Source organism: Manis javanica, chromosome X, assembly GCF_040802235.1.
Source record: "Manis javanica isolate MJ-LG chromosome X, MJ_LKY, whole genome shotgun sequence".
NCBI classification, from domain to species: domain Eukaryota; kingdom Metazoa; phylum Chordata; class Mammalia; order Pholidota; family Manidae; genus Manis; species Manis javanica.
Window position 1 is genome coordinate 140,006,564 of NC_133174.1, and position 121,896 is coordinate 140,128,459.

The 121,896-nt window shown below is 54.5% G+C and overlaps 7 protein-coding genes, 1 long non-coding RNA gene and 1 pseudogene across 29 annotated transcripts; 4 read left to right on the top strand and 5 right to left on the bottom strand.

The window, feature by feature from the left end:
* Positions 1-4,505: 4,505 nt before the first annotated feature.
* Positions 4,506-29,001, bottom strand: L1CAM (L1 cell adhesion molecule). 6 transcript variants are annotated; one of them, XM_073227459.1, is made up of 28 exons: positions 28,861-29,001; positions 18,470-18,606; positions 15,691-15,705; positions 15,010-15,115; positions 14,565-14,767; positions 13,633-13,755; positions 13,357-13,527; positions 12,965-13,076; positions 12,654-12,838; positions 12,360-12,491; positions 12,078-12,209; positions 11,403-11,514; positions 11,116-11,282; positions 10,855-11,011; positions 10,513-10,637; positions 10,267-10,377; positions 9,882-10,079; positions 9,604-9,674; positions 9,205-9,427; positions 8,529-8,644; positions 8,116-8,317; positions 7,898-8,020; positions 7,615-7,788; positions 7,395-7,514; positions 7,141-7,296; positions 6,730-6,864; positions 6,360-6,432; positions 4,506-5,826 (listed from the first exon to the last, which is right to left on the bottom strand). In XM_073227459.1, exons 1-28 carry the CDS (start codon positions 28,977-28,979, stop codon positions 5,595-5,597), a joined length of 3,930 nt encoding a protein of 1,309 aa, XP_073083560.1. In that variant the 5' UTR covers positions 28,980-29,001; the 3' UTR covers positions 4,506-5,594. The 6 variants fall into 6 exon arrangements, with proteins under 6 accessions (XP_073083560.1, XP_017524431.2, XP_073083561.1 ...); XM_017668942.3 differs by having other exon boundaries at positions 12,078-12,221; XM_073227460.1 differs by lacking the exon at positions 28,861-29,001 and adding an exon at positions 28,216-28,346 and having other exon boundaries at positions 12,078-12,221.
* Positions 19,522-20,585, top strand: LOC108402406 (small ribosomal subunit protein uS8 pseudogene; annotated as a pseudogene).
* A 20,845-nt stretch (positions 29,002-49,846) lies between the features above and the next one.
* On the top strand, positions 49,847-52,839 carry AVPR2 (arginine vasopressin receptor 2). The gene is made up of 4 exons (XM_017676839.3): positions 49,847-50,655; positions 51,114-51,167; positions 51,485-52,369; positions 52,507-52,839. Exons 1-4 carry the CDS (start codon positions 50,568-50,570, stop codon positions 52,698-52,700), a joined length of 1,221 nt encoding a protein of 406 aa, XP_017532328.2. The 5' UTR covers positions 49,847-50,567; the 3' UTR covers positions 52,701-52,839.
* A 471-nt stretch (positions 52,840-53,310) lies between these two features.
* Positions 53,311-67,557, bottom strand: ARHGAP4 (Rho GTPase activating protein 4). Of its 7 annotated transcripts, XM_073227487.1 has the most exons (24): positions 67,399-67,522; positions 63,891-63,981; positions 63,320-63,487; positions 62,843-63,050; positions 62,605-62,767; positions 62,369-62,431; positions 61,917-62,099; positions 61,225-61,353; positions 60,920-61,141; positions 58,733-58,834; positions 58,391-58,582; positions 58,216-58,300; positions 57,910-57,937; positions 57,553-57,658; positions 56,900-56,960; positions 56,718-56,795; positions 56,488-56,622; positions 56,284-56,389; positions 55,953-56,186; positions 55,791-55,864; positions 55,529-55,712; positions 55,225-55,317; positions 54,856-54,946; positions 53,311-53,870 (listed from the first exon to the last, which is right to left on the bottom strand). In XM_073227487.1, exons 3-24 carry the CDS (start codon positions 63,351-63,353, stop codon positions 53,637-53,639), a joined length of 2,805 nt encoding a protein of 934 aa, XP_073083588.1. In that variant the 5' UTR covers positions 63,354-63,487; positions 63,891-63,981; positions 67,399-67,522; the 3' UTR covers positions 53,311-53,636. The 7 variants fall into 7 exon arrangements, with proteins under 7 accessions (XP_073083588.1, XP_073083590.1, XP_073083586.1 ...); XM_073227489.1 differs by lacking the exon at positions 63,320-63,487; XM_073227485.1 differs by lacking the exons at positions 63,320-63,487; positions 63,891-63,981 and having other exon boundaries at positions 58,216-58,297; positions 67,399-67,557.
* Positions 67,558-71,724: 4,167 nt separating this feature from the next.
* Positions 71,725-76,719, bottom strand: NAA10 (N-alpha-acetyltransferase 10, NatA catalytic subunit). Its single transcript, XM_017676840.3, has 8 exons — positions 76,448-76,719; positions 75,901-75,999; positions 75,389-75,447; positions 74,525-74,570; positions 74,336-74,451; positions 74,093-74,137; positions 72,716-72,800; positions 71,725-72,044 (listed from the first exon to the last, which is right to left on the bottom strand). Exons 1-8 carry the CDS (start codon positions 76,466-76,468, stop codon positions 71,808-71,810), a joined length of 708 nt encoding a protein of 235 aa, XP_017532329.1. The 5' UTR covers positions 76,469-76,719; the 3' UTR covers positions 71,725-71,807.
* A 136-nt stretch (positions 76,720-76,855) lies between these two features.
* On the bottom strand, positions 76,856-83,556 carry RENBP (renin binding protein). Of its 5 annotated transcripts, none has more exons than XM_036991030.2 (11): positions 83,434-83,556; positions 82,706-82,815; positions 82,479-82,554; positions 82,205-82,280; positions 81,850-82,022; positions 81,159-81,383; positions 80,581-80,662; positions 80,299-80,474; positions 79,497-79,628; positions 77,096-77,183; positions 76,856-77,000 (listed from the first exon to the last, which is right to left on the bottom strand). In XM_036991030.2, exons 1-11 carry the CDS (start codon positions 83,539-83,541, stop codon positions 76,873-76,875), a joined length of 1,374 nt encoding a protein of 457 aa, XP_036846925.1. In that variant the 5' UTR covers positions 83,542-83,556; the 3' UTR covers positions 76,856-76,872. The 5 variants fall into 5 exon arrangements, with proteins under 5 accessions (XP_036846925.1, XP_036846927.1, XP_036846926.1 ...); XM_036991032.2 differs by lacking the exon at positions 83,434-83,556 and adding an exon at positions 83,288-83,308; XM_036991031.2 differs by lacking the exon at positions 83,434-83,556 and adding an exon at positions 83,095-83,245.
* On the top strand, positions 83,272-84,334 carry LOC140847453 (uncharacterized). The gene is made up of 2 exons (XR_012127454.1): positions 83,272-83,392; positions 83,610-84,334. It is a non-coding gene; the product is annotated as an uncharacterized lncRNA (long non-coding RNA).
* Positions 84,335-85,719: 1,385 nt separating this feature from the next.
* On the bottom strand, positions 85,720-109,863 carry HCFC1 (host cell factor C1). Of its 6 annotated transcripts, none has more exons than XM_017679367.3 (27): positions 109,828-109,863; positions 108,401-108,545; positions 102,976-103,124; positions 102,637-102,797; positions 101,858-102,066; positions 100,864-100,948; positions 100,257-100,363; positions 98,931-99,110; positions 98,443-98,802; positions 98,024-98,184; positions 97,310-97,507; positions 96,729-96,953; positions 96,531-96,635; positions 96,123-96,342; positions 95,634-95,776; positions 95,361-95,499; positions 94,948-95,168; positions 92,817-94,344; positions 92,414-92,577; positions 91,320-91,896; positions 90,534-90,857; positions 90,228-90,346; positions 89,994-90,131; positions 89,472-89,657; positions 88,491-88,791; positions 87,922-87,985; positions 85,720-87,700 (listed from the first exon to the last, which is right to left on the bottom strand). In XM_017679367.3, the coding sequence occupies exons 1-27, from the start codon at positions 109,846-109,848 to the stop codon at positions 87,661-87,663; spliced, it is 6,270 nt and encodes a 2,089-aa protein (XP_017534856.2). In that variant the 5' UTR covers positions 109,849-109,863; the 3' UTR covers positions 85,720-87,660. The 6 variants fall into 6 exon arrangements, with proteins under 6 accessions (XP_017534856.2, XP_017534855.2, XP_017534858.2 ...); XM_017679366.3 differs by lacking the exon at positions 109,828-109,863 and adding an exon at positions 109,545-109,814; XM_017679369.3 differs by lacking the exon at positions 109,828-109,863 and having other exon boundaries at positions 90,534-90,854; positions 91,320-91,764; positions 108,401-109,814.
* Positions 109,864-109,984: 121 nt separating this feature from the next.
* Positions 109,985-121,286, top strand: TMEM187 (transmembrane protein 187). 2 transcript variants are annotated; one of them, XM_036991035.2, is made up of 3 exons: positions 109,985-110,589; positions 112,670-112,800; positions 119,923-121,286. In XM_036991035.2, the coding sequence occupies exon 3, from the start codon at positions 120,170-120,172 to the stop codon at positions 120,968-120,970; it is 801 nt and encodes a 266-aa protein (XP_036846930.1). In that variant the 5' UTR covers positions 109,985-110,589; positions 112,670-112,800; positions 119,923-120,169; the 3' UTR covers positions 120,971-121,286. The 2 variants fall into 2 exon arrangements, with proteins under 2 accessions (XP_036846930.1, XP_036846931.1); XM_036991036.2 differs by having other exon boundaries at positions 109,985-110,563.
* Positions 121,287-121,896: the final 610 nt, after the last annotated feature.

The following is a 121,896-nucleotide window of genomic DNA, read 5'->3' on the forward strand; positions in this document are numbered from 1 at the left end:
CACATTCCTCTTTCTCAAACCTTTGTCACCAAAATTCCAACCTCATTTTTTCCAAGTCATAACCATTCAACCAAATCATTAGCATTTTACTATGAATCAATGTAGATTCATTCTTCTGACCTTCTCTCAAACCAGTCAGAAAGGGCAGTCAACTCCATCAAGTTAAATAGCTTCTGTACAGCAAACTAAACAATCAATACAATGAAAAAGCAACCCATGAAATGGGAGAGAATATTTGTAAGCCATAAACCCTGACAAGGGGTTGATATCCAAAATATATAAAGAACTCATTCAACACAATATCAAATAAACAATCCAATCTAAATATGGGCAGAAGACTTGAATAGGCATTTCTCCAAAGAAGATGTACAGATGGCCAAGAGACACATAAACAAATGCTCAGCATCACTAATCACCAGGGAAATGTAAATCAAAACCACAATGAGCTATCACCTCACACCTGACAGAATGGCTGTTATGAAAAAGACAAGAGACAACAAGAGCTGGCGAGGCTGTGGAGAAAAGGGAGCCCTTGTGCACTCCTAGTGGGATTGTAAATTGGTGCAGCCATTATGGAAAACAATAAGTAGGGGCCTCAAAAAGTGAAAAATAGAACTACCATATGAGCCAGCAATTCCATTTCTAGGTATATATCTTAAGGAAATGAAACCACTATGTCACACAGATACCTGCACCCCCATGTTCATTGCAGCATTATTTACAATAGCCAAGGCATAGAAATAACCTGAGTGTCTTCTAAAGGATGAATGAAGAAAACATTAGACACACACACACACACACACACACACAGGAATATTATTTAGCCATAAAAATGAGGACATTCTGCCTTTTGCAACAACATGGATGGACCTTGTGAAATAAGTCAGATGGAGACAGACAAATACTGCATGATCTCATGTATATGTGGAATCTAAAAACGTAGAACTCACAGCAACAGAGTAGAATGGTGGTTGCCAGGGGCTTTGCGGTGGGGCAAATGGGAAGATGTTGGGCAAAGGGCACAGACCTCCAGTTATAAAGATGAATAAGTTCTGGGGATCTAATGCACAGCACGGGGACCATAGTGAACAATACTGTATTGTAAACTTGAAAGCTGCTATAAGAGTGGAGAGTAAATGTTCTCACCATAACAGCAACAAAATAGTAATCTTGTGAAGTGAAAGATGTAACTAACCTTACTGTGGTGAACATTTCACAAATATACACATACCAAGTCATCACACTGCAGACCTTAAACTTGCACAGTGGTATATGTCAATTATATCTCAAAGCTGGAAAAAATATTTTTAAAAGAAGGGACAATCAGTTGTACTGCTCAAGGTTCTGCCCACTTGGAGTTTTTCTTTGCCACTGGCCTTAGGGTCACCTATGAGTGGTGCTGTAATGCTGCAGCCATCTACTTCTGGCAGATTGGGCAGAGGCATCTATAGAAGCCACGCTTGAGTTATGAGGAAGTAACTCAGTCAGCTGGTCATACAAAAAATTCCAGGAACCATAGACAAGGTCGAGAGAGAGGAGGCTATGGGGCAGGAATTGGTGCCACTTACTCTTGCAATGTTTTTGTGCTTTCTGAAACCACCTGAGCTTCTAGCTGTAAAATCCCATTTCCATCCATTAAAACCTGCTGCTGCATATGCTCAACCGAGTGTTTGATTGATTAGACAAACATCCAATTCCTGATGGAAAAGTCAAGTCACATGGTCATGTGTAGTCCTGAATTCAGTCTCCATCAGGGCCCAATAGCAAGCCGAATCTGTTCCTCCAAAGGAGGATGGTTTTCTACAACACTCTAGAAGTCTGCACAGTGACTCCACTATTTGTGCTTGCCAGAAGCTCCACACGGTATCAATACTGTCCACAGATACTTTGAGTTTTATTGGATCTGCTGGGTCACAAGGCCAACTGGAAGCACTGGATTCACTGCAGTTATCTCTTGCTCTGGTCTTCCCCGAAACCCACCACCAAACACACACACACACACACACACACACATTTGGCAGCCTTATGAGTCACATAGTAAATGGGTCATTGTAGCACACTCATATGTGATACATATTTCACAATCCACAAGAGTCTGCCAAACATTAATTTTAGAGGTAGTTGGTGCAACGTGCAGCATTTGTCTTTCATCTTGAAGAGGATATGTTTACATGGCTTAGAGCACTGAACTTCTAGAAATTTCACTGAGGCTGTACTTCCCCTAAATCTTCATGGGGCGTATCTCCTACTTTCTGCTTTGCATATGTGTTACTAAGGCATCTATAGTACTTTCTGCTTCTTGCTCCTCAGATTCAATCAGGTTGTTGTCATCAACATAGTGAAGCAGTGGATATTGTGAGGAACAGTGAGACAACCAAAGTTTCCAAGTATTGTATTGTCAGAGAGGAGGAGAGATGACATAGCCCTTAGGCAAGACTGTGAAGGCGTACTGTTGGCCCTGCCAGGTAAAAACAAAGTGCTTCGAGCAGACTTTCCACATTGGAATAGAGTAAAATACTTGCCAGGGGAATGGCTGCATACCTGGAGCCAGGCATTGTGTTGCACTGCTTTAGCAAAAGACTACATCTGGGACACCAGTGGCAAAATTGGAGTCACTGTCATTCTCCAAGATCCACCCACCTTCTGCACAGGGTCCAGTAGACAAATGGGGATATGAGAGCTATCATCACAACTGCAACTTTCAAGTTCAAGGCACTAATCTCTGCAGTTCCTCCTAGGAATTACACCTTTGGGCTCATTCCTGTCCATCAAGCCAGGGTCATTCTGTTATCTTGATATCATTGGATTTAGGTCACAGTTGACTTCAAATTTAAGTCAACTAATCAAGTAGGCTGTCAGAGTCCCTTCCAGCTGCGTGGGCTAACATTAAACATATAATGTCTGGTAAATGCACCCAGCTCAATAAATTGTGTTCAACCCAGTGCTACATTCCATCCTCCTTGGTGCAATATCCTTAGAATCCACTCCCATGTATATTCTCCCAGGTTTTTGCCACTATTTACTAGCAAAAACCTTGCTATTCTTTTGGTGTGTAAGCTGTTTCCTCCTGGGTCTTAGTGTGTGCCTGCCCCCTGGAGCATGCTGAGATTGGACCCTAGTTACGGGTCTGATGGCAAAAGGGAGTGGCTGCAGTGGGTCTGGAGGAGAATTGGTGTTCCTTTGCAAAGCACCAGAGTTTCCATGGCAGCGCTAAAAATTACCTTACTTATTGAAGCCATAGGGCTGATACTGCTGAAAATCAAGCACAAAGTTTAGTTGGGCAGGCTCAGAATGCCAATGTCAGTTGAATTCCCAGCCTCTCCATATCTCTCATGTGATAGACAGGGCAGTAGGTGGGCAGGAGTGGAGCCCTGAAACTCAGCAGTGCTTTCAAGGCCAAAGACGCAAACAAACCAATCCTTAGAGCCCCTCTTTTGGGACATGATTCATTACACACTCTTGTTATGTTTCTTAGTCTTGATCCAATCTAGAAGCAGAACCAATGACAGGCCCTTCCCTAGCACCCTCAGAGGGAGCACAAGCTTGCTGACGCCTTCCTCCTGGACCTCTGGCCTCCAGAACTGGGAGACAGTACATTTCTGTTGTTTAAGCCCTTTGGCTTGCAGTCCTTTATGACAGCAGCCCCTGTGGACTCATATAGCTCCTGAGGCGGGAACAACTGGTAGGGGCTGCGACTCCTCAAACTTAGCAACTTCAAGAGTGGGCCAGGGCCTACCTAGTGCTGGGGTTGCTGAGCTCAGGAGAGGGCCCAGTGGGGCTGGGACCCAGATCTCTGATGAGGGGGCACTGACTGCCCAGTGTTGGTGTCTCAGAGGTGGGATGAATGAAGCCGTTTGTGTACGTGTTGTGGAATTTGAAAACTGCATTCAGCTGGTGCCATGGAAAGGCACTGCTGGCTGCTTGGGCGGAGACTTGCTTGGGTGGTGCTTACGAGCAGGATCACATCCTTTCTTCCTCCTCCAGCTCTGCAGTCTCCCTCTAACACCTTCTTTTAGCAGAGTCTAAGGAGGAGCCAGCCCGCCAAACATGAGTACGGTTTGCAGCGTCTGCGCTCCTGAGATAACAAAGCAGAGGACGCCGAAGGGGTTTGAGGCCTGGGAGACAATAGCTTGGTACCTGGCACATCCACTCTCTTCCTCGGGCAAAGTCCCCTGAGAAAGGACTGCATGAATCCACTTTGCCCCGAATAGCCAGAGCTAGCAATGACCCACATGTCCACCAATGGGAAAGTGGATAAGCAATTTGTGGTGCATCCATACAACAGCTACTACTCAGCAATGAACAGGAGGGAAGAACTGATGTAACCACGTGGATGACGATCTAAGAGGCACGAAGGGGCTTTCTGCAGCAACACAAATGTTGTACAGCTTGACCTGAATTTTTTACCTTGGGCTGCCCAGCGAAGTTGGCTCCAGCACCCACTGCAGTATATAGGATGGGGGTGGGGGGCTGTAGGCTGTGCTCGGCAAAAGGGCAGCAGTTCCTCGTTGTTTCCAGGTTTTTATTTGCCTGTTATAATCTGGTGTTTATGTACATATATATATGCTTTTGGTTTTTGTAAAGGGCTCGTCAACAGACCAAGCAAAGGGGACCTCGGCTGCTGAGCAGGTGCACAGTAGAGCTGGAGAACCAATCTTTCCTTTTCCCTTTTTTTTGTCTGTTTTTATTTTTCCTGGGATAGGATCATCAAAGCTAATTGCTATAAAACCTAGAAACCACCTAGAGACTCAGACATCTGCCTACACACTAGTGGCATATGGGGAAAGGGCAAGGGTACAAACTTTCAAAGTCACGGTGTATTTACATTCCCAGGTGGGGGCAGGAGAAGCTGAGGAAGGGAACTGTTCAGACTGGGGGTGGGCCGGACTGCTGAGGGGCCCTGGGGTGCCATGGAGGCTGGGCCAGAGGCAGTGGGGAGGAGGTGTGCCCGCCCTGCAGTGACGGAGGCCACTTGGATGTTGTCTGGTGGGTACCAAAGGCAGCGTGTGTACGGAGCTCCTGAAAGCCAGCCATGGGGCGGGGCGGGCATCAGGAGGAGGGGCACTGATGGAGAGTGATGCTGGCAGGTGGGGACTCTGGGCCCTCCAGATGGCCTCCTCTGCACCCGTGGCCAGCCTGCCCAGAGGGTGGGGACACTGAGTTCTGTCCGCAGTCCCAGCCAGGCTGGCCAAGTTGTGGCTGGAGGCGGAGGTACCAACCCTGGTCCTGAGGAGACCCTACAAGGCGGCGTCTGAGACCCCTCTGGGGCTATCCCCACCCCAGCCATGGCCTCTCTCTGCCCAAAGGCTGACAAGGTGGCACCTGATGTGCAGCTGATGTGCTCCCGAGCTAGAACAAAGCAGTGTGTGCCCAAGAAGGGGTGCAGCTGGGTTTTGGCAATAAAGTGGGGACCAGGTAGTCAGGAGGGGATTAGGGGCAGTTGAGTTCCTCTCCTCTGCCCCCAATTCAAGACTCCCTCGGACCCAGGGCCAGAGGGTGGGGCCATGGCCCGGTGGGAAGAGGGAAGGGCCTTTGACTCCCCTGTGGCCCAGCCCTGGGCTGTGTCCTGCCTGGCCTTGCCTGACTGGACCCCACTACTCCAGGGCCCCTGCAGGGTTGGTGGGGGAGGCTGCCCCTGAGCTGTCGTTGCCTCCCGCTGCCTCCTTCTCCTTCTTCCCGCTGTACTGGCCGATGAAGGAGCCGTCCTCGTTGAACTGGACGTCCACGCTACCCCCATAGTCAGCCAGGCTGTCATCACTGCCCAAAGGCTTGATGTCTCCGTTGAGGGATGGCTGGCTGCTGCCAAAGGCCTTCTCCTCATTGTCACTGTAGAAGCAAAGGGCAGGAGGGAGTGGGAGGCTGCCCAGCAGAACCCAGGAGCTGGCAGGGGCTGGCCTGTGGGCAGAGGCCTGGAGGGGGTGGTGGGGTGGGGCAGGGCCCCAGCGGCCCAGGATCTGCCTGCCTGCCCTCCATGTGCTCTGAATGCACTGGGGAAAGAGGTTCCAACCTTGACACATCGGGACAGCAAGTGGCATGCATACCACTGAAGGGGCCAAGTGTGGGCATGCCCAGGATCCTGGGGATGTGAGAGAGCAAGTGGGCACTCAGCATGGGGGGTCCACAGGGCCTGGCTCCTTGAGTGTAGGTGAGCTGGACAGACGCACCTGCCCAGCTGTCAGCCCTTGCAGAGACCAGAGAGGGTGGCAGGGCCTGACAGTATCTTCCCACCACCCCTGCCTTACCTCTCCAGGGACCTGATGTCACCCAGCAGCACAGAGGAGAGAGAGAGACAGGGTCAGATATGAAAGTGAGGGTCGTGCCAGGCATTCGGCCAGCCCCTGCTCCCACCCCCAGCTCACCTGTACTCGCCGAAGGTCTCATCCTTCATCGGCCGGGCCTCGGAGTCCACCTGGGTGTCCTCCTTATCCTTCACTGGAGACACACAGAGAGGGCCCAGCTTCCTCTCCCACCCCAGGCCGTTCCTGGACACTGGGCCCCATTCCCAGGTGGAGGCCATGGGAGAGGTTCTCCCCTGGGCTCTGAGCACCTCAGTGCTCAGAAGCCAAGAAGCCTTCAAGGGTGTGCCACTCCCCCGTTGTGGGCCTGGTGCCATCTGCCACCAGTCTGCACAGAGGCTCCCTCCGGGCCCCCCGCCTACCCACCACACGCCCACATCATCCTGCCAGGGCTGCTCTCCCCATGCACCTGAGCCCCAGGGTCGGGGCTTACCTGAGTACTTGCCGCCCTTGCTGCGCTTTATAAAGCACAGGAGGAGCAGCACGAGCAGCAACAGAATGGCGGCGCTGACGAAGCCGATGAACCAGCCCTCGGTGGCAAAGCTGGCAGGAGGGAGCCTCACGCGGCCTGCGGGGAGAGCGCAGGAAGGAGCTCCAGGGCCGGGCTGTGCGGGCGAGGGCCAGGGGAGGCGGCGACCTGGGCCTGAGGTGTGCTTGGAGCTGACGTCTCAGGGACCTCCCGGGGCAGGGCAGGGAGCCCTTTCTGTGAAAAGGCTTGCCCTAGGGCACTGAAAGGGGCCGTTGCGGGGGGCCTGGACTTCCGTGCCATGGGCCAAGGGGCACCCAGATTCCGGGAGGAAGCAAAATGAGCCCGGGTCATGCTGGGGACAGAGGGAAGCCTCACCGGTGCCGTTGGTCTTCACAGCCATCTGGTGCAGGAGTACCCTCTCCTTGAGCAGGTGGATCTCGTAGTCGGTGTCGGGTTGCAGGTCCCACTGCGTGTAGGAGCTCTGGTTGTAGCTGACATACTGTGGTGGGAGGTGAGCACCCATCTTCTCATCTGCAGGGGTGAGAGGGCTGCAGGGGTGAGTGGGAGTGCAGCAGCACCCTGGCTCCACACCACCCCTAGCCCCAGCCCAGGGCCCCTTTTATGCTCACCCCCCAAGGCTTTGAACCAGATCTGGAACCCGAAGTTGCACCGGCCCTCCTTGGGGACCCAGGACACCACACTGTAGTTCTCGCCGGCCATGGCTGAGATGTTGCCAAAATCCGGGGTCCCTAGGGAGTGAGAGGAGGGTGTGGGACCCCAAGACAGCCCAAGGCCCACCTTCCTGGGCCCGGCTGCCAGCTGGGGCTTCCTCAGTCCCCTCCAGCTCACCTGATAAGGCCATGGTGCCTCCTTCCCGCACGATGGCCTCGCCAGGGCCCTCCTTTGTGGCGGCCTGCAGCTGGAAGCGGTACCGCAGGCGGGGGCTGAGGTTGGTCAGGTTGTGCATCCGCAGCTCAGGGTCCGGAAGGTCAAAGGACAACTGTTCCTTGCCCCCATCATCCACTGTGAGGACAGATGGGGAGTCGCTTGGGTGCTATCTCAGCCCACCCTCCAAGTCCCCTCCACCTCCTGGTCAGGCTGTTCTGGGGCTCAGGGCCCACGACACACGTACGAGGATGATAGGACAGCACGTAGCCAGTGAGCACGCCATTGTGGCTGAGTGGGGGTTGCCAGTGCAGCAGCAGGCTGGTGTCTGACTGGCACTCCAGGTGCAAAGCCTCGGGGTGGCTGGGCACTGTGGGGAATAGAAAAGAGTGGCAGGTGCTTGCCCAGGGTTGCCCTGGGGTGGGGAGGTGGGGTGGAGACAGGGTTGAGGGGTGCAAGGCTCACCTCCCTCTGGGGTGCTGAAGGTCATCTCGCTGGCAGGCCCTAGTCCCCGGCCATTGAAGGCCTGCACCTCTAGATGGTAGGAGCTGTAGGGCCGCAGGCCACCAAGGATGGCTCTGGTGGTGTTGGCAGGCACCACCACATGGCCTCTGTGGGCATGCCTCTTGCTGTGCTTCCTCTGACTGCCCTCCCACCAGTATGTCACCTGTAGGTGGGCAGGACACCCCACAGGGACAGCAGGTGTCCAGCAGTGACCTCCAGGCACATGTTTCCCGTTGTCCACAAGGGGCCCCTTTCCCCCAACCCAACGACCCTGGGAGGGCAGTTGGCAGAGGCCCACCCCCAATGCTGTCACTCCTGGTGACCTCACACCTCACCCTGGGGATCCCCTTAGCCCCTAGGCCTTGGACCCTTACATTGTATCCCCGGAGGTGGCCCTTGACCTGCGCTGTGTCCACAGGCCACCACTTGACCAGCACAGCACTGGAGTTGAGGATCTCGATGCCTTCTAGCTCAGGGCTTGCCTGGGGGTCTGGAAATAGCCAGTGACATGGATGAGGGCCTGTGGCATCCTGAGGCCAGCCCAGAACCCTCCCACAGGGGCAAGGTGGATTTGGGTGCTATATGGGGGGTGGGCAGTCTGATGAGCTGGGTGAGTGCATGGTCTCAGGGTCTCTCCTTGCAGTGTTTATTAGCTGCGAGGGAGAAAATAGTAACTACACAGAGGAGTATCAGAAAAGGGTTTGACAGGGTGATGGCAATTAACCTCTAATAAGGTTCCAGAGTCAAGGGGTGGGAAGAAGCAGGACAACTAGCCCTGATGCAGGATGTCGGACTGGGCCCTGGACTGGGGGCAGAGTCAGCACTGAGCGATGCAGTTGGAATACTGGCTGCCAGCTAGGTAAGTATGCTGTGTGGATGGGAAGTTTCTGGACTTTCGCGACGGCACTTTGGTCCCCTAAGAAAATGACCTTATTCCTAAAAAACCACACTCCTGGGAGTGTAGGGACTGGGCGCGTTGGGAGCAAGGGACGGGCCACGCATGCGCAGCAGGCTTCGTCCAAGTGTGGGCGGAACCAGCCCGATACTCACAGTCTTCTCCAGAGTAGCCAATGGTGACCTGGGGCTCAGGGCCCTTGCCTTGGCTGTTGACCGCCTGGACCTTGATCTCATAGGGCACAAAGGTGGGCGTGTTGGAAACCACCAGGAAGGGGTCGCTCACGATCTGTTCCTGCCAGGCCTCCCGTGTCCCCTGGGGGCGCCACTGCACGCGGTAGTGAACCTGGGGTGCATTCCAGTCCATCCACTTGAGCGCCTGGAGGGGGCGAGCAGAGAGGAGGTTGTTGGGCAAGAGCACCCGCCTCCTGTTACCTGCCCACAGCCCAGCCTCACATCCCATCATCCTCGGGTCCCTAGCACAGCCAGAGGGAGCGGCCAGCATCTGGGTCCTGGCCGGATGTCCAGGGGCGTGCTCAGCCCAGGGCCCGTCACCTTCCAAGTGATGACCATGTTGCTGGTCTCATTCCCTTCACCCTTCACGTCCACGGGGTTCTTCTCCGGGGCTGGAAAGCAACGGGTTAACATATCAACGCTGTGGGCTCCTGCCAAAGCTGTGAAGAAAGGAATGGCCAGGAGCCGGCAGCCGAGGGAACCCTGGCCCCTGGCCCCCACTGGCCCTGGAAGCAGAGGAGCTTGGGCAGTCATCTCTCCAAGCCTTGCTTGCAGAGTCTGGGGCCACTGTGGCTAAGGCTCTGTCCCAGGTGGCTCACCTGCCTCAGGTGTGACCACAGTCTCAGAGGCCGGGCTTGGCTCCCCGGGGCCGTATTTGTTGATAGCAGTGACTCTAAAGGTGTAGTGGACGTAGGGTGACAGCTTGAGGGTGGTGGAGGTCTGGTTCCCAGGCACCTTGCCCAAACTGTACCATTTCTCAGGTGCCATCTCCTTGTCCTCAAATTCAATGTCATACTCTGGCAAGAAGTGAACCAGCAATGTAGTAAACTGGTGTACGGCATGGGAGGGGAGGTGGGGCTCCAAGTCTGGCTGTCTCCGAGGAAGCGAGGGAGTGCCCAAGCCATGGTCCTGGGAGCACCGGAGGGCGCGAGAGAAGGGAAGGCTAGCAGGGGTGGCGGGTGGTGCTGTGCTCAGGCCTCTTACTCTCTATGGGAGCGTTGTGGTCGTCAGCAGGGCTCCAGGACAGGTACACTTGACTCTGCTTCAGCAGGTGACGATCAGACAGCTCCAGCTGAGGCACCGGCCCCGGGCTCCCTGAGGGCCATGGAAGGTGGGTTTTCTGGACCACTCATGATGCCAGCCACCACACCTCCCAGCCAGAGAAGGCCCTAGGTTCCTATGCCCCCCCACGCCTCCAGGCCACCAGTCCAATAGCATCATAGGACTCACCCACCACCAGGAGCTCTGCTCTGCTCTCTACCATGTCCAGCTCAGTACCAGCTACACAGCTGTAGTTGCCCTGGTCACTATAATCCAAGCTGTGGATGACTAGGCGCCCGTCCTCTATGAAGTATCTGGTGGTGGTGAAGCGGGGCACACTGGTCCTTCTGCTCCCAGTGGACCAAGCATTTCCCACCATCTGCGCTCTGCGCCCCAGCCCCCACTCTCCTGCCAGAACCTTCCCCCTCAAAGCAAGGCCACTGCCCCCATGGAAAGGCCAGGAGGTCTGGACATTCTGCTTTTCCCACTCTGCCCCCTCCCACTGAGCCCAGGCTGGGGCTGGGTCCTCACTTGTCACTGTCTCCAAGCTCCTGGAGGTTGTGACCATCCCCACGCCAAGTGATGCTGTGCTGCAAGGAGGGGTCGAAGGACGCCTGGCACACGAATGTTACTCTTGAACCTTTCTTCTCAATTGCGCTCTGGGGTCCCTGTGTGATCCGAGTGGCAACTGAGGACAGTGATGGGGAGGGAGGGTCACTATGGTTTTCTCCTGACCCTCCCTCCTGGAGGCAGTGCTAATCACATCAGCTAGTGGGGTGGAGGTCATCTGACCTTTGACCTGCAGGTTAGCCGCAATGGTCACATTGTTTTGGTCATTGGCAGCCTGGCAGAAGTAGTGTCCAGTGTCATTGGCCTGGAGGTCCCAGATGCCCAGGGTCCCGTTGGTATAGGGGAAGAAGCGTTCGTCCTGTAGCACAGTCTTCCCTTCCTTGTCCAGCCTAGTGTGAGTAGGGCGGGCCTGGCTTAGACCCACACTGGGCAGGACTCCCCTGCCACCCCCGGCTCCCTGGGCCACAAGGTGGCTTAGAGGTGCCCCCTGCCATGGTGTGGACACTCACCACTGGATGCTGGGCACAGGGGCTCCGAAGGCCTTGCATAGAAGGTAGGCAGTGCTGCCCTCAACTGCCATGTATGTCTCATTGTCTGGGGTCAGGATCTTGGCCGGCAGCTCTGGGGGAGGAGCGATCACAGGAGACAGGCCAGGCTTAGGGTTGGGCAAGCACCCACATGTGGCTGGGAGAGGGCCTCTCCCAGGAGGGCTCACAGATTCAAAGCTGCCAGTGACCCCACCAGGCACTCTCAGGCCTCATCCTAACTCTAGCCCACCCATCTTGCTTCCCCGTGTCCCGCTCTGCCCCCATCTGAGCCTCCCTCTGCCTTCGGACATGTCTCAGATGCGCCTCCTGTTCCAGGCACCCAAGTTCTACCAATCATTCAAGACCACAACGACAGGCTCTGTCCAGGTCTCTGGGAGAGGGGCCACCAGGCTGGCAGGCACATCCTCACCAGGGGAGCCTCCACCAGTGACATCAGGTGGGCCAGACCAGGGTCAGAGGCTGCTTCACCTTCAAATGGTGACAAGATTCTGCTCTTCCTCTATGGCTCCTACCCCACTGTTGAGAGGCTGGCCGAGAGAGGGGGTGAAGGGTCCCCGTGGTGGACAAATCAGCTGCTGGCTAAGGTGGTTAGTGGCCTTGTCTGGCGGGCTACAGGGACAGACTAGGCGCACTCACGGACAACATAGATGTAGGCATTAGCCAGCAGGAGCCCATGCCTGTTGCGAGCCTCGCACTGGGTCACCATCGTGTCACTGGGCTGCACGTTGCTCAGGATCAGGGCTCCATGCTGGATCCGGTACTTCTGGTCTGTGCGCAGCTCTGTGTGAGCAGCAGGTGGGCCCCATGGGCCCAGGGCACAGCAGTGACCTACACTGAGGCCACTCCTCCCCCTCCACTTCCTCCCCTGCAGTCCTCAGGGCTCCCCACGCTCTCTGCCCCTGCTCAGGGTCTGCTCACCCTCCACAGGGATCCCATTGATTCTCCAGGTGACCTCTGGCTGGGGCCTCCCCTGCACTTGGCAGTCCAGGCGGGCAGTCTCTCCTGGCCCATACAAGCGGCTCTGGGGCTTGTGCAGCCAGTATGGGGCAGCTGTGAGAAGGGGCGAGCTGCCCTGAGCCCACAGCCTGTGGCCCAGACCCTGCCTGCCCCCGCAACAGGGAGCATTGCACACCACCGTCCCTGGAGGTCATTCTGGGAAGCCTGTGCAATGGGACAGGCTGGGGGGGGTCGTCATACCCTCCCGTGCCATACCCTCCACGGTGACGTAGTAGGCATGCCGATCACTGCCCAGAGGGTTCTCAGCCAGGCATCGGTACTCGCCATCATCCTCCTCCCCGACATTCAGCAGCTGCAGGGTCTTGTTGTGGTTCTGGTAGATAACTCGGTCAGCTGGCATGGGGCCACTCAGGCGCAGCCACTTGATGGTGGGTGTGGGGCTGCCCAGGGTCACAGGGCAGGGAGGCCAAGGGACGAGAGCAGAGGGAGGGAGAACAAGGTGCTCAGCCCCGGCTTCAGCAGAGGCTTTGCTCCACCCAGCCCCCACCCGGAGTGCCCAGACTCACAAGCCCTCAGCAATGCACTCCAGGACCAAGGGCTGCCCCTGCAAGGCCACCAGGTGGCTGCTGGAGTTGGAGGGGAAGAGCAGGCGTGGCTTCCTGTCAATCATGCTGTTGGCTGTGAAGAGAAAGGGAGTGGGTGGCACAGTCCACTCCTCCCTCCCCCATGAGGTTAGGGTCTGGTGGCCTGGACATCCCAGCAAGCCCCTGGGGCATCACTTTCTCTCCCTGTTAAATGGAGTCCCCCACTGCTGTTTTTGCCACCTGTGAAGGGATCTAGGCAGGGAGAAGCTGGGAGCTAAGCTGTAAGTCAAGGAAGACTGAGGTTTGTCTGATCTATGAGATGGGCTGTGCCTGGGAGAGACGAGGGGGTGGGTATCAGAGTGTTTGGGACTCACTGGCCTTGACCCGAAGGTCAATGGGTTCCTTTTGAATGATGGTCCGGGTACCAGGGAAGTGGGCATGGCAGATGTAGTCTGAGTGGTTGTCCGAGGTGAGCACATTAGCAAAGTAGAGGTTGCCATTCTGGCCCATTGTCACCCGCTCATCTTGTTTGATATGCAAAATCTCTGTGGGTGGTGGGAGGGCAAGGAGGCAGAGGTCAGGACCGCTGTCCAGGAAGACGTGCCCGCTGGCACCCTCCCCACAGGTGGCAGCCCCTTGTGGGCACGCACTGCTGTTCATCCAGTAGATCCGGAGCGGCTCTGCACTGGGTGGAGGGTGGCAGGGCAGAATCACCGACTCCCCTTCCTCCACCTCGACAGGTTTCACATTCTCCTTTGGCCACTTGGGGGCACCTAGAAGAAACAGAGAGGCTGGCACAGTGGGTTCCAACATTCTTGGTGAAGGTAGGGCAGGGCAGTGGAAGGAAGAGGGTTGGCCAAGGGAGCAAGAGGGCTTGGCGGTGAGGAAGTTCACATAAAGGGCACGGGTCTTTTCTGGGCTTAAGGTGGAGACGAGCACTCCATGCAGAGGAGACAGGTGGGGGGGGAGCAGATGAGTGGGAAGGGTTAACCCTCCGCAATTCTCAGCGCTCACCCCAGGAGAAGGAAGGGATGAAGAGGGGTGGGAGGAGGCTAAGGTGCTGCAGTGGGGGAAGGGAGCTGTGGAAGGATGTGGGAGTCACAGACCCTTCCATCATCCTGACACAGAAACCATGGCAACAGTTCCCAAGGTAACCAGAGGGGCAGAGAGGGGAGAGGCATGTGGTTGAGAAGCAGAAAGCTCAGGGAGGGTGGAAGGCAGAGGAAAAACCCCAGGGAAAGGGCGACACAGATAAAGACAGAACCAGAGGGCAGGGAGGAGGGACACAGAGAGGCCAGATCAGAGGTGGAGAGAAGACAGAGACATGGGGGAGGTGGGGAAGGAGATGCGCCCACAGAGCTGGAAAGGGGCCTGGGGAGGGACCAAGCAGGTCAACAAGCCTCAGTCCTCGAGGTCAGGGTGGGGCAAAGCCCAGAGGAACAAGATGGGAAAGCAAGAGGCGGTTGACCAGAAGAACATCAGAGAAAGAGACAGGCTAGGAAGGAGGAGGAGGCCGTGGAGCCAAAGGGGGCTGCAGGTTGATGTGCCCCAGGCCCTCCCTGATCCCTGTGGCGCCTCGCACCCTCGGCCATGAGCTGGATCTCATGGGACATGGCAGTGCCCAGCTTATTGCTGGCAAAGCAGCGATAGGTGCCCTGGAACCGCTGGGCAAAGTTGCTGTTGTTGCCCGTGATGGTGAAGGAGCCGGAGTGGAGCGCCTGGTGCACGGTCACACCCAGTTCCTCGTTGGGTTTGAAGTGGACGCCATCCCGAGTCCAACGGAACCTGCGGGCAGAAAAGGGCTCAGAGGCTCAAAGCCCTGGAACCAGCAACAGGGGCTGGCATAGGCTGGCGGGAAGGGTGCGGGCAGCCAGGGCCCCTGGGGATGGGCTGGGACAGGGCAAGGACCAAGGGTGTTGAGGGACATCTAGGGCATCTGAATTCAGAAGCTGGGGGGCCACAGGCAGGATGAGGACTGGAGGCTGAGGTCAGCGGTCAACAGGGCTTAGCCGGTGAACGTCACTCACTGCACTTGGGGTTTGCCACTGGCTTCACACTTGAGGCTAATGTCATCTGTGGGGAAGACAACGAGGCGCCGTGGAGACTGTTCTGTGATGACAGGTGGCTCCATCACTGGGGATGGGTTGGAGAGAGTGATGGCGAGGATGGTGTCTGGCTGGCATCACAGCCTCAACCCCCGTCCCACTGCGGGGGAAGCAGGGTTTGGAACCCCTAGACGCCACATGGCCATGGGGCTGGGGGCAGAGGAAGGACAAGCTAGAGAGACCAACTTGCTCAGCCAGAGGTGTGAGACGTGAAAAGAGGGAGAGAAAGGGACACAGCACAGATGTAGAAAGAGACAGAAGCAACAGAGAACAGCAACAGAACGCACGAAGGAATACAGGCAGAGTGTGAGAGGAAGACAACAGAGGCCGGGGACAGAGACCAAGGACCAGCCCCCTCACAGGGAGAGAGCGGAGCAGAGAGGAAAACAGAGCGCCAGGAAGAAACTGCAAGAGTGAGCGGGTAAAACCTGGCCAGGGCAGAGGCATGACAAAGCCACAAGGGACAGGGGACACTGAGGCACCCAGGACAAGGACCCAAGAGCCAGAAAACATGACAACTGTACAGGGCACAAGGCACACATGCTGCCACCTGCTTTCCCTCTCTGGTCTTCTGGGAGACACTCTCACCCTTCTCCAACTTACCGTGGTGTCCTTCATCTTCAAAATCCAGGCAGCAAGGGAGACAGTGGAGAGAAATGCTGACACGCAGCCCCAGGTGGCAGGGGGAAAAGTAAGTGTATGCAGACCCCCTGGGGAATGGGAGGGCGGATGAGGAGGCCACGGCCCTGTAACATGAGGGTCCCTGCTGGGCTGGAGCTGTGGCAAGTCAAGACCCAGAAGAACAGGACAGAGCCCTGAACACCTGACCCAGAGAGAGGCGATGCCCAGGGGAACCAGGCCAACACTCCAGCAGGCAGGAAGAAATCTGGGCCTTCAACACGGAGTGTCCTTTGCACAGACCCTTGCATCCCACTGGCGGGATCTGGAAAACTGACTCCGACATGATCCAGGATGCCTGGGAAGGCTGGGAGGCAGACAGCCCATGGCCACGGCGCCCTCCCCTGCTGCAGCCCACTTCCCTCATAATCCAATTAGTACAGCTCAGTGTTTTCAATTACCCGGTCCCAGCCTTCAAAGCCCAGCTGTCCCCTCCCCGAGAAATCCTCCCAAAGGCCCCACTGCACCTGAGTTTCCATTGCCAGCAGGGCTGACGCCAGTCCCCAGTTTCTCCCCTCCTTTCCTCCCAGGCTGCTGCCAAGCTCTGTGTGGCTGGGACCAGAGCTACTGCCCCTACTGCAGAACTCACCCCAGCACTGGCCAGGGCAGCTGCAAGGAGGGAGAAGAGGGCAGGCAGGGGGCATGGGCTGCCACTGAAAGCTTTGTCTCTGCAGAAGGCCTCAATGTAAGGAACCCCAGGAGAGAGGAAGGGGCTCCCTGGGGATACTGCAGAGAGCTCTGACTGGGAGGGGCCAGCGAACACAGCCCAAGAGCAAAAGCCAATGACAGAGACAACAGGATGGGGAAAATCAACTGGGTGGAGAAAGCAGGAAGAGAGACAAAGGGGCCTGGAGAAGCCAAGGAGGGGAAGAGCTCCAGCTGGAGGACAGGTTCTACTAGGAAGGCACCAGGCCACCCACCACACTGTGTCGGGGTCAGTGAGTGCCTACCAGTGCCCAGGGAAGGCTCAGAGCTGCTGTGGTCTTTGGCCTACTTCTCTCTCCTCACTCCTGCCTTTCTCTGAATTCTCCCTGCCCGTCTACACACAGACAGAGCCAGCCAGATGGCCCAGCCCATGTGGTAGCAGGGCAAGCTGATGCCCAGGGTAAGGCCTGAAAAGCAACTGAGAATGTACAAAGGTGTGAGTCTAGGCCCCCTGTGTGGATGCCCCGAGGTGTGCAGCAGCATGTTTGAGTGTCTGCCACTCTGTTTGCCTATGGATGTGTCTCAGCAGAGGACGCCTGAAGGGTCTGTGCATGTTTGCAGTCAGTGTACACCTGCCCCCATGTTTGTGTGCATGACTGTTCCTCATTTTCATGTGTGTGTCTGCATCTGTGTGCCTCCCATGTACCCTCTTGGGGTCTGTCCATTCTGTATTTCTGTGCCTGGCTGGATACAGGCGGCTCATCTGTGTCTACCCACACGTTCATGCACATGTGCGTGCTGCTGAGGGGTCTGCATAGGTGTGACTGCATGGACTTTTATGTGTGTATCTAAAGGGGCATCCCCAACCCTTGTCGCATCAGTGCCACTCCACCTCCCCTAAACTCTTGCTGCTCCCCTACTGCCAGGTGCCTTCCAAGCCCACCTCCTCCAGCCCCTGTCCCATTCCTGGCATGGACAGCCTTCCCCAGCCCCAGCCCCCAGCTCCTGTCTGTGACACTAGCCTCCTCTGGGTCCAGGCTCAGAGACAAAGGTGGCAAGGTGTGGTGGGAAGGGATGAGAGCTACTGAGGAGCAGGTTCAAGATGCACAAATGCTACCGTGACATGCCCTTTACCGCAGCGTGTTTACACCTGTTCACACTCAAGAGAAGACACCATCACAGTAACACACACTCCCTACTCAAACAGGCTACTCGCATATGGCCCCATTCATGTGCACATATGACCCACCACAATCAAATGTTAACAAATACCTGCAGACCTTCACAAACCTGACCAATGTTCTGAGTCACAGTGACTCAGAAACTTACCCATAAGGAAGTCAAAATCAGACTCAGGAATATCCACATTAGAATCACAACCACACACAGAAATTATACAGTCTGTCCAATTCACAAGCATAAACCAACACTCATGTTCAGTCACAACCCTCCAGCCACACTCCCGAACACACGCACACCTACCGTGAACCTCCCCAACAAATGTAATGCTCCAGCAGCCCCTCTCCCCCCAAAAATTATACATCAAATCATAAGGATACAGAAGGCTGCTGGGCCTTTTCAAAAAGTTTCTTGTCCTGTCTCAGTTCACAGACATGGTATGGTTACCAAGGGCCCAAGAAGGAATTGTTCAACTCAGAAGTGGAGGCAGACTTGAATTCAGGTTTCCACGCAAGGTAGCTGAGAACTGGGGGCGGCCCCATTCCTGCCCACCCCACCCGGGGGGGTCGGGGGCGGGCCGGGCCAAGGGAGACCACGGAGACCCGAAGAGGCTTAGAGAGCCAGGCCCTCTGTCCCTGGTGCTGAAACCACCTCAGCCTGCCCGCGCCTCTGTTCCCTGTCCGTGGTGCTCACGCACTCCGCGTCTCCCACCCTGCCCTCTCAAGGTACCCAACGCCCTAGGTACCTCCTGCCCACTCCAAGACAAGGAAAGGAAGGGGGAAGAGGGAGGGTCCGAAGCCCGGAGAAAGTGAGGAGGCAGAAGACGCAGGAGTCCAGCGCGGCGGCGAAGGGAGGCGCCAAGGCCCCTCCAGCTACTCACATTCCTCGGGGATCCGGATGAGCAGGCAGGGGCTGCACAGGAGGAGGGGCCACAAGTACCGCAGCGCCACGGCCATCTTCCCGGCGGACGCAAAGGGGCTGGTGGGCGGTTTGGGGCGGGAGCCAGGGGTGTGGGCACTGGGAGAGGAAAGGAGGGTAGGGAAGGGTCGGGAAAGAGAGAGAACGAAGGGACTTTAGTGACTAACATCTGGGAGAGCCCAGGACCCTGGCCCCGCCCCCAGCCCCGCCCCCGGCTGGCCAGCTCTCCCATCCCTCCCCCGTTCATTGGGAGGAGAAACCTGGACACGTGGCACAGGCTAGGCCTCCACCTTCCCTTTCATTCTCTTCCCACTTTTTGTGCCTTCTTCACCAGCTGCCTGTATGGCACTAACTTGTTGCCCCAGTTAGCTCCCCTGGGCATGCCACAGGCCTCTCTGCATGTCATCTCCATGTGTGACTCAATGTGCCAGCCAGCAGGTTTCTGTGAGTATGAGTGTGGATGTGGATCTGCATGTAGTCAAATGAGTACATCAGTATTATGTGGTTGTGTGTGTATGTGCCGGAGCACACTTGTATCTTCTCTGGTGCACTCATCAGTGTGTGTCTGTGTGTGCCCGGGAGAATCAACACATGGATCTGCCAGCTGCATGCATGCAGAAGTGTGTGTGTGTCTTCTTGTGTGTCCATATCTGTGGGGGATGAGTTCTCGTGCCCACTATCTTTATGTGTGCACACAAGCATGTATGCATGCACTTGTACACAGAGCAGAAACCTTGTCGAAGTCATTGCTGTGGACTTCGGAGCTAACTGATCCCTGGCTGCTGTTCAGGCCTAAAAAGCTAGCAGAGGGTGGGGGGACTTGGGAAGTAGGGATAGGGAAGGGAAGAAAGGGACCCAAGTAGGAGACATTTCAAAGAACAGGTTAAGGAAAAGAAAAAAAGAAGGAAGAAGGAAACCTGCCCTTAAGAAGTAGCAGGAGGGAGGGAAGGAGAAAAGCACTTCTCTGCTGTCTCTGAGCCCCCCACCCCAGGGGATGGGGGACGAGAGGCAACTATGTCCTCCCCTCTTCCAGATGTTACAGGCCAGGGTCAGGGAAAGCTCTGGGACAGTATTTCTGACACCTCTAGAAAGCCTGGCAGGCCCAGCTTGACTCTTTTTCTGTCTTCAGGGTTCAACTGCTACATGCGTCCACCTCAAGCCCAAGTGACACTGGCCATACCCACATTCCACCTGCACACAAGGAGCCCTGAAAACTGGGGGCCTAGGGGAGAGGGGCTTCTAGTCATGGATAGGGAAGCCCCCAAGAAGACAGACTGCTTGATTCCAAACAGGCGTGTGTGTGGAAAAGAGGCCAGTGGTGAAAATACAGAAGGGGCAAGAGCAGGTTGCTGGGCTCTTTCTGCCATCTTTCTGTGCCACCACAACAGTGCACAGGAATGTCCTGGCTAACACTCTCAAGAACACCAACAATGCCAAAAAGAAAGGCAAATGCCAGGTTCTTCTTATGGCATGCTCCAAAGTCATCATTTGGTTTCTAACATGATGATACAGCATGGTTACATTAGTGAATTTGAAACCAGATGATCTCAGACCTGGAAAACTTGTGAACCTCACCAGCAGGTTAAACAAATGTGGAGTGATCAGCCCCAGATTTGAAACTCAAAGATCTACAAAAATGGCAGAATAACCTGTTCCCGTTGAGTCAGTTTGGTTTCATTGTCCTGACAGCCTCCGCTGCCTGATGGACCGTGAAGAAGCGAGAGAAAATCACACAGGAGGGGAAGTCCTGGGGTTCTTTTTCTAGGGACATAATACATACATGCAAAGAAATAAATAGGCAGACTGCTGGGAGACTGAGAGCTTGGAGGCTGGAGCCCAGGCCTGCATGCCCTCACCAAGTCCATACCAGACTTCCTCCCTGTGCCAACCAAAATCTTATCAAAGGAGGGCCCAAGCCTCTTTCAGAACACTGAACGGATGGGTAGGAAGGCCTAAGAATGCTCTGCTAAGGCATCTAGACCCTGTCAGAGGACAAGTAGGAACCACAAATTGGTTTTGTGTAAGGCAGACCCAAGAAGAGTGGGGAATGTGGCAGACCGCCTGAGGACTGGGGAAGGAGAATGGATGGTGGCAAACAGCAGTCAATTTGGAGCTCTTGGACTGAGGGAAATGGAGAAGCACCAAGGTGGGTCACCATGGATGCGCTGAAAGTCAAGAGAATGGCTTGAAGGGTAGAAGTGGCAAATGGATGACCAATTCCCAACCCGCAAGAGCTGAGTTGGGGCCCACAAGGGAGAAGCAGCAGTGGGCCTGTTCTAAGCCCCGCTTTGCCCCACAAAGGCACTGCGAGCAGGGTGGGCCCCAGGTGGCCTTGGCCTCAACTTCAAGGCCTGTAGGAAGCAGTAGGAGACGCAGATCAGAAGGCAGGTGATCAAACAGCAGCCTTGGGAGCTCTAAGTGCTCTGGTCTCAGGAGGGAGAGGGAGGGACATGAGCTGGCCAGGAAAAGCAGAAAAGCTCAAAGAAGGACCTTCCTGCGTGCAGGGAGGCAGAAGAGATGCAAGTGCTCTGAGCACTCCGCTTGGCTTGCTGGGATGACAGCTGCTGCTGTGCCAGCTCTTCCCCTTGTTCTCCAACACCAGGCTCCCAGAAAGGGTTTGGCGCATATACCCCAGGTGTATGTGCAGGGGAGACAGGATAACCTCAGCCCCCTGATCCTCACTCTCAGCCCCATCCCAGCACCCAACAGTGTAAAATCCAACGTCTTTTAGTCTCCTGGTATTTGCCACCCAGCTTGCCTGCCACCTTCCCCACCTTCCTGGGCACTCAAGAAGGTTGAGAGGCCTGGCAGCTGGAAGGGGGCTCTGCTGCTGGGTCTCTGATCTCACCATTCCTCAGGCAATCAAAACAAGCAGCTCCGGTTGTCAGCTTGGCAGGCCTCCCCACCTCCTTCAGTACCTCCAGGGGCGGTGGGGGGGTGTTCCGCAAGCTGGTGTACAGACGGAGCCAAGGCCATGCCTGTGAGGGTGGGGGCCGGCTGGGGAAGGCGGCAGGGTGACAGACGGGGCAAGACAGAGGCAGGGGGAAGCGAGGAGAGGCTGAGAAGTGGGGCTGAGGGAGGCAGGGCAGGGAACAGGAGACAAAGACAGACGCTGGACCACCACGGTAACCAAGATGGAGAAATGGGGAACAGAGACCCAGGCGGCAGGGAAAGGAAGAGAAGAGAGCAGAGCAGTACAAAGGGTGAGAGCGCCACGGAGAGCGCTGATGAGAAATGGCCCAGAGCTGGGGGGAGGGAGCGCTGCGCGCCCGCTCGGCGCCCGCGCAGAGAGTAAGCCAGGGCGAGAGACAAAGCCCCCGACGCCAGACACCAGAGCCAGCCGGAGAGGAAGGTCTTTGGCTACTTGTGGCACTGGGGCAGGGGGACGGCCACAAAAGATAATGAATGAGCAGCCACTGCTGGGAGGCCCTCAGGGAGCAGGTGGGGACCCCTGCAGCGGGGAGGGAAAAGCGCCCAGAGGACCCCAGTGGATCCGTCCAAGGTTGCTGCCGGGAGGGGCCCACGCACCCACATGCACCACATTGAGTGTCCTGTTGCTGCTGACTGGATCCCGCTGCCGTCCCACCCTCCCCTGGGCCCCACACACTGCACCTGCGCAGGCAGACAGGGCGTGGCAGGCACCGAGGTGGCCGCACGCAGGCCCACGGGAGCCTGCGGGGAGAGGCTCAGTGGGACCCCAGAGGGAGCTCTACCCTTGTCCCACTGTGTCCCCTGGGGAGCCCTCTCCTCGGGCCTCCCTCCTCTGATTGGGGGTGGGGAGACTTGGAGGAGGGGCCGGGCTGAGACCTGGATCGCCTGCTCTCCTCCCTGGACACACACACCACGGGAGCTCCAAGAGCCCTGCGTGTGCTCATTCCGCACAAGCCCGTCAGCCAGGGCCTTCCTGAGGGCTCTGCTTTTGCCGTTTAGTAAAAATGCACCTGCCCAAGGGAGGAGCAGCAATAGGGCCCTCTAGCCCCATGTCTGTTGACAATGGCAGTGCCCTGTGACCCGGCAGGCCTGAGCAGGGGCAGGGCAGGGGGCTCGGTGCCCCAGGGGTGTGAGCTGATCAGAGTGGGTGCCAGGTCCACATACCTGTGGGCCTGGGGGGAGTGCATGGGAGCACCCAGGCCTGGGCTGCCTCAGCAGGGCTGGTGGGAGCCTTTGAGCCAGTTGGTGTATATATGAGGGTGTGGGTGTCACCTACACCCCATGCACTGCGTTCCTTTCACTCTTCTCCTTGCCCTCCCCCCAGGCTGAGGCTGGCAGGTTTCCATGGAGATGGAGCCCAGCTCCCTCCACTGGCAAGTGAGAGGAAAGCTTGCCACGGCCTAATGGGTCACCTAGATTATACGGAAAAGAGGCTGCTGGGTGGGAGTCCCCACAGGTACGCTCCGTGCTCCCCGCCTCTCCCCGCCCTAAAGAGACCCCTGCGAGTGTGCCCTCAACCCCCTCAAGGCTGCCATCTCCAAGGCAACAACAGCTCACCTGTGATGGATCTTTCTCCTTACAGGATGTGGAAGAGGTGAGACAAAGGCCAGCCCTTTACGGGAGAGCAGGAAGTGGGGTCACACGATCCCCAACCCTGCCAGGTTTCCTCCACCCCACCCACACCCTTATGTCACAGTCAGCTGCCCCGTTTTATCAGATAAATTCATGGATCGCACCTCCCATTTAATCCTTAAAATTACCCCCAGGGGGGAAGGAGGTGCTAACATTATCCCCATTTTACTGATGAGGAAACTGAGCCCCTGAGCACTGGAACACTGTGTCCAAGGTCACAGAACTAGCGCGGAGGCTCCCACAGCTGCCAGAGATACCTGAGGAGTCAGGTCGCCTCTCGGGTACTTGAGCATCCCAGCATGTGTGCCTGCCTGCATTTCCAGGGGCCCGGCCTGCTGTCCTGCCCCCTGGGGAAGGGCTTATTTGCTAGGCAGATGGCAGGCAAATTCATGGGGCAGTGAGGAGAATTCGCGGAGGAGGCTACGTGGAAGTAGGATGTGACCCACACCACACCTTGGCACAGAGCAGGAACCATCCCATTCCTCAGCCTTGGGCTTTACAGCCCCCGCCATCCAAGGACTCTGTCCAAGGTGAACTCCTGTCCCCATCACGCCTGGGGACTCCCCGGGTTTCTTGGTCCTCTTCCCTTCTATCGAGAATCTTGGGTCACTCTGACTTCTTTCTTGAAACCAAAGGCCACAGGGCCTCCTCACCAAGAGGTCTCACCTACCTAGAAGGCCCCGCTCTCCAGTCAGGGCTCAGGGACAGCACTGACTTCCTTCTTGTGCAGAAAAGGAAACTGCGACCCAGTGGAGCAGGCGCCAAGACTCCAGACTCCCAGGCCCCTGGAATGCCAGTGCCACAGCCAGGTTCCCCCAGCCTGAAAGCTCTGCTCCTGCGGCCCCTTTATCCTCCCTGCAGCTCTGGAAAGCAGGTTCAGAACAAGACCAGAGACCTGGCCTGAGAGATAAACCTGCTACTAGACGGGGCTCCAGGGGCCAGGCTAGAGAGGACGATGCACCTTCCGCTTCTCTGGGCTAGCAGGGCCTGCCTCCAGGCAGCAGGGCAGGCAGGCAGCGCAGGGAAGGCGCCAAGCAGAGGAGAGGGACCCCGTCTGCAGCAAGAGGAAACGGCCCCATGCCTCAGAGCTTGCTTCTCAGACCCAGTCCTAGGACACCTGGCCCAAGGGCAGCAGGGAGTGCAGGGGACATCTGGAAAAGGCTCAGACATTGCCAGGCCCCTCTGGCTCCCTCGGGGCCCTCTGATTCCAGAGGGTTAAAGGACAGAGGGGCACAGGAAGCCTGAGGGGTGGACAATAGAGTCTCTGTCGCTCCCCAGGGCCTCGGCATTCCTAAGGCATGAAAGCAGGCTGCCAGGGGAGAAGCCAGAGGGTTACCATCCCCTCCCCCACCGTCACCCCTCACCCCCACAATGGGGAGCCCTATGTCATGCATTCAGTCATGCCAGCCTCCACAGCCCCTACCATCAGCCCCGCCCTTCCCAGCGCAGGCCCTGTGGAAGGCATCAGAGGGGACACATGTGTGCACAGGAAGATTAGTTTGTGCACGCTCTCTCACGACCACACAGGTACACATGCGAATGCACACATGCAAATAGGAATACTGGAAGCTATGCACACCCCCATAGCCCCAAAGCCACACCCCTGCAAACCTCCAGACCTGGCTGCCCTCTTCCAGTCTGCCTGCCTCTGCATGTTTTAGACTGGAGAGCCGAGGGGAGCGGCCCCTGGGGACTCACCCCTCCCTTCAAGCTCTACCACCAGACTGCCGTCTGGAAGGTCAGGTTCAGAAAGCCCCCTTGGCCGAGTGCACAGAGCCATGCCACCACCCTCCTACACCAAGGGTGACCCGGCCCTCCCTGCTGGGTTTAGGGCCAGAGGCTGGCACGAGCTGCTGAGTGGCAGGACAGTGGCTTGGTGCTCTCTCCACAGCTTCAGGACCTGGAGAGAACATGGATGGCCAAGGCCAGCAGGCAAGACCCCAGTGGGGGGGGGGGGGCACTGGACAAAGAAAAGTATCTGGGAAGATGAGAAGTCCAGACCCTTCCCCTGCAGAGGGCCTCCCACCTCCCCCGACTCCACCCTCTCTCTGGCCACAGCCTTTAGGAAGCCATAAGGATCCTATTGACATCTGGAGAGACGGCAAGCTGGCCTTAAACGTCCAGCCCCAGCCCTCTGACTGGTGGCCACCGGGCACTCCCTGTCCAGCCTCCAGGCCAGACAAGGCCCCCATAAGAGGTCTGGGCCAACCCAAAGGAATGGAGCCCACTGGCCAGTGGCATGGGGCGGCAGAGCAGTCACCTCCATGCTGAGGCTCCGAGCTAGGGCAGGGACCAGAGAGAGCAGACAAAAGGGGGAGCAGAGAGATGGGGCCAGGGCCCCCACAGGGGGGGCTGGGGGAGGCAGAGGCAGGGACAGGGAAGCAGGCAGCGGTGTGGGGACGGGGCATGGAGAGGCAGGTGGCTGGTGAGGGAAGAGCGAGTGGGGGACAGGGCGAGGAGGAGAAGGGGGTGGCCAGGCCAGGCCGGGCCAAAGCAAACAGGAGGGAGAAAGGCTGGGGAGCAGGGTCTGTTGAGGGCCCATTCCAGGTGGCCCCCACCCAGGGAACTCACGCCAGCCTTCCTAACTGTAGGAGGAGGGGGCAAGGTGATGACAGCAGCCTGCCTCTGGTCTGAACCACAGGGCGGGGCAGGGGTCCTCAGAGGGGGGCCTGGTGGAGCAGGGCAGTTGGCTGGGATGGTCATCTTGGCTGAACTCTTCACAGGACCCCCACTCTACTCCATTCTTCCCCACTTCCTCGTCCCAGGGCTGTTTCAACCTTCTGCCCAAGGAGGAAGACCTGGGAGAGCTTCCATCATACCTTTGCCCTGGCTCTCATGGAGGCTGGCCTGGCACTGCGGGACTGGCATGGCCTGCTCTGCCAGGCCACATGTGCTCTCTGTCCAGAAGAGTACCCCAAGACACGTTTTTTCCAATTGCAGCCATTTAGAGTGGCACCAGGGACCATTTGTCTTGAAAGGGACCCTGAAGATGAATGAGTCTGCACCCTCATGTGATAGCCCAAAGGGCCAAGTCTCAAAGTGGGGAAGGGACTGAGGGTCCCCAGTCACTGAGCTGGGGAACCGCAGGCGTGGCACAGGGAGCTGCCTCCTCCACCCTCCACATGGTCTCATTCAAGTGCATGCCACGGAAGGCACCCACCCCAGTGACGGAAAGAAGCGGATGGAAGCACAGCCTAGGGGACCTTGCCCCCTGGAGTAGGCCTCAGAGAAGGCCCTTCCTCACTCTCTGCCTCCCTTTCCCTTTCAGATAATCACAAAGGAAAAAAGAAAATGAATCAGCACCCCCTGAGGACAAAGACAGTTTTGGTCCAGTTTGCTCCTGGCTTTTCCACGGGTAGTCTGGCCCAAGTGATTGCCTACCCGCCATGGGCCACTGAGCTCCTGAGCAGGGAGGGGATCCTACCACCTCAGGGCGCTAGGTGGTCTGCAGGGGGCTGGGGCTGGGCACTGGGTATCAGCTTGTAGCAAACCAGGGAGACTGAGGCTGGGGTGTGCTGAACAGGTTTCTCTTGATCAGGTCATCAGGGTTCCTTAATTTCTTTTGTTCTTTTCTGTATATCTCAAGTGTACCACAATAGGATAAGATGCACTACTTTGGGGATTACACACACAGAGAGACAGAAATAAGTACAGAGAGAATGAGAAAGACTAGGATGCTGCAAAGGTAAGTGGCCAGGAGCCGGGCATGGAGTCTCATGCCCAGCCCTGGCGGGAGGCTCACTATATACCCATAGACAGCCGGGAGCCCTGGAGCCTCAGGAGCCATGGTGCCTGCGCAGGTGCTGCATGGGCTCTGTGCCAGGTGAGAGGCCCACCGCCTGCAGCAAGGAGCTGCTCAGAGGCGAGGGGCCCGGGGCAGCCCCTGCCCCAGCCACCCCATGGGGACAAGAAAGATGGGGCTCTGCAGCAGCAGTTCCTGGGAGGAAGGGGTGCCCGGGTTGTTCACCACCAGGGCCACGTGAGTCAGCAGAGATGGCACTGGGCTGCCCAGAAACCCCTGTCCTCTGGGTGGAGTTAACTGGAAGCAAGGCACCTGCTTGGAGTGGGGGTGCGCTGCCCCCACTCCTTGGGGCTGGCAGATGGCCCTGGGCCTGCCTCCCAGACACAGGCAGTGATGGGCGAGGCTCCAGATACTCTGTAGGGGCCAGCAGGTTGTACTAGCTGGTTTTTGCAACCCCTGCCAACTAAGAAACCCCCAAATCTGGCCTAGGAAGCAGGGAACAAGAATTGCAGACACCCTGCACACACATCCAACCAAAGAGGCAGGAAGACTCAGCCGTGGGCAAAAGACCTGCAGTGGGCGGGGCCAGCGCCCTGAGCATCTTGCTCTCCAGACTCCCTGGCCCTAAGCCAATAAGACCCTCTCTCCCTCACCCCTATCGGATGGACCCATACTCTACGCCATGCGCACAGCCACACGTGGGTGGGTGCCCAGGCCCACCTCACTCAGTGCACCCTTTCTCAGCCACAAGAGCCTGCACAAACCCAGGCTCCCTGTGCCTTGGGGGAGGCGACCCTGGTCCCGGTGTAGGCTTGGAGGGGGGTCCGGGGTGGCGTTTGGAAAGAAGAGAGAGAACAAAGCCCCCCACCCCTTGGGGCGGAAGGCCGGGCAGCGCCCAGCTGTTTCTTCCCCTCCCCCGCAGCCTAGCTCAACCCCCCCACCTCCTACCTCCAGCAAGCCGGCGGCCGGGTTTTCAGCCAAATAGGGCCCTCGACTGGGGAAAAGGGGGCAGGCACGCCCAGGGCCACACCCCAAGGCGGCGGACGGCCAGGTCACTCGGCCGCATGCCGGTCTCTTTCTCACACACGTAGGGAACGGCCAACTTCCACCCCCACCTGCCCGCAGCGACCCTGCCTGACTCCTCACCAGGTCAGCATTTTGGGTGCCGCCCAGGTACCCCTCACCTGTCAGGCTACTGCCCCCGGCCTCCTGCCTCCGCCCGCTCCCGTTCGCTGAGCTGGGAGCCGGTGCCTGGCCTGGGTGGGGCTCCGGCCGCCACTCCGGTGACCGCGGGTCTAGCCGGGCGGGCGGCGCTCCCCGCTCGCGCCCGCAGGCAGGGCTGGACCGGGGACGCGGGGCGTCGCGGTCGCGGCCGGGGCCAAGGGCAGGCCTGCCCGCCTTACCTGCGCTGCGGCCGCCGCTCCGCCTGCTAGCCCAGGCTCAGCGAGCGCCGGCCACGGACCCGCCGCCCAAGCGCGTCTGCGATGCCGATGCTGCTGCGGCGGCGGCGGGGCAGGGGCGGGGCGGGCGTGCGCGCAGGGGAGGGGGAGGGGAGCGCAGGGCAGGCGGGGTGAGAGGCAGTGAGATCACCTACCCGGCCGCCCGCCCCGCCCTGCCGCGCCCTCGCCCCTCGGCCCGGCCCAGCCGGCTGCCGAGCCCGGGACGGGCCGTGAAGCCCCGGCACCTCCCTCTTGGATCTCCTGGGACCCTCGCCGCCCGGTAGTCCCGGGCACCCGCGCTGCAGTGGAGGCTCGGGGCACGAATCGCGCTTTGGGGGTGCTCCCAGGGCGCGGGATCGGACGGTGGAGAGGAGTCTGGTGGGGAGCGAGATTCCGCCACCCCCACATCCGACTCTCGAGGGACGCTGGCGAGCGACAGGCAGCACACGCGACGCGGTCCTGGCCGCGCCCTGTTCGTGGGGTGTTCGGACGTCCCCCACCAAGGATCAGGATTCCTGACTCGCTGGGCTTTTCCCCGAGTCCACTCCCCTGCCGCGAATCCTAGGCGTCGGGTCCGGGAGGAATGCGCGGGCTTCGATCACAACCCACCAGGGACAAGCAGAGGGGCGCGGAGGTTTCGGAGATGGCGCCCCTTGAGCTGCCAGCCCAGATGCCCAGATCTTCCTCAGACTCCCTGCCAGCTTTCCTTGTCGTGGGGCTTTCTCCATCCCGACCTTTCTCTGCGGCCTCATTCTCCCCTCAGCCCTGGACTGGAAGCCTGGGGAATGCACTCCTCCCCAGAGCCCCCCACCCCGCCCGCCCAGGCTCCGGGCCGTGACCTCCGAGGCAAGACGGAGGGCGCTGGAATTCCGGAGTGAGCTGAGCAGGCCGCAGGGCAAGGAAGGCCTAGGGCCCAGATGGCAGATTGCAGCCCTGGTGCCCACGGTATTTTTATGGGCATGCCTGTTGCCCAACGAAGCGTTCCGGGGCCCTCAGCTCAGTCTCCTGAGACCCTCTACGCCGTGTGGGGGCCCACATGGGTGGGGCCCTGACATCCTGGCCTGCAGTCCCTACCCCATGAGACCATCCCCATGCCAGCTTCGGTTTTCTCTGGAAGGGGAGGCTTGGAGTGGCCCCACCTGCCCTCAGGGCTGGTCTGGATAGCAGTGTGTCTACGGTTCTTCAAAAGGAGCAGGGAAAAGACTAGGTCCCTGAATGCAGGTGAAGTCTGGAGAGAGAGGAGCCGAGGGGAGCCCCCACCCCCCAGGGCTTCCAGTGGCCATTCATTCTAGTTCCAGGAGCCCCAGAGCCGAAGTGCTGGTGGGCTCTTGTCCCACTGGGCCAGCCCTTTCAGCAGCAGGGAGGAGGCGGAGCCCAGGCACAAGGCCAGTCAGTGGGACCCCAGCTGGGGGTGGAGGGTGGGCCTGGGTGCTCAAGAGGTGCTATTTCCCATGAGGCACTGAGGTGTGGTATGCCTCCTACCTACTCTGATCTGACCTGTGATAGTCCTGCCTCCGCTCATCCCCCTTCCTCCAGCCCCAACTCCCACAAATGCCTGTGCAGTGTAGAGCTTGATGCTGATCACTGTGACAATAATGGTAGCAATAAAGTAAGATGGGGCTAGAAGCCATTCGGGATGCTCCTGCTGAGGGCATGACGATGGGCTCAGTCTGCATTTATTATACTCTTACTCATTACTCAGTACATGAAATAAATAGCATTGTTCTAGGCATTGTTGTAAGGACAGTTTGTGTATTACCACATTTATTTTGCACAGCAACCCAGGTTGGTCAATCATTAGCTCATATTACAGATGAGGAAACTGAAGCCCAAAGAACTCAAGGAAGGTATCCAGGGAGCACAGCCAGGAAGTCTCCTCCTCTTCATAGGCTCATTGTGCCCACATATGACCTTGTGCTGAAGTTTATTATCCTCATTCTCGAAGTGAAGAGCCCATGGCCCAGAGAGGCCGTCATGCAGCCAGGAGGTGCTGTGCCGAGCATCCCACCTGCATTCTGTTCACCCACTCCTCGGGCCATCAGTAGGAAGTAGGCATCGTTATTGTGCCCATTTCACAGATGAGGAAACTGAGGTTCAGACACATCAAGTGACTTACCCAAGATCCCCCAGAAGGATACGACTCTCCAGGCAAAGGGAAACAAAATCAAAAGTAAACAAAGTGGGACCATATCAAACAAAAGCTTCTGCACAGAAAAGGAAACCATGAACAAAATGAAAAGGCAATCTACAGTACAGGAGATTATTTGTATGTGATATAGCTGCAAAGGGGCTAATATCCAAAATACACAAAGAACTCATACAATTCAACACCAAAAAAGAAAAATAATCCAGTTTAAAAGTGGGCAGAGGACCTGAAGAGGCATTTTTCCAAAGAAGACATACAGATGGTCAACAGACATGAAAAGATGCTCCACACGGCGAATCATCAGCGATATGCAAACCCAAACCACAATGAGCTGGCGCCTCACGACAGTCAGAATGGCCACCATCCAAAAGGCAAGAAATAGCAAGTGTTAGCAAGGATATGGAGAAGAGGGAGCCTTTGGACACTGCTGGTGGGATTGTAAATTGGTGCAGCCACTACAGAAAGCAGAATGAAATTTCCTCAAAAAACTAAAACATAGAAGTACCACACAGCCCAGTAATTCCACTTCTGGGAATTTATCTGAAGAAAACAAAATCACTAATTTGAAAATATATTGTCACCGAGTCCAAGCTCATGCCACTTACTGCACAAGATGCCAATAAGTCAAGAGACAAGGGGTTGGGGCAAGGAAAGCAACTTTATTTGGAAAGCCAGCAGAACGAGAGGATGGCAGGCTGATGCCCTAAAGCGCCACCTTAACTTAGGGTTGCTTTCAAGCTTTCTTTTACATTGGGAAAGAGAGAAACAGGGGATGGTTGAAGACAGGAAGTGACAATGGATCTCAGACATCTGGACTCAGCAAGGAGGGTTGTGAAGCTCCTTGTCCTTGGTTGGCTGACTCCAGTCAGTTCATTGAAATGGGTCTGGCCATCATGTTCCTGTAAGTCCTTGACCATCCAGTCATCATTTCTATACGTGCTTTTTATCTCCTAGGGGGAGGCAAGTTTGGGTCGGGGGCTGGTTGCACCAATCCGAAATCATGAGCAAAATTCCTTTTGATGGTTAACAAGCCCATGTGCAGGACTGCAGGGCTGAGCAGAAGCTTTTTGACCCAAAAATTAAGGCCACAAAGGAGACAGATACAATATAAAGGCAGAGATGTCAAGTTTTGTCATTCTGTTATAATATACGCACCGTTATGTTTATTGCAGCATTATTTACAATTGTCAAGATATGGAAGCAACCTAAATGGCCATCAATAGATGGATGGATAAAAGAGAGGTGGTACATATATACAATGGAATATTGATCAGCCATAAAAAGAATGAAACCTTGCCATTTGGGGCAACGTGGATGAATCTAGAGGATATTATGCTAAGTGAAATAAGTCAGACAGAGAAAGACAAAAACCATATGATTTCACTTAGATGTGGAATAAAAAAAAAATAAAGAAACAAACAGAAATAAGCTAATAAACACAGAGAATAGACTCGTGGTCCTCATGGCAGGTGGGGGGCTGAAATAGGAGGAGGGGATAAAGAGACAAAATCACAACCATAATATAAATCAGTCACAGGGATGAAAGTACAATAGGCGCTAGAGTCAACAATATTGTAATATCTTTATATGTTGACACATACCGACCACATTTACCACATGGTGTGCATTTAGTAATGTGTGTAATTGCCAAATAACTATGTTGTACATCTGAAACCAATTACTATTGTATATTAACTATATTTCAATTTTAAAAATGTTTAAAAAAATCACCCAGGAAGTAAATGGCAGAGCTGGGATTTGAACTTGCTTCTGTGTGGCTGCGAAGACCATTCTCCCACTTCCGTGTGCCCAGATGGAGGGACCAGTGGGAACAAGAGAGGTCCACAGGCAGAGCACGTCCCAGGAGAAGCGAGAGGGACTGACCTCGAACAAGAAGTGAGCCGCCTTTCCACTCCTAGCTGCTTGCTCTGGTGGCTTGGGGGCAGAGGGGCCCTTCGATGGGCACAGTCACCTGGACAAGGGCGGCCTCCTGGAGTCTGACAGACCACCCCACCCGAGAAGAAGGGCTGCAGGAAGAGGGGTGGGAGCCCGATGAATCCCTCTCTAATCTCCTTTCAATCCTTTTGTGTCTTTGGGTCTTGAAACAGCGTATAGTTGGGTTTTAGTTTTGTTTGGTCCAGTCTAACAATCCTCATCTTTTTAAAAATCAGCTTTCTTGAAGCATTATTTACATACAGTAAAATTCACTCTTTTGAGGTGCACAATACAATGAGTCTTGTTAAGTGTCCTGTAACCATCATCAAAATCAAGATATGCAGCATTTTCACCACCTCCCTTTGCTGTCAACCCCTCCCTCCAGCCCCAGCCCCTGGCCCTCAGTGGTCTGCTTTCTGTGTTTGCTAGAATTTACCACAGATGGAATCATACAGTACAAACCGTTTCCTCTGGCTTCTTTTGTTCAGCGTAGTTTTTGAGATTCATCCGTGCTGCTGTGGGTGGGCGCATGTATCGGTTTGGTTAGCTCTGCACTTGTTGAAGGGCATCTGAGTCGTTTCCAGCTTTTGGTAATGGTGGACAGAGCTCTCGTACACTTCAGCGTACAGGTTTTTGTTTCTGTAAAGTAAACCACTGAGGAGTGGGATTGCTGGGCCCTGTGGTAAATGTGTCTGCCTGGCTTTGTTTTTTACCTGTGGGCCTAGTTGCTTATATTGCTGCATGTTCGGATTTACTTTTGCCCACTTGTTAAGTTTCTTCCACTTGCCCTGCTCTCCAGACTTCTCCCTCCACTCCCACTTTCTATCAGTGAGGGTTCAGGTCAGGAAGCAGAAACCACTCCAGCCATCTTACATAGAAAGGGATTCTGTACAGATGAGTGGAAGCATGCACAACCTTTATAGGGCCAGAGAGGTGTGTTTTGGGTGGGCTCCCCAGGACATTACCCCAGATCTGGGTCCGCAAAGGCACTGCTACCTCTGTCACCATCAGCAAGGTGAGGGAACAGGCAGCTCCCAGGTAACTGTTGAGTTCAAGAACACACCACCATAGTCATGAGCCAGCAGTCAGCAAGTTGGCGCCAGGAAGTCATCAGTGCCATAAGGAGTGAAGGCTGGACACAGGGGCATTCTTGCTAAAGCCCATGCCTCCTTGACCTTGATATGGGGAGCAAAAAGCAGCCCCACACAGCAGGAAGATGGCCTCTCCTTTTCCTCAGCCTCCCAAATCTCACGTGACCGTGCCTAGTGAGTAAAACCTAATTTGCCTCCCAGACTCAGGCTATGCGCATCTGGGAGATGCCCAACTTTGGTGGTAAATTAAAAGGCACATTAAAAGAAGGTCCTGGTAGTTCCCTCTATTCTCAGTCAGTCACCTTTTGGATGAATTGGATTTCTTTCCTTGTTTCATTTTCCTCACTATTTGTTTAGAAGCATGGTATCAATTTTTTATTAGTTACTCTAGCTATTTTAATGTTCATTCTTTTTTTTATTAAGGTATCATTGATATACAATCTTATGCTCAGGTTTCACATGAGCAACACTGTGGTTCCTAGACTCCCCCCATCATCAAGTCCCCCCCACATACCCCATTACAGTCACTGTCCATCAGCATAGTAAGATGCTATGGAGTCACTACTTGTCTTCTCTGTGCTGTCCTGCCTTCCCCATGCCCCCCCTACATTATGTGTGCTAATCGTAATGCCCCATTTTCCCCCTTCTCCCTCCCTTCCCACCCACCCTCCCCAGTCCCTTTCCCTTTGGTAACTGTGAGTCCATTCTTGGGTTCTGTGAGTCTGCTGCTGTTTAGTTCCTTCAGTTCTTGCTTTGTTCTTATGCTCCACGTTACAGTTCCTTCTTAATGAACTCTAAACTTCATCAGATTTTAACCTGTGGCTACAAATCTTTTGGTGCTCCTCCATTCCTGAGCTGATGCCTCCTTCCCCGTGTCTTAAGTGTGGGCTGGACTTGGTGACTGATTCATAATGAACAGAGTGAAACAGAAGTGATGTTGGGCAACTCTGGGGAGCAGGTCATCAAAGGCCCTGCTGCTTGCTCCTTGTTCTCTTTCCTGGATTGCCCTGTCCAGAAAGAGCGAGTCTCCATGTTGTGAGGGCCCTCAGCGGCCCCCTGGGGACGTTCCTCCAAGCCTCTTCTCCCTGGGCCTGGCCACCGTCTGCTCCTTGGGCTACCAAACGGCCTTATTCACCAGTGGCTCTGAGCCTTCCCTCACCCACACAACATCCCAACATGTTTCTTGACCTTCTCACCAAAGACCTTCTTGACCTTTCTTCAGCGTCTTCCTCTCACACTTGTGTCTTAGACCTCTTATCATCACCCATGGAGTTGCTCTGGCATGTTAAGTTCCAAATGCCAACTCTCCAGGCACAGCTTCCAATCTGTTCCTTCCTCTTCTCCACCTTCCTCCCTTCCACTACCCTTGTGCTTTAACCTTGCAGAGCTTCCCAGTCCCTTTACCCCAGCCTCCAATCAGATCACACTTGGCCTTTTTCTTTTCCATGTCCAGCCTAGGCCCTATAACGTATCTCTTCAACATGCTCAAGTTTCTCCATTAATGGAGGATTCATGAAGGAATGAGGAAGACAATTGTATTAAGCTTCTCCAGAGAAACAGAGCCAATAGCAGGCTGTGTGTGGGTGTCTGTGAAGATATTTATTACAAGAAATTGGCTCACGTGACTATAGAGCCTGAGAAGTCCCAAGGTGTCCAGTTGGCAAGCTGGAGGCCCAGGACAGCTGATGGGGAAAGTTCCAGCCTGAGGGTAGGAAAAGGCTACCTTCCCAGCTCAGTCAGTCAGTCGTCAGTCAGGAGACTTCCCTCTTGAGGACTCGGCCTTTGTTCTCTTCACCTCTTCAGTTGAATGGATGAGGCGCACCCACATTAGGGAGGGCAATCTGCTTCACTCAATACTTATTCAAATGTTGAGGGCATCCAGAGACACCCTCATAGACACACCCAGGAGGCACCCGTGGCCCAGTCACATTGACCCATAAACCATCACAACGGCCATGTGGACAGGAGCCCAGGCAGAATCATACACCTGAGCTCTGGGGAGTCTGAACCTGGTTTTTAAGCAGCTCGAAGGACTAGGTCATCTTACCCACATATAACCTCCCACAGCTGAGCTGCTATTATGGTGACTCAGCCCCTGCTGCTCCTACCGTTGGGGAGAGTGGCACTGAGTATTTTCCTCGGTCCTTGTCCCCACCGCAACAAAGAATTGAAGGGCAAGGACACTGTAGTGAAGCAGAGTAAAAGTTTTATTTAAAGTTACTTAGAGAAAAAGTGCAGGCGACCTCAGAGAGAGGAGCGCCCTGAAAGGTTGAGGGTTCCCCCTTTTAAGGATTTTTCAGGAATCTGACAAAGGGCTTGGGCTGTGGACTTGTTAAGTGGTCCCAAGTATCTTTGATGAGACATTTTCTTATCAGTCCTCTAGGTAATTCTGCAAAATTAGCTCAACACAAGGAATTTCCTGCTTTGGTCTCCTCCCAGGATGGCACCTTCCTGGTTTGGGAGCATATCAGTCAAGACGGTCTGCTCTTCCTCCAAGGTGGGCAGTTATTTGTTTGTCAAAGAGTATGTTAAGAATCTTTCTTCTTAACTTCTTGGGTTTTTTCAAAATGCAAATTCAGCTTAAGGTGGGATCTCCCTGTCTTTATTATGCTGTTTGCAGGTGGGCCTTTTAGCTGCCTAGAGTGAATCTTACAATGATCTAATTGACACAGTGAAGACATGGGCCATGGGCTGTGCTCAGATACTTTTCCTTATCTGAGGAATATTCAAATTCAAGGCCAAGTTGCTCTTGACCTTTTGAGCTTTAACTGATTAACTCTGAGTCTTTTCTGGCTTTCTAGTTTTAACCGGTTAACTGAGTCCTTTCTAGGGGGCTTTACTGACTTTGCTCTTTCCACCCCGCTCATATCCATTTTCCTGCCTAACACTACCACCATGATCCAACATCACCCTCTCCCCTGTGCCCATGTTTTCTTAATTTCTTTCTGTAGGTAAAATTGTAACATTTCCAGAGTATCTCACCCGGCTTTAGTGCATTTGCATATCCTCAGGGGTGGAGAGAGATTCATTTCCATGTCAGTGGGTAATTACCTGGGCAACCCAGGGCCTGTCTGAACCTGGGAGGTTAAGGGGAGGGGCTGGCATGCTTGCTTCTTCAGGAGCAGAGGAGAGAGATGGCCCTGGACTGCAGTTTGTAAGCAGTAAACGGATTTTAAACCTTATTTCTCCCTTTGACTGATTTCGGTTTTTAGAGCTATTTTTCCCTGGGATTTCCTCTCCCCGGACTTACACTTTCCTTCTGCTTAGTCCTAGTTTCGGCACCCCTTTGTCTTCTACTGCTTCATGACAATTACACACCACCTCTTCTCTGCCAGTCTTCTGGCTTCTAAACTCAGGGAAGTCCAAGTACCACAAGAAAGAAGTTCATTGGTCCAATACTATCCTTACTTGGGAAGAGTCTTCATTTGAAGTAACCTGATGGGCAACTGACCCGTCTATACACTGGCTGGTGCTGGCTTCTGTTCTAAGCAGGTGGAGACAAGGTTGGGATAGGCTGCGTGATACACATTATGGCTATCTGTTATGGACTGAATTTGGTAAACCACCCCCACTTGTATGTTGAAGCTCTAACCCCCACGTTGCTGCCTTTAGAGATGGGGCCTCTAAGAAAGTAATTGATGAAGTTATAAGGGCGGGGCCCTGATCTGGTAGGATTAGTGTGCTTACAAAAGGAAATACCGGAGAGTGCTCCTGCACTGACTCTCTCTCTCCCCCTTTGTGTCCGCTGTGGAAGGACACAGAGAGAAGACAACCATCTACAAGCCAAGAAAAGAGCTTTCAACAGAAATCAGCCTTGACAGAACTTGATCTGGGACTTCCAACCTCCAGAACTGTGAGAAAATAAATGTCTTTTGTTGAAGCCCCCCAGTCTGTGGTTAATCACTGGCTAGAGGTGCTGCACCCTCTTGGCAGGCATGTTGGTTAGCCTGTACAATCAAACCATGCTTAAGTCACCTATTCTCCTGCTTTACCTACACACCGCCAAGGCTTTGAACAGAATTGCCCGTTTTACAGGCTGCAGACAGGGCTGCTGGGGAAAACCAAGTCAGTGTATAGACAGGGATCACTAGTGATTTATGGACTTCAAGCAAGCTGGTTTGTGAGTACCACAGTCCTTCCCCACATGCCCCAACCAGCCTCCTCTTTCCATGCTATCGTTCTGCCAGACCTCTTCACATACTATTGACTTGGAAATGAAAAGGTCAGATTAAACACATACATTTGCTTTCTCTCTGTCTTGAGACCCCACTAAAATGACAGCAAATAACTTTTTTTTATTGAGGTATCATTGATATACACTCTTATGAAGGTTTCACAAGAAAAACAATGTGGTTACTACATTCATCCTTATTACTGAGTCCCCCCCATACCCAATTGCAGTCACTGTCCATCAGTGTAGTAAGAGACAGCAAATAACTTTCTAAAAACAAAATTCCCAAGGATAAAGTAATAGGAGATGACATAACAGCAATAAAAGACTGTGACAGCTGAGCCATAAGCACTATAGCAAAGGAGAGCTGGGGCAGTGGGGACAATGAAGCAGCAGCTAACTTCCCAGGGCTCTACAGTCAGAGCAGAAGCAGGGACAAATGTGGAGCTGCAGTTAAAAATCTGTTTAAGGGGTGGTTGGACCTCCAGATGTTGTCATTCATTCCAGCAGGAGAGGAAGTCATCCTTTGGAGATAATGAAAGAAGGAGTGTCTTAACTGGGGAACAACAAGAACAGCTTACGGGGTCCCGCACTGAATGTGAGACTCTCCGGCCCTCGTGCCCTACCCGCCCCCTGTAGTGCTGAATGGTCAGCGCCGCACATCAGACTGAAGATCCGTCTCTCTCGGACCTATCTGACCATTCCAAGACGAAGCAACTAAAGAAAGTGATACTGGGATTCCTCACTGAAACAGCCCAGGTACATGACCCCGCAAGGAAGCCCAGGCTTGGCAAGCCCACCCCTTCCAGTATCCCATATTCTTAAATATGAGATGACGACCAAGGACCGCCAGGCATGTGAGGAAGCGTCTAACGTGAAAACGTACAAGCTAGACATCAAGATGAAGAGGAAATCCATGTGTGGAAAACAGGACTATGAGAGATTAAACGTATTTTCTTCAAACCCCTCAACTTATTCAAGGAGATAGTAGAATGTGAATATCCCTGAAAGAAGGACAGGGAGCCATAAAGAGGAACATTCAGAACTTTCTGCGGCAGCGTAAATCAAAAAGTCAGTAGACGGATATTTATCTTCCGCCCAGGATACAAAACGTTGTAAGACAGCATCACTTCCAAACTTGCTGCGAGAAGCTGAAGAGCCTAGAGATGCTAGGGCTTGTTTGTTTGCCTCTTACACCTGTCAGGGCGAGCTTCTACTTCAATGAGTTGTATATATTTACTCTTTCCAGTGTTTTTCATTCCTTTCTTTGGTCTGGTATAATTTCTCTTCCTAAATAATCTATTCTAGCATTTCTTTAGTTGCACATGTACTGGGGATGAATTCTTTATTTATTCTCACCTGGGGATAAAACTTTATTTTGTCTCAGTTTTTGTAGGATATCCTCACTGAATATAGAATTCCAGATAGAAAAATTTTATTTTTCTTGCAGCATTTGAAGATGCTGTTTAATTATGTTCTGGCTTGTATTGCTTTTAGACTGGGAGTCTTCTGTCACTCTTATTATTCCCATGTCTCTTTTTTTTTTGTCTACTTTCAAGGTTTTTAAAATTTTTTGTTTTTCAACTAAACAAAACAGCAGTAGACTCATAGACTCTGAGAAGTGACTGGTGGTTACCATGGGGGAGAGACTAGGGCAGTTGGGCGGGGAGGGGAAGGGGGATAAAAGGGCATAAAAATTCTCAATCATAATATAAGTTGGTCACAGGGACAGTAGTACAGCATGGAGAACATAGCCAACGATTCTGTAATATCTTCCTAGGTTGACAGAGAGTAACCGCAGTAGTGGGGGTGAGGATTTCATAAAATCATTAACTGGTGAACCATTCATTGTGTTGTACACTTGAAACCAATATAAGATTGTATATCAATGATACTTCAATAAAAATGTTTTTCAGCAGCTTGACTATGAAGTGCCTAGGGGATATTGGAATTATGATAAATATATTACTATTTTAAAGTCTCTGTCTCATAATTCCCACATTTGAGCCATCTATGATTCTGGTTTTACTGTTTCCTCTCTTGACAATGGGTAATATTTCCTTGCTTTTTCATATGTAGCTTAATTTCTTTTTACTAAATGCCAGACACTGCATGTGATAGAATACAGTAAGGAGTATAATAAATAACACTTATATCCCAAAAAGGACATGCCTCTTCTTCTGTTAGGCTATACATATGCACTTAAGCTACATCTAGGATTTCTTACTGTTTTAGGTAGATTCAGTTCCCCATAGACTTCAAAGCATTTCCAGATAAGGATCTTGATGAATCTTCATCTTGCAGAACCTCTTTAGAAGGACTTGTGATCTGAGCACCCGGGGGCTTTGCTTCCGTTCTACCTCACCCACAGGCTTCAGCAGATCCCTGGACCTGCACGACAGGAGTGCCTCTTTCGGGTCTTCTTTCTCAACTCCTGCCATGTCAGGCTTCAACTTTGTTCTCAGAGTTGAACTTAGGGAGCCTGGAAGGTTTCTCTCTGTCCTCTTATCCTGCCTTAAGGCTTCAGCAGACCCTCTGCTACTTCAGCCTGTGGGGAGATTGCTCAGTCCATCTGCCCTCCCGCAGCCGCAGCGGGAAGGTCTGGTGTGTGGCGTCTCTCAGCTACCCTCCCGGCGCTCAGACGTCAGCGCTCTTAGCACAGTCGTACTCAGAGAGAATCTCAGCCCACCTCCCCTGCCTCCAAACTTTCTTGGCTAAGAGTTGGTGGGTGAATGCAAACTCCGTGTCTGAGGCCCGTAGGGATTCAAGCTGTCATTCCATCCAATAATTGACCTTTAACATTTTGTTAAAAGTTCCTGGTTTTTTTCTGCACAAGTGTGAGGCGGCCTCTGTCTGCTGCTGTCTGCAAGGATACAAGAGTAGCTATGGGTCGTAATCCTAGGAAGGGTTTGTTGTTTTTTTGATTTGGGCCCACTTTTTTTTTTCTTGCAACTTCAGAGTAGTAACCATGTAATGTGGAGTTATCTTTATGTCTATTGTATGTAAAAATGAAATTTGTGACAAACAGGACACAAAAGTTGAGACTAGCAATTTGAATACTGTTGTAAATTTCTTACATTGTTCTGAAGCAGTACAATGTTTTTTTGGAGGTAGAATGTGGTTAAACTGAAGAAACAAACTGTATTCTGTTCAGCAACAATTTTTTTAAAATTAAAGTATCATTGATATACAACCTCATGAAGGTTTCACATGAGCAACATTGTGGTTTCAACATTCACCCATACTTTCAAGTCCCCCCACACCCCGTTGCAGTCATTATCCATCAGTGTAGTAAGATGCTACAGAGTCACTACTTGTCTTCTCCACACTGTACTGCCTTCCCCGTGACCTAGCTGTATTGTGATTACTGTTCAGCAACAATTTAAAAAATAACACAAAAAGATGTATAACTAAAAAAATGATAAAGATGAAATATTTTAAAAATCCAATTCGTCCCCCAAATAAAAGGCAGAAAAGGAGAAAAAGAACGAAAATAGATGGAACAAATAGAAATCGAACATTGAGACATAAAAAAATTGCTCCAAAAGTTCATGTTTTAAAATAACAATCATCTTACTGTTCATGATTCCTGTGAGTCAAGTATATGGGAAAGGCATTCTTCAAAAAGCTAAAGAAAGATAGAATTACCATATGATCCAGCAAGCCCACTCCTAGGTATAGCCTCAAAAGAATTGAAAACAGGGACTCAGATATGTATTTGTGCCCCAATGTTTACAGCAGCATTATTCACAACAGCCAAAAGGGTTGAAACAACCCAAATGTCTCTCAACAGATGAATGAATAAACACGAATGGTATAGCCATACAATTTAGAATATTATTTAGCCATAAAAAAGAATGAAGTTTGGATACATGCTGCACCATGGATGATCCTTGAAAACATTATGCTAAATGCAAGAAGGGAGACACAAAAGGTCACATATGGTATGACTCCATATATATGAAATGTCCACAATAGGGAAATCCATCAAGCCAGAAAGCAGATTAGTGGTTACCAGAGTCTGAGGGGAGGGGAAAATGGAGACTTACTGCTTAATGGATACAGAGCTTCTATTTATAGTGATAAAAAAAGGTTTTGGAAACAGGAAATGGTGATGGGTGCACAATACTGTGAATGTAATTGATGCCACTGAATTGTGCACTTAAAATGTTATTTTTTTTTCCTGCAATTAAAAAAAAAAGAATTTCCAAAGGGCTCAATCGAACAGTCCTGACTGAGGATCTTGCATGTGGTTGCTGTTAGATAATCGCTGAAGCTGGAACAGTGTAGGGTTGGAGAAGCGTAGAGCTGGCTGGGCACCTCTCCCTCTTCATGTGGTGTAGAGTCCTTCCATATGGCCTCCCCACGAGGGCTGGTTTGGGCTGCTTCATAGCATGGCAGCCTCAGGAACATTGGGCTGGTTAGGTGGTGGCTGAAGGCTGGAAGAGTGAGTATCCTGGGTAACTAAGGCAGAAGCTATAGTGCCTTTTCTGACCCCACCTCAGAAATCAAATAGCATCACTTTTACCATATTTTGTTAATTACAAGCAAGTCATAAGCCTGCCCATAGTATTGCAGGGAGAGTTAAATTCCACCTCTTGATGGGAAAATGGCAAGGTGCCAGAAGAGCATGTGGGATGGGAGGTATTGTTGGGGCTACCTTTGAAAAACACAATCTGCTACATACACACTCACACAGTAAAAAGGCAGAGACTGTCAGGCTAGATAAAATAGCTATATGTTATTTACAGGAAGTGCACTTTAAGTATGAAGACCCAGACAAGTTGAAAGTAAAAAGGTGGAAAAAGATACCATGCAAGCACTCAGCATAAGAAATATGGCTGTATTAATATCAGTAGAGTAGAATTCAACACAAAGAGTATTTCCAGAGATAAAGAGGGACATTTCATAATGGAAAAAGGAAAGATAATCAAGAAGAAATAATCATTTTAAATACATAAGCACCTAAAAACAAAGCTCCCAGATACATGAAATGAAAATTGAAAGCACCAAAGGGTTCTAGAAACACACAAATCTCCAAACATAGTTGGAGACTTCAACATCCTGTTCTCAGTAATTGATAAACAAATAGGGGAAAAAATTAGTAAGAATATAGAAGATTTGAACAACACTATCAACCAAAGTGATCTAATTGATAGTTATAGACTACTATACCCAACAAGAGAATACACATTCTTCTTAATTGCAGATTTAACATTTACCAACATAGACAGCATACTGGACAATAGAACAAACCTCAATAAATTATAAAAGATAGAAATTCTACAAAGTAGGTTTTCTGACCACAATGTTGAATTAGAAATTGATAACAAAACAGCATCTAGGAAATTTCCAAATATTTGGAAATGAAAACATGTACCTCTAAATGACCCATGAATCAAGGGAGAAATCACAAGTCAAATTAGAAAATGTCTTTAATTGAATAAAACTAAAGATAAGACATAAAATATCAAAATTAGGGAATTCAACTAAACATGTAATAAGAGGAAAATCTATAACATTAACTGCTTATATTAGAAAAGGAGAAAGGTCCTAAATCAATTAATGAAGCTTCCACTTTAAGGAACTAGAAAAGAAAGGACAAATTAAATACAAAATAAGTAGAAGGAAGAAAATGATAAAAATAAAGAGCAGAAATCAATGTAATAGAAATAGAAATAGAAGCAATGTAATAGAAAACAATGTATAGTGAATATACAAAACACTGGTCTTTGAAAAGATTAATAAAATTAATAAACCTCTAGCCCATCTGATCAGAAAAGAATGGAAAGATACAAATTGCCAATATCAAAAATGAAAAAGAGACATCAGTACCAAACTTACAAACACTGAAAAGATAATAAGGGAATACTGTAAAAACGTATGTCAATACAGTCCACGTCTTGGATGAAACAGACAAGTTCTGTGAAAGTTACATTCAGGAAGAATAGATAACCTGAATAACCCTGTATCTACTAAAGGAGTTGAGTTTATAGCTAAAAACATTCCCACAAAGAAAACTCCAGACTTACATGGCTTCACTGGTGAATTCTACCAAAAGTTATGGAAGAAATAACACCAATTCTACACAAACCCCCCCAGAAAATAGAAGAGGAGGGAATAGTCCCCAACTCATTTTACAAGGTAAACATTGCACTTACACCAAAACCAGACATTACACAAAGAGGAAACTACTCACAAGCATACCCCCACGGGTACTCATGATGTACAAATGCTAACCAAAATTTTAGCAAATCAAATCCAGCAATATGTAAAGAGATAATACATCATGACTAAGTAGGGAACCTCCCAGGAACTCCAGTTTGCTCTGACATTTGAAAATCAGTCCATGTAATTAACCACATTAACAGAGCAACAAGAAAAAAAACAACACATGATCATCTCAATATATGCAGGAAAAACATTTGACAAAAGTCAGCACACACTTGTGATAAAAGCTTTCAGTAAGCTAGGAATAGAGGGAAATTTCCTCGGCCTGATAAAGGGCATCTATGGAAACCCCACCATTAGTATTGAAGCAGGGGTTCTTGTTTGCATAGTCGAAGAATGAACTTAGCAAACACCCAAGGTAGGAGAGCCAGGGAGAGGCTTTTATTGAGAGAGACAGTGAGAGGACAGAACTCCTGGCTTGAGCCAGGAGGGGACAAGATAGCCTGGGATGGTGCCTTGTTTAGGGGATTTATAGGCAGTTGAGGATTTTTGGGAACCGGATAAAGGCTTAGGGGTATGGACCTAAGTGGTCCCTGAATATCTGGAATTAACACAAGTAACTTGCTGCTCTTTCTCCCTGAGGTACAGGGGTCTTGGTCTAGGAGTATATCAAACAAGGCTGCCTGCCCAGCCCCCAAGGTGGGCTCAGGTATTGTTTGCTAAAGAATCTTACTTCTTAACTTCCTGGGTGTTAAAATGCAATCTTACCTTTAAGATGGAATCCTTCCTGCCCTTTACAATATTGTTTATGGCTGGGCTTACTTGCCATTATTAATTGTCCAGATTGCAAGTCACCTTATCAGGTCTAAAGGAGGAAAGACAGCACATAGGCCTGGGCCTTTTAGCCTGCTAAAGTGAATCTTCCACATGATCACAAATGATTAGCTTAATAAAAACATGTGCTGCTCTTCTTTGGGGAATATTAACTGATCTCACTGAAGAATGACTCTCGAGCTGAATGTTTAACACAGAGTTTTGGTAGGGGGTTTCCTTGCATGTAGTTGCATTGCTCTGACTGTAATTATCCTGCCTTGCTTTCTCCGGAGGCTCCCACCCTACTGTGTCTAAGCCCAGGGTCCCTGTCTCAGCATCATATATGATGGTGACGGCCCGCCTTTCCTTTATGACCGGGAACAAGGTGAGGATGTCTGCTCTCATCACTTTCACTGTTTGTTGTACTGGAGGTCCTAGCCAGTTCAGTAAGGCAAGAAAAAGGAATAAAAGACATTTAAATTAGAAAGGCACAAGTAAAAGTGTCTTTATTCAGAAATGATGTGATTATTTATGTAAAAAAAATCCAAAGAAATCTACAAAACCAGGAGAACTAATAAGTGACTTTATCAAGGTTGTAGAATAATCAGTCATGATGTAAAAATCAATAGTATTTCTATATAATAGCAACAATCAGAAATTGACATTTAAAAATATATATTAAAAATAAAAAACTCTTATAACTCAGTAACTGGGGAAACTTTTAAAAATTGACGAAAGATCTGACTAGGCACTTTAACAAAGAATATATACAAATGGCAAATAAGTATGTGAACAGATTCTTACCTCATCATCATCAATCGTAAGGAGAATGCAAAATAAAACCCCAGTAAATATCACAAAAATGGTTAAAATTTAAGAGGCTAAAAATAATTACAGACTGATGATAGCAAGAGTTGGCAAACTTGCAGAGCAAATGGAATGGTCGCGTCCCACACTGCGCCTGGGAATGCCAGTTTCCTATCAACTGGGACGCACGCCCATCATGTGACCCAGCAGGCTTGCTTCTAAGGATTTACTCTAGAGAAATTAAAACATGCAAAGGCTTGTATTCAAGTGTTCAGAGTAGCCTTATTCATAACAGCCCCAAACTGGAAACAACCCACGTGTCAATCGACTGATAATGGACTAAATTATCTGTGGCCCATCCATGCAACTGAAATCTACTTAGCGTGAACAAAGAGCAAACTCCCGACACAACAACACCAGAGATGAACTCAAAGGCAGTCTGCTGAGTGAAAGAAGCCAGAGACAAAGTACTACATATTCTATGATTCTATTTATATAACATTCTAGGAAAAACAAATCAACAGTGATAGAAAGATGGTGGTTGCCAGGCTCCAGGTGGAGGAAGGAGATTCAAGGAGCGTGAGGGACTTTCTGGAGTATCATGGTTGTGGTGGTTTCACAACTTGTGTTGTATGTCAATCATATCTCAATAAAACAGATTTTAAAAAGCCATTCAGGACCAGAGAAAAACCATTGCGTAGGCCATGGAGTCAGAATAGTGGAAGCACTGGGCACAGATGGTATGGCTCTAGATGCAGCCTTAATGGAAGGAGGGCAGGCGGAGGCAGAGGATGTGTGCGGGCAGCAGGGGTGAAAGAGAGCTCGAGGTTCTTTGCTGAGCAAGACAGAGGTAATTACCCAGAGAGCCAGCGGTAGCTGCATTTTGTTACAAGCCTCAGCCTCAGAACAATCTGCCACTTAAAACCACATGCTTATATAATTCTGACCAAAAAGGGGATGCCTCCTGCTGGGCTGCTTGCCTCTTAGATGAGGACCATGTGGCCTTCTGGGGGCACAGCCCTCAACTGCTCACCTGCCGTCTACCCACCAGCTTCTCAGCCCAAGAATGGGCCCTCCCCACCAACCCATAGAGCTGCTGGAGACCCTGCCCCTCCCAGCCTGCAAGGCTCCCTGTTTCCTCCCCCCTGCAGCTTTCAAACGGGCTTCGGATAACTTCTAAGTGAGTGAGCACCCTGTCTTCCTGTTGTCGTTGGCCTATGCAAGTCCCAATACATACATGCGTACATGCAAGCATGCATGCGTTTTTATTAAATGTATTTTTGACCCTTTGATCCACTGCTCTTTCACCCCATCAGAGCCTCTTCTAGGTGTTTGAATGTCATCAGTCCCTCCTCCTCCTTCTGCTCCCTGCATGTCCTTTCAGTTGGCTTAAGCTCCTTCGTCCTCCCCACTGCCACGCAGGCTCCCCTCTGCAGTGCATGCGCTGTTGGGAGGGATGCCCAGCTGCAGCACCTCTCTTCCTTCCTGGGCACGGACTCTCGGCAGCTCTGCTTGGGTCTGCCTTCTGGCCTCAGGAGCCCACGGTCTCCTGGGTCTTCTCCTGGCTTCTTCATGACTCCTCCGGATGCTTGCCTGGCTACTCTCTCTCTTTCATCCCTGAAACGTACTTCAAGGATCTGTCCAGGGCCAACAGATGCCTTTACCTCTCCATCCCCACTGCCAGGCAGTGTTCACCAGGTCCCAGCATTGCTGTCCTGAGAGATGGCAGGGGACCAAGCACTCCTCAGGGCAGGGCCCAGGTCCTTCCACTTCTGCATCCACAGAACAAGGGCTCTGATTACAAGAGACAGGGACAAAGCAGGATAAGCAGACCCCTCTGGCCGGCTCTGGACCATCCCAATGGCTTGCGCCTGGGGCATTCAGTGAGCCCCCCTCCCTTCTAAGTCTCTTCTGAGATCCTGGACTGGAGGAGATTTGGGTCCACACCTTGGCCACTCACAGAACCCTTCCTGCAAGGGCAGTCCCAGTGGGAGCCAGTGGGAATGGGGTGGGGGTCATGGGGAGGATGGGGAGATGCCCACTGAGGCTAACTGGCCAGCCCCGTGGCCAGGCCCTTCTCCAGCCGTCAGAGCCAGCCTCCCAGTGACTCCCTGGGATGATTGTGGGCCAGTTGGGCCATCCCCTCAAGTGTTTCTGGGGGATCCCTCCTTCTCTCCCATCACTGCCTGTGTCTGGGAGGCAGGCCCAGGGCCATCTGCCAGCCCCAAGGAGTGGGGGCAGCGCACCCCCACTCCAAGCAGGTGCCCTGCTTCCAGTTAACTCCACCCAGAGGACAGGGGTTTCTGGGCAGCCCAGTGCCATCTCTGCTGACTCACGTGGCCCTGGTGGCGAACAACCCGGGCACCCCTTCCTCCCAGGAATTGCTGCTGCAGAGCCCCATCTTTCTTGTCCCCATGGGGTGGCTGGGGCAGGGGCTGCCCCGGGCCCCTCGCCTCTGAGCAACTCCTTGCTGCAGGCGGTGGGCCTCTCACCTGGCACAGAGCCCATGCAGCACCTGCACAGGCACCATGGCTCCAGAGCCTCCAAGGCTCCCGGCTGAATATCTGGGCTCTTTCCGGCACACCCTCTGGCCTTGGTGCTCTCAATCCCTCCCAGAGGCCCCCAACACTTGCTCTGGCTGAGCAGGGGAAAGCTGTGTGCATGGCTTCCCTTGATGTCTTAGCCTTGGTGGGGACACAAACCCCTCCCCTTACTACTTGGAGTCCAGAGACAACTGCAGGGGCCAGGGGCCCTTCCCAGGGACTTTTCTCTGGGCTCAAGCATAGGAAACAAGGAGGGCAAGCAGCAGAGCTGCCAAGGGCCTGGCCTCGAGGCTCAGGGGCCCGCCCTGCATCAGCTTTCCACTGAGATCTAGCCCTGCACAGCCTCACTGGGGTCCCCGCAGAGAAATGCATAAAGAGATGACTGCCCACTTATCCATGTAAGTCCGGGGAGAGGAAATCCCAGCGCAAAATACCTCTAAAAACTGAAATCAGTCAAAGGGAGAAATAAAGTTTAAAATCTGTTTATTGCTTACAAACTGCAGTCTGGGGCCTTCTCTCTCTCCTGCTCCAGCAGAAGCCACACCAGCCCTCCCCTCCCCTCTCAGGTACAGATAAGCCCTCCTTGCCCAGGTCATTACCTGTTGACAGGAGATGACCTTCTCTCTACCCCTGAGGAATGATGCAAATGCACTAAAGCCTTACTTCTTTCCACCTCTGAACGCCTATTGATATGCAGATGTACTAAAGCCAGGCGAGATACTCTGGAAATGTTACAATTTTACCTACACCTCACAAAGCTGGCATTGTTCCCCCACCAGCTCCCTGTGCTGCCCTGTGTACAGTGAAAGGAGGCCCATCTGTGGGCTCCTGATCTCCCAGCTCCAGGTCTTTGCCAATCCTATCACCATTTGGTAACCTGCAGTCATTGGAATACCGTTTTATAAGAGGTGGAAGCTGAGGCACAGAGAGCTGGTCACACAGCTGGGGACATGTGCTCCTCTGCAGGTGCCTTAGTGCCACGCAAGGCTGGGACATTCTTGGGGACTGGGGCCCCAAAGGCCACACCGGGCTGGCACAGTGTGGGGTAGAGAGTGGGCACAAGGATGGAAGAAAGGACATATTGGGTGTGCTGTGACTTTTTCCCAGTAGCTCACAACTTTTCCTTGAAAAATTTGTTCTAGAATCATGCCCCAGAACTCTACTTTTTACCATTTTTGTTCATCTTAACAGCAGTAGACAAGTCATTTCTGCAAAATAATGGAAGTGCAGTTACAGAGCAAAGTGAGCATGTTCTTGTTCCTAGAAGCTGAAGTGTTCAGATTTGGAGTGTCTGCATTCTGCAACCGACTTCCAAATGGCTCAACAAAAAATACTGTAGACATGCATGTGTAATGTGGGGGGCCTGGAGGGATGGCTGGGGGCTGTGTGTGTAGCATGCCAGGGTGCGATTTGTAGTGCTGAGGGTGTGACCAGTGTGTAAGACACCTGCCCCAACGTTCCCTGCTGCCCTGTCAGGGGCCTGGGAGGGGATGGGTACCACCAGGCTCTCTGGCCCAGAAGAGGAGGCCTTGGCCTTGGCTGCACTTGGGACTTGGTCAGTGCCAGGCAGTTTTGGTCTTCAAGCCTTGCATGTCAACTGCAGAGGTGAACAAAGAGGGAAAAACTGTTATCTGGACCCAGAGCCTAGCCCTGGGGGCATTCAGGTGAGGCCAGGGCCTGTGACAAGAGCAGGGGACAGGGATGAGAATGGGCTGGGGGGAGCTGGAGGCTGAGGAGGGGGGGGTAGGGAGGGGGGGTAGGGAGGGAGGGAGGGCCCAGCCCTGGAGCTCCTGGTGGGAAAGGCCCTCCACACAGTATGCAGGAATGGAGGTCTGTGTCTATGTCAAGGGAGGGAGAGAGAGCTCCGCAAGGGTGCAGGAGCTCTGCGGCCTCCTCCTCCTAGGACAAGTAGCTGCAGGTGGGGGATAGGAAAAGCATGGGGAGGTCCCAGGCTCCCAAAGGGCCTTGGGGTGGAAGCTGGATTTCACAGGGGCATTTTAAGGCGTTGCTTAACGCCGCCCCACCTCCTCCCTTCCTGTCCTTCAGCTCTGGCAGCCCTAATTGAGGACAGGGAGGGGCTTTTGTGGGCCTAGGAGGGGCCAGCCCTATGTGTAGCGGGGACTCCAAGAGTTCTCACCCCTTCCTCGCCAGGGCCCGGGAGGGACAGAAGGAGCCTGGCTTGGGAAAGGGGAGTCAAGCTTTTGCCAGAAAAAGCTGTGTGGCCCTGAGCCAGCCCTACCCATCTCTGGCCTAGGTTTCCCCATTTATGAAATGGAGATGATGAACTACGTGCTCTCCCAGAGCCCCGCCAGAACAGACCCAACATTCTAGTAATGTGGGCCCTGTGGGTGGGGGGCAAGTGGGAACAGGCGGCCTGTCGCAGCTGGGCTACACAGGGAACTGGCTCAGCCAGGAGGGCTGCGGCCCTCAGGAGTAGGGGTGAAAGGAGTCCCGGGGGCAGACCTGGGAGGTCTAGGGACAGGAAGGGAAGCAGAGGAGGCTGAGAGGCTAGGAGCCTACTTCCTGGTGCCACAGGCAGCAGGCCAGGAGAAGCGGGCAAGGGGGGAGCGGGGGGCTGGGGGAGGAAGTCCCCTCCTGGGCAGGTCACTCCCATAGGCCGGGATGGGGCGGGGCAGGCGATGGGGAGCAGATCTGAGCTGCTGGGCCGCCTTCCAGCCCGCTGCCGCTGCCGCGCCCAGCTGCCCAGGGACATGGGAGCTCATCCAGGTAAGGGGCTGCAGGGGGTCCTGGGGGGCATGCTGGCCCCTCATGCCCAGTCCACAGCCCTCTGATGGCCGCCTCTCTTGGACTCTGTCAGGGCAAGGGCGTCTAAATGCCTGTGTCAGGTCTCGTGGGCTGCCTAGGTGGGTCTTAGACTCGGCTCATCCATCTTTCTGAGTGTCTCTCACTCTGTCTTCCCCTGGGAGGAGTGCAGTAGGGTCCCGAGGTCCATGTCTGGCCCACTGGGGCCAGACCTCACTAATCTTGATGGGGCTAAGGGTGTGCTCCCATGTAATCATAGCTGGAATGCACACACGCACACGCACACACACACACAGTCGTACACACAGGCCAGACATCTACTCCACCACGCAGACGGGCACCCTGCCACCCTGGCACCTCTCTAAGGGCCCCTGTCCAGAGACCTTGGATGGGAGCCTGAGCTTGCTGCCCTGTCCCCTCAGGTGCTCAGGATACCTGCCCTGGCCCCACCAAACTCATGGCATCTGCGACCTCTGGTAAGGCTGCCGCCACCGGGCCCCTACCCATCCCGCATTCCCCCGCCAGGATGAGCCGGTGTGTTTGGATGAAACCACAGAAGCCCCTTGCTCAGAGACCTCCGTAGCCCTCCTCTCCAGGCTGCTGATGGGAGGAGGAGAGGGCAGGGCCCTCCGGACGCCCTGGGGGCTGGAGCTGCCCTTCCTCCCCTCACCACGAGGTGGGGGGATAGTGTGCCCTCTGTTGGAAGGCGGGAGGCAGGAGGGAACCTCCTAAGGCTTGGGTCTCCCTGCGGAGCACACTCCCTAACTTGGCCTCTCCCCTGACCCTTGCCCAGCTGGACAGTGGCCCCTCTCTCGACCTGTCCCACCCAGCAACCGCAGTGAGGAGGAGCCGCCAGCTGCGAGGGACCCACTGCTAGCCCGGGCAGAGCTGGCCCTACTGTCCACCATGTTTGTGGCTGTGGGCCTGAGCAATGGCTTGGTGCTGGGGGCCCTAGTGCGGCGGGGCCGGCGGGGTCGCTGGGCGCCCATGCACGTCTTCATTGGCCACTTGTGCCTGGCAGATCTGGCTGTGGCTTTGTTCCAAGTGCTGCCCCAGCTGGCCTGGGATGCCACTGACCGCTTCCATGGGCCTGATGCTCTGTGCCGGGCTGTCAAGTACCTGCAGATGGTGGGCATGTATGCTTCCTCGTACATGATTCTGGCTATGACCCTGGACCGCCACCGTGCCATCTGCCGTCCCATGCTAGCATACCGTCACGGAGGCGGAGCTCGCTGGAACCGGCCAGTGCTGGTGGCCTGGGCCTTCTCACTCATTCTCAGCCTGCCCCAGCTCTTCATCTTCGCCCAACGTGATGTGGGAGACGGCAGCGGGGTCTTTGACTGCTGGGCTCGCTTTGCCGAGCCCTGGGGCCTCCGTGCCTACGTCACCTGGATTGCCCTAATGGTGTTTGTGGCACCTGCTCTGGGCATTGCTGCCTGCCAAGTGCTCATCTTCCGGGAGATTCATGCCAGCCTGATGCCAGGGCAGGGAGAAAGGGCTGGGGGTCGCCGCAGAAGGCACCAGACAGGCAGTCCCAGCAAGGCAGCCCGGGTGTCCGCAGCCATGGCGAAGACTGTGAGGATGACGCTGGTGATTGTGGTTGTCTATGTGCTGTGCTGGGCGCCCTTCTTCCTGGTGCAGCTGTGGGCTGCATGGGACCCGGAGGCGCCGCGGGAAGGTGGGTGTGGCTGTGCCTAGGGTTGTGGGGGGCCACTCGGGCTTGGCTCCATGTGCACTTTCACCTCCCCCCACATACATCTGGTTGTGGGCCCATGAGCACGAGCATGCTCACATGGACTGCTCTCGCCCCCACAGGGCCCCCCTTCGTGCTGCTCATGCTGCTGGCCAGCCTCAACAGCTGCACCAACCCCTGGATTTATGCGTCCTTCAGCAGCAGCGTGTCCTCAGAGCTGCGCAGCCTGCTGTGCTGTGCTCATAGGCGTGCCCCACCCCAAGATGAGTCCTGTACCACAGCCAGCTCCTTCCTGGCCAAGGACACTTCCTCCTGAGAAGCCAGGGGGCGCCTTCCTTGCAAAGGCTCCACAAAGCTCAGCTGTTGGCCCGGGGCTGGCCCTGGGAGCTGCTGGCAAAGGGGAGCCCACTGGGAATTGGCTCCAGGCTTGTGAGAGGCCCGGAGGTCAGCTCCCTGACACCTTCGCTGAGGAAGGGGAAGGGCAGCAGCAGGTCGCAGGGCCTGGGGTGGCACAGGCTTCCACCCCCGGCCAGTGGACGCTGCAGGGAGCCCCGGAACCTTTCTTTCCCCACCTGTCTAGTCCCCCTCTGCCCTCCCTTCTTACTGTCTCTCTAATAAACATCCCAGCTCCTTTCCCACCCCATGAGTCTCCTTGGACCGGGGTCACAGCGGGTGTGGGGAAGCACGGAAAGGCACGCACTCACACCCCTGCACACACACACGCACACCGCAGTGGCTGAGCCTTCACAGGTGCAGGCTCCCAACCCACACAGTTCGGCTGCAAGGGACCTGGACAGAAACAGTCCGGCCGCCCAACCCGCCACCTGTCCAGAGTCTCAGCATCTGGACTCGAGCAGTGCAACTGCCAGGGTACTGCCCTTGTACTCACTTGTCCAGCCCCCCAAGACAGAAGACGGGCTCGCATGCAGGAGTCAATGCACACATCTTTATGAATGCCCGTCAATACCTGGCAAGCCCTGCTAAGGCAGAGACAGGCCTGGGTGCTCTCTCTGAGCAAGGGCACCTGTCACCCAACAGCCACTGACAAGTCCTCACAGCAAAGCTAGGGAGGGGCTTCTCCCCTGCCTCCTCCTTCAGCTGCCTCCCAGGGGGGCCTAAGCCAGGACTGGGAACATGTTTGGGCAACCAAGTCCTCCTCTCTGCAGTCACGAGCAGGTGCCCAGCACTTACTGGACAGGGCCAGGGAGAAGCAAAGGGCCTGGGAAGGGGGCCCAGTCTCACCACAGTCACCTCAGTGTGGCTTGAAGGGCAAGTCCAGGCCCTGGGGATGGGACGCCAAGGGTGAGGCCGGCACCCCAGGTCCACGGGAGAAGCCCTTGTTTTTGCCGAGACTGCTGCAGGCCAGAGGCTTTGGGCTGCGTAGCCCAGGGCTGGTGGAGTTCGTGGATGCCGGCCCGAGGCCCTGGCGGACAGCGGTCCTTCCCAAGAGCTCCTTAAACACAGAATCCATGGTCTGGGCCACAGCCTGGCGGACAGGAGAGAAAGGGAGGGCACCTGGTGGGAGCGTCTACCCACCTGCCCGGCCTCAGCCAGCACCCTGTCACCAGACTCCTCCTGTCCGCGGGCCCCACAGCTGCTGCCCCTCCTGCCTTGCCCGGTTTCGCTCCGGCCACTCTTGCTGTGGCTCTCACAGCCTCCTCTGGGGACGGTGATGCTCAGTCCAGCCCAGAAGTGGGGGCGCCTCTGGCTGGGCCCAAGGCCCCCTGTCCTCTCACTACCCACTCCCTCCCTGGCTGAGGTCACAGTCACCCTTCCCCAAGACCTTAGGGGCCACCAGAGTGCCGGGGACTCCCGGTCAGCCTCCACCTGCAGTCCTCCTGCCCACCTACCCCCTGGTGTCTCTCAGCTGCCCTGTCCTACACCGGCCACCTGGCTCCTGCTCCCGGGTGGGGGGACACCGAGTGCTCTTTGTGCCCCCTCCCCTCAGGCTGGCCTGTCCCCAGGGCTTCCAGCTCAGCCCGGCGGTGCTCACTGGGCGCTCACAGGGAGCACTGGGCCCATCGGGCAGAGCAGGGAGCCAGGTATCCCCAGGCTGCAACCCCTGCCAGGGCCACATCGAGCACCCACTCTGTACCCCTCCAAGAACCAATACCCTTCCCAGTCAGCGACCCCTCCAGCCTCACTCCCACCTGATCCTTTCACCCTCCCTGGCCCACCACCTATCACTGAGCCCGGCTCTTGATGGCAGCCTTGAAGCTTGCCCGGGAGCCCTTCCCTCACACGACTACTTCCCACTCAAAAACCAGACAGGGGCCCAAATGCCCAAGTCTGCCCTGCCTCTGGGCCCACGCTGCGCCACATGCTCACCCTTGCCGGCCTGCCCCTCCCTGGATTGGGTGGAGCAGACTCAAACCTTGGGAGGGAAGAGCTTGGTTCATAAGGGGAGGCGGAGACCCTCGCCCCACCCCAGGAAAGGTGCCTCCCACCTGTCACACAGTCCTCATTCTCACCTTGTCCACCTCCACGTGTCGCTCTGGGGAGGCTGGAACCACGCAGTGCCTTCTGGGCCCAGAGGGGCCTCCAGGGGTGCCTGGCTCTGGCCTGCAGGGCACAGAAAGTGAGCGCGGTGGGGTCCCTGGAAGGCACTGCACTAAACTGGCTGTGGCTCCTCCCATCCTGGGGCGTGGCCAAGGGGATCTGACCTGCCCTCCTTTGGAATCCCTCACCTGGACAACTGTCCCGGCTCTGGGCCCCTCTCCACATGGCCGAAGCCTGACCCCAGCCCCCTCTGGCCTGGCCCACAGCAGTGCTCAGGCCGAGGTGGGCACACGGGGCCACTAGAAGGGGTCTTCCCAAGAGGCTGTCTTTCCCTTCCTCACCGATGGATGAACTCCACAGCCAAGATGGCCTCTGCACTGCTGACCAGCTCCCCTGCAGCCTGCAGCCCCTGACCGGCTGCATGTTTCTCTGCCCTGATGTCAGAAAGATGGCCTGTTTAGAGTGCTTGTTCTGGTGTGTGGTCCGAGGGCCAGTAGGCTCAGTGTTGGCCCAGAAGTGGTCAGAAAGGCTCACTCTGGGCCGCCCCAGGCAGCCCTTCGGGAGCTGCGACTCAGGGTCAGGGAAGGGCCAGAAACCTGGGTGAACGGGAAGCCCTGTGGAGCCTCGCCAGCGCCACTCACTCACCCCGTGGGCAGCGCGATGTACTTGTGAGGAATGAGTCCCCAGGTACCAGCACGCTCGCCCCGCCACCAGTCGCTTGAGGCCCGCTCGTGCAGCCGAAGCACATCCCCGCGCTGGAAGGTCAGCTCCTGGGCTGTGCGGCCCACGTAGGCGAAGCAGGCCACGGCCTCCACAACCCCCTCTGGGTCTGAGGAGAAGGGGGGTCTGTGTGTGGGGGGGAGTCAGCCTGGGGACACGGTGGGGCCCTCCTCTTCCCCTCCCTCACCATCCTCCGGGGCTAGGGTCCCAGCTTCCATCTCCGGCTCTGTCTCCCCTGGCAGGCCCTCCAGCTGGGCATCCCTAAGATCCAGGACAGAGCAAGGTGGGTGAGTGGATGCAGCTCCCCTCTGCTGGACCTCCTTGCACCCCCACAGCATAAAGATCATACCCCAGACAGCTGGCAGAGGGCGGTGCCATGCACTTCTCGTAGGCCGGGCCCGGCAGCAGGGACAGGGGCGGGAAGACCCGCGCAGGCTGCATGATAAGTGTCTGCACCAGCTGGTTCACGCGGCCCTGCAAGGCCACTGGGTCCTGCCCCACAGGCACGGGCAGCAGCGTTGGCCCGAAGCACACAGCCAGGTTGTAGGGGTCCATCATGTTCTCATCACTGTACTGGGCCAAGCTGGTGGCACACGTGCGTCACAAGCAGGGAGCTCCCCGCCCAGTGTCCCCTGTACCCCCACAGTCAGCTGGCTGGGGCCCCCCCAAGAAGCACTCACTGGTTGAGGAAGGTGAAGAGATAGCGCAGGACCACCAGCACAGATCCAGGCAGCCGTGCCAGGAGGCAGCTCACGCGCTCCACTCGCTCTGCCACAGCCTCCAGCTCTGTGGCCAAGGCCACCAGCCAGGATAGAAGCACAGAGCATGAGCACGGCCACCCTGGAGGCCACACCTACCCAGCCAGCCTCAGGCTCAGGCCTCACCTGCAGAAGCCAGCAGCTCTCTGAACAGGTCCGGGGTGAAAAGGGGTGGCTCGAGGCTTCGGAAGTACAGCTTTAGTACCCCTGCTACTGAGTCCAGGTCATGGGCGGTGCAGCCTTCCACCAGCGGGTCTTCCCCTGGTGGTGACATGGAGGAAACAGGGACAAAAGGCCTATCACACTGGCTCTAGCTAGTCCCTCCACACCCCCTCCCCCACTGTGCCTGTCCCCACCTCTTTCAAAAGCATCACGGATCTCCGAGACCCGGGGCTGGGCACCAGACACCCGGAAGATGCCCTCGTGCTGCAGGCCTGAGGGAAGACGAGAGCGGGTGGGCACTGAGTCACCTCCCCAGCCCACCAGGATCAGGTGCCGGGCACCAGGCTAGGGGCAGGAGGGCCTGGACCTTACTCACCATTGAGGTTAATAAAGCGGACACAACTCTCCACGACTAGGGGCACAGGCTGGCCTGAGCTCTGCGGACAGAGAGGGCTCACCTTGCTATCTGCTCGCTTTTCATTTTCCCTTAACAATATGTTCTGGCTGTCAGCAACGAGGACTAGCAGAAGGCTTGCTGGACCCACTCCCATCTATTCCCAGGCGCAATGTTGATCTCAAGGCAAGTAACATTGCACAAAAATTGAATTTGTTCATTTAAAAAGTTTGTCCATTCTTTTGAATGTTTATGGGCATAATCACATCATTGCAAACAGTGGTGTTATTTCTTCTTTCCTGATCTTTCTTGCTCCCTTTATCTCACAGTTTGGGCCCTCTGGTACCAGGAGTGGGGCTTGCGGACTCCCCTGTGTTGACTTGCTCCGCTTCTTACCCCTAACAATGTTCCTGCTAGAGGCTTTCTGTAGATGCCTGTTATAGTTACAGATGTGCCCTTTGGCCAGTGGAAGCTTGGCAAAGGCCCACTGAGGAAGGGACAGTTGTCCAGTGGTCAGGAATGGAGGACACTGGGGTCACAGGAAGCTGGGCCACAGAGGTGGCCCAAGGCTAAAGAGAGACCAGAACACAGGGGGAGGGCCTGTGTGCAGCTGGAGTGTGAAGCAAAGCAAGCACCTGGATAAACTTCTCCATGTCTCCCCCGAAGAGTTTCTGGTTATACTGGGAGCTGGGGCGTGGGTAGCGGCTCTTCTGGAATTTTCTCTGTGTGTACTGGGTCCTGCTGTGAAACAATGAAACAGAGCTGGCTTTGAGGGGAGCAGGTCTGGAGAATAGGATGCTCCAGCCCAGCCAAACACGGCCCTGGGGCTCCATAGTTATTCCAGAACCCACTGGGCAAAGTGGAAAATGGAGGCCACAGAGGACTGAGCAGCAGATCTGGGCCACCAAGAGAGGGAGGACGGGGATGTCATTGCTTGGCCCCAGAAGAACCCCAGCACCTTGGAGCAAACTGGCCCCTCACGAAGGACTCACCAAGACCCCTCCTGCTCCTCCTTGTCACCTGGGGAAGAGAAACCGTTGGTGTGCCTCTTAGGCCAGGAGGCCTTCAATGCACCGCAAAGAGAAAGGTGTGGCCTGAAGACCAAGGGCGGCAGCAAGGCCAAGGGCTAGATAGGGGCTGGACCCCTGCTGGGTCATTTCCTGCATGCCAACCACCCTCTCTGGGCAGAGAGGAGCAGGGGTCAGGTGGGGCTCCTAGGCCAGAGAGCTGAGGGCAGGTGCTGCTCCTGGCCCAGGGGTGGGGGCGAAGGGGCCAACGAGAGCGGGAGCGGGGCTCACCTCGCTGAATGGCCTCTTGTAGTTTCTCATGCTTGGCCTGCAGCTTGGCAAGGATGCTCCGTCCACTCAGGTACTCCTGGAGCTTCTGGGAAGCCCCCAGAAGAGCCTCAAGTTTTAGTCCTAGCTCTGGGCCCCCCCTGTGCCCGGCCTGTCCCCCCAGCCAGACGCTCCCTACCGTAATGTAGAAGGTCTCCGTCTCCTGTTGCTGGCCCCGCCTCCGGCTGGCCTGCCGAACACCTGGGTCAGAGCTGGTGGACTTGAGGGACTCAGTGGAGGGACTGACCTGGAAGGAGTCGAGTGCGTCCCCATCTTCCAAAGTCACCCCCTCTAGCAGGGCCTGCAGTGTGGCCTTCAGCGTCTTGCTCACCTGGGGAGGGGACAGCCCCAGGGCAAGAAGAAGTGGGAGACAAGGGAGGGACAAGAAGTCCAGGTAAGGAGGGAGGGGGAGTGGAGGCCATGGCCACCTGGCTAGGTGCCTCCAGCTCCCCGTCCCCACGCTGGGCTGGGCCATCCGTACCTCCTCTGTCTCGATGGTCTGTCGGTCTAGGCGGCTCTGGATATTCTGGGCTCTGGGCAGAATCTCCTCCCGTAGCTCCATCTCAACCTGGATCGCAGCCACCTGCACAGGGAAGTGTCCCCGGAGGCTGAGCACCAAGCCTGAGGACAGAGAGCTGAGCCATGGCAGGGGAGCCAGGCAGTGGGCACCAAGGTCTCTGGGGCATGAGGGAACTGGGCCCATCTGCACTGCCTCAGTGGCTGACGCCAGGACCACCAGGCCTTGATGCTCAAAACACTCAGTTCTGAAGAATGGTAAGGGAATCTCCCCAAGAGAAAGGAGCACATCCATGCAAATGAAATCTCTGCATGCACGTCACAGCAACACTACTCATAACAGGCCAAAGGTGTAAACGACCCAGGTGTCCATCAGCTGATGGCTGGATAAGCAAACGGGGTACATCCATACAACGGAATATTATTCAGCCATAAAAAGGAATGAAGTCCTGGCTCATCCATGCTCCAATGTGGGTGAACCTTGAGAACATTCTGCTAAGCGAAAGGAGTCAGCCAGTCACAAATGGACAGATAATGTCTGATGCTACTTCTCTGAGGTGTATGTAGAAGAGTCAGATTCACAGAGACAGAAAGTCAGATGGTGGGTGCTGGGGGTAGGGAAGGGAATGGGGAGTTAGTGTTTACTCCCTCCTGGTGACAAAGAGCAAAGCAGTTGCTGCCATCTGGGGTCAGCCAGGCCCTCACAGCTGTGAGCATGTGGAATGTCACAGAGCATCATCATCAGACAAGGCCACTCTGTGGCCCGATAAGTGAAGACATAGCCACCTTGTAATTACATCCTAGCACAGACAAAAACAAGAACTTTGTCCAAACCACAAAAAAGTCCCAACCTCCCTCTGTGCTGGCTAATATGAGTGATGGCTGTTCCCTCCCCAATGACAGCTTTAACCTCCCTTCAGCCCCCATCCCTGCTTCCTGACACAAACCCCTCCCCCAAGCACCGTAACTCCAGCCCAAGTCATGTCAGTCCTTTCTCACACCTTTGTACTGAGATGCCCCCTGATTCCCCACCATGTGGGTCTCTTCACAGCAATGACCTGAGTCCTTGCACAGCCACCCTGTGGGGAAACCCACTGTTGACAAGTTCTGCTCACACACATCAAGTATGTAAATCCACCTCTCAGTACCTTCTCTTAAGTATGAAGTGATGGCCAAGAATTACCAGCTATTTGAGGGAAGCTCTAAGGTGGAAGATAGATCAAAGCAAGCTTTCTAAAAAACTGCAAAAAAAAAAAAACAGAAAATGCAGGGAACAGAGGAAACTGTTGAGAAAACAAAAATGAACATTTCAGAAAGATTTGAAAAGATACTGTATCCAGGAAACAAGTACAAAGGGAATTCAGAAAACAAAACAGAACTCTTAGAAACAAAAAAAAATCAGAGAAAATTTTTTAAAAATTCAAGAAAGGGTTGGAAGAGATAGTTGAAGAAATCTCTAAGAAGCAGGATTAAAAAATACAGATGGGAAAAGGAAACAGAAAAGATAAGGAAATTAGAGTATCAACCCATGAGGTCCAACATCCAGTTACAAGAATTCTTGGCAGTGAAAGAAAAGAAAATTAAAGGGAGGAAATTATCAAAGGACTAATATGAGCCCTGAAGCTAAGGCTACAACTTGCCAGACAGACAAGGCCCATTGGTTGTCTAGGACTGTGAAGGAAAAAGGACCCCCAAGGAGTTTCATGGTAAAATTTTACAAGTGGGAAAAGAGACTACCTTAAAAGCTCCAGGGAGAAAAATTACAGATAACATAGAAAGGTTCAGAAATGAGAATGGCATTGAACTTGTCACTCACAATACTGAAAGCTTGGAGCCATGCCTATAACATTCAAAGGAGAAAATAATTTTCAACCTTGAATTCTATATCCAGCTAAATTACCTATCAGTTTCAGTGATAGAATAGAGACATTTTTCAGGCATTTGAAGTCAGAAAGTATTGGGGGAGGTGTCCACCGAAATGAGGGTAATTAACTAAGAAAGAGGAAAACACAGGATCCAGGACACAGAGGAGACGGTACAATGCAGGAGAGAATGACAGGGATGTTCACGATGATGGTGAAGGGAAACCCCTGGTCTCTGGCCCTTTATGTGGATGCTTGGGACATTAAAGGGCAGGGGCAGTGACCCTCACCTCATCCCCCTCATGGGGCTGGTAGTCAAAACGAAGTGGGGGACAGAAGGCGACTGCATGCACCTCTAGCACCTTGGCCTTGTCCCCCGGAGGATCTAGGGCCTCTACCGCTTCTTCCAGGCTGCCCAGGCCCTGCATCTGGGAGGCTTGGGTGCGGCTCTCAGCAGCTGTGTAGCTCCGGAGCACATGCCCCAAGGCCAAGTGGAACCCTGTGTCACAGCACTAGGGGGGAAGCAAGGACATGGCTCGGGTAGGCCCCGGTACAGTGGGCACTGTCTCCCCCAACTTGCCCAGCCAGCACTCACGTCCATGAGGTCCATGACATCATGCAAGTAGTAGTTGCTGACAGCAGCATTGACACTGGCCAGGCTAAGCAGGTACTCGTTGCGTGCCTTTGTGCACTTGAGTTTGTGCTCCAAGAACTTGGCCTGACGCTGCTCAAGACCACGCAAGCACACTGGGGTCAGCCACTCAACCAGCTGGTCAGCCCCCGTTTCCAGTCTCCCATGGAGCCCCCATTCCCACATACCCAACACTTTTCTCTCCATTCTCCACCCCTCCAAATGTAGACAGCTACATGTGCTATTCCACAAGCCCCTTGAAGAACACGGCCCAGAACTCCTGACATCCTCCCACACCCACCTTGCCACACAGAAACCCTCCTATCTCAGGCCCGTAGCCCCATTTCTGCCTCAGCTTTGCCTGCCTAGGCACCTCCCCATCCTCTCGTCAAGACCCACCTCAAATGCTCTTTCTCCCAGCACATCACCTGGTCACCCATTATATGTGCTCCCAGGCCCCGTGACTGTTCTTCCTCCCCCCTGTGCACCACCCCAGCTTGGGGAACCTTCCATAGGTAGCAGGGCTGACCAGCCGAAGCCCTCCCCTTCCCAGCCTTGCCTTCCCCCTCAAGAGACCCCAGTGAGGGCCAGGGACTTGCTGAGACAGAGGCCAGGAGCCAAAGCCTTCAGAGACAGACAGGCATGTCTCGGCCCACCTTCTCCACTAGCCGCCCTCCCTTCTTGAGGGAGCTCTTGCGGAGGGGCCCTGCCTCCGTGGTGGCAGTGGTGGCGGTGGCAGCACTCCGGCCTGCCCGCTTCTCCTCCTGCCGCTCAGCTTCTCGGAGCTTGGCTTCGGCATTCACGCTCTCCATGTGGTACACCTGGTACGTTTTCTTGGCCTGCCGGGAGGCCCAAAGCCAGGCAGCCCTGCTCAGGGCCACGACCATGCCCAGCCCACCTCTTCATCCTCCCCATCACCTGGGACTCAGACCTGAGAACTAGGTGATTCCACACAAGCCCTGGGCCCAGAGTAGGGAGAGAGGCCTGGGCCTGTGCTTCCCAAAACCCATGTGTCTCCTGGGCACCTGGTCCTCCTCCTCAAGCCTGGCTTGGGAGGATGTGATGTGATGGCCTCCCTCAGACGGAGGGCACCCTGCCCCATCCTCACCATCTGAAGCTCTGACACCACCTCCAGGAGCTCCTCCTGCAGCTGCTGCTCCAGATCCTTACTCTGGGGAGAGAGAGCATGTGACCCGTGCAGCACCCGCACCTCAGCTCCCCTCTGCCTGGCACTCGCCTGGCCTCCCCCGCCCTACCAGCCATGATTCCACTGGCCCAAGCACGCATGGGCTGCCTTCACTCAGTCCTGACGCCTTCCACACCCACCAGGGGCCAGGGCCTTGCCTTCTTGACGATGCGCCCTACATCTTCTGCGACGTGACTCAGGCGCTGGGCCAAGGGCCCTGCCAGCACCTCGCCAAGGGCTGCACTCTCCCGGCTCTGCTGTCGTGTCTGCTGCAGCAAAACGGCCCAGCAGTGCAAGGGTGACAGGAGGGACGGTTCCTTCCTGGGGATGCAGGGGCACTCAGACCCGGAGCAGGGCCTTGGGCCCCGCCACACTATCCTGCTCACAAGCACCTACCGGAAGCTCTGGTGCTCCCGGCTGCCGCCCCCCAGACGGCCGCCGCGGCCCAAGAAGCGCTCGGCCAGCTTGTCCAGGCCACGGGAATACTCCAGCTCCACCTCAGCGCGGCGCCGCATGAACTCAGCCAGCTCCTGCAGCAGCTCCCGCCGCAGCTCGCCCTGCAGCTCCAGGCAGCGCAGCTGCTCACCTAGCTGCCAGCGCATCTCTGTGGGGCAGGGAGAGCAACTCAGGCCCCCACGCGGTCTGCCTGAGGCCAGGGCTGAGGAGGAAGAAGGATGGCCCCTGGTGGGGGGCTTAGGGCACAGCCCACCAGCGAGACTCAGGGCGGGCCAGGGGACTGGACCTCCAGGCTGTGGCTAAAGGGAACCAGCCAGGCCGCACCCATGGAAGAGGACTGAGTAGGCTGTTCGAGAGGGGAGAGTGGTGCAAAGGCCTGGGGGTGAGCAGCAGACCCGGCAGACGTGGGAGGATTACCATGGGTTGTTGTGGTGGGGACACAGAGCCCCATCCTGCCCTGTCCCCAGCCAGGCACCTCTCACTGGGGCTTCCCATCACTCCCTGATTCCTGGAAAGCCCCTGAGTTGCTTCCCCTGCCACTTCCTGCCTCTCAGGTGCTGAGGAGCCTGGGCAGGGCGGCCTCTGCTGGAAACAGACAGACACACAGGGGCTGCTCAGGGCTGAGGCTGCCATGGCACTCTGCCACACCTGCAGTGACCTGGTGGCCTCAGCCCCAAGGGGAAAGGGCTGACGAGTGAGGGCACCAAGGGGGCTAGCCTATTTTCTGTCCCCACTTCCCACCCCAACGCCCCCACGGGTACCCTACCCCCACCTCCTGGCAGACAAGGCCACACCCAGTGACCCCACACTTCTGACACCTTATCGCTGGCTGATTTAGCAATGCTGCTTTCCCCACACAGACCTAAAGCAAAGAGCTTAAGCAACCCGCTGCAAAAGCTTTGCCATGCACTGGATGCCCGAGGGGCACTGGGTGTTGGAGGTAAATAAGGCACTGGCTTGACTTCTGGTAAGCAGGTCACCAACTTACTTATCTCTGTCCATGTGCCCAGGAAGGGACATTAACTGATTTGTTCATTCAGCAGAATGTTGATTACACAGGCAGTGTGTGCCAGGCAGGTCTAGACACAGAGATACAGTGGCAAAGAGGGTTGCCTGAGTGCCGGCCCTCATGGAGCTGGGGTGAGAACGGGGGCACAGACATGGGGGCTGAGGAGAGATCAGAGCTGGCAGTGGGGGCGGGAGGGGTCCTTTTAGAGGACAGTTGTCAGGAACAAGTGACACTGGGGGCTGTGGGGACATTTGGGGGAAAAGTGTTCAGGCAGAGGGGGAACAGAGAATGTTTTTGGAGCCAGTGTGGCTGGAGTAAGCTGCCCTGGGCAGGGGTGGGGGAGAGCCTGAGAGGCTGGCAAGGGCAGATGGCACATGGCCCGTGGTTGGGGAAGAACTCTCGGCTGGACTCCAAGGGAGAGGGGAGCCGCAGCAGCTGAGCCACGTGGTCCAGCTCTGCTCTCAGGGTCTCCCTGAGCTGCCGTGGGGAGCCCAGGCAGAGGTCAGGTAACAGAGAGAAAGTGCCCAGTCCAGCTGGCAGCCAGTGCACTGGCCCGAGCAAAAGACAGTGGCGGCCTGGACCACGGAGCTGGTCTGGATGGAGGCGAGAATCGACAGGACCCAGGTGGCTGCTTGAAAAGACTCGGCTGTGAACAGCTTGCTACTGCTACTGTTTCGATTTCTGTCCCACCAGTGACTTCCTACAGGTTATGGGGCAAGGGGCAGCCTCTGTGGTTCTGCCTGCCCGTCCTCCCCGTCTCTGCTTCCTCCCTATTCTCAGCCCCTGGGCCCCTCTCCCTAACCCGAGGCACCCAAAAAGTGCTGCCTGCGTCATCTGTCCCTCAGCCTCTCCCACCCCCCAGCCGCAGCATTCACTCAGTGAGGGGCCCAGGGACCAGAGTCCTCACGTTCTCGCTGGAATTGCCAAACAGGAGCATTCTCTTTCCACCAAGGGGTCAAACTGGGTAAATGGAAGCCTAGGGTGGGGGTGCTTCTGGACTGTCAAACCAATGCAGGGCAGGGTGGAGCCAAGTGAGAAAGACAGGCTCCTTACGCTGCCCAAGGCCGGGCTCCAGCGGCCAGCTCAGCAACACAGGCCAGGTGCAGTGGCTCTGTGCCGCTCGAAATAAGGAGGGTCTTCACTTAATCAGGGCAAGATTCTTTGGATAAAAAGAGATTTCATTTCAGCAAAACTGAAGGAAAAAACAGCAGCAGACTCACAGACTCCAAGAAGGGACTGGCGATTACCAAAGAGGGGTGGGGGAGGGTGGGTGGGAAGGGAGGGAGAAGGGGATTGAGGGGCGTTATGATTAGCACACATGGTGTGGGGGGTCACAGGGAAGGCAGTGTAGCAGAGAAGGCACATAGTGACTCTGTGGCACCTTACTACGCTGATGGACAGTGACTGCATGGGGTGTTGGGGGGGGCACTTGATAACATGGGTGAATGTAGTAACCACAATGTTTTTAATGTGAAACCTTCATAGAGTGTACATCAGTGATACCTTAATAAAAAAAAAGATTTCATTTAATTCCAAAAAGGTCTGAGGCATCCCAGCTCACCTCACCTTCCTCTGGCATCTGGCCCGCACCCCCAGAGCAGTAGGTTCTCTGGGGACTACTAAAACCGAACAGAGCTGAATGCATTAGGGCCAAGCTGCCCTGTGCCGTCTTCAGGGCAGCCACTCCTTAGTTGGGACCCAGACACGCACACTGTCTGGTGTTGAGTAGGAGACTTGTGAATCAGCACCATCTGAGCCCAGTGAGCTTGTGCCTCACCCGCAGGCCCTAGGCTGTGTCAAAGCCCAGCTCTTATCTCAGCTCTGGTGCACCCATCACCCTCCCTAACCTCCCCCCAAACTAGGTGTGGCCCACTTCCCACCCCCTTTCCTGATATTGGTGCTCCCCCTTTATACTGCTTATCATTACAATTGAAAATAAGCACGACATGGGCTGTTTAATATCGGTCTCCTCCTGCCCACCCCCATAGACCTGTGAGCCACCACAGGAGGACAGCAACTGGTTCTCTTTTGCTTGTACGGTTTTCCCAGGGTCTTGGACAAAATAGATGCATACAAAACATCTGTCAAGAAGAAAGATGGAATCCACATGTGCTTGAATTGCACGGCTGGGACGTGGGCCCCATCAACACTTCCTGTGAGCAAGGCATACAGTCTCACTTCTGCTGACGAGCAGAGCAGAACAGAAGATGGCCTCCCAAACCACGACTTTGCTGACCTTTCAGAATTTAGGGTGTCAAGACAGGATCTTGTTTTTCTAGCATGGTAGGAAGTTTCTTTGGAGGGGGTAGGGATGGGGAACAGAAGCTAAAATCATGGGAGACCCAGAGCAGGCAAGGAACATCTTAAAGCAGCCTGGCTCAAAACCCCAATTTTTCAGTGTGAATTAACGGAGCCATATTTGCTAACTGGACAGTTTCCAAAGGCCCTCAGCCTCATGACATTTTGGAGAAGCAGGATGGGGATCATTATCTCCATCTAAGAAATGATGACAGTGAGGCTTGGAAAGTCATGTCAAGCTGGCTCTGAGCAGCAAGAGGCCACCTCTCTTAGACAGGGAGGACTCAGGCATAATTTGCTATAAATTGCTTGGGTTGGAAAACAACTCTGTTGGAACCTGCATCTCTGGGTTGGAAGAAACCTCAAGGATCATTTCATTCTGTCTCCTAGGAGCTGTAGTGCTGTGTGAACACAAGCAAGTCACTGCTTCTCTCTGAGCTTCAGTTTCCTTCAGTGGTAACATAGGGGGGTCACACATCTGAAGACACCAGGAAACGTTATGGCCCCAAACTGCTGGCACTTGGCAGCTGCCTTCTTTCCTTTACAAGAGTTACCACACTCTGAATAAGACTGGCAGAGGCTATTAGACTAAGAATTTGCAACACGAATTTGCATGCAATATGCACAGAGGGTTTATCAGAACCCAAAGAGGTCAACCCTCAGAAGGCTTTGTGACGGGCCCTATGGAATCTCGCAGGCAAAAGAGACAGCAGCGCTCACTCGGAGCCACCTCAGTGCCCACTGGAGGGCAAAGGGACTGGGCTGCCGGGACTGGAGTGGTTTTCGTTCCATCCACCAAGGCACTAAGACTCCCTACCTCGCCACCCTCAGCAAAGTGGGGGTGTTCGATTTCGCTCTGGCTGGAGTGCCAGTTTTTGGCGCACACCTTGGTGCACCCGCTTCCCTCCTCCGCTCCTGGGCTGAGGTGGAGAGAACCAAGGAGGGCGGAGCCATCAAAGGAAGGGAGGGAAAGAAGCAGGGGGGGGGGCGAATGAGGCCAAAGGGCGTGGAAAGGGGGGTGGGGGGCTCGCTCCCTACCCCAGCCCCCTCCGGAGGCCCGGGGCGGTGGGAGGTGGGAGGGAAGGAGGGGGGGCACTGGGCTCGGCCAGTAGCAGGGCTTTTCGGGCTCCCCCACGACATTCGGGGTCTCTGCAGGAAACCGGGCCAGAAGCGCCCAGTGCCCTCTCACCTTTGACTTGAGTCTCATACTCCGTCTGCAGCCCGCGCTCCCGGCGCAGCTTCCCGTGCGCGGCCATGGCAGCAGGGCGGCCGCGCCGTCGAGCCCCGCTGCTTCCACGCGGCCGTGAGCGGACCCGGCGCCGGGACCTGGGGCAGCGAAGCCAGCGGTCTGCGCCGGCCCCGCCCCGCCCCGCCCCCAGCGTGGCGCCCGGGGCGGAGCGGCTCAGACCTGGCACTGCTCCCGACTCCTGCCAGGGGCTGCTGGGGGTGTCCTCTGCTGAGGTCTTGCCGCTCCCGCTCCCGTTCCCGCTCCGGCTGGACGCTGGGCGGGCACCTGGGCTGCCTTGTGCCCAAGCTCGGCTGTCAAGCAGCCAGGGCCTGTGTGAGAGCCCCAAGGTGCCCAGCAAGCTAGCTGCCATCCCCCCACCTCCCCCCACCTCCCTAGAAGGCTGTCTGGTCACCAGGGCCAGACTGTATCCTTCACAGCATGGCTGTTGGCCCTCAATGCCAGTGGGCAATGACACCATAGCTGCTCCAAGCCCTGGAACCCCTGGGTCACCTGCTTCCCCCAGATCCTCAAAACATCAGATGGGTCCATTCTTCCCAAGCCTCCGCCCTGAGACATATAAGCACAAGGAACCTGGAGAGCAGGATGGGAAATTCCCAGAGTTGGTGAGAAGGAAGGTCAGTACCAGAGAACAAAACCTCAGCCATTGTTCCCTCCAGGCCCCCTTGTTGGGGGATGGGGAGTTAGAATTCTGCAAGGTTCCACTTCTGCTCAACCCCATAGGGAGGAACAAGCCATGTTTCCCCATAGGTGGTTACCACTTCCTGCTGCCGGAAGAGATTCTTCTCTGCCTCCTTTCCCCTGCAGTTTGCACCTGCCTTGTCAGAGCAGGGCCTTAGTGAGCCTAGGGGCGAGTCTTGGGGCCTCCATTATCCAGGGGTGATGGAGTTTCCCTCCACCCCTCTCTACCAGCTCAAAGCCACAGGGCAACAGCTTTTCTCCAATAAATTGAGAAGGTAGGATGCAGGTGGCAGGGGACAAGCCAGACTATACAACTGTCTTCAGATGAGTGGGAGAGAAATCCCTGGGGTAAAAATGGTGGGAAATGGCATCCGTGGATGTTTTGTTGCCCTTGTCTAGCTTGGATTAATACTTAGTCTATAGGCACAGACCTGATCATCTACATTTGCCCTCTTACAGCACTAAATTATGTTTTCTACCTTTATCCTGCATCTACCTACCACTTCAGCATTTTATTTAAAAAAAATATAAGGGAGAAATGTGGGATTCACATATAAATCAAGTATAAAAATCAAATGAATAATCATATCTGACCTGATTGTTTATAGTTCATGATGCGTGATCAAAACCGAAAGTTTCTGTGATGACTGCCCTTGCACTGTTCACCATGTAAGAACTTATTCACTATGTAAGAACTTGTTCACCATGTAAGAACTTGTTCGTTATGCTTCAGAAGATTGGAGACTGTTGAGAATTAGGCTTGGGGTTGATTAATGATTGATTGTGCATTGAGTCTCCTATACAGAATTTTATTGTTGTTAACAACCATTTGATCAATAAATATGAGAGATGCCCTCTCAAAAAAAAAATGGTGGGAAATGGATGAGGCACTTAGACTCCAGGCTTGTGCCCAGGGAGGCAGGCCTGTAGGCACTAGGGCAAGGAGTCCAGGCATGTGTGTGCATGGATGTCCAACTCATGCTCTGTGCAACTGTGGGCACTCGGGACCTCCACCTGCAGCTCTGGGAGGGAGGGGAGGCTGTGTGGGTACTTCCTGCCTTTCAACTGAGTAATTCTCTTGCCCAGAGAAAACGTACCCCACCCCAGCTCCCCACTCCCGCAATACCCAATCCCTTCTCTAAGACGCCATGTGTCCATGAGGCAGGGGGATGGAAAGCCTGTAAACTGGCCAGACCCCAGCAGGCCCTGGGCCTGGGCTTCCTGTAGCTGGTCTCAGTACCACTGTTCTGAGTCTTCCCACAAGGGCTCACCCACCTCTGAACCTGCACCTGTGTCAGGAACCCATGCCCCTCATCAGCCAATTCCCACACACTTGGACCTCTACCCTCCTTTTGAGCCTTGACGGGTCCCCAAAAGTCCCTCACCCATTCAGGAGAGCCAGACTCAGGGCTGAAGCCCACAGGAACCTCCTGCCATACTAGCCTCAGACCCTACTTTCAAATGCTCTCCTCTGTCCTTTTCTGAGTCCAGAAATACTCTTGTGATGCCCCATCAGCCACTGCTTTAAAACCTCAATTAGCCCCGACTTTTGGGAAGCCTGTTTTGCATTTAAGGCCCTACTGCTTGTTTTAGTCTCAGCTCCATTGTTCTCCTTCAAAGAATCCAGATGCCCGTTATCCAGCCACACTTTCAAGACCCTGCTGCAGGACCAGGCCACATCTGCGGGATCTTGCTAAACCCGTCGACGAGCGGAGTGTACACTTGGTCCTGAGGGGTGATGCAGGGCTGAGGTAGTCAGATCTGGGGCGTGGAGGATGGACCAGGGGGAGATGAGAGGGACAGGGAGGCTGTTACAGCCAACCACGTCAGCGAGAGGAGAGGAGAGCATGAAGAGGACAGTGGGGTCCCACGTGAAGATGCGGTGCCATCCCTCCTGTTTTTCTACAAGTCAGCTTTCCAGAAGTGTAACGACGGGGGAGTCAGGAGTCAAGGTTGAGCAACTCTGTGACTAGGTTCATCCTCTGGCGAGACGTCCCCGGAGCGCACCCCCAGCCACTAGGCGAGGTGACCAGAGGGACCTGCTTTCCCACCCTCAGCCTTCTAGCCTCGGCTGGGCTCGCGACCCAGACGCGGCCCCTCCCAAAGGCGGGGGGAAGCGCTGGGCCCAGGACTAACAGGGCCGGCGGCTTCCCCAATGCCCCGCCCCCCGCCCCCGCCCAGGAAACCCAACCGCTTGGGGGTGGCTGAGCGTCAACGGGCCCGCCGGAACGCAGGGCACGGAGGGTAGATGGCCGACCCCCATGGGCTGGACAGGGAAGGAAGGAGGGCACCACCAGACGCCGTGGGAGCCTCTGCGAGCTCTCACCGACCAGCGCCGGATGCGGCCGAAAGCGCGTGTGCGCCCTCGCCGGACCAATCAGAGCCTGGGAACGAAGCCCGCTGCGGCTTGCGTAGTAAAGGGACTGACGCCAGGAGTGGGCAGGGCGAGGCAAGGCGAGGCTTTTACAGCGAGCCCGCAACAGCCTCACTCAAACCTGAGAACGGGCAGGCGCACGCCTACACACTTTCGCCCCACCCTACGGCTTCAGGTTTCCCGGCTGCCTGCTTGTCACGTGGCAGGCGCCAGCAAACGAGAGAACCGAGCTCCAGTACCCGGAGGCGAATTATTCAGCCTACTGGGAAAGCAGCGTGCGGTCTCCAGTAGCCGGCGCTTAAGGTACAGTGACAGCTCAGGAGTGCTGAGCTCCGCTGGGAGGTGGGCGGCCCAGGCAGAGCTCGCTCAGGGACTGGAAGCAGCAAGTGGCGGCGCAGCCAGAGGAAAGGGAAGCGTCAGGGAGGCCAAGAATAGGAGCAAATTTTAGGGTTGGAGTGAAGCCATGAAAAACGGAATGCCTGTATTCTGCATGAAATGACATGCATTTGTCAAAGCCCAAAAAACCTACAACACAAAGGAAATGTAAGCCCTAGACAATAGTTAATAGTAATGTATAAATACTGACTTATCGACTGTAACAAATGCAACATTTAATGCACAATGTTAATGATGGGGGGGAAACTGATGGGGAAGGGGTACATGGGAACTCTGCTCAGTTTTGTAAATCCAAAACTACTAAAAATAAAGTCTATTATTTTCAATTAAGGCTTATGTTAGGGAGTAGATTCAAAGGGTATTATGGTGGTTGAACACACAGGACTTGCTGTCCTTTCAGATGGGAGGGGAGTACAGTTACCAGGGCTTGAGCAACTGAGTAGCTAGTTGGGCCATTACCCATATAGGAGGACATCAGTAGATAAGCCCAATAAGCGTTTGGACTTAACACATCTGGAGCCCAGCAAGACAGTGGCGGAGCAGAGCTCAGCGGTCAGAGCATCTACCTCCATGGCAGGGATGGTTCCCAGAACTCCAGGGTCTCCCTCCCCTGGGCCCAAAGATCCTGAAAGCCATCAGACATAGAAGCCTCCCCTCCAAAGTCCTAACAAAACTCTTCCCTTCGACTTGGCCTCGGCAGGACACACTGTGCCCAAAGGCTGTGAGGTCCACATCCACAGGGACACAGAGGGGCTGAAGAGGTCCACATGCTCCCCATCTCCCTGAATGTGCACACGCACACATGCAAACTCCCCAAGGCCACTGGGTGAAGTTTATTGTTAAAACTTCCTGGGTGAGGACAGGACAGGCAGGCCAGGGTGGGGAGAGGAACACACAGGCTCTAGGAGGCCGAGTCAGAGGCCTCTGAGCTGTCCTTGATGTCAGTGCTCTCAGTGGTCTCGCTGACCTCGCTGACGTCCTTGCTGTCACCACCACTGTCCTCAGCAGCCAGGCCCTTCTCCTCACGACAGGCCTCTCCCGAGCTTGGAAGTGAGTTGCCCTTGCTCTCTGCCTTGTTCTCAGTGGAGCCCAGCACCATGTGCCTGCCCTTTTCCTTCAGCTCCAAGTGCCGCCTTAGCTGCCCCCAGGAACCCAGGGAGAAGTGGGAGGAAGAAGAGAGGGCCTAAGCCTGCAGACCAGGTAGGCCCTCTCCCACCACCCAAGCTAGGGGAAAGGGGAGCGGGCACAATGAGAGGCAGAAGAGCCAGGGCAGGGATCACAGGAGTGAGTCAGGAGACTGGGGTTCGGTCCTGGCTCTGCCCTCTCTGGGCCTCAGTTTCTTCTCCTGTAAAGCGAGGATGCTCCTGCCTCCCTCACAGTGGCTGCTGCAAAGCCATTTGGACAGCACTGCCCACTGAGGAGCCCTGGACAGGGCCTTGACGTACTCCTCAGCCCAGTTCTGTCTTACCCCTGAGCCTCGGGGCAGGCCATGGCTCTCCCTGGGCCCCAGCTCTCAGCGTATCCAGGGGCCTCCTCTCTCACCTTTCACATCATGCCTGGGTGGTACAGGCTTCTTCCTCAGAGAACGGACTCCTGGGGTGATGGCTTCCTTTAAAGCCCTGTCAAGGCCCAGCTCCCCAGCTGACAGTTGAGGACACTGAGATGAAGAGGGCCATGGCTCCTGGTCCCTCTTGCCTTGGGCCATCACGGGCCTCCTACTGTCTTGGTCCCTCCAGCAGGGCCTCCCCTACCTGCTTTGCTTTTCTTCTTCTGTGAGGGCTGCAGCCCATGGCCCCACTGGACTCTTACCTCATCAGCCATCTGGGTGAGATCCCGCTTCATTGCATATGCATCTTCCCCATCTGCATAGTATTTGGGCTCCACTTCACTGATCCTGGGGGGCACGGAGTGGAGAGGAGGAGGGACCAAAATCAGAGGGCAAACCGTCATGTTAGCGAGGCAGGGTGTCATTCCCCACCAGAGGACCCTTTCGGAGACATCAAGCCCCATTTTCCAATGTGTCCTTCCCTCTGCTCTCTCCAGCAGTAAGCAGAAAGTGTGCCACCTGGGTCTTGCCACCATCTGGCACCTCTAACCTGGCTACCAAGGTGCTGTCTATGCTTTCTTGTGAGCTGACAGCCTGAACTTAGCCATCCCTTCTCCCCCTGCCTGCCCTGCTCCCTGGCACTTACTGAGCGTACATGGCCGGTCCCTATGCCTAGCAGGAGAGGATGGGTGCTGTGGCCTCTGCTGCTGGCAGTCATTGCCAGACAGCATGGCCCTTGGCCTGAGCAGCTCGGGGGCCATGCGTGCATTGGGAGGTGTATGGGCAGACTTCGGGCCATGCCACTGGGAGGGGAACTAGACTTGATGGCCTAGGAAGGCCTTGCCAGTCCTAAGACCCTGGACTTGTTGACCACCAGCATCTGGGTCAAAGATCCCTCCTCGAAAGCCCAGCCCAGAAGCCATGGCCTTTCTTAAACAGTCCCTCCTCATCACCCACCAAACTAAAGCTGAGTGCTGTCCCAGTGGGCTCTCCACCCCAGCCTCACTTTCCAGCAGCTTCTGCTACCATATACTAGGTGCATCACTTCCCTACCAGGCCTTCTCTGCCCTGTGTGGGGCACACAAGACTCCCACTTCTTTGGGCAAACCTGCCTTCATCCACTAGGACACCCAGGGCACCAGATCCCTCCACTGCTTTTGCCAACGGCCTTTCTTGTGTGAACATGCTTAGGGTTCTGTAGCACCACATTCTCCTTTCTTCTACTCCCGCTCAGATGCTTCTGTGTGCCCGGTCAGGTTGAGTCCTGCTCCCCAGCTTGTGCTCCTATCTGGGCCCTTACCTCTACTCCTGGACCTTCACTGAAAGGCCTGTGTGCTCCTTGCCATGCTGCCCTTTACCTAGCTCCAGCCGGCATCCAGTGATTGCCCCCCACCCAGCAGGACACGTCACCCATCCTCCTGAGGAGACTACAGCAGACAGGCGCTGTCACCACTGAGAGGGAAGGAGGCAGCCTGGCAATGTGTGGGGTCCACAGCTTGCTCCCCATCTCAGATGACTCCAGCTCTTTCCTCTAGCTGCCCCTGCCCTTCTACCTGGAAGGCAGCTAAGGCCTCTCAGCCACCTCAATGTGCCAGACCTGAGACCACCCCACTCCATTAGAAAAATTTCAATCTACTTACTGAAAGTTGAGGGTGTTGGAATAGAGGTGCAGGGCGGCCCGGTTACTGCAGGGGAACAAGGCGCTGCTGAGCTGCACAGACTTGGCCAAGCAGGGATAGCATATCCAGATCCTGCCCCTCTTCCTAGGCCCCCCTCACCACTAATCCCACTTCCAGGATCCTCTCCAAAGCCAGGGCACCTCAGGACCCATATCAACACATATCTCTGTCTCCCCCCACCCTTCCCTCAGCCCTGGCTTCCACCTCTTCCTGACATGCAGAGAGACGTATTTGGCATTGAAGTTCTCTATCATGGCTCGGGAGGCCTGGTCCATCAGCTTCTGAGCCAGTCCAAGGCGCCGGTGGGAACGCTTCACAGCCTGGTGGGAGAAAGGGGGATCTCAAGGGCTGCCCCAACTGGCCCCCACCAGAGCCTGGGTGGGCCCTACGCACCAGTGAGGTGATATGTCCATGGGGCACGTCATCCGGATCCTCTTCCCTAGAGCAATAAGAAAGGAGAGAGGCTAGAAAGAGCCTGGTACAGATGCAGCCACACACACACAGGTGTGTGAGCACAGTAGGAACACAAATTCCTCTGGTGGCCCCAAAGTCCCCCAAGACCTAGCTAGGGTAGAGCTGGGACTCTCAAAACCCCACGTGTAGTATCAACAGAATACAATAGAATACTGATACTCGGTGCTAAAATGCAACAAACCATCAAGCCACAAAAAGACATGAAGGAGACTTCAAAGCATATGAAGAAGCGAAAGAAGCCAGTCTGAAAAGGCTCCATACCTTATGATTCCAAACAGGACATTCTGGAAAAGGCAAAACTATGGACACCTTAAATAGATCAGTGGTTGCCACAGGGTGGGAGAGAAGAGGGATGAAAGAGCACAGAGGATTTTTGGAGCAGTGAAACTACTCTGTAAAGTACTGTAATAGTGGATTCATGTTATTAAACATTTCTCCAAACCCGCAGAAGGTACAACATCAATAATGAAACAGTGTGAACTATGGACTTTATAACCAGGTATCAATACTGATTCATCAGTTATAACAACGGGACGACAGAGATGTTAATAATAAGAGGGAACTAGGGGGGAGAGGGGAGGGGTTATATGGGATTCTGTATTTTCCACTTAACTCTTCTATAAACCTGAAGGCGAAAAAATGGTCTATTAATTAATTTGAAAAAAGACAAAGAAAGCCACCAACCCAGGCAGCACCCACCAGATGCGGGTCGTGTGAGTCCCCCCCGTCAAAGTCCCCCCCAGCTCTGGCATCCAGCTTCTGTCTCCCTCCTTGGCGACTCACATTTTGGCCAGGACATACCCCACAATCTTCCCATTCTCATCCTCTGCGATGTAAGAGAGCTGGGTGACACAGAGGAGAAAGAACTCAGAATACAGCTTCCTGTCAGAGCTGGAGGAGCCCAGGGCAGACATCTGGTCCCACCCACCGCTTGCCTCTTGCTGTGTGCATGACAGAAGCAGGTCAAGTGGGGGGTTAATGACAGCTCCTGACCTCTCTAGGCTAAGGGGTTTGGTTTCCCCCCACCACACTCTGCCCCATGTCCTTAGCCCGGAAGAGGACAGACACAGGTGGGAATCCTGCCTTTTTCTCAGCCCTGTTTAGGCATCTCCTTTCCATTCACTCCTGCCCATCCCCACCCCATTCAGCCGAAAACACGGGGTAGTCACTCACCCATATGCGCCTCCCCACCAACCCTGGGGCTCTTTACCACCTTGTCCCTTCCTCCCAAGCCAAGCCAGGTTGGATTTTCTCCCGCCTGGTTTTCCCCATGCCCCAGTGCCACAGCTGCGCACCTGGGGCCAGGACAGGCCGTGGTAGAAGTAGTATTTCATCTGGTAGTTCTCGGGGAGGCACAGGAGGTTGCAGTGCTGCATGTTCATTAGGTCCTCTGGCTGCAGAGGTGGAGGGCAGTGGAATGCGGCCAGGCGGGGACTGGGCTGACTGAGTAGGCCTCAGTCATGTTGGAATCCCACTCCCTGTCTACTTAGGGGCACCCTCCCACCCCGCACGGCTGTGACTATCTGTCTTTGCACAGGACTGGCCCACAGCTGCTGTGCAGGACTTGTCTGTTTTAGGAATGAACATGAGCGCCAGTCAGGAGGCTTCCGGACACCACCCGAAAGAGCCCCGACACCCCGCACAGAAGGGATTTCCAGCCCCGCAGCACGCCCCGAGCACCCCCGGCCGTCTCTTCAGGTAGCTCCAGCCCCACGGAGACAGTGCCCTTCGCTTCTTTGTGCACGGCGGTGGCAGGCGCGCGGGGCTGCCGGGCCGGGGCGCACGCGGCCACCTGGCCCTGCACCCACGCGGCGCGGACAGCCTCCCGTCCCGGCTCCTCACCCTTGCATTGCGGATGTTCATAACGACGGCGGGGCTTGCGGCTCCCAGCGGGTCGTGAACGCGCAGTCAGCTCCGCCGCGCTCCGAGGCGACGCTGGGGTGACCTGGCCAGGGCTGGGGCTGCGACTGAGACTGGAGCTGGGCTGGGCTGGGGCTGGGACTGAGCCCGGCCCGGGCTCGCGGGGGCGGCGGCGGCGGAAGGGGCGGTGCGCGCCCCGCCGAGACACCGAGCGGAAGTGCACGGTGCCAGGCCTGCCTTCTCAGCTGCTCGGCCAATCCTCAAGGCAGGTCAGTGCTGGGGTGGGGCCTGTCCGCGGAGCGGGCCAATGGCCGGGCGAACGTCAGCGCGGGGCTAACCCGAAGGAGAACATCCCCCTCCTCCCGCGACACAGAAGCGCGTACAGCGGCACTGGAGCGGCATCAACTTTATTTCGCGCCTTGGCGAGCGGGGACAGCGGGCGGGGACCGGGTGCCGGGTGCCGGGGCCAGGCGGCTCAGCAGGGCGTCCAGCATCTCCTCGCACATGGCAAGGCACCGCGGCACATGGAAGCAGCCTGTGGGGAAAGGCGGGACAGCAGGTTGGGAGGGAGGGCCAAGGGGGCAGCCTAGTGCCCCGCACCCCTGCGGCCCTGACCTGTCTCCCACTCACCTTTGAAAGGACCCCCCTTGATAGTGAGGGCGACCTTACCCTCTCGGTTCAGGTAGCCAAACCATTCCCCGTACTCGGGATCACGAAACTGAAATAACGAGACAGTGACAGCCAGCGCCTGCAGGAGCCGCCCAGAAGCCACAAGGTGCTCACCGTCCCCACTGCACCATTACCCGCGGTCACAGCCTGGGGTGACACCAGGTAATGTGGTTCCATAATCTGTGCTCTTAAACCCAATGCCACGTCCTGGACAAACTGGGAAGAGAGGGGCTTTCCCTTTTCCTCTTCTGCAGGGGGTGGGGGTCTGTAGCTACGTAACGCACTGCTAGAAGTGGCGTCAGGCTGCCAGTTGCAGCAAGAACCCTGCTTGGGGATGATAGAAACTTAATCTGCATTGCTGCTGGTGGGTACACAGATGGGCAAATTGTCCTATCTCAGTGAACACTTAACAAGGATACACTTAAGTGTACATAAATTGTACTTCAATAAAACTGGTTCAAAGAAATAAAGAATCCTGATGGAGTGCTGACCTGGCGTGCAACTGTGCAACAAGCGACTCCCTTGGATTGTAGACATCCAGCACTGAGATTTGACTCCTGCCCTGCTGGCAGGGTGTTCTAAACACGGCTCCTCCTCCCTCAAAGCAACCTGAAGCCTGCCCCTGCCCAGCAGCTTTGTTGACCAATTCTGCAATCCTTCCTTCTCTCCTGCCCGCATCACATCCCAATGGGCACCTGTCCCATGCAGGTTTGTCAGTTCCTTTCAGAGGCCTCAAGGATGAACCTTAGAGCCTAGGCCCTTTGCTTTCCTCCCGATAGAGACTCCAACAGAGCCCCTTCTCAGAAAGATCACACAGGAAATCAATGACATCAAAGTCCACTGTCAAAGTGTCTTTTTAAATTAGGGCCTATGACTTGGTGTATTCTTCACCATAGGGGATAAAACTAGTTCTGTTTCTGTTCATTCTATCTTTCTAGTGACATCATCCATGTCCTTAACTTTTCAACTACTTGATCTGACATGGGAAGATAATGAAGAATTGTTTCCTGTCCACTTTTTCCGTGGATATCTGACTTTTTGCTTTTTGTATTCTTATGCTGGTCAATGCATAATGATTTACTTGTTGACTATAACTCTTGTAATTGTTCAATGCCATTAAAACATATTCCTTAAGTTTCACTTAATGCAGTTAGAACTGGTGGCCTCTTAACACATGTTCTTTATGAATACATTCAGTAAAAAGATAGAGCCTGGGTCTCATGACCCCTGTGTTTGGAAATAGTGATGAGCATATGTGATACTTGAAGATGCCTCTCATTTTAGTGTAGTATGAAGACATCTGAGACTTCTATTGGTGACAAAGTTGCACGTTGCTAATAGCACGGTGGTTCAGTGCCTCTGTTCATAATGGAAGCAAATGCTGGGTTTGAGTTAGAGATTCATGAAAATAAAGATGTCATTTTCTAGCAGATTTTGAAGCCCACAAACTCCAGAATAAGATGTCCTTCTTATAGTCCCCCCTGTACTGGGCTTTACAGATGGAGTGAGTTGTGGCTTTAGAAGCACATTAGGAATCTTCATTCACCTCCAAGCTCAGCACCTGAAGTGTCCCCTCGGCAGCAGCTGGTACAGCTCAGCACTGCTCATAGCACTTTAGCCTCGGGGGGATCCCTGGCTTCCCTCCTACTCACAGCTAATTCTTGTCTCCTTTGCTGGGCCCTCCCATTCCCTGCTTCCTTATTCTGTACTCAAAAGCTGACTTTACCCCATGGCTCAAAGCATCATCCATCTTATGACACTCAAATGGCTGCGGCCAACCCAGACCTCTCCCAGTCGATGACATTCTGACCCCTCTGCGCACTGCAGCCTCTACCCCAGGCTAAGCCTACCCGCACCAGCCAGAATGACAGCTACAGCCTCCTGTCTGCCTTTTCCCTGTGCCCTACAGCCTTCCCTTCGAAAGCCCCAGCACCCAGTAAAACCTACATTAGGCATAGGCGACTCCTCTGTGCAGAACACTCCCCTTATGCCTTTGTTCCCGCCCCCTAGCCCCCAGGCCCCTGGCCTTGCTTTATTTCCATAGCTCTCATCACCATCTATATGTTTATTTACTTGTTTATAGTCTGCCCCCCACCCCCACTACTGAAGTGAGGTCCAGGGAGGCAGGGGGCACTTTATTGAATGAACAGAGGGTGCCAGGGCCCAGACCTCGAGGAACTCCCAGACCAGCTGAGGGACCATGCCCAGTATGGTGGAAGAAGGGGCTGCAAGTCGAGCCTCCCCATCCCTGCCCAGCCTCTTCCTGCAACCCAGGACAGCCTGCGGCAGAATGGTGGCTTACTATCTCTTCTAAATCCCCGCTGAGCCCACAGAGGGCTGTGGACCACGAAGCAGCACTTACTTGGCGGAAGGTGTACTCGGCAACTTGGAAGAAGAGGTGCAGCAAAGCAGGGTCCCCACTGTCACTGTAGCCCATGAGGAAGGCGATCATGGCTTCACTGTGTGGCCACCAGAGCTTCATGGCCCACTCCAGCTGAGAGCAGAGGTGGGTGTCTAAGAGCCCTAGGTCCCACACTCTGCCACCACTCTCAGCAGGAAAGTCACCCCCATCCTTCAGGTCCTGGCTCACACTCCAAGCACCTGGAACTTAATCATGGGATAGATGTCTCTGGGGGTCTGAACGGCCCCTCACAATGGAACTGGATTCCTGACCTGGAATCACCCTAAGTTGCTCCCTTCCAAGGGGCAAGCATGGGGTAGGCTCCCCTTTAGCCCTGGAACTCAAACCCTGTCTATCTCGCAAGTCCATACAAAGCCCCTTGGCCACTCAGATCCTGCTGGTGGCAGGGTCAGTCACCCTCTTCATATCAGTAGGATCAAGACACAGAGGCAGCAGACATAAGGGTGCAAATCTGCTCTTGCTGCTGCTGCCTTAGAATTGCCAGGAGAGCCTTTCAAAGATGAATGGGACATGTCTCTCCACATCAGCCATGTGCATGCTCCCTAATGGCCTCCCTATGCACATAAGTTGAGGACCACTGGCACAGAAGTCACGACCTTACCACTGGGGTCACGCTGGGCAAGTTCATTGCTCTGAGTCCTGGGTCCCTCTCTGTGAAATGGGTGATGACAGCACCCACCTACCTCCCAGGGCTAAAAGCCTTGGACAAGCCAGTACCACATGGCCCTGGGCACATTCCCACCTGAGTGGGGCAGAGGCCATCAGCATCCTGGAAGTAGAAGAGGCCTCCGTGGTCAGGGTCCCATCCAGAGCGGAAAGGCAACAACAGGAACTTGTTGATAACGTGGGATCGAAGTTCAGGGTCACCTTTCCGGATGGCATGACGAAGCAGGAACCAGCCTGCTTCCAGTGCATGGCCTGGTGAGGGCACGGGGTTAAGGCAGGCAGCAAATCTGAAGCCCAGGCCCCAAGGCTGAGTGCTCCCCTCCAGGACAGACCCTAGCCTGCCCGCCCTGTGCCTCACCTGGGTTCTGGTGTCTCCCCAAACACCCAGACAGCTCCTCACCATCTTCCGATACATTCTCCAGCACAGCCTGCCCACCCCTCTGCCAAGGGACGAATGGGAGAAAACAATTCTGCCTTTAGCCCAACCATCCAAGCAGAAACACCCTCCCACACTCCCTCCCTCCATGACCTGCAGGTTTGGGTGGATCTGACTCAACGGGGGGTTTAAGGACAGGCCAATTCACTTCCAAGGGCCTGGACAGCCTCTGACCCTTGCTTCAGGCCTAGCTCCTCACCCCCAGGTGGAAACGGAGTCACACTGAATGGGGATGGAGACCGGGCAGGCTGGGCTGGCCACAGACTCCTGGAGGACTTGGCCTGGCCGGCTTTCCTGCTCTCTGATGTGCCTGGGGCTCTGGCACCCTCCCTCCCACCCTGGGCCCCACCCAGCTCCCCCAGGGCCCTCCACCTTCCCCGGGTTCTGGGCTGCATGTCACCCCGGCCAGGCCTCCCAGTGTCTCCTTGTCTGTACAGAGGGGCCATTGGGGCCCAGCTCAGGGCTGGGTGTGGATGGAGGAGGTGCCTCCTGCCCCCCACCTGGACGTGCTGCAGAATCCTCTGAGCACACCAGTCCCCAAGCTCCGCATAGCTGCGCGCCAGCTCCTCGGCCGCCTCCCCGAGCTGGTCCACTAGGTTGAGCAGCATCATGGGCACCGCCATGGACTCCGAGGCCGGGGTCCCCGAGAGCCAGGGCCTGCCCAGCCCCGACGGGTCCTCCCGCACCCAGTGCACGATCTCATCCATCATCTCCACCGCTTCAATCTGGGGAGGGGGAGAGGGGCAGGATCCGGGTGGAGGCTGTGTCCTGACCCAGGTCCTGGCCTGCAGGGGCCCCAGGACTCAGCTCTGGGGTGGGAGAGCTGTGTTCCCCCTCGCACTCATAGGACACCTTCACCGAGGGCCTGCTCTGTGCCTGGCCCTAGGCTGGCTGCTGGGAACCATGGTGGATTGGTCCCTCTCTGCCCAGGGCCACTGTAGGGGTGCAGGGATGCTCAAAGATGAAGGAGACTTTTGGGGTGCAATCCTGGTATACACACAGTGATAATAACGGGGGGGGGAGGACACTGCCAGCAGCCCTGGGACCATGAGGGCCCAGGGGAAGGACTGACACTGACAACAGATGCAGCCTGCAGAGGGGACTCACACATGGAGCAGGAATACATCAGAAGACCATGTCAAGCACAGGCGAGGGCACAGACACTCACAGGGCAGCCTTCCTCCCACGCACCTGATACCGCTCTTCCCTTGTCACCTTCCACAGCTCGTTCATGGCCATGGTGTAGAAACACTCGCTGAAAATGGTCCGCTGCACCTTGACTGGGCGGCCATCTCGTGTTAGCACAAAGGCACACTTCTTCCGGGGAGGTGCCACTCGGGCAAAACGCAGCAAAAACTCGCCACCTGGTGGTTGGGAAGTTGGCATGCTAGAACTCAGATGAGGCCACCCCCACCTCCCCCTTCCTCTCCACCTGAGTGTCTCCAGGCTCTTTGCGGCTTCTAGACCCATCCGGAAACTAGGCAGACACGCACTACTGAGTAAACTTGGAGGTGCTTCTGGGGCGATGGGGGCAGGGAGGGGGCACCTGCTTTGGCTGAATCCAGAAGCTGCGAGCGGCGGAAGCGCTCAAACTTGCGGTACAGGTGACAATACATCCACACCTGTGGGGGAGCAGAAGGAACATGGCTGAAGTAAGGAGCAGTGGTGTCCTCGGCGCTGGGGTGTGGGGGAGTCCTAAGTGCCTGTCATGGGAGGTAGAGATGAAATGATAGGCCTTGTGTGTGCGTGCCCAGGTATGACAGGCCAGCGCGACTTTGACTTCTGCCCTGGGAGACCCACAAGCCTGGGCACATCCATACCTGCCTCCCCTGCAGCCAGACATACTTGAGGTCGTCATACACCTGCCCATCGCGGCCGAGGCAGGTAAAGAAGCCCCTGTGGGACACCAGTTAGTGAGGCCAGTTAGTGAGGCCTTGCACCCACCCACCACGGGACCACTGCTCCACTGGGTCCAGCAGATCAGAGTTGTCTGAGAGTGAGGCGGGGGGTCAGGAGAGGCAGAAACCCTGCTGAAAGTGTGGGATACCCATGCTCCTGGTCATGTGAGTGCTCCATCCAGAAAGCCACCACACGGTCCAGCTCCTGCCCCACACGTTCCTTCCACGCTTGCAGGTTCTCCTGCTCCTTCTCCATGTCCTGGGGGAGTTCAGGACTTGGAGGCACAGCTCCCCCACAGGTCTCCCCATCTTCCCAGGGTCCCAGCCTCCTCATTGGGCTCCTCTGTGACCTAGGTCACCACCAGGGCCACCTGAGCCATCTCCCCTAAGATTCCAGGCCTGGGGACCCAGCCCTTAGGGTTCCCCCACCCCTGTGCTGCTCTGCGCTCTGGCCTGGGACCAGCCTCAGGACTGACTCCACCGTTTCCAGAGATCTGCACAGAACAACACCCCCCCCTCGAGGGGTCCCACCACTGGCCTGCCACACTAGGAGACCCCGGCACGTTCCTCCTCCAGGATACCAGAGATTGCTGGTCGGGATCCCGTGACTGTCACTCAGCTGATCCAGGCGCGCCCTAACCCCTCCCCCAACTCCACTCCCGGAGGTTCCGCCAGACCCCGGGGGCGGGGTTTGGCGGCCGCGCGTCTGCGCCTCCGCGCTCTAGCCTCACCCCTAAGGTGGTCCCCGCTGCGACCCTCGCGCGGCAGAGTCCAGCAGAGCCCTGTGATGGCCAGTGCTGGGCGCCCTTCCCTCAAGATGTGGTGGGAAATGCTGGGTGAGCTGGCAGGATGTTGTGGGGATGTGGGGCCGCCTTACCCCGGACAAGCCACGGTTCTCCGCCCTTGAACTGAGCCCTGAGAGAGGCCGTAGTGGTGGTGGTTGGAGAGGGCCTGTTGGGGTGGGCGGTGGCCCCAGCACAGTCATGGGCCACAGAAGAGGGGACAGTTGGAAATGCCTGAATCCAGAGGCCCCTGTGACCCTTGACCCCACAGGCTCTCTGACAAATCAGCTCCTCCGTCAGCAACCAGCGGCTGGCCATTGCTGCGGATTTCTTCACTAAGTGACACAGCTCAAAAACCAGACAGTGACTGTGCAGGTCAGAGTGGGTGTCCCAGGACCTCTGTGCCCTCAGGCCCCCAAGTCGTCCAGGCCCGTCTTCCAGCATGTAGATCTTGGGTGGCTCTGTGAGTGCCTGACCTGATCCAGTGTTTCAAGGAAAGCTGGCTGAACTGCCCCCTACTTTCCCTGCCTGAGGCCCCTGGCTTCCTGGCGTAGCTCTGGAGGTTTGGACTTCTGAGTTAGTCATCCTTTTGTTGGCAAGGATGGATTGCAGCCCAACAGTGTAACTGGGCCTCTGCCTCATCGGTGCAGCTCCAACCGTCTCGGGCATGGTGCTGTACCACAGCCCCCCACTGCTGTTCTCTGGTCTTTGATGTCACAGTGGCTGCCGCCTTCCTTCCAATGGCTGCTTGGTGGGCGGAGTTCCTGCTGCCAGCTGATCCTCCCAACCCCACAGAATTCCCCTTCATGATGCTTGGGAATGAGTCTGACCTCCCGGCCTGCGCGGGGCTGTGCATTGTAGCTGCTGTGTTGCCTCCACTCTCCGCCTTGCTCATGCTTAGGGGCAGGGTTGAGGCTTTCGGTCCAGCCGGGCTCGTTATCTACCCACGCTGCCCAGATGCCTGTCATTATTTATAAAGGGCAACCTTTGCCCTGCCTTCCTTGCACTCTGTTCTCCTCATGCCTAGCAAACGATGAACCTCAGCATGTAGAAGGTTCTAAGGTTACTACAGGTCGGCCGCCTGGCCCTGGGTCCGTTGGACAGGACCTCGGCCACTCCCAACGTGGAGAACTGGGGCCACTCCTCTCCACGGGCAGCTCTCTAGGAGGCTGAGGAGTGGCGTGCTCGGACTGGAGGCCCGTAGTTTTAGATCAGTGCCAAGACACTGCTGGCGTGGCCCTTGCCTTCTGGAGTACCATGCAGGTCTCCTTGAGGCAGGTGAGCATAGGGACAGCAGAGTGGGTGGGAAGATGTTACACGGAACCATGTGTCACATACCTGGCAGATCTGCACAGGGTCCTCCCCTTTTGGGGCCAGCTCCACACAGCACCCGTTAACCCTTGTCCTACCACTCCTATCTGAAGGACATGTGCCTGCCCACTGCCCCTATTAAGCCAACAGACTCAGGGTAGAGTTGGTAGGGTGGGAAGACAGGGCAGAGGCTCCCAGGGTTAAAATCAACAGGACTCTGCTTTCCACGAACCAAGCAGAGGAAGCAGGCGGGAGACAGCAGGGGGAAAGAGCTCACCTACGAGAGGTGAAATCGGACTGGGCTTTCCCCTTACCAATCAGTTTGTACCACCCAGGCAGGTGCACTTATAGGGCAGAGGCGGCTGCTTTTGGTAGCAGAGTGGGTGGGCACAGGGGAATTGAGGCGTAGCCTGCTGAAGAAGTGGTCTAGTGCCCCAACACCCACCACCCCATGTGCTGCTGCTCCCCTCTGCCCACCTGGCACCAAGACATGCCGGCACTGAGTCCTCCCCTCTGGGCCTCCTGGCTGGCTGGCACTAACCACTAATGCCAGCCATCTAATTCTGGCTATACCACCCACCTAACAGTGGGACTATCACAATTCAATAGAAGTTCCACTCCTCTTTGGGAACCTGGCTTGAGGACAAGAGAGCCAGATTAAGATAATTTACTCTTGTAGCGCCTGTTGAGCGCCAGATGTGGGGGCTACCCCAAGAGCAATGTACATCCGTCCTGGGGATTGGACACTGGGGCCCCTAAGCTCTTAGTGGAAGCAGTTCAGCCCTCTCCCACTGTCCAAGGCAGCCAGCAGCTGGCAACCTGCCTTTGCCCCAGGCTCCTACCCTCTTGCCAGGGAGAAGGGGATCCAGTACCCAGAGTTGTCAGCAGCTTCCCAAGGCCACAGATGCAGTGAAGCGTTGAAACTTAGCAGGCAATTGGGAAACAGAATCCTGTTCACAGCAGGTGCTGTGAACAAGAGGCTCCCAAGAGCTTTGGTTAAGTGTTTGTGGGCCTTACTTTCTGCCTACTGCCTCCTCTGGTGGGAGTCCCCAAACAGTGGAAACAAGTGGTTATTTCAAAAAAAGTATTTTAATTGTTCAAAATAGCACAAAACGACATCGCACTATGGTAATATTGCATCACAGGGGTTACTCTACAATAGATGAATGGGAGTACTGTTCTCAGAAACGAGAAATCAAAGGGTGCTCAGGAGGGCAGTGGGGGGACAATGGAGCCAGGCAAGTGGGCTCCAAGGTGACTAAACGTGACATTTTCCACAGCGAAATATACTATAATACAACAAACCAGAGGCCCCAGAGGGCACAGGCTGGTGGCAGGGATCTGCAAAGGCCAGGGACCCGGCTATAGCTGCGTCTCCAGGGCAGAACTGGATGTCCGAAGTCATTGGCTGCTTGTTTTAAATCCTTCTGTAACCTGCTTGCAAGCCTTGCTCTTTGAAAGCTTGGGTGTGAAGCAGAAAGCTGTCTCATTAGCCACTCCAAGCAGAGCCCACGTCCCTCCAAGTCTGGCCCTAAGGACTGGCACAGCTCAGGCCCAGTGCTGCAAATTAATTGAACTGGTGCCGGGTGCTATATTACCTTGCTCCTTCTCTGAGGTCCTCCGGGGTAACACCACACCCTTGCCCTCCCAGGCTGCCTCTAAGGCTGAGTTCCCCTCTCCCACCCTTTCTGGGACAACTGACTGGAGGCCTGTGGATGTGGGTGGCTGCAGTTAAGGGTGTCAGATCCTCTGAGCCAATTACACCAGGGAGTGAGCCTGGGGGTGCTGAGAACACAGGACCCACTCTGGGCTGTCCTCATCCGAAACCCAACTGACTTCAGGCTCTAACAGATGCGCATGCTGGATCCTATAGGTGGGGAGAAGTCGCCCATGGGGAAGAGGTTTGACAGCTCACCCCCCCGTCCCAGAGTCCTGGGGACAGGCAAAGGGGCAGAGGGCAGGGGCCAGCAAGAAGAAATCAGGCTGGGTAGTGAACACCAGGCCCACAGGGTAGATTCCAAGCTTTTCCTGCCCTGGCTACCCTCAGCTTTTCCTCCAGAAAGGCCTAGCCAAAAAAAAAAAGTAAAAAAAAAAAAAAAAGAGAAAGATACACATTCTGTACACAGCTGACAACAAAACAAAACAGACAAAACCCCACACGCTAAGACTAAAATTACAATAAAAATGTTAATCTCATCAATTTCAACTAAAAAAAAAAAATACAGCAAATGCAGCAGTTGATGTGGCCCCAGCTTTGACCCAGGGAGACCTAAGCAGGGAGGGCTGCTGTGCGCCACTGGGAGTCGGGAGATTTTCACACAACACTGTTGAGGCTGCCAGGGCTCTTCTGTCCACCTTCCTTTTTATTTCATCTCTCTCTAAACAGGAAAGAAGGAAGTGGGAGGAAGAGGACAAAAGCTGCTGAGAAAACTGCTGGGCACACAGGATTGGATTAGCCGAAGCACGGCCTGTGGGGGGATGGGAAATGCAAAGGTAACATAACATGGAACAAGCCAGAACCCCAGCTGGGCTCCTGCCAAGCTTCTCGGGGTAGAGGGTGCAGCGTGGAGCAGACAGGGTGCGGGGCCCTTCCTCAGCTTAGGTGCTTCCCTCTGTGCCCACGACTGCCCCCTTGAGCCAAGGGTGAGAAACACCAAGAGGAGCACGGGCTTTGGAGGAGCATGCTTTCGACTTCACACTGGCTTTGTTTCTCTCCCTGGGGGCCTTGGAGAACTGCGGGCTTGTTCAGCTCCCAGTGGAAGGCACTGGGGGAGGAGAGGAAGGCGCGCTCTGTCTCGCTTGCTCTCTGCTCTTCTACATCTGCCTTCCACTTTCTTCCAACAGCAGTGGTACACTGTGCTTTGTCGAGATTATTTTTAAAACAGAAAAAAAAGGAGGAAGAACAAATGGTGACCAGTGGCTCCTGAGGGGAAAGTGTGAGCGCTGGGTGGGCGGTGTTCCTGAAGCAGAAGGGGGTCTGGAGAAGAATCCAGGTGCAGAGCAGCTGCCTCTCACTGACCGTCTGCCTTAGATTTCTTTGGAGCAGATTTCCTTGGAAGGTAGAAGGAAAAGGGAAAGAGCAATGTTCATGTAGGTCTCAACGGTAGTGCGGAAGCAGGAGCTGCACCTGGTGCTACACCTGGTGGGGGCTCACACCGCCTTAGGCTCCCAGACAGGTAAAGGAGAATCGAGGCCCCACCCTTTCCACTGCTCTTTCCTCCTACAAGCCACCCACCCCCAGCCTCAGTTCCTCCAAGGGGCTTCCTGCTTACATCTCCAGGGAGGACATGGGCCGCTTGGTGGCTGGCTTGGCGCCAGAGCTGTCCTTACTGGTTTCTGAGAGGAAAGAGGGAGTGGTGAACAGCTCAGCAAGGCTCAGTCACACAGCAGCCCACAGGCCAGGGGACCAAGAGCAGAGAGAATATCTGTACCCCACCCATGCCCTACAGAGCCTCTCAGGCCCCCAGCACGACCAGCTGAGCACAATGGTCCCTCGCCATGGTTGCCCAGGACTCAGGTGAGACGCCTCACCGTCCTCCCTGGCCAGCCTTGCGGGAACCAGCACAAACCCCACAGGGCAGCGTAGAGCCTCCATTCCTCATCCTGTCCCTTGCCGCTGGGGCTCCAGCTTCACCCATTGCCTACTTCAGGCCCTTGCAATCCTCTCCCCCCCATCTCACCTCATATACTCTGCCCCCAGATGAGGTGAGATACCCCATGCAGGATACCTCCACAGCACCCTAGACTATCATGTCATCCATCTGTAAAGCTCTGAAGTCCAACTTGGAGCCAGGTCAGCCTGCCCGCCCCACTTGATGCTTGCCTGAGGAACATGACCCACCTTGTAACCACCTGACTTGGGTGGCTGGGCCGTAGCCCTTCTCGTTGCGGGCGGCGATGCGGAAGATGATGGCGGGCTTGGTGGTGTAGTCGATGTGGGCATTGGAGAGGCTGGAGGACTGCACGAGGCAGGAGGGGCTGGGCCCGCAGTACACCCGCATGAAGGCCAGCTGTGCCGGGGTGGAGCTCTTGGGCTCCCCTGCAGCCTGGGAGCTCTGGATGGCCAGGTACACTGAGTACTCAATGATCTTGCCGGAGGTCACTGAAGGCGGCTCCCAGGTGAGGTGAGCACCATCTGGACTCTAGAATCAAGGGGTAGAGTGCTGTCTTCGGCCTTTTTGACTTTATCCCACCCTGCCTGCCTGGGGACAGAGGAGCTAGAATGCTTTTCCACTTCCGGAACTGCCTGTTGATACTTCACCGCTCCTCCTAACAACAGAGCTATTTCCCAGCAGTTCAGGGAACTCCAAAGAGACGGCTTCATGTCCCCACGTGGAAGGCAGCTTGATGTAATGATGAAATTAAATGGATAGGGACACAAAACAGTCTTCCTATACCCACTCTGCCACTTAATGTGTGACTTGTCACTTGGCCTTTTGGTGCCTGTTTCTTCACCAGGAAGATGGAGCTAACAGCAGGTTCCAGACCTCTTCCGGGTGTTTTAAGGATTAGAAAAAACACATTGAATATGGCCTGTGGTAGACACTCACTGAACATTAGCTGCCATGTTTCAGAAAAGAATGATGCCAGGGGTTGGGAAGGAACTTGCCCCTGTCATCCCAGCAATTGGTGACAGAGCCAAGACCAGAAGCTTCATCACAGACCTGGCTGACTCTGCCCACATCTTGAGGTGCCTCCTGCATCACCCCTACCTGGCCCAAGGATAAAAGGGAGAGCCCAGTGTATGGATTCCCCTGAGGTGTGCTCTGCTCCAGGCAGAGGAGCTGCCAGGGACAGGGCCACCCCACGTGACAGAACTCACTTTGCTGATTTTAATGGCACAGGGGGCCCCTGGGAAACCAGGCAGACATGTCTTAAAGGCTGAGATCTCGCTGAAAGGCCCCCGGCCACAGGCATTGATCCCGGCAACACGGAACTTATACGCTGTGCCTGGCTGCAGCTCCTGCTTCTTCAGCTGGTTATAGTCTGGCACAGTGCCTGAATCATCCTGGGGCAAAAGGCCAGAAGAACAATCAGAGGAAAGACAGTGACATGAAGCCCACTATGCAGAGGGCAGCTCTGGGACTACCAGAGCAGTTTTCCCGCCCTGGGAAAGGTGCAGGTGTGGCGGGGTGTGGCGGGGCCCGAGACTGGGCTCCTCTGCTGCGCTGAAGGGCACAGGAACAGGAAGCGTGCGGGGAAGGCTTGGCACCTGGCTGTTCTCAGACACGCTCCAAGCCACAGGGCACCCCTGGGGAGTTTCACAAGTCCCCGGGAGCCCCGGAAACTCCCTTCATGGCCAGGATCCACCCACCCAAGGGTGCCAGCTCCTGGGGACACTTACGTCAGATGGGACAGCATCATCTGGTGGCAGGAAATAGTGTGTCACCATTACATTGGTACCCTTAATGACCCCTACATCAAACCACTGGTTTTCCTTCTTCACGGGGACTTTGCTTGGTGGGGGTGGTAGGTCTGGCTTCTGGAAGACCAAAAGAGGAAAAGAGATCAAGCCCCCAGCCCTTGGGGCCGAGAGGCAGTGCCCCCGCCCCATGAAGCACTGCCACACCAGACTCACCACACCCAGGGACTCAATGCCGTTGGCCACTTCAGTCAGAGTAGCTGCGGCCTGCAGCTTTGCAGGGCTGGCTACCACGACTGGCTGGGGGGCCACAAATGTGTTGGATGGAGCCAGGCCTGGAAGGAAAGAAGGCATCAGTGGAAAAGGTCCCGGAAACCTATCTTTTGTGTAGGAGTCCCTCCCTCAAGTCAGAGCAACAACACTCCCCCATTTCTGTGCAGAGGGACCCAGACCTTCTCTCCTACATTCCCTGGGGTCGGTGCTGTAGGAAATGTGCACATGGCCAGGCAGGGCCCCACTTACTCTCAGTGGCTGTGGAGGGCAACAGGGCTACAGTGCTGGGGACGGCCCCAGCCAACTCATTGAGGCAGTTGCTCTCAATGGTTGGGTCGTTGAGGCTGTCAGCAGGGGCCAGCGCCTCAGTGGGGAGGTGATGGTGCTGTTGCTGGACCTGTGCCTCCTGGAGCTGCTGCTGCTGCTGCACCAGAGCAGCCAGCTCCTGTTGTGTCAGCACGATGGGGATGGTGGTGGCCTGGCCCTCCTGGCCCTCAGCTGACAGGTGGCCCAGCTCTGCCTGGGTCACGGCTGCCGCTGCCTCAGATGTATCCATGGGCTCCCCAGTGCCTGCTCCAGGGTGGAGAACAACACCACTCAAGAGGAACGCCAGCCAGGAGCAACCCATCCATGGCTTCCCACTGTCACTGCCTCCCAGCTTCATCTTCCCACAAGAGCAGGGAAGTCTGAATGGACACAGGCCCTTCAGAGCCTGGCCCACAAACTTGTTTCCCAGCCCACCTCTACCCTGCCCTCCCAACCAAGGGGCCCTGCCTCCTCCCTGGCTGCCAAGCCCAGCCTACATGCTGTGCCCATCTTCCCCATCATGTCTGACTTGCACTGCCCTGGCAGGAATTAGGCCTCCTCTTTGCCGACTGCCTGTCACCATGCCCTCTGGCCAGGGCCACCAGCAGCGGGGCTCTAGAATCCTGTGTCCTTGCTCTTCCCAAGGAGCCTGTCTTGCCTCTCAGGGTTCCCGTCCAGCTTGGACTGGACTAAAGATGACATGACAAGCCACCCTCCCCTAGCACCTACCCATGACAGCCTGCTGCGCGGCCTGGAGCACTGCCTGAATGGCTAGGGCCTGGGCTTCCTCTGTGGCTGCAGCCTGGGCAGCTGCTTCGGCGGCAGCAGTCACTGCTAGCTCCTCAGGGGTGAGCCCTGTTACCATGAGAGTGGTGGTACCCGCCTGGGCCTCAGCCATCAGCTCTTGGGGAAGTGACAACTGGTCTACTTCAGACTGCGTGGGTGGGGGTGGCTGAACTACCACAGTGGCCACCACAGCTGAGCTGGCAGGCTCCTGGCCTGAAGATGGGTCCCCTGTACTGCTCAGATCCACAGCGGCCTGGAGCTCAGAGGTCTGGGAAGTAGACAGGACCTCGGCGGAATCCCCCATCAGGGGTGTGGAGGCAGGCTGCAGGAGTTGCCGTGGCGGCAGCTGCTGGCGAGGCCCTGGTGAGGCCTGGAGTTCCTCTGGGGGCTGCAGGATGTCAACAGCAGAGAAGGGCATGTCAGAAGATTCTGTGTTGGCTATGGTCACTGTTATCGTGGCTGGGATGGGGACTTCGGTGCTCAGAGCCCCTGGGGTAGTCTCAGTCAATGATGAGATCTTCTAGAAAGGGAGAGAAGTCCCCGTCAGAGGGGAGCAGAGGGACACCAGAACCAGGCAGCCTTCATCTTTCCCTGCAGGACTGGACTTTCATTCTACACAGGCCAGTGCAACCCCATTCCATGGGGAGGGGTGGCAGGTCACTGAGTAGCAGGGAGCACAGGAAGAGGAGGAGAGACCCTCAAGGCCTGCTGGCCGATTGTAACTCATCCTCAGAGGCCTCCAGGTCTAGTCAAAGGGGTGCTCAGAGTTCTGCCGTGTCACTCTCCTGGGGTATGGTGAAATGACGAGCCAAGGGAAACAGATACAGAAAAAAAGTGCCTGCGAAACCCGGAGGCCTGGGGGACTCCTGCCTCCTGCCCTGTCGGGCCTAAGGCTGCCCTTTTATGGTCTGGAAAAAGGACCAGGCAAGGCACTGTGCCTGCTACAAGAGTGACACCTGGTGCCCAACTCCAGAACAGCGCAGGCTGAAGACACAGTGGGTGGCGGGGAGGGAAAAGGGCCCTTTCAGGGTTCTTACCGGCACCGAGGGGCCCGGGACAGGTGTGGACTGTGTCACGGTGGTTACAGCCCGTGTCAGTGGGCAGGAAACGGTCGTGGTGATGGCATTAGAGCTGGTGATGTTCACGCTGTCGCCCTGGGTGCTCTCCACCTCTCCCTGGTCACTGGCAGCTGGGGGGGGATCTGCAGGGGGCAAGCAGAGAGCTATGCGACAAGCACTCGGCTGGCAGGAGCCTCGGGCTTCCACCTGGCTTTGCCACCAGGGGACATGGTCTCCTGGAGGTCCCACCCACCCCTGCAAACTGAGCCCCATATAGAATCTGTTTCCCTCCGGCTAGATGTATCTTGCAGACACTTGTTTCCTCACCCTCTGACCCAAGCTCCAGGAGACCACACATGCCAGGCTGGCCACCTTCACTCACCTTGGTTTGAACTCATGTTAGAGGTGACAGTGGTGGCTGTGTGCGTGGTGCCTGTCTCATGCGTCTCACAGGGGGGGTTGGAGCACACCCTCTGTGCTGGGAAAACAGCCAGCAAGGAAGTCCCAGCCTGGGGAGCGACGGTGGGCGGTGCTGCCACCTCCAGGCCGGACTCCAGGGTCCTGTGGGAGGGGGCGGTGTTGGGGAGCAGGGCACCCACACTGACTGACATGGTGGTACCGGTGGACGTGGTCTGGTGCGTCTCACAGGGACGGCTGGTGGGCAGCTGCTGCCCACCCTCATCCTGGCCCGCACCCCCACTGGAGGTGGCAGTGGTGGGTGTATGGGTGGTGCCTGTCTCGTGGGTCTCGCAAGGCGGGTTAGAGCAGACCCGCGGGGCACTGCCTGCATTCGAGGTAGTGGCGGTGTTGGTAGTGCCCGTCTCGTGAGTTTCGCAGGGCGGGTTGGAGCAGACTTGGGTCACGATGGCTGAGGGGCACAGCAGTGCCTCCAGGGCTGTCACAGTTACAGTGGCACTAGGCGAGCTCTCATATGCAGGCATGGGGGTCCCCCGCACTTCACGGGGCTCCCCTGCACCCAGGGCGGTGCAGGATATGGTGGGGATGGTGGCTGTATGGGTGCCATGTACCTCCAGCTGACGCCCCACAGACACCAGCTGACCCAGGCCTGCTGCAGGACTGTCCTTGCCACTGGGGCCGCTGGACCTGACTTGGCCACTTGGAGGGGCCAGTTGCACAAATGTGGCGCTGTGGCCACCAGCCTCCAGGGACAGGCTTGGCCTGAGGAACGGGCCAGCCACACATGGGGCCCCAGTGGCCACCACAGTCATGCTGCTGCTGCTCACACTGCTCTGGCGGGTTTGGCACAACGGCCTGACAGAACCCAGGGCTCTCTCCGGCGCCCCAGCAGCCACACTGACCCGGACCACAGTGGGGGTGGTACTGGCCACACAGGTGTGCCAGGCGTCTCGCTGCTGGCCAGTGCTGAGGCTTGACATGGCGGTGGTGGCTGTGCTGGTGGTGCCCGTCTCATGGGTCTCGCAGGGCGGGTTGGAGCAGCCGTGCTGCCCAGCCATGTTGGAGGTGGCAGTGGTGGCCGTGCTGGTGGTGCCTGTCTCGTGGGTCTCACATGGCGGGTTGGAGCAGACGCGAACCACACTGCCGTTCTGCTGCCCCACTGTCGAGGTCACACGAGCAGCAGCTGCCTCCTGTCTGTCACAGACGAACTGCACTTGGGTGGGCTGGGGGTGCCCCCCGAGGTTAGCTACGACTGTGGTGGTGGCGGTGTTGGTGGTGCCTGTCTCATGGGTCTCGCAGGGCGGGTTGGAGCACACCAGCGTCACAGTGCCGGGCTGCACATCACCCTGGCCCGAGTCAGCAATGGTAACTGTGGCTGTGGGCTGTTCTGTAGTTGGCGAGGCCAGAATGGACACAGGGAGGTCATGTACAGGCTGGGCCTCGACCCCACTGGGTGCTGTGATCAGAGTCACCTGGGTAGGCTGAGAAACAGGCTGGAGGAGACACCGGACAGAAGAGTTAGTGCCACAACTTCCCATCTGTCCCTTTCACTGTCCTGCAGTGGACCACTGACTCAGCTGAGAAAGCAACGGCTCTGGCACATCCAGGGCCTGCTTGTTCTCTGACCTGAAGGCACTGACTGGCTCAGAGACCTGGGATGAGGTACTGCTTTGCCTCAAGGGCCACAGGGGCTGGAAAGGGGCAGTGGGATGGGGCTTGAGCCAGCCCCAGATCAGGGAGGGAACCCTGCTGACCACACGTCTCATGAAGGCCAGCAACAGACATTTCACGACTTTCAGGTATTCAGCTTAGGATGCGTGAAAATAAGAAAAATGCTATATGCAAGTTAAGATGAATTCTCACACCCTCTGTAATACCACTAGAAAAATGACAACATTCAAAAACCGGAAATGGCTAAGACCTGGTATCTCAATGTGACAGACCATTAGACAGTGATTAAGGATTGAAACACACCAGGGAAACATCCTCTGGCTGCCCCACGCCTGAGGGGAAGAGGGACCTGCTGCAGAGCCCCAAGATGGACACTGTGACCCTTGGGTGGGGCGCACACCCTCATGCTCTGCTGGTTACCCTACCTGCATGGTGATGGTGGGGGTTGTGAGCCCACCAGCTGCTGTCAGCGTGGTCTGTGCAGCTGACACAGTGATGGCAGTGGGGTTGATCACCTGGCTTGAGAGGGTGGCAATGGTGCCCAAGGTGGTGATGGGCGTGGCCAGGGAGGCACTGGTACTGTGGCCCCCAGCTCCAGCAAGGCTGGTAGAAACGGTGCCCGTCACAGTGCCAAGGGTTGTGACGCCTAAAGGCAGGATGGGGAGAGGGTGAGGCGTGCTGCTGGTGCCTATCTTCCCACAGCTTTGTGCCCATTGGGGCTGGAGGCACTGGGGGCTCTGGAGTGCACCCAATGGGAACAGAAGGCTCTGGAGAGGGCACCGGCACCCTCCCCCAGCCCTCCAACAAAAAGGTGGGCCCAGCCTGCAGGTTTACATACCTGTGGTGCCCTTCACAACCAGTGTAGTGACAGCAGGCTTCACAGCGGAGACAGTGACAGGGGTGACTAGGCGGACGCCCCCCATGGGCACAGTGCGGAGGATGGTGCCTGGCTGTCCAGGGGCCCCCTTTAGCACCACCTGGAATGACAGAGAGTGCCCCCAAAGTCACTCACAAGCTGGCCATACCCTTGTGCTGCCCCCCTCCAAGCCCCTCAGGAGAACAAGTGTGGCCTGCTGGGGCAGGGCTGAGCAAAGGGCCTGGCATGCCTCACCTGGGTCACTCCCTGTTGCCCATGGCCAGTGGCAATCTTGGGAACAGCAGTGATGATTTTGGCAGGTGCTCCAGTTCCTGATGTCATGACCTTGGTGGTGATAATGGTGATGGGGGACTTGATACCAGGAGTGCTGGTCACACCTGGATGGGAGGGAGGGGGCAGCTTGGCTTCAGGCAGGGCTATGGAGGGGGCAGCAGCCCCATCCAGACTGTTGCCTGTGGGCTATGCTCTGCACTAGCCCCCCTGATCTAGCTCCACTGGGCCCTTCCCAAGTAGCTCCTCCTGCTGCTCCCTGATTACAATGTAGTACCAAAGGCACAGCTGCACCCCTGCTACCTCCCTACAAGCCTTCAACTGAATGTAAAGGGAGGGTGGAGAAGGGAAAAGCAACAGAAACCCAGAGTACAGCACAGCCCGGCCTCCACCCGTTCCGACACAACTCCTCACTAGTGTACTGGGGCGGGGGGGCCGTGCACCCCTCCCTACCCGTGGCGCCCGCCTGTGTGATGATGGCTGACATGGGGATGGTCTTGATGATGGTGGTTGTGCCAGGCTTGGTGGTGCTGGGGGACACACTGCTGATGCCCAGGATGGTGGGCTTAGTCCCAGCCCCACTGGCCTGCGTGGTAGTGATGATGGTAGTGGGCTTGCCATCTGCTGAGGTCACCAGCTTCAGGATAGTCCCAGCTGGCAAGGGCCCTTTGGTCTGCAAGGAGAGAACAGGTGGAAGAAGGCGAGGTGTGGAAAGTCGGACAGAAAGTCTGGTCTGGTTACTCTCCACAGCAACCTAAGCAGCTCAGGGAATGCTCTGAAGAGCAGCAGGACTGTGTGTGCCACATGTGCCCAAGGGGTCTTCTCTAAGCAGACATGCATGGCCAGTGCCCACAAGCTCACCTGGATGATCTGAGTCACTGGGCCTGTAGATGCCTGGCCTGTGACTGCTGACGTCTGAACTGGTTTGGTCTGGACCACTGACATCACTTTGCCCAGATTGGAAATCTAAAAAGGAAAGGATGAACAGGGAATGATCTGGAAACTAATCAAGGGCACAATCTGGCCTGGGCCACATGCTGCACAGATGGGGCCACTCACCAGAGCACTGCCTCCTGGGACAGAAATGGGGCTCTTCACCAGGGTAATAGTCTTGGTGACCCCACCCACCACGGTGGTCACCACCTGGGCTTGCTGGGCAACCGTCACAGTCCCTGACTTGTGCACAGTGATAATGGGGCGGGTAGATGTGTTGGCAGCGGAGGAGACAGAAGTCCCCACCTGGGCAGCTGCAGTCTTCAGCATGCGAGTGGCTGGGTTGCTCACCTGGATGCGGGCAGAGACGAGTTATGGGCAGAGCAGAGAGAGACCAAACCTCTACCCAAATTGTCCTGGCAAGCCCACAGCTCCAGCCTGGCTGCTCTCCCCCTGCCAACAATTCAGTTTGGTTTACCTATCCTTTAGTGAAGCAGGGGAGAAGACTGCACTTCACAGGCCTAGTCTAAGGCTGCCACACCCTTACAGGTGATGGCTTAATCCACAGCCCACAGAAAGCACAATTATGGACCAACATCCTTTGCTGGTTGGGCCAAGCCCAGAAGGAGGGGCTGCTGTCTGATCAGTGCTCAGAAGCCCCTGGCCCCAAGGCCACTGGCTCAGAACCAGGCTTGTGGGATGCTCACCATAACTGGTGAGGAGGCCACCTTCACAGTAGCCGGGAGGGTGGTAGTACCAGGCGTCACGGCCACAGTTTTGACGATGGTGGTACCTGCTGGGACACTCAGCACTGTGGGCGCCGAGGAAGGAGGGATCTTCTGGGTGGCAGCGGCTGCAGCTGCCAATGCAGCCATCCCACTCATCTGTGGGTTGCTGCCAATCACCTGTGGTGGGCACACGGTGCATGAGCCTGTGGCAACACTGACACCAAGGCTGCCCAGCTCCCTGTTCCACAGATCTCACCAGAACCCCCCAAGAGGCTTAGTCCTGACCAAAGAGCCCTCTTCCTGCCCAGCACTCCTGAAGGTAGTGTCTCTCAGCTTCTCAGACTGCCGGGGCCTGCTCTCTGGGCCCCGACCTGGACTCCTGCCACCAACCGGGCTCTACAACCCAGTGGCAGGAGTTTGTCAGCAGCTCCAAATCTTTCCTAAAGACCACGAAGTCAGGTACAGCTCTCTCTTTGCAGGTCTGGGTTAACCCCCCACTGGCTAGATTCTCCCCCAGGCTGTACTCTGAAAAACTTAGTACTGAGAGGCTGCTGCCTCAACGCTTTACAGCCAAGACAGGCCCAGGATGAATGGTACTAAAACTGGGTAGCATCTGAACCCAGTCAGGGCACCAGGCATCACCAAGAAGCCCTGCCCCGCCCCGCCCAGCCCAGCCCAGAAGCTGCTTCTCACCGTCCCTTGGGCACTCTGTGTTGGTACGACCATTCGCACGCCTGCAGGAAGGGAGGTCACAGTGACAGGGGCTTTCCCAGCCTGGCTGGCAGGTCGCATGGTGACCAATGGGGTTCCTGTCGTAGCCTGAGGACCGGTGACTTTGAGAACAGCAGGGACACCTGGCAACAGAAGGGAGTGTCCATCAGCAGAGCCCCAGCCCTTGTGTCACATTTAGTATGCACACATGACCTGCTTCTGTGACCTGCTTGTGCTTCATGTCTGGCCCTTCCAGATACCCTCCAGTGACGGTCCGCACTGGCAGGATTGAGTCCCGACCCCCGGCACTCGGCAACAGGTTTGGGCTAGGCGCGCTGTCAGCAGCCCTTACTCAGGAATGCCATTTCCTGGGGGGCCAGGCCCTGCCCCCAAGTGCTCACCTTGAGTCCTGGCTGTGGTGGGCATGGAAATCGAGCTGCCAGGCACCGTCGGCAAGACCTGGATGGTGGTGGTAGTCGGGGGTGCAGCGGCAGCCTGGGGCAGGAGCGTGATGCCTACTTGGGTCAGCGGCTGCACAGCAGGTGCGGCTGCTGCTGGAGCAGGGCTCTTGGGAGGGTTGGCAGGCACAGATGGGACTGGATTGGGTGTGGGGGAGGTGGCAGTAGCAGCCGTGGCAGGAATGTCATATTTCTGGAGCTGCAGAAGGTAACTGTCGGCTGTTGCCACTGCCCCCCAGCTCACCTCCAGGGAGTTGGTATTGGCTCGCACCAGCTGTACCCGGGCTGGGGGTGGTGGCTTTTCTGTAAGAGAGCACAGGTGGTGAGAAAGGGGAGACGGAGGTTTCAGCGGTGGGCATGGCAGGCGGCTACACCCTCAGGCTCAGCCACACGGTGGCAGGCCTAAGGCTCCCTCCTTCAGTCAGCCTTACCTGTTTCCAGGTACCAGAGGTCCTTGCAGCAGACCTGGTTGTTCCAGGCCTTTCGGTAGCCGTCACGCCCACTCCAAATGTACAGGCGGGTGTTGATTGCTACGGCACAGTGGCCGGCTCGGGCTCGGGGAATATTGTCCTCCAGCGTGTCCATCAGGATGGTCTCCCAGGCCATGGTATCTGGGAAGGGCGGCAGGCGGAGGTCAGCAGTGGGGTGGGCAGAGAAACCCATAACCCCCGGCAGCCCTTTGGCCTTTTGCTGTCAGGGATGGGGAATTAAAACCAGGAAGTCATCAAAGATCACTGAGTTAAGAACAAAAAACAACAACTCTACTCTGTATGGCAAAAAGGCCATGAAAAGTAAAATTATAAACCACGAGCTACAAACTGGAGAAACTATCTGAGACACCAGCCAGAAGTTTCACTTCCTATACACCAAACAGCAGAAGAGCCGATGCAAAGGGGAGCACAGGCAGGCTACAGAAGGCGACAGAGGGTCTAGGAGAAAACACATACCCTTGTTCAAAATAAAAGAAATGCAAACTGACCATAAGGTGCCTGGCAGTTGGATTTCTGTGCCCCCTGCAGCCAGGGCTCAAGGTGAGCTGGGGAGCAGGGGCCGGCCCATGGGGAAAGGCAATCACCTAAGAGGCTCAGTGAAGACCAAACAGCTTGATGGGCACCACGGTTGCACCTCAGGGGTATCCATACAACCACAGCCTCTGTGCAGGGCAACTTGGCAACACCCCTTTGACAGCAATTCTACCTCTAGGTTTTCCCCTTCAGTTACGCTTGCACGCGGCGAGAACGGTGCAAGGATACTCACGGAGTAGAGTCTGTGCAAGTTTCGACACCACGATACCAATTCAAAAGAATGAGGCTGCTCGCCATGCGGGACAGGATGGTCTCCAAGACAGAGGAAACAGCATGGCGCAGCACTGCATAGAGCAGGCCGCTATTTTGTTTGTTTTTTTAAAAGGAACCTACAGGCAATGCTTGCATATATAGAAAAAGTCCCTGCAGGGTGAATGAAAAACCACCCACGTGGCTGCCTCTGCCAAACATAATGGGAGGCAGAAGGGGGGCTCCGCACCGCTCAGCATTTGTACTTTCCTGAGTTGGACGTGGAGGAAGAGCCTATTCAAAACGTGGAAAGCAGGAGCATCTCTCAGAGCACTCTGACCAGCGGCTACTTCTTGTGGGTTCTAGAGGCACAGGCCTTAGAAGCAGCTTCTCTCCCTGTACGCCCCACACAGCTCTCGGGGCCGAGGAGGACCAGCCTCCTACAGCCCTCTGCAGGCCCCTCCAATCCCGAGGAGGCCATACCCAGGTTGAGACAAGCCAGTGTGTTGGTACACTTCCACTCCTTCTCGTGTGTGGCCACTTTGACGTCATCCATGACGAGAGGCACCCAGCCACCAAACACGTACATTCTGGGATGAGGGAGGGAAGAGTAGGAGAGGATTGTAGAGGACATGTCAAACTAGGGGCCTCCTCTACCACCCAGAAAGTTCTGAATATGCTTGGTTCTCCAGCTGTCCCCAGGATACGTGAAACTATTGCCATGGCCCTCTCCTACTTGGTGGCCCAGCCGTCATGAGAACTATGTCACCTGAACCACTGGAGAGCTCACCTAAAGCTCACTAACCTCCTCCATCTCTAACATTCTCAAATTTGCTTTGGAACCTTCGCATTGACAAAGATACCCAGCTGCTTATGTAGGGGATCTAGAACGGTCTGCACCCCTCTACCCTGAGTCTGTCTTCTCATAGTAGCCCAAGATAGTAATGGGAAGACGGGGCTGCTGAATGCCAGCCCAACCACAAAGAGGCCTCTCCTCAGGCCTTAGGAATCGTAGGAACAAAAGTGAGAGGCCTCTGGAGGCAGGGGTGAGGCCAGGCTAGAAAGAGAGAAGCAATTGCCAGGTACTCACTTGTTTCCTATGGTTGTGGCTGAGTGGAGACTTCGAGGAAGAGGTGCCACCCCACTGAGACTTGGCTTATTCCATGTCAGAGTCTCTGTAGAGCAATGGATATTCAGACACACGTCCCCCCAACCCAGAGGATATTCCACAGGTACAGGGAAGGCCCTGGAAGGCAGGTGCTGACCTAGCATAAGAATTCCATGCCTGGCGTCCCCACTGCCCTTGAGAGGCCCTCTAATCACCTGGTGCCAGGGCTTCTCAAGCTGTATTCACCATCCTGGCAACAGCATCTATTCAAGCTCTTACTGACCCCCCTGCTGTGAGCCAGCACTGCTCTCGGGGTTAGGGTAGGCTCAGCGGACATATCCTCAAGATATCCTTGGCCTCACACCCTGCCTGCCACGAGAAGCATTCACCCTCACACCACTTCTATCATCTACAGACTGCACGGCGGGAAGCATGTTGCTGGGAATTCTGCCCAAGATAAACTCTTTTGAGTGTCCACAACGAACTACAGGACCACAGCCACCTTTCCCCTTTACTGTTCTTCAGGTTAAAAACTTGAACTTCTTTCGACCACTCCTAATACCCCAATCTGGTTATCAACCCAAGTAGCCCCTGTAGGTCTTGGGGTCTCTTGACAACCCATTTGACTGTGACAGACCAGGGCACCCTATTCCTGGTAGAGTCTGACCCCACAGATGGATAGGGATTAATGCTACCAAATCTAAACAATTCCACCCTGGAAAAGCCTTTACTTCTCCACTTACTCTCGAGCCAGGACACTAACTCGGCCAACTGAGCCTTGTTCTTTCTCAAAAGCAATGCCACAAGCTCAGGACAAAGATTAGAGCCTCAAACAGAATTTTGCCCCCACTGTGCTGTAAGGAACTAAGCAGGGCACTCACTCTCTCCCGGAGCCCCACACCTCACCATCTCGCACTGCTGTCCAGCAGGCTTACATCGCTCTAAGGCTACTGGAGCAGCCATACCCACATCTTACCGATATCCAGAGTCCAGAGGTCCCCCAGCCTGCAGCCACTCATCCCTCCGTAGATCACCAGCTTAGACTTCTTGTTGTCTTTCTCAGTGTAGACCACAGCAGTATGTGACTCCCGGGGCGGGGGCAGGACGCCATAAGTGATAGGGATGTCCCAGGCTACCACTCCAGAGCCTGGCCGCAGTTCCAGGATGTATAAGTCATTCAGGTACCTAGAAAAGAAAGGTCAGTTACAGTAAGCCTGGACTACTCAGGTGAACGGCAGTATCCTTGGGAGGCCAAGGGGGCTGAGGCCACACAAACTCCAAGTCCCTCCATGCCTGCCCCCAGAAGGGGCCGCCAGAAGCTCCCGAGGATGACCACGAGTCCACAAGGAGCAGCAGGATGGGGTGTGCTGGGCTGACTGGCACATGAAACTGGGCATTACATGAGTGCCTATTGGGAAGGAGGGTACTGGCCTGGGACTACTTCCAGACTTTACAAAGGCCCTTGGCCACCAACCTTGGAAAATGCCCCCTACTAAACCTGCAGGCAGCAGAGGCTGAGGAGGAATGAGCCAGGGCTAAACCGGGCCTGAAGAACAGGGACCAGCCCAAGGCAAGGTGGGGTTTCTACCTCCTGGCTGAGCCCTCCTCCCACAATGCCTCCTTGGGGTTAGAGACCTCAGAAATGAAAGCTCCCTACAGGGCACAGGAAAGGGACTCAGTACAGTGGGGCTGGCTGGCTGGCAGGCTAAAATACCCACTATCATGGGATTCCATGCGAAAGGAACAAAGCCTCACCTTGGAATGTTGTTCTTAGGGTCCTCACTGTCGTTGGCCAGACCCCCAAACAGGTAGCATTTGTTGCCCACAAGGGAGAAGCTGTGCCCAAGCCGAGGACATGGAGGGGGCCCATTTTTGGGCGTCTTTGCTTTGAGTCTCTTCCACTCCCACCGGCTTGCCTGTAAAATCAAGACTCAGCCATTGACTTGGGAATGAGCTAGTCACTGCCGGGGCCCAGGCCATCTGTCCTGCAGGACAGAGCTGGTCACGGTGAGGCAGGCAGCTCCCCGCCACTCTGACACTAGCCTCACTACCTCGCCAGCTGCGACCACAAGGAGCACACACTGGGGCTGTTACCTGAAGCTCATAGAGGTCGTTGCTGTATTTCCCGTACTCCACCATTCCACCGAACACCAGTAAGCGAGTCCCATCACATACAAAGCCATAGGCTGCACACCCAGGGGGAATATCCCCTCTCACGGCTGGGATGAACCACTGGTTGGTTGCTGGGGAGCAGAAAGAAGCAGGTGTAAGAGCACTTCCAGGGCCCCCAGAAGCAGAGCCCCCAGTCCTCCTGGTCCCCAGCCCATCAGCCTGCAAAACAGCCCAATAAAGGAGGGCTCAAGGCAGCCCTCTTGTTCCAAGGATGTGGGACTTTCTCCTTTCAGTGTTCAAGGCCAGCCCATGGCCCAAGCTGTCTTCTAAACCCCTTGACCTCAGAGGCCACCTCAAAAGAGCCTGCGGTCAGCCTGCTTCTTGTCAAGGTCGTTGTAACAAGCAGGAAGTCACTGACCAAGATAATTCATCAACTTCTGGGAATGTGGCCACCAACTTCCTTCCCCTACTGCCCAGTGGGTCATCAGAAAGAAATGTCTAACATGCAAAATACCCTCTTGGTGGCCTTGTCTTCCTCCTCCCAGAGGCCCATGGCTGCACCTTTAAATGACTGAAAGAGTGAGTGGTATGGGCCAGTACCCTCCTTCCTGCAGGTGCTACTGGAAGGCTGGGGAGCCAATGAAGGCGGTCAGCCTTCTGGCTTAAGAGAAGCATGAGGGCAAGAACCTATCTCTGCCGGCATCTCCTAGGTGACAATCCACATCACCTGCATGCCACGCCCACACCACTCCAGAATTACTCTTGAATGCCAAAGGTGCCTGAGCTTCTGTGGCACCCTTACAGCCTCTACTGGCCACAGAATCTTCCCCAAAGCCCATCATCTAGGTGGGGATGGGGTGAGGTGGGGAGGCCTCCAAGGAAGAGGGTAAATCAGAAACCAGGCAGCACCTGGTGGCCAGCCCTCAGCTAGGCTCATGACCCACCCTCCATCTGCCTGGTGTCCCCACTCCTTGTTCCGGGCTCTCGTCTCATACCTGCCATGCCAGGGCTTCCTGGGGAAAAAAATCTCCTCTTTTGAGGGTTGCCCTCAATTACACATTATTTAAATGACTGTCCCTTAAAGGATCAACCACTCCGGTTCCAAAAACCTCAAACTGGGGGCCAGACACAAATCTGCTTCTATGCCCCTAAATTGGTTCTGGTCAAATATGAGCACGTTGGGATTGAAGTGCTGGTGAGAGGGGAAGGAACCTGGGTGTGAACAGAGCACCCCTGGAGTCTGACCAGGGGTTAGGGGAGCTCTGTGGGAAGCCACAGCTACTCTCTGCTTCTTGGCCTAACCTTTTGCACAGCCATGCACTTGAACATTGATACACCACTCCTGCATGCTGGGTAATTCAAGCCTTATGTTGTCACCCTCAAGGCCCAACATGCACCTGGGCCAAAAGGCCAACCCTCATCTAAAACCACAACTGTACCCCAAGACAAGCACATTTTCCCTGAGGCAAAAACGCCCCATCAGTCTCTACTACTCAACCCTACAGCTTGGTATGGAACAGACTGTTGGCCTCCTCTGTGGTTTGGCAGTCCCTGAGACTCCATGTTGCCTACAGCACTGGCCCTCCTCTGCCGTGTTCCTGGGAGATGATGCAATGCTGCTGGCTGCCGTGCGCCCAGACCCCCAGCCCAGTTCACTGCCTCATTCTCATTCCATGCCATAGCAAGCCACCCCTGCACAAGCCTGGGAGAGGCAGACTCCCACGATGTCTTGGGAGGAGTTTCACCCAAGTTATCAGGATAAAAAAGAAACTTCTCAGATAAACTCAGCCAGCCTCCCTTAACTGATAAAGGAACAGAACCAGAAAGGGAAGTGACCTCTCTGATATCACAGAGACAAGGACCCGTTCACTGACTTCAAGTTATCGCTGGGTACCCACCTCAGGGCCCAGTGCACAGGAAGTCATTGGGTACCCTCACTCACCTGAGCACCTCCTGTGGCCACTGCACACGCCAGCTGCTCTCGGTCCTAGCTCATCTAGCAGGGCATCATATAACAACCCCCCCTGCATTCCTCATTCTTGATAATGCTCTGGCTGTCACGGCTCTCAGCTGGGAGAGGGTTTGAGGAGAGGAGGCCACCTGCACACAGTACTCTTCATGGAAGGACCAGAACCACATTCCACCTTCTCTCTCCTCAGCAAGACCGAAACCCCAGCTTCTGTTTTATCAGATGCCCCCCAGCCCTTTCCATGCTTTGCCAAAACCACGGGCAGTTGCTGTCATCCTTTCAACCTCCACCTGTGGCCACCTAGAGACCTATACCCGTGCAGTGGTAGACGACCAAGCTCCCCCAGCTGCCTTTTTGTTCACCCCCGTGACGCTGGGGCACTTCCTGTGTGGCAGATGTGGTGCCAGGTGCTGGGAGGCACAGCCACGACTCCCATACTTAAGCCTCCAGTCTAGTAGGAAGGCTGCTGGGCCGTCCTCCCACGATGGTAAGAGCAGCCCAAAAGAGGTCTGCCCCGAGCCTGAGCCTTGGGAGTACAGAGCAGGGTCGATTATGGGGAGGGGGGCTTCTCAGAAGAGGTAACACTGGAGCTGGGCCTGGAAGGGTGAGCAAAATTTCCCAACAAGTGAAACTAGCAGAGCCAATCAGGAAGTGACTGCAAGAGTCAAGTGAGAAGAGAAAAGGGCCCAGAATGGAGGGGGACAGATATGAGACAGCTTCAACTTAGTGACCAATAACTTCAGGAACAGGGGGGCATTCCCAAAGTGGTGGCCTTCACCCATTAACAGAGACTGTGAAGGTCTGTTACTACTGCCAGACTCCACTGCCAGCTGGCGGGGTGACCATAGACCTGTCACTTCCCCTCTCAGACCCCACTATTCTCATGTGCAAAAACACAGAAGTTCCACTAGATAATTTCCAAGGCTCCTTTCCTTCAAGCTCTAACAGTCAATGGACATTAAAGAACCACTGAGAAAGACCAGCCTTGGGTGCCTGCTTGCCAGCCACATCCTCCCCTCATCAGGGCGCATTTACCCCATCAGCACCAGGTCCTCTGAGTAATCTGCTTTGCTACAATGAAATAAAATCCCCGAGGTCAAAGGCAGTACCTATACCCTGAGACCTCCCAAAAGCCAGTCAAGTGTCCCACAGTTGCTGTGGTGACTGGCGCCAGAAGGAAAGACACACTTTTTCGTACACAAATGCTTTAAGTGCACACCTGAAACCCCCCAGACCCTTGTCACACCCAGACCGCTGAACTACCCAAGAGCAAAGCACGCACACACATCCTGCAGCCTCTTATCTTAGTGACAGGGAATGCTTCCAGATCAGCTCTCTCCAAAATATGAGTTTCTCTGAGCACTCATCCTGCAGGAGGAAAAGTGCAAGAGGGGACCCAAGGGGGATACACTGAAGCCTCAGTTAAAACAAAGGCAAGCAAGAGGCCAGATGTCCAGGCAGTAGCCAAACCAGCAGCAGAGACGCAACATCAAGAACCCCAGAGCCTCACAGGTATAAGCACTGCTGGTGGACACCAAATGTCAGACAAATTCCCGCCCTGTCGTACGATGCCAAGACACCAGGCAAGGGACAGCGAGGTGGGTCTACCAGTCACTCCCCTGAGAGGTCACCTAAGGAGTTCATTAGGGCAGTTTCCAAACTGCTACCCTGGAGGAACCCAGGGCTGCAGTCCTTTGGAAGGCTGGCTACCCTCTACTGCAAAACAGAGCCTTGCAGACGGGGAGGGAATTAACACCAAGGTGGTGAACTCCTTTAAACAAACTAACAAATATGCAAAGGCCCCTGCAAACAGTGGACTTCGGGACTAATGGAAATTAGGCCCCTGCCCTACTTTCTAAAATTCTACTTTCCTGCCAAAGACACTGTTCCAGGCCTTACGAGAATAAGTTGGTCAAAGGAGTTTAGGAGGTTCTGCTCAGGGCAGCAGCCTCTCTAAAAACAGCCGTCCCCTCACTGGGCTGGTTGCTGCTACTGCAGCTGTCTGAGCCGGGGCACCACTAAGCAGTCAGGCGTCGCTGGAGGCGACAGGTGCTGAGGCCCGGAATGCAAAGGGTCACAACAACCCGCCAGCCTTTTAAAAGTCAAGTTGGCAGGGGCAACAACCTACAAGGTGCAAAGAAAACTGCACTCTTCACCTCAGGGGAGGGGGAGCACCCAGCCCAGAGCCCAGCCCTCACCTCACCACTCCAACCAACGTCTCCCTCAGCCACCAGCTCCCCACTGCAGAGCAAGCTCAAAGCAGAAAGGAGGTGTCCGGACTTGAACCTAGTGCTGCCACAGCCCCGGGAGGATGGACCTGGAGCAAAAGGAGTTTGCTGATGTGACAGCAAGGGGTAAAAGCTGGAAGACGGCCACTGCCAACCTGAGGGCATCGTCCCGCTGCCGGGGCAGGCAGCTTCCTGAAATGCTACTCCTGCGTGACCCGCAGAGGGCGGCGGCTCTCCCCCAGGACTGCACGCGCACAGGCTCACCGTCCTCAGTGAGAACTCCTAGGCTCTCCTTCTGAGCAAGGCAAGGTGCTGGGGGCCAGAGTCCACCCAACGGGCAGCTTGGGCCCAACGGGGCGCTAGGTGTGCAATGCAGACCAAGTGACCACGGGGGAGGGGGTCGCAGGAGGATGCGGGCCAGCCCTAGAGACCTAGCAGGGAGCGCAGCCGGAGGCGTGCTGCGGCTTCTGTCTCCCATGGAATCTCCTCCTCTCAAGGAGGGAGGCAGCCTTTGGGGAAGGTCTAAAACCGGACAGGGCAACCTCCTCAACCCCACAGGAAGCGGAGGTCAGCTCAGGTCCGACCCAGCCCCCTGCCGGATCACTGAAATTCACCTCCTCCACTGCAGGGTCCCAGACCGAAAAAACAGGCCATGTGAAAAAGCTGCAGAAGTAAAAAGTGGAAAGGGGAAGGCAGCAACGCCACGCGACCTGTGGGGCCCCGAGGCGCCTGCACATCACGGAGACGATTAGCCTGCACGGCACACAACCCCCACCCTCCCGCCCGAGATCGCGTTAGGCTGCTCAACTCTTCCCCTTCTCAGGAGACAGAACTAGTCTGTAATCTAGAAGCTGTCATTTCTCCCGAATGAGCACAAGCGACGGGGAAGAGCGGAGCAGGCGCAGGAGCGAGGAAGGGGGTGGGACTCTGCCTGCGCCGAAGGACGCATCCGCCCGGTGGGGTAACGGTGTCTGTCTGAAGTCACCTCCGATGTCGACGCCCCCGCCCCCTCACAGCCGGACTCGACGGTTCCTCTCCAATAACGGAAACCACCCCTCAACCCAGGAGAGGCAGAGGCTGTAAAAAGGAAAGAGACAGGGAAAAGCAGAGAAGCCCGGCAGAGCAAAGGGTCGCACAGGCACAGGGAGAGCAAATCAGTGCGGAGAAATGGGAGGGAAAGATCCGAAGACCCAGCGGGCTTTGCACTCACCCGTGTTGTACACGTGCAGTTCGTCCACTATCCCCTCGTTGCCGCCGCCGAACACCACGATGAGCTCCTTGATGGCCACGGCGCGGTGGCCGTGGCGGGGCCGGGGCACTGGACCCGACCAGCCCACCACTCGCTTCCAGCGGGGCTGCAAAAGCACAGCTGGCGAGTTGGCGGGCGACACGGCCGAAGCCATAGTTTCGGGAAAGGGCGCGGTGGAAAACAGTCACCAAACGGGAAGGGGGCTCCAATTCGTCTCTCACACACACCCCTTCACCTAAGGCAGTTCTCAACGGAGAAGCGGTTCCTCACACAGCGGTGGACTGCTCCATGGAGGCCGCCATCTTAACTATTCTCCTTCCCTTCGGCTCTTCCCCTTCTTCTGGTTCACCCCGTCTCCTCAAGAACCTCCCGAATCTATCATGCGCCTAGGCCCAAGAGGCTGAAGGCCGCCGAGTCCTGCTGCCCTGACTACTTGCCCGGGCGCTCCCTCTCACAAGCTCGGGCGGGAGGCCCTGGGAGCCGCCATCTTGAGCCGCCTCTCTCTCCTCCCTTCCTCAGTCGTAGCCCTCCCCCGCCGGAAATGGCGGAGACCCGGCCCGGTTCCCACACACCCCCAAGTCCCTTGCACTGGCCGGCTTCCGGGGCGGGTGGAAAGGAGCCACAGGCACGGCGGTTGTCCCAGTCCCGCCGGCGCTCAGACCACAATTGTGGGAGCCGCCATCTTGAGACCGTCCCGCTTCCCCGCCCAGCGCTTAGCACAGCCGCCGCTCCCGCAACAGCCTCGACACTCGTAAGGGATAGAGGCGCGCCAGAGGCCAGTGGAAAGAGCTCGAATTCTTGGGGGCTGCTCGGGAGCTCGCGCCGTAGGACGCGTGATGTTCGAACCTTTCCCCTTAGTCCGCCTCTGCTCCTCAGGCTGCGTCTGCCGCCCTGGGAGCCGCCATCTTGAGAGTAACTCCCCCTTGCCCCCTATTCTCTTCCTCCTCCGTCAGTTTTTCCACTGCCAACCAAACGCAAGGCAGCGTCCGATCCTCGCTTCCCTCCTTATGACTCCTTCCCACGAGAGCCGCTCCAAGGAGCCAGAGTTAAGCCCCGAAGTGGCAACTGTACGGCAAGAGGAGCGGTAACGGCAGGGCGCTCATACCTCCTCCCTGGGAGCCGCCATCTTGTGTGAAGAAGTAACAACTAAACATGGCGGCGGTAGGGCGAGGGGGCGGGGTCGGGCGACGTCATTGCTCGCCCCCAACCTCCCCGTCTTCGCCCGGCCTCGCCTCTGCGCCGAGGCCTCTTAAAGGAGCCCTGGGCTGCCCCGCAACGAGAGCCCAAGGCCGCTGCGCGCTTGGCTTCGGCTCAGACCGTGCTCGTCAAGCGCAGCCGCGTCCAGCCCTGCGGCCCCTCCCAGCGCCCCTCCCAGCGCCCCTCCACACCTCCGCCCTGGGAGCCGCCATCTTGCCACTTCCTCTCGCCCGGCCGTCCACGGGCGTCAATAGCGACTTTCAGCACAAAACAAAGATGGCGGCCGTGGCATCGGGGAATGCCCGGATGAGGATACCTCAGACGAGCTTAGCCCCGCCCCCCTTGGGAACTAACCCCAGGTCGCTGAAGGGACACACACCCGGGGAGCTACGTGTAACAGGCAGTGGGGACGGGGCACAGGTCGTTGAGGGTGGCTTACGGGAGACACTAAAGTTGCGCCTCGGGCCTGGGAGCGGACGTTTTCCCGCTCCGCACGCCCAGCAGCCGCAGGAGGGGCGGCCCGAGGCCCGGCTCAGGGCAGCCGGAGGCGGGACGAGAGCGCGGCGGTGCGGTGACGCCACCGGCTCCCAGGGTCCCAGACTCGGCGGCCCCGCCCCCGAGCGCAGCGCCGCCGCCCGCGCGCCAACGAAAGGAGACAGGCCGCGCGCCCGGCGCAGCCCCACATTCTTGCTGGCTGCAAGGCGCGCAGCCTGGCCGACGGTACCGGAACCTCCCGGGCGCGCGCGGGAGACCTCGGCATCACCTCGCGTTACCCCGCCCCGCCTGCTTCCCAGAGTCCCGCGCCCCGCCCCGCGCGCAGGCGCATGGCGGCCTCTCGGGTCCGCCCTTTTTCGAGATTTGAATTTCCCCCAGCAAAGAGAGGCAAAATACCCGGATGGCGGTCGCTGGCCTTTTCGCGCCAATATTGTAAGTTCTCGCAACAGCCTTGAGAGGTGGGTACCGGCTCTACCCCCGCGTTCCAAATCTTTCTGGCGGCCGCCTGGGCGCTGCCCGGTCATCCTCACTGCCAGACACAGGCTGTAGGGCAAGGGTCCTGCTCTGGAGTCCGGGAGCAAGCAGCGACAACTTATAATTTTTACACTTTCTCTCATCTTTATGTCGACATCTTTATTTTCACCAACCTCTAACCGAAATTTGGCCTTTCCTGCAATTACGAATGTAGACAGCAGAGCACAGCATTAGCACAGATCATTTCAGATCGTAGGGCTTTTGTTGTAGATAATATGAAGTGAACAAAATTAAATTACAAGACCTACTGGCAGGCAGAATAACTACTTTGAAATTACGGTAGTTATTAAACCTGCCAGTAGAGCCTGTAATTTCACCTTAGTAAAGAAGCACATATATTAATTACTGTATCACATTTTCAAAAATATTTTAATAACCATCTTTCGAGAGACTAAATTCATGTTATAATTGTGTTTTTGTTAATGCATTTGGAAGCAGAGGCCAAGGAGGCCTGTGACACAGGAGAGGACAAGAAGCCCCCCACAGCATGGCTCCGCTGCCTCACCTCTCTGGCCCTGAGTACCTCTGCTGTAAAATAAGGAAACCAAGCTGCTGGTTACCAGGGCCCTTGCCCAATGTCAGCCATTTTCTCCCAAGAGTTCAGAAATCACTGGTTGCTCCGGGCTCTTTGGGCATCCGAGTGGCCAGGATTGACCTCACCTGAGGGGGGCGGTGGTCCTACAGTAGAGCGCTCGGACTGGCATCACCTTATCCGCAGAAAGGTGGCAAGGACGCTCAGCATAATCAGGCGCAAGCAGCGGCTGTCATAAATGCTATAGGAAAGCAGCTACCTCTTGTGACAGAGCCCCAGGAAGCAGGAGAGTCTGAGGAACATATATTGACTCTTAACTGGGAGAGAAATTCCCCCATAAAACCCCAGAATGGCCAGCCAATGCTGTTGAACTCTCAGCCATTGTGTGCCAGGCATGGGGAAGTTGTGAAGAACTTTATGAGTGTCATATAATACGGGTCGTGGCAGCTCAGGGGTACAGAGGAGCTAGGCCTTAAATTGCCCAGCCTGGTCTTCCTGGTGGACTTGGGAAGTTGGTTTGATAACATGTCACTTTCCACTTGCACAGAGGTTCAAATGAAGTCTGCCCGGCAGCCCGAGAGAAGAGTTGCTTTCCATGCCCTTCCTAGACCTTTATCAAGTTGACAGTGTTTGACTCCTGTCCTCAGCTCTCATCCATGCTTGCTGGCAGACAGGAAGGTCAAGCTAGTGCAGGCCCCAAAAGCCTGACAACTTCACACCAGGGAGCCAGGCTCCAGATGGGTACCAGCAGGGACCCAGGGACACCAGGCAGGTCTTCAGCTGGCCTCCCACTGGAGTCAAGAGCTGAATGTGCAAGCAACTCAGAGGAAATGATAGTGGAGTTGAGGGTGTGAGCAGGCTGGGGCAGTACAGAAGGAGGGCTGCAGAGTCTCCTAGCTGAAGGACAGACTGGGTCTACAGAGCTTAAACGGCTATGTAGGGATGGCACTTTGATGTCTGGCCAAGAGGCTGTGATGTGACCATGTGTGGAGAGCCAGCCACTAAAGGGTATTAAGCAGGGCCTGCTATGACCTTATCTGGGGGTCATCAAGGAGAAGGTATAGGTTGCTATGTGCAGACCATGTTAGCGGTGGCTGGCCTGGAAGTAGGGACCCTGGGGCAGGGTGGTCCCCCAGGCCCAGTGGCTCCTTAACCAGAGAGGAGGAAGTGGGAGGTGGTGCATGCCAGGGCCACACGCTGAGATGGAGGCTTGTGGTCTCCTTAACAGCAGACCCCCAAGGCAGGATAGGAACAAGAAAGCTTGGCAGGAGGCCCAGCAGACCACTCCCCAGAGAATACAGGTGAATGCCTAGGGCCCGGGTGAGAAGTGAGATGGCCACTAGGACCAGTGAGGGTGAGGAAAGAGCAAAGGCGCTGGTTCTGTGCTTGAGTCGGACGGAACTAAAATTGAGCAGGACTTCACTGAGCACCAGAGCGAGAGCAGAGAATCAGACTCTACCTCTCCTTTCCAGGGCCTAAACTATAGGATGGAAGATGAACGTCGTGCCTTAAAAAAAACGGTGCTCGGTGGTCTACATATATAAGAAGTCATTTGATGCACACAACTCTGCAGGAAGGTCCTGGTGGCATCCCCATTCTACAGGTATGTAAACCAAGGCCCGCAAAGGTTAGGACCCAAAGTCACACAGTTAGTAGGTAGGGAAGCCAGGGTTCGAAGACACACAGTCCATCTCATCTCCATGCCTGCCTGCCTGCCGTCTTGGCTTTCAGTCATTTTCACAGCATTGAACCTCTTCTCTCTTTGATACTAATATATTTCTGGGCTACTAGATCAACTCATACCACAGCTGGCCCCAGAGCAGTTGACAGTCAGTGGGAAGTCCATATTCTTTTTAAATGGCTGCTACTGTAGCTACAGGAAATGGAAGGCTTGATTGTGGGCCAGGGAAGAACGTGATTTGGAACCATGTGGTACTATGGCAGAGCAGGAGGCGACCCAGGGTGGCAGGCCTCGGACAGCTTCCTGTGCTGCCTGGCCTCATACCCAAGAAGCAGAGAGGAGGTGCTTGTCCTCCACCTCCCTGCTCCTTCTCCTCCAGCCCCATGCCATCCCTTGCCTTGGGTTCCAGAACTTGGGCCACAGCTAACCATCTGCAACAGTCTGTTCAACTGGTGCTTGGCCTGAAACATCTACATTTACAATACCACTGAGATGGAAAAGCCCATTCTGAGCTGTAGGAAAGGTTTAAATCTCTAAATGAAGTGTCTCTAAGGGAAGTAGGGCAGTGAGTGGGGGGATTATAGTACACAGTGAAGTATGGAGAGCATAGACGTCACCCCTAGGTCAGAGGGTTCTACAGGCTCCTAGAGGCGATGTGTGAGGAGGCGAGTGTGTTGTGGGTATCACTTCACTTCCTTTTCTGTTTTTTTCTGACAAAAACTTGGTGGATCCTAAGGCTGAGAGTCAGAAAGATGGAAGCTCTTTTTGGATGATTTGCTTTCTTTTTCTTTTTTCCAATTGCTTTCTTCTTTTTTTATTGAGTTTTTATTTTTTTATTCATTTTGTTATCATTAATCTACAATTACATGAAGAACATTATGTTTACTAGACTTCCGCCTTCACCAAGTCCCCCCCACAAACCCCATTACAGTCACTGTCCATCAGCGTACTGAGATGCTATAGAATCACAACTTGTCTTCTCTGTGTTGCGCAGCCCTCCCCGTGCCCCCCACGCACTATACATGCTAATCATTAAGGCCCCCTTTCTTTTTCCCCACCCTTATCCCTCCCTTCCCACCCACCCTCCCCAGTCCCTTTCCCTTTGGTAACTGTGAGTCCATTCTTGGGTTCTGTGATTCTGCTGCTGTTTTGTTCCTTCAGTTCTTTTCTTTGTTCTTATACTCCACAGATGAGTGAAATCATTTGGTACTTGTCTCTCTCCACCTGGCTTATTTCACTGAGCATAATCCCCTCTAGCTCCATCCATGTTGTTGTGAATGGTAGGATTTGTTTTCTTCTTATGACTGAATAGTATTCCACTGTGTATATGTACCACCTCTTCTTTATCCATTCATCTACTGATGGACACTTAGGTTGCTTCCATTTCTTGGCTATTGTAAATAGTGCTGCGATAAACATAGGGGTGCATCTGTCTTTTTCAAACTGGAGTGCTGCATTCTTAGGGTAAATTTCTAGAAGTGGAATTCCTGGGTCAAATGGTATTTCCATTTTGAGCTTTTTGAGGACCCTCCATACAGCTTTCCACAATGGTTGACCTAATTTACATTCCCACCAGCAGTGTAGGAGGGTTCCCCTTTCTCCACAACCTCACCAACATTTGTTGTTATTTGTCTTTTGGATGGTGGTGATCCTTACTGGTGTGAGGTGATACCTCATTGTGGTTTTAGTTTGCATTTCTCTGATGACTAGCGATGTGGAGCATTTTTTCATGTGTCTGTTGGCCATCTGAATTTCTTCTTTAGAGAACTATCTGTTCAGTTCCTCTGCCCATTTTTTAATTGGATTATTTGCTTTTTGTTTGTTGAGGTGTGTGAGCTCTTTATATATTTTGGATGTCAACCCTTTATCGGATCTGTCATTTATGAATATATTCTGTACGGTACTGTAGGGTACCTTCCATACTGTAGGGTACCTTTTTGTTCTATTGATGGTGTCCTTTGCTGTACAGAAGCTTTTCAGCTTGGTGTAGTCCCACTTGTTCGTTTTTGCTTTTGTTTCCCTTGCCCGGGGAGATATGTTCATGAAGATGTTGCTCATGTTTATGTCCAAGAGATTTTTGCCTATGTATTTTTCTAAGAGTTTTATGGTTTCATGACTTACATTCAAGTCTTTGATCCATTTCGAATTTACTTTTGTGTATGGGGTTAGACAGTGATCCAGTTTCATTCTCTTACATGTAGCTGTCCAGTTTTGCCAGCACCATCTGTTGAAGAGACTGTCATTTCCCCATTGTATGTCCATGGCTCTTTTATCGTATATTAATTGACCATATATGTTTGGGTTAATGTCTGGAGTCTGTATTCTGTTCCACTGGCCTGTGGCTCTGTTCTTGTGCCAGTACCAAACTGTCTTGATTACTGTGGCTTTGTAGTAGAGCTTGAAGTTAGGGAGAGAGATCCCCCCCACTTTATTCTTCCTTCTCAGGATTGCTTTGGCTATTTGGGGTCTTTGGTGTTTCAATATGAATTTTTGAACTATTTGTTCGAGTTCGTTGAAGAATGTTGTTGGTAATTTGATAGGGATTGCATCAAATCTGTATATTGCTTTGGGCAGGATGGCTATTTTGACGATATTAATTCTTCCTAGCCAAGAGCATGGGATGAGTTTCCATTTGTTAGTCTCCTCTTTAATTTCTCTTAAGAGTGTCTTATAGTTGTCAGGGTATAGGTCTTTCACTTCTTTGGTTACGTTTATTCCTAGGTATTTTATTCTTTTTGATGTAATTGTGAATGGGATTGTTTTCCTGATTTCTCTTTCTATTAGTTCATTGTTAGTGTATAGGAAAGCCACAGATTTCTGTGTATTAACTTTGTATCCTGCAACTTTGCTGCATTCCGATATCACTTCTAGTAGTTTTGGAGTGGAGTCTTTAGGGTTTTTTATGTACAATATCATATCATCTGCAAATAGTGACAGTTTAACTTCTTCTTTACCAATCTGGATTCCTTGTATTTCTTTGTTTTGTCTGATTGCCGTGGCTAGGACCTCCAGTACTATGTTGAATAACAGTGGGGAGAGTGGGCATCCCTGTCTTGTTCCTGATCTCAGAGGAAAAGCTTTCAGCTTCTTGCTGTTCAGTATGATGTTGGCTGTGGGTTTATCATATGTGGCCTTTATTATGTTGAGGTACTTGCCCTCTATACCCATTTTGTTGAGAGTTTTTATCATGAATGGATGTTGAATTTTGTCAGATGCTTTTTCAGCATCTATGGAGATGATCATGTGGTTTTTGTCCTTTCTGTTTATGTGGTGGATGAAGTTGATGGATTTTCTAATGTTGTACCATCCTTGTATCCCTGGGATGAATCCCACTTGGTCATGGTGTATGAGCCTTTTGATGTATTTTTGAATTGGGTTTGCTAATATTTTGTTGAGTGTTTTTGCATCTGTGTTCATCAGGGATATTGGTCTGTAATTTTCTTTTTTGGTGGGGTCTTTGCCTGGTTTGGGTATTAGGGCGATGTTGGCTTCATAGAATGAGTTTGGGAGTATTCCGTCCTCTTCTATTTTTTGGGAAACTTTAAGGAGAATGGGTGTTATGTCTTCTCTGTATGTCTGATAAAATTCTGAGGTAAATCCATCTGGCCTGGGGGTTTTGTTCTTGGGTAGTTTTTTGATTACTGCTTCAATTTCTTTGCTTGTAATTGGTTTGTTTAGATTTTCTGTTTCTTCCTTGGTCAGTCTTGGAAGGTTGTATTTTTCTAGGAAGTTGTCCATTTCTTGTAGGTTTTCCAGCTTGTTAGCCGTCGTGATGTTTACTTTCTCATTTCTGATTCTGTTGATGTGTGTTGATTCTCTTTTTCTCTTAATAAGTCTGGCTAGAGGCTTATCTATTTTGTTTATTTTCTCAAAGAACCAGCTCTTGGTTTTACTGATTTTTTCTATTGTTTTATTCTTCTCAATTTTATTTATTTCTTCTCTGATCTTTATTATGTCCCTCCTTCTGCTGACTTTAGGCCTCATTTGTTCTTTTTCCAATTTCGATAATTGTGACATTAGACTATTCATTTGGGTTTGTTCTTCCTTCTTTAAATATGCCTGGATTGCTATATACTTTCCTCTTAAGACTGCTTTCGCTGCATCCCACAGAAGTTGGGGCTTTGTGTTGTTGTTGTCATTTGTTTCCATATATTGCCTGATCTCTATTTTAATTTGGTCGTTGATCCATTGATTATTTAGGAGCATGTTGTTAAACCTGCATGTGTTTGTGGACCTTTTTGCTTTCTTTGTACAATTTAGTTCTAGTTTTATACGTTTGTGGTCTGAAAAGTTGGTTGGTAGAATTTCAATCTTTTTGAATTTATTGAGGCTCTTTTTGTGGCCTAGTATATGGTCTATTCTGGAGAATATTCCATGTGCACTTGAGAAGAATGTGTATCCTGTTGCTTTTGGATGTAGAGTTCTGTAGCTGTCTATTAGGTCCATCTGTTCTAGTGTGTTGTTCAGTGCCTCTGTGTCCTTACTATTTTCTGTCTGGTGGATCTGTCCTCTGGAGTGAGTGGTGTGTTGAAGTCTCCTAAAATGAATGCATTGCATTCTGTTTCCTCCTTTAGTTCTGTTAGTATTTGTTTCACATATGCTGGTGCTCCTGTGTTGGGTGCATATATATTTAGAATGGTTATATCCTCTTGTTGGACTGAGCCCTTTATCATTATGTAATGTCCTTCTTTATCTCTTGTTACTTTCTTTGTTTTGAAGTCTATTTTGTCTGATACTAGTACTGCAACACCTGCTTTTTTCTCCCTGTTGTTTGCATAAAATATGTTTTTCCATCCCTTGACTTTTAGTCTGTGCATGTCTTTGGGTTTGAGGTGAGTCTCTTGTAAGCAGCATATAGATGGGTCTTGCTTTTTTATCCATTCAGTGACTCTGTGTCTTTTGATTGGTGCATTCAGTCCATTTACATTTAGGGTGATTATCGATAGGTATGTACTTATTGCCATTGCAGCCTTTAGGTTCATGGTTACCAAAGGTTCAAGGTTAACTTCTTTACTGTCTTAGAGTCTAACTTAACTCACTTAGTATGCTGTTACAAATACAATCTAAAGGTTCTTTTCTGTTTCTCCTCCTTTTTCTTCCTCCTCCATTCTTTATATATTAGGTATCATAGTCTGTACTTTTTGTCTATCCCTTGATTGACTTTGGGGATAGTTAATTTAATTTTGCATTTGCTTAGTAATTAGCTGTTCTACTTTCTTTACTGTAGTTTTATTACCTCTGGTGACAGCTATTCAACCTTAGGAACACTTCCATCTATAGCAGTCCCTCCAAAATAGACTGTAGAGATGGTTTGTGGGAGGTAAATTCTGTCAGCTTTTGCTTATCTGGAAATTGTTTAATCCCTCCTTCAAATTTAAATGATAATCTTGCCGGATAAAGTAATCTTGGTTCCAGGCCCTTCTGCTTCATGGCATTAAATACATCATGCCACTCCCTTCTGGCCTGTAAGGTTTCTGCTGAGAAGTTTGATCGTAGCTTGATGGGCTTTCCTTTGTATGTGATCTTATTTCTGTCTCTGGCTGCTTTTAACAGTCTGTCCTTATCCTTGATCTTTTCCATTTTAATTACTATGTGTCTTGGTGTTGTCTTCCTTGGGTCCCTTGTGTTGGGAGATCTGTGCACCTCCATGGCCTGAGAGACTATCTCCTTCCCCAGACTGGGGAAGTTTTCAGCAACTACCTCCTCAAAGACACTTTCTATCCCTTTCTCTCTCTCTTCTTCTGGTATCCCTGTAATGCGAATATTGTTCCGCTTGGATTGGTCACACAGTTCTCTCAATATTGTTTCATTCTTAGAGATCCTTTCTTCTCTCTGTGCTTCAGCTTCTTTGTATTCCTCTTCTCTAGATTCTATTTCATTTATCGTCTCCTCCACTGTATCCAACCTGCTTTTATTACCCTCCATCGTGCTCTTCAACGATTGGATGTCCGACCTGAATTCATTCCTGAGTTCTTGGATGTCTTTCCATACCTCCATTAGCATGTTGGTGATTTTTCTTTTGAAGTCCCTTTCAGGAAGAGTCACGAGGTCCATATCGTTTAAATCTTTCTCAGGAGTTGTATTAATAATTTTACTCTGGACAAGGTTCCTTTGGTGTTTCATGTTTGTATATGGCGCCCTCTAGTGTCCAGAAGCTCTATTCTGGATCTGCTCAGCCCCTGAAGCAATGTCGGGGGTCAGAGGGGAGCGGTACTGGTGCCTGGGGGGAGGAAAGAGCTGTTCCCTGCTTCCCGGCTGCTGTGCCTGTTTCCACTGCCTGAGCCAGTGGGCCGGTCACACTGGTATAAGTTTTTGTCCCAGAGCAGCTGGATATGGATCCCTGCTTTCCACAAGCAGCCAGAATCCCAGTCTCCCCAGGAATTCTGCCTGTATAAACTTTCCAACCCAGTAGTCATGCGAGTCTCTTGGAAGCCACATGAAATGTAGGTTTGTGCTCCCAGAGCAGATCTCCGGAGCTAGGTATTCAGCAGTCCCAGGCCTTCCTCTTCCTCCCTGTTCCATTTGTCTTCCTCCCCGGGTGAGCTGGGGTGGGGGAGGGGCTTGGGTCCCGCAGAGCCGCAGCTCTGGTACTAGTCCGGTTCACTGAGGTCTGCTCTTTTCTCCAGGTGTGTGCAGTCTGACATTGTCCTCTTTCCTGTTGCTCTCTCAGGATTAGTTGCGCCAACTATATTTTCTAATTGTATCCAGTTTTAGGAAGAGGCCTCTGTCCCTGTCATGCTGCCATCTTTAATCCTAATGGATGAGTTGCTGTCTAACCACACTCTTTTTTTTAATTTTATTTATTTATTTATTTATTTTTTGAGAGGGCATCTCTCATATTTATTGATCAAATGGTTGTTAACAATAAAATTCTGTATAGGGGACTCAATGCACAATCATTAATCAACCCCAAGCCTAATTCTCAACAGTCTCCAATCTTCTGAAGCATAACAAACAAGTTCTTACATGGTGAACAAGTTCTTACATAGTGAATAAGTTCTTACATGGTGAACAGTAACCACACTCTTTTTGTTACCACAACAGAAAAAGGCAGAACGCCCCTTCATTACCACCAGCCAGTTGGCAGGAGCACTGCCTTCCTCTGGCCTGCCACCACCGTTCCCAGGCGGGGTCGCAGCCTCTGCAGCGGAAATCCTGGGGACTTCGTCCTGCTGGCTCAGCTGGGGGGCCGAGGAGTGTTTTGCAAAAGCTGTTTATCTAAATTCCAAAGTAACAGTGGAGGCTGCCTCTCTTTTAAGCTCTTCTCCTTGACTCCCACCTACGGTTGCAGATGAAGCCTGAGTCAAGGCAGGCCCTCTTCCACGTGGCTGTGGCCAGCAGCCTCTGTGTGACCACTGTCTACACAGGTGTTTTTGAAGGTGTCGTCATCCAGGTGGGCTACGAGCACTATGCTGAAGCAGCGGTAGCCAGCCTCCCCACCTTTCTAGCCATGCCCTTCAACTCGCTCATTAACTTGGCCTACATGCTCCTGGGAGGGTACTGGCTGCGGAGGAAGGCCAGTGCCCCAGGGCACCCCGCAGCTGTGCAGAGGGCTCAGTACCTGAAGGATGTCTTCGCTGCCATGGCTCTGGTCTATGGCCCCGTTCAGTGGCTGCGCATTGGGGTGCAGACGCACTCTGCTGCTGTGCTGGACCAGTGGCTCACCTTGCCCATCTTCGCGTGGCCAGTGGCCTGGTGCCTCTACCTAGACAGGGGCTGGAAGCCCTGGCTGTTCCTCACCGTGGAGTGCCTCTCCCTGTGCAGTTACAGCCTTGCCTTGCTGCACCCCTATGGGTTTGAAGTTGTGCTGGGCATGCACATGGCAGCCGCAGTGAGCCTAGCCCTCCGTGCCCACAGGCGCTATGGCAGTGGCTCCTCAGGAATGTACTTGGCTTTGGGCATGCTTTCCTGCCTGGGCTTTGTGGTCCTCAAGCTGTGTGACCATCAGCTTGCGAGATGGCATCTCTTCCAGTGGCTCACCGGCCACTTCTGGTCCAAAGTCTGTGATGTGCTCCAGTTCCACTTTGCATTCTTATTTCTGACAAATGTCCACACTTGCCAAAGACGCGCTCCTGAGGGGAAGATGCATTAAACTGAAAAGAAGCTACCTAGAAAGAGTGGCCCCCACCCTGCGACATCAAAATGGACTATCAGATGACATTCTGTCATCGGTGTTACATTTAAGATTTATGATGATGATATGATGGTTACATGGAAGATTGTCCTCTGAAGTTATAAGCTACAGAATTTAGGGGTGAAATGTTGTGCTCTATGCAACTTGCTTTCAAAGAGAGTAAGCAAATATCTAGGTGCAAGGGAGGTGCTGGTGCCTTGTACTCTTATAACCTTTCTGTAGTTTTCAGTTTTTCAGAATAAAATGTTGGGGGGAAACGACCCCAAGAAATCCACCACTTCCAGTTGGAGAAAAAATGGTTGTCTACAGTAGCTCTGGGATTTCGGTGACAGCTGGGCAGGGTATCTTCTGGCCAGTGTGCCAGGCCTGGCAGTGGGGTTACCAGTGAGGTCCCCAGAAGTGACTGGGTTCAGGGACACCTTGTCACATTATACACATGCCCAGCAGACTGATCAGGAAATTGGAAGGCCAGAACAATAGCTCACTGTGACATCTGTGACTGCCAGAACATCAGGTCACATGGAAGCCACGTCACCTCAGACCCTTTGTGAAACAAGGCAGGGTAGATCTAGATGAAGGAACACACACAAATGTCAAAAGCTGAATTCTCAACAGAATCTCTCTGGGTGATCCACTCATAGAGCTGGGTGGGGCTTAGATATCCTTAGCTGCTAAGGTTACTGAACTGTCATGTGTCTGTCACCATTGGGGAGACCCAGAACATGGTCTGAGCAAGACCTACATCCTTGTCACCCAGGTCCTTAGGAACCATGATCTCCTGATGGCATCTCAGGGTGGGGCCCTGGAATTGGCATGTACAAACCCCCTAGCAGATGACATGTGTGAACCAGTGAGCCTGGGGGTGACTCTGGGACTGAAGAGAT

Excerpts from the sequence above, each read along its gene's own strand:
- ARHGAP4 (XM_017676841.3), bottom strand. The coding sequence starts at position 67,465 with ATGGCCGCGCACGGGAAGCTGCGCCGGGAGCGCGGGCTGCAGACGGAG. Across the intron at positions 56,187-56,283 it reads CTCTTCACCTTCCTCAACCA|CTTGGCCCAGTACAGTGATG; the intron begins GTGAGTGCTTCT and ends GTGTGCCACCAG. Across the intron at positions 55,713-55,790 it reads GACCCTAGCCCCGGAGGATG|ACCCAGAGGGGGTTGTGGAG; the intron begins GTGAGGGAGGGG and ends CCTTCTCCTCAG.
- TMEM187 (XM_036991035.2), top strand. The coding sequence starts at position 120,170 with ATGAAGCCTGAGTCAAGGCAGGCCCTCTTCCACGTGGCTGTGGCCAGC.
- NAA10 (XM_017676840.3), bottom strand. The coding sequence starts at position 76,468 with ATGAACATCCGCAATGCAAGG. Across the intron at positions 75,448-75,900 it reads ACGGCCTGTCCTGGCCCCAG|CTCTCTTACATCGCAGAGGA; the intron begins GTGCGCAGCTGT and ends TGTGTCACCCAG. Across the intron at positions 74,452-74,524 it reads ATGGACATATCACCTCACTG|GCTGTGAAGCGTTCCCACCG; the intron begins GTGCGTAGGGCC and ends TTCTCCCACCAG.
- HCFC1 (XM_017679364.3), bottom strand. The coding sequence starts at position 108,593 with ATGGCTTCGGCCGTGTCGCCCGCCAACTCGCCAGCTGTGCTTTTGCAG. Across the intron at positions 99,111-100,256 it reads ACTGGCTTGTCTCAACCTGG|ATACCATGGCCTGGGAGACC; the intron begins GTATGGCCTCCT and ends CGCCCTTCCCAG. Across the intron at positions 96,954-97,309 it reads TGGCCTCCTCACCAGTTATG|GTGAGCAACCCAGCCACTCG; the intron begins GTGAGCATCCCA and ends GCCCGCATCCAG.
- AVPR2 (XM_017676839.3), top strand. The coding sequence starts at position 50,568 with ATGGGGAGCAGATCTGAGCTGCTGGGCCGCCTTCCAGCCCGCTGCCGC. Across the intron at positions 51,168-51,484 it reads CATGGCATCTGCGACCTCTG|CTGGACAGTGGCCCCTCTCT; the intron begins GTAAGGCTGCCG and ends ACCCTTGCCCAG. Across the intron at positions 52,370-52,506 it reads CCCGGAGGCGCCGCGGGAAG|GGCCCCCCTTCGTGCTGCTC; the intron begins GTGGGTGTGGCT and ends TCGCCCCCACAG.
- L1CAM (XM_017668942.3), bottom strand. The coding sequence starts at position 28,979 with ATGGAGAAAGCCCCACGACAAGGAAAGCTGGCAGGGAGTCTGAGGAAG. Across the intron at positions 11,012-11,115 it reads GGCTAACCTGCAGGTCAAAG|TTGCCACTCGGATCACACAG; the intron begins GTCAGATGACCT and ends CACTGTCCTCAG. Across the intron at positions 7,515-7,614 it reads AGGCACCATGGCCTTATCAG|GGACCCCGGATTTTGGCAAC; the intron begins GTGAGCTGGAGG and ends CTCACTCCCTAG.
- RENBP (XM_036991030.2), bottom strand. The coding sequence starts at position 83,541 with ATGACTGTGCTGGGGCCACCGCCCACCCCAACAGGCCCTCTCCAACCA. Across the intron at positions 82,555-82,705 it reads TCACATGACCAGGAGCATGG|GGGCTTCTTTACCTGCCTCG; the intron begins GTATCCCACACT and ends GGTGTCCCACAG. Across the intron at positions 82,281-82,478 it reads TCTGGCTGCAGGGGAGGCAG|GTGTGGATGTATTGTCACCT; the intron begins GTATGGATGTGC and ends GCTCCCCCACAG.